Source organism: Chamaea fasciata, unplaced genomic scaffold, assembly GCF_029207755.1.
Source record: "Chamaea fasciata isolate MVZ Bird 193981 ecotype frontalis unplaced genomic scaffold, bChaFas1.0.hap1 SCAF_2, whole genome shotgun sequence".
NCBI classification, from domain to species: domain Eukaryota; kingdom Metazoa; phylum Chordata; class Aves; order Passeriformes; family Sylviidae; genus Chamaea; species Chamaea fasciata.
The window spans coordinates 10,559,506-10,703,684 of record NW_027094087.1 but is presented as its reverse complement, the minus strand read 5'-3'; the positions used below and the strand labels follow the sequence as shown (position 1 = coordinate 10,703,684).

At 40.7% G+C, this 144,179-nt stretch overlaps 1 protein-coding gene and 1 long non-coding RNA gene across 8 annotated transcripts; both read left to right on the top strand.

The window, feature by feature from the left end:
* The first annotated feature begins 19,757 nt into the window (after window positions 1-19,757).
* Window positions 19,758-33,871, top strand: LOC136285805 (uncharacterized). 3 transcript variants are annotated; one of them, XR_010719543.1, is made up of 4 exons: window positions 19,758-19,869; window positions 28,445-28,570; window positions 30,474-30,636; window positions 32,938-33,871. It is a non-coding gene; the product is annotated as an uncharacterized lncRNA (long non-coding RNA). The 3 variants fall into 3 exon arrangements; XR_010719542.1 differs by lacking the exon at window positions 30,474-30,636 and having other exon boundaries at window positions 19,758-19,861; window positions 32,938-33,869; XR_010719541.1 differs by lacking the exon at window positions 30,474-30,636 and having other exon boundaries at window positions 32,938-33,869.
* A 15,927-nt stretch (window positions 33,872-49,798) lies between these two features.
* NRIP1 (nuclear receptor interacting protein 1) lies at window positions 49,799-123,745 on the top strand. Of its 5 annotated transcripts, none has more exons than XM_066208514.1 (4): window positions 49,799-49,926; window positions 56,535-56,619; window positions 100,181-100,229; window positions 114,963-123,745. In XM_066208514.1, exon 4 carries the CDS (start codon window positions 115,321-115,323, stop codon window positions 118,810-118,812), a length of 3,492 nt encoding a protein of 1,163 aa, XP_066064611.1. In that variant the 5' UTR covers window positions 49,799-49,926; window positions 56,535-56,619; window positions 100,181-100,229; window positions 114,963-115,320; the 3' UTR covers window positions 118,813-123,745. The 5 variants fall into 5 exon arrangements, with proteins under 5 accessions (XP_066064611.1, XP_066064619.1, XP_066064618.1 ...); XM_066208521.1 differs by lacking the exon at window positions 49,799-49,926 and adding an exon at window positions 50,157-50,173; XM_066208519.1 differs by lacking the exon at window positions 49,799-49,926 and adding an exon at window positions 50,772-50,814.
* The last annotated feature ends 20,434 nt before the right edge of the window (window positions 123,746-144,179 follow it).

Sequence of the window (144,179 nt, the reverse complement as noted above, 5' to 3'; positions counted from 1 at the left end):
TTACTTCCTTTAAAAGGGCCACACAGGCATTTAGGTTGGGATGGATATCAAGAGGTCTGTTGTCCAAGCTCCAGCTCAAAGCAGGGTCACCTGTGACACCAGACCATGTTACTCAAGCCTTTCTCTTGGCAGCACTTGTAAGCCTCCAGCAACAGAGCCTGCACAGCCTGTCTGATGATTTCTTCCACTGTCTGCCTGCCCTCATGGACAACAAATTGCCCTTTAAATCCAGTGTGACTCTTGTTTCAGCTTTCAGCTGCAGTGTCTCATCCTTCCGGACACTGATGGGAGAGTATGGCTCCATCTCCTCCATCACTCCCCTGTCAATACAGGCAGCTGGACTTTGGATCTTTCCCCAGACTGTGCCTTTCAGCTTCCTCTCAGTTCCTCCGGATATCCATAGGCTAAAAAAGATCTCTTTTGCTTTTCCTGCCTCAGTGCCTGTTCAGTGAGGGTTGCTCACAGCTGTGTGGCCATGGATGCTGGGAGGAGAGGAAGTGGGAAGGGTAGCACTGACAGGGCCTCTGAAATGGGACACCCCCTGTTCTGGCCTCTGCATCTCAGTGGTGCAGAGAACTGGGTGTCCTGGCTTGGGAGCAGAAAGAAGCCTGGGCTGGCTCTCAAGCATTAAGCCAGAAGTCATTGTTTGAAGTGAACAAGAGCTGGGTGCACGCAGCAGAGGAACATGAATGCGGCATGTTCAGCACCCTCTGCAACCTTGTGCTCCACCAGCACAGGGAGGTGCTTCCAACATGTGTCTGGGAAAGGCAGAGCGAGTCTCAGCAGTGCTTGTTCAAGCCTTCAACTCTACCAGAGCACTCTTGAGGCAGGACAGTAAGTGCACATTACAGTCACTTTAGTTCTAGTATGAATACAAAATTTTCTCAATGAGTAATCATTGGCAGGTGCAGTTAATAGAAAATCTCGAAAATCAGAAGGCCTGGCTTCAGCACAGGAGTACCTGAGTTCTTCCATTTTTGCCAATATTACAGGTTCCCAGCATGTTTTGATTTAGTTTCACTTTGATTTCTGTCATCAGTTTTGTTCACTGAAGAAAAGGCTCTTTTCCCTCCCTCTCCACTCTCTTTGTTTCTCTCTTGAGTACTGGATATGCTGTTACCCTCTCACCTAAGCCATTGTAATGTCATTAACTGCTGGCCAACCATGGAACACAAAAGAGATCTGTGCTTTCCAATATGCTTTATTTATTTATCCTTTTTTTTCTTTCTTTCTTTTTAAATGGGTAGAGTTTCAGTGAGTTCATTGGGGGAAGAAGCTTCTACAGGAAGTTTCTTAAAAGGGTTGAGGAGAAATCTACTCATTATTCAGGTTCTGAAAACACTGGAAAAAACTCCACATGAAAATGAAATGAACTTTAGTGTCTTCTGGCCTTAAACTCTAGAGGAGTTTGTTTTACACTTTTATCTTTCAACTGTGGACAGATGAGACCAGACAGCCAATTAGCAATGGTGCATATCTGCTGACTAGACATCGTGGGACAAAGCTACAGCTGGTTTGAAATGGAATAATTCCACTGCCTGCCCTGAGTTTTCCTCTGCTCCTGACAGGGATCCTGCCTAGTTAGTGCGTGCAATGGAATCATAGGCATAATTACACATAGGTCTCCTGTAGAAAAACAAGGCAACCTCAGGAACAGAAACCTCACTGTCTGCAGGCAACAATTCTGTAGGAGTTGGGACTCTTTGTCAGAACTGTTGTGAAATAACATTGGGGATGATGGTATAACTGAAAGTTATTTCTTGCACATTGTGTGAGAGGCATTCCAACTGAGCCCTCTCTTCCCTATATACTCTGCAAGGCGGCTGTCTCAGAAGAGCAGCTTATAAATTTGGAAAGAAGGTAAATCTGTGAAGTAACTCCCACTGGATGTTTCACCTGTTCCTATTTATTTGTTTATTTATTAACTCTTTATGCACAGGTGAGGACCACAAAACTATTTATCTAATTTTTTGCCACAACGAGCTCCATCCCCATTTCAATGCAAGCATCAGATGAATTTTCGCTATAAATTTCCCCTGAAATCAGTATTTTTAAACAAAACTATGGAATTAAAGAAATTATATAATTGATTAGCAGATGTTTAAAGGCTTCTGCTTTCCAGCATTTCTCTGTTGATCAGTAAGTCAAAATAACAATGGGAATTGCTTGAGTGGAAGACTAACTACAATCATGCATTTAATTTACATCTTAATGCATTGTTGTTGTTTTTCCTGTTCAAGTTAACTACTTCTTAGAATGCACCTAAATAATGAATTTCCATGGGAATAGGCTTATATGAAATTTTCCTTGCTGTGTTTAGGGGGTGTCCCAGAGATCAGGTTAAGATTTAAACAAATGTCTTGAACACGAGGAATGAAATGAAATTTTAACCAAGGATTAGGAGTTTAGGGGTCAGGCCTCCCCTTTTGTCAGTATATCTGTCACCCTCCTGCTTCTACCTGTAACTGGCATCTGCAGCAGCAGCATACAGGCTATGCCATGGTCTTAGGACTGGGCCAAATATTTCCTGCAGCTCTTGATCCATCAGTAAAACACACGCCAACCACAGCATATCACACCTAAAATTTCCTACCTGACTGGTCTCTGCTAAGTTTGTGAAGTTCTAGGAGAAAACAGGTGAATTTATTTTGAGTATATGAGCGGTGATGACCTTTTTGACTAACACTGGCTTCGGGTCTAATTGACCTTGGCAGCATGAAAGGATCATTCCTTGACATGGCTGAACTGTTCTAGAACAATTTATCCAGTGTGTTGGGTACAAACAGTCCTTTCTTCAGTATCAGGCATGCATGTCTTATCTTTCTACCTATTCTTTTTTTTAAAGAATCTTAGCTATTGTGAAGCAGGCAAGGAAAAATGTGTTCTCTATTTATATTGTTTGTTCTCCTCAGCCTCTACTATTCTATCTTGGACAATAACATTTCATGAATACCTATTTTTGCACTTTTTCTTTTGCTGGAATGATTTTAAAGGCCTCTTTTTCTTCTCCAGCACTGCAGAACAGGGTCTCAGGGCCTGTTTTTGTGATGCTGACCTTGATGGACCCTTTCCAGTTGATTGAACTGGTTTTAATCAATATCTAATACTATCTAATATTTCAGCAGTTCTTGCAATACAGCGCAAACACATGATAATACCTAGTAAGATCATTCTCCTCGGCTTTGTTTTTCAAGGAAAAATTCACCTTAATACTGGGAAGAGAACAGATTTTTGGGTGTCCAGAATGAAGAATCTAGTTCAGCTCTGCTTTCTCTCCATATGGGGGTCTGCAATTACCATGGTGGGTTGTTTGATTTGGGGTTTGGGGAGGGTTGTGGTGGGGTTTCTTCCAATACAAGGGACAAAAGGTCATGGCAGGTTTTGGTTCAAAATGAAAATCAGTGTTTTCTTCTCTGTGGATTATCAGTAATAGCCTCTAGAACAGATTTACTGAATTAGCCGTGTCCTGGTGTAGACAGCGACAAATGCAAGTGTGTTTACATGCAAGGTTTTCTTTTTCCAAAGGAAATATTGTGAAGCCACTGCACATGAAGAGTATGTCTGGGGAAGGAAAACATGGTTATGAATTTGAAGGGAGAGAATTAAATTCACATTCTCTCCCAGACATTCTCCATTGCCCTTGCAATCCTGTTGTTGGTGTGTTTGGGGCTTTTTCCCCCTTCCATTTTACTGTTTCGCAGATGGTATGGGGTAATTCAGAAGCATATTTTTATTGTATGTATTTTATTTTGTTTAACAACAATCAAACATCACAGTAATAGAGCTTTTAGATCTGTATTGCTTCTTGTTTTCCTGAGAAATATTTTTGTCCTTGTCATTAATTTAAAATTTTGCATTATTCTCTGTGTTTCTCTTAGATAAATAGAAAGCGTAAGTGTTGTAGACAACATTTTAACCGTGACATTTTAGGCCCCAATCTAAGGACATGTAGTGCTAATTTTAATAACAATTTTGGTGGAAGACATCTAATTCCAGTGTAGATCATGAATTTTAGTAGAAATATACCTGTACAGTCCTATTAGGATGTCCTTGTTTGAAAATCTGGAAAGTAAAGCATAATGCAATTGAAATCGGTTATGTTATTAATAATGTAGGCTATCCATTATCCTCTGTAAAAAGTTGCACGTGCTTTTCAAACCTACCTGAATACATCCCTGTTATGTGACCCCCATAGCAACGAGAGCCAGGGAATACCAAGGAGACCACAGAGGATCATGTTTTCCTGGAGTGTTAAGTCGAAAGTGCACCTAAATTACACCAGTGTGGCTCTGTGTCCTCACAGTGGGGAGCTTCTCCATGGACTGTTACTCTTCAATCTGTCTCTCCCTCACTTCCCGGGGCTGGGGGTTTGAACCCTATACTCCCAAAGAGGAATCAACGTGTTTCTGAGGACAGGGTTTGGCTCACAGAGTGACCACAAGCCTGCATCCCTTTATTGTTTCTCAATAAAACAGCCTCTTTGGCTGAGGTCCTGCAAAAATTTATGCACAGGCTTGGTTCTCTGAGACTGATCTCACTGGTTTCAGTGGGACCACAGGCAGTGTGTACATGTAAATCATCGTGGCACCCACTTCTGAAAATCAGTGTGAATAGAAAATAGATTTAAATGTGTATCTGGTTATTCAGCCTGCTTATTTAAGGGGAGAAGGGACAAGAAACATTTTCTCTTGATGACAGAGCTTGAAAATCCTGCAGTCAGGCATTATTGCAAAACTGGTACTGGAGGCTGGTTTTAAACAAATTTTGCTGGAAAATAAATAAAAGTTTGTAGGTCTTATCTTCTCAGTGACTAGTGGTAGCCACTCAACAAGAAATTTATTTTGGTTTACTTTCTCACTGAACCTGTTCTAATTTTACTGTGCCCTTGTATCTTGTTGTGTAAGATCAGGTCTTCAGATTCTTGAGAGAAAGTAATCTTTCCAATAATCAAAGATCCAAGAGGGTAATGTGGGATTAGGGCAAATATGGCATGGCACTTCTTTCTGCAATATGTGCTTTCCTGACTAGGATACTTTCTCATTACATTCTCTGCGGTTTGGGATGTTGTCTGAACACTTCAGCCACTTAATAGGATACATTGATTTTATTTTAATTTTGGGTTAATATTTTCATTTTTTGGACAAGAAAAATTTTCCCTCCCTTAACTGAAGTTTTGTATCTTGCAAAGAGCCAGAGACTGAATTTTATCAAAGAGCAAACACATCAGGCTTCAGCAGGTCTGCCAGCCTTGGTGAGAGCCCCCTTGTAGGGGAAGGGAAAGATCTCAGGAGGGAAAACACAAACTGACCCAAGCTGCATGTGACTGGGAGGCTACACAGGGGTTTGAAGGATGATGGGGTTAGGCTTCAGTGGGGACATAAATGTTGTTGTTTTCCAATTGTTGAGGGAGAGGAGGAGAATAGGGATCTTGATGGTGCTAGCGGGGTGGGTAGTAAAACTGGGATAAGGAGAACTAAAAAACCAAATGTCCCATGTTCCTTTGGACTGCATCCCTGCTCTTCTCAGCATCACTTCACAGTTTGTCTTTAAATCCTCTTATTCAGGACTAGGAGAGAAGAAGATAGAGTAAGGGAGTTAACCAGTAGAGGAAAGAGGGGTGTTGACCTCAGTATTGGGTACTGAAGGGCTTCTGCTGTAGTGGTGTAATCCTGTGCCGGAATGAGCCAAACTCTGTTACTTAATTGGGCAAAGCTCCTGTTGACTTGTGCTTGATTAACAACCCTGGGATCTGGCTCTGTGCAGTTGCGATGAGAGATGCCTCAGCATTTCAGCTCAGCCCTCTAGTGCTGATCCCCCCAGCTGCTGCTTCCCAGAACTCCCCAACTACTGTTGGTGTGCACTGTTTGAGGGAAGCTTCTCTTTGAGCAGCTGCAAAGTGTTGTAGTATGCATGCTGAAAGGCAAAGCCATCAGCTGGCAAGAAAGAATGAGGGGATGAGGGTTAGGCAAATGGCAGAGCAGAAATCTCTCACCTTTTTTTCCTTTCCAGCCCATCTGCAGTGCCATTGCCAAGAAAGTTCTGGGGTTGTCTTTTTTTTTTTTTTTTTTTTTTTTTTTAGCTTTAGTGTGATTGGGTTGCTTTTGTGGTTGCCTTTGGGATTGGGATTTGTGCCCCACTGGTATTTGGCATTAGTTAAGACCTTCTATGGGTCTGTCTTGATGGTACCAGAAGATATGGACTGTTAGAGGGCTGTTTGTTTGTTTGAATGGAGCCAGCAGACCAAGGTGCTTTTGGCACCTTGGGAAGTTGGAGACCACCCATGGTGCCTCTAACAGGTTTGTGGTAAAGTACTGTGGTAAAGTGCTGTCTCCTCTAAGTAACAGCAGGATTAGAAAAGCACTAGGATGAGCACACACATAGGGGGCCGCCTAAAATTTCCTTCTTCAGACAGATTGTGAGGTTTCACCTGATGTTCGTTGTACATGGCTTTCTAATGGATGCACTCAGTTTGAAAATCTGCATGTCAGGCATGTGCAGCCATGCTGTACTGCTGCAGTGCTGCTACCATGTGCTCCTACCATGTGCAGGAGTCACTTTGTGTAGAAAATAATCTGGCCAGGACTGTCTTTTAAAACCAAATATTTGGCTGTACTTGTCTCATGAGCACTGGCGTGTTTTATTGCACATAAACTCAAAGAACACCACTCATCCCCTCAAAAAAAAAAAAAATAAACAGTCAAACTGTATAGACTGGAAAAATTAGATTGTGCACAGGGCTGTTATTAAAGCACCTCAGATGCCCCCTCAGTCTCTGACTTAAGAACAAACAAACAAATAGAAGGCCTGCAGGCTGCCTGGTGTTTAACAAAATAGCGGCAATTAATGATTTAGGTGTGAAGCTGCATTGTGATTTTTATGAAAGATTTGGGAGAGGGTGTTAAACTAATGGAATCCATAACATATGGCACAGGGTTTACTGGTTTTAATTTCATGTTCTTTGTACATTCTTAACTGTCTCATGGACATCTAATGAACAGAAGAAATTTTCTGTGTAGCATTTTCACAGTATCTTCACTTTGTTGTATAAATATGAAATGGTTAAGCATGGAAATGTTAACTATATATAATTTGGTTCCTATTACAGAATTATTAATGATATGGCAGATGTAATGTTTGCATATTCTACATTGCCATTAAAACCTTGCTGTGTATCTCCTTGATGGTAACTCCTTTTAAACTGAGCAGTAACGTGGCTTGAATGAAGACTTTAGGGTTTAGGAAATGAGGAATACACAGGCTTGGGATTCAGAGGAGCTGATGCTCTGTCAGCTCTTCTGTGTTGATGGTGACGTGCTCCTGTCATGTTCACTCTCTGTGCTTGAGAATTACCTTTTGAGAAGCAACAGCATCATGCTGGCTGAAATTGCTCTGGGGTCAATATCTTTATCCTTCTTCAGGGAAGGAACATGGATCCTGCCATCCTCTCTATGGACCACAACATATTTACATTCCTTTTGTTTTAATACTGTAATTCCCATTGTTTGTTCAGGTTATTTCCAGTCCAGAAAGTGGTAATGATAGGGCATGAAATGAGCCGTATAAAAGGCTGGACACTAACTCATGGGACAGAAGTGAATATAAACAATTGGATTTCTAAGTGCACTTATCTAGTTGGTTTCCTGGGTAGAGGGGGGAATATCTCCAGGGAAATAATGCTGATTTGTTGTGACAAAAATAACTGATATTGTGGCCTAGTTATCTGAATTTCTGGAGTTATATACCATCTGAAGAGTGATTTATGAGAAAAGAGAGGAATACTTCTCCTTTGTTTTAAATTGGTGTCCCCAGATATGCAGCTGTTGTACACACAGAGCCAAGAAAAACAGATGTGGCTAGAAGAAAACTGGAGAACATAGGAGCATACAATAAAATAGATTATCCCATACCCAGAAACCCACATTTCTCCCATATATGATGGATATATAGCTTGCCCCAATATATAAAGACAGTATAAAGAGAAAGGGAGGGACAAGTGAATTACAGCAGTGCAGTCCCTGGTACTCTGTAGCTTTTATGGGGCTGCTATGCCTGGCTGCAGAGGGAGTTTTTACAGCATCCACCTCACGTTCCACTTTCCTGCTGAATTTTCAGGAGTGTTACGTTGTTATTGATGTTGTTGGTGAGTTGTGGTTTTAATTGATGGAGACCGTACGTGGGGAAAAGAGCTTCTGGTGCATCTTGGTGTCATTGTCACGGCTCTTTCTTGGTGCCTTTCTGCAGTAAATCTACCCTCACACTTCTGACAGTTCTGCTGTAGCAACCCAGCTGATTGATTACATGTAGGTTCACACCAGTCTTTCAGAAAGCAAATCCATTTACATTTCTCAGGGAATGTGCTTTTTTATTATTTTTTTTCAACTTTTACCAGTACCTGAAATGACTCTAAGCTTTAATGATATTAATGCTATTTTACATATTGTGTCTAGTCTTTGATACACAGGACATCCCTAACAACTAATGGATTCAAGGTCTGTCCCTATGTAATTAATTCCTCTCTTTATGTTTTTAGGCTGCTGGAATAATGGAAAATCATTTAATTAAAGGTATACTTGTGAATCTTCCCTGAGGCTGATTCATGCATAAAACTTAGAAATGATGTGCTGCTCAGCTGGTAACTTTTCAGCAGGATCCCTTCCTTTCAGCAAAGAGACCTCTTGTTTTGAGGCAGTGATTGTCTCTTCCAGATATTTGGCGAAATCAATACTGGTGCAGATCAGCACTGCCTCGTTGTCTGTAGCAGATTTATGACCATTCCCAAAGCCTTAGGCTTTAATTGGCTGCATAAAGGCAACCTTGTCACAAATTAACGAGAAAGTTATACTTGATTTTGTGTGGCTGGCACTGGTTGGTTGTTTGGTTAGTTGTTTTCCAGAATTTAAACCACTTGACAAAATCTATAAATGTGTGTGGAACTGGTTTTTGTTGTGTGTGGGTTTTCTTTCACATGAAATTCTATTAAATCTTCTTGATGTCTGTGTTGAGAGACTTATTACAGTGGCATGCTGGAAGAGAGGTAGACACAAAACTCTATGCCATTTCCAAAACTTAAAATAAAATAATGGCTCTACCTGATTTACCCTGTTGGTACATATGGCTTTGCTTAAGAGAAAAAACCAAACCCAAACAAGAAAAATATACAAACAAACATCAAGCCCCCAAAGCAGAGTACAGGGGAAATATTACAACTCAGTGGGAGGCATAATACAGATTTGCTTCATGTAGTAATGCCTTTGATTTCTTTCTCTTTCATGTGTGGTGCTATCATTTAAAATGCTGGATTTTGTTTGCACGTCTCTAACTATGGTGTTTACTCCCAGGAATTGTTTTGTGATGGCTGATTGCCCCAAATAAAGGATGGTTAGATAACCTCGTCTTTAGCTAAAAGAACTTGGGTTTTTTTCAACAGAAAAAATACAATTATTGTTAGAATACAAAAATCAAATACAGTTCTTCACCCAGTAACCTGCAGAGGGGATAAAAAAGAAATACGGCTTTCTGTAATAATTTGTAGCCCAATATTCACAATTTTGTTGAGAAATGTGATTCTTTTATTCAACAACAAATGCATATACTTCTGCTTTTTTTTTTCCTACTTACAACATATTCAGAGACCCAGTAAAACAGTGTTACTTAGAGGCTAAAGGCCTAATAAAAGACATGGTTTCTATTTTACACACCAAAATCTTCACTGAGAATAAAAATTTGGACAGGTTTAAGGAAACATGTTGGTAAGTGAAAAGTGACATCTGCCAGAGATGTGACTACTGTCATAATTTTGATGTATATTCCACAATCATTCCCTCTGATATCCTATATGTACAGCAAAGATTGTTCTAAGCCAAATCTCTGATAAAAACATAGAGACAGTTGGAGGCAAAAACCAAGCAGAGATTTTGTTTTTGGACCTTTCTCTAATTTCATCAGGTACTTGAGTTTTTATGGCAGATTTGTTAAATTACTGTGTCACCCCAGTTACTTTTATATTCCAAAGTTGGTATTTTATATAAAAAAATCACTGCTGGTACAATGCAAAATGCATCTTTCTGTTTGCCTGAGATTCTGTAATCTTTCAATATCTCACAACTGTAGAAAAAAGAGTAGTGCCATAATGAGCAAAAGTTATGAAATTTGATTTCCTGTAGCTTTGTGCTAAGTGTGTGAGACTTCTTGTGTCCAACAGATTAACGTAGAAAATTTCCCTCTGCAGGAACATTATCTTTGCTCTGCCCTACCATCCATGCATGTACAGAACTTGACCAGACAGTATTTTTATAACTGCTGCCATTCTGTCAAAACCTCATCGAAATTGCCCTGGAAAACTGTAAGTTATTTTGCAAGGTAGAAAAATGGATAGAATCACCTGGGCAGGCAGTTGTATAAAGTGACTTCCTCGGGTAGGTGGACTGATAATAAAAACTGACTTGCTTAATTCCAGCTGCTCTGACTATGCTGGAGCAGATAACCTGTGCCTCCGTTTGTCACGGAGGGAGGAAGCGAGAGCAGCCCCTTTATCGCCAGGTTTGATTTGCTGCAGCTCAGAAGTGTTGTTCTGCTTCCAGGAGATCTCTGAATGGATTTCATTCTGCAGTGGTATCAGCTGGAGGGTGATTGATTTGGTTGTGCTCTTTTTCTTCTCTATTGTGGGGATTTCAAAAAATGTTTCTTTTACAGCATTAGCTGAAAGGCCAGCAGAAAAAAAAAAAAATCAACAGCATGTCCCCTCTCAATCCTTTTCATCCACCCACCAGTAAAATCCAGGGGAGCTGATTTGCTGTGCTTCAATTTTGACAATTTTTTTTTTTTTTCAAATTGTTAAGCTTTCATTGTTGTTGATATTGCTTTAGAAATGGGAAATGTAGTATTACATTTTGAAACCTCAAGATATACATACAGTGGGAAATTTGTGAATTTAAAAATATTCCACAGCTTCAAGGGTGGTCAAAATGCTGCCTTCCAGGGTGGATGTATTGTTCCTTTGGGTCCATATTTTCTGATGCCTGGTGAGGTTCTATAGCTCATGTGGTCAGAGCCTGGTGCTAATAATGCCAAGATCATGGGTCTGATCCCTGTATGGGCCATTCACTTAAGAGTTGGGTTTGATGATCCCTTTGGGTCCCTTCCAGTCGGAATATTCTGTAATCCTAATTATAACTAAATGCATATATATAAATGCTTGGCTGTTCCAGTGTTCAGGCTTGGCCAGCCCCTCTCTGGGGAGCATCTGTTGGAAAGTCTAGAGAGAAGTGTGTAACAAGATGGTTTTCCTTCTTCTCCTTTTCCCTCTTTGTTTTCTTTTCTCTTCCTGTAAGGGAAGATCTGAGGCTCACTGGACTAGGGATATTTGAATAAATGAGAGAGGCTGACATCACTGTCTTTTATATTTAACTACCTACATAAACCTAAACTTCTAGAGTACTTAATGATCAGCTAACCTAAACAGATTGCCCAAAGTAGCTGTAGGTTGTTTGAAATAGCTTTTTGTCCATCATTTATACGCTTGAGCAAATATTTTAGGTGGAGTTGGCACTGCAAAAGTCAATTTAAATTAAAAACAAACAACAAAACAACGCCAGCCTCACAGTAAAGAATTTCATCCCCCATATGTGCATATCTGTACAATGTGTATTTCTTCTCCCTACATATCACCCTGGGTACAAATAGTAGTGCCAGGAGGGTCAAGTTTCAAAACCTTGGCACTTGATGACATTGCCCAAGTGGGATCTTCTGAGATGAAAAGCATTGTGTGTGAGATCTGATCTATTTGCTCCGGCTGGTTATTCAGCAGTTAGACTTGGGGAAGGTGCGCACAGTCTAAAAGAAGCTGTTGACAAAAAAAAAGAAAAGAGATATTTATACTTGGTCTTTTCTCTGGGGTCAGAGCTCTGCATGTGTCCAACAGGACTCTTAAAGCTGAGATTTCTATGGCAATACACAAGTGCTGATGGGGCCCTTCAGAGCCACCCTGGGTACTCCCATTGCCACCACCCCTTTTGCCCCTCCACTGCTGGGGAGGAGGGAAATGCCCACCCAGCTGTGTTTCTTCATCTCTCTTTAATGTTATCCTGCTGGTTTGGTCAGCTGACTTGTCCCCCTGCTTGAATTAATTTCTGCTATAAAACTGAAAACTGGCCATGAAATCTTTTGGGGTTTAACTTTTGTTTTTCCTGTTTAGAGCAGCCTCTCAGGTAGCTCTTTCTCCTGGTGGTTCTGACTCATGGCACCTCTGGGTCTGCTCCTGTCTCTGCTCCACAGGGCTGGGCAACAGCCAACAACAACCCTTCAGAGACAGCCAGGGACTCTCTGAGTCTTCTCATGATGAATAATCTGTGTCTGATGCCTGTGATGGCCTCAGGCAACTCTGGTTGCTTCTGGGTCTTGGAGCTGCTTAAAGATCTTTGCTGGAGCCTCTGAGCCCTGCATTAGACAGAAGCTGATTCCCTACAAAGCTGCCATTTATCCAGACCTGTAGAGCTATGATGGACTTAAGCAGGCCTGTCTTGCTCTTGACTAGGGGCATTAGTGTTGTCTGACCAGCATGGATGCAGTTGAAACTTTTTACTGGAGCAGCTTTTTGGGAATGGTTCATTGACAGCGGCAACTGCTTCTGTCTTGTTGCTCCATTGAGTGAAAAATGCTGGTGTGGTAGAACAGCATTGCTGTGTCAGTGAGGGACTCTCCTGGAACTGTTTCAGACTCTGTAGATGGCTTGCTGGAAGGAGTTGGCTGAGGAGCAGTTGTCCCAAGCTGACTATGACAGCCAGAGCTGTTCTGATGGATGCTTTGTGCAGCCCTGCATCCGTGGGGCTGAGCCTGGTCACCTCCACTACCTTCCATGTGCAGGGCCAGGAGGACACCACCCCACCACCGTGATATTAGAGATTTAAGCAGCAGCAGTTAGCTCTGGAGGATGAGGTACCGTCAAGATTCTCATCTGGTTGGTTTTGTTTACTTCTAATGATCAAGTACTAGAGAATCGCCAGGACCTACCCTAAGCACCTCCTATAATAACTTTTTTAATAGATCTAAGCCTTGCAAATATTTTCCACTTCATTCCCGTCTTGTCTTCAGTCCTGTATGAGCTTCATGCTTTACTCAATTAAAACCTTTCCGGGTTTCATGTGTGGTAAGAGTCCTTAACCAAAAAACATGCTTTTGACTAATAGGCTATAGCATGTGTGTCACCTTCAGCAACACGTGTGCCTTTCCCTTTAGGTCATCCCAGGCAGCTGGGGAAGGTTCCCTAAAATGGGATCTTGATGATAAAAGTTTAAAAAACAAACAAACAAACAAAAACAAAACCAAGGAAAAAACCCAGAAAATTTGCATGGAGAGTACAGTATTCGAGCTGTCCTAGTTAATGACCTCTCTGAGAAGCTTATCAAGCAAACACTGAAGAGTCTTTGAACTTGCCCTTAACACAGGCATTGATATTGGGCTCATCAGTGTTGCAGAATTACAGCATACTTCAGGGAATTGTTTATCAGTGCAATCCTCAAAAACAGGATGACTGGAATGGTTAGAGGCAAACACCAGCCATTTTGTCCTGGCATGGGCTGGGCTTTCAGGCACTTGAGATGATGAAAGCTGTATTCTGTCTTGCTTTATGGATGTTATTCTGCCTGCTATCATCTTTAAGCATCTGGGAAATAGAATTGCATTTAGATGGATTAACTCAGGATTTCTAAATAAAATTAAAAGGATTTCCTGCATTTTATTCTCAATAAATTTTTAATTTTTTATTTCCTCTAAGAATTTGTGGTTGCACATGTGAAGTACATCCAAACTGATGTACCTTGTATCTTGGTTTCTACCACCTTAGGGCCTCTTTGGCTCTAGGCCTTTGTGATTCCTTTACTGAAGTGATCATTTCAATAGACAAAGCACTGAACTTTGAGTTGGGTTTATTAGAACTTAACAGCATCACTGTATTTTTCTCTGTAACTGAAGAATAGTAGGAATAATGCTTATAAACTGCTCTTATAAATTGTTTTTGTTTTCAGAACTTTCTGAAATTAGTTCATTGATCACTGATCCTTCCACATCCAGAGTGCAGTACTGCTGACAAACAATTTTTTGAAGGCAAAACACTGGCATGCTTGATGTTCACACTTAGGTGCATGAGATGTTGTTGCTGTAAACCTTGTAGCTGGGCTATTACAACATGGACCAGGAAAGACAAAGAGAAACTCATTACAAGAGGTGACATCAAGAGGAGCACTACCCTCCTCTGTGAAAATGGAGAATTTTATGATCTCCCTCCTCCTGTGTGATTAGTCATTGGGAGAGCAGCTGTTCACCACGTACTGGGCAGCTTTCCAGCAGTGTGATATTATTGACATGCCCCAATCATCACCCATTTCTGCCTACACTTCTGGCTTACATGCTTGAAATGTTCCTTTCGTCAGCTTTTGGGTGGACAGGAGGCTGGAGCCTGTGTGAAAGTGAGATGAGGGCACTTCTACAACAAACAAGGCTCCTCGTTTCACGCATCCTTACTGGAGTTCTCTTCTTTCACTGGGATTACACTTGAGTTAGGAAAGCCAACAAGGGGCTCCCGCAGCCTGGGGATCAAGTTGCCATGTAAAAGTTTTTCAGTTCAGCAATTCTGGGTTAAATAATCTACGGCAACTAAAATAAAGCTCATCTCTTTTTTTTTTTTCCAAGAAGGTGGGTTTCTAAGTGCTTGGATGCTGCTGAGTGACTGAAGGAGGGATTCCACAGATAATCTTAACGTTTGTGAATGGTGTCCTGAAATTATATCTGTCATCCCCTCCCCCTCCAAGGGGGACATAATTTCATCTTAGTGGAAGGGTTTTTGGAAGGGTTACAAAAATATCTCTTACATTCACTGAAATGTGACTGACTCGCTTGGAAATAAAACCTATGCTAGGGAGCCATAAGAAACAGATGAACTCTGGCTGTCCCAGATTTTGGATATGCTCTTTGGTCTCTCTTTGCACTTCAAAAGCATTATGTAATTTTCAGAATTAATCAATGAGTTACGCTTATATGGAGAAAACTAAAACAGAAAGGTTAGTTCCTTGAGAGAAAAAAACAGAAATAAAAAAGCAATAATCCTTTTCTTCTTAGTCCCACAGTAGTGATAGTGTTGTGGCTTGTTCTCTTCCATCTTATTCCAATGGAGGGGGATGTCTCTTCATCCCTGGTGCTGCACTCCCACAGACACAAGTGGGGCTGGCTCCCTTCGAGCAGGGCTGATGTTGTCAGGGCCTGAATGACCCCCAGGGGCCTTTAACCACTGGCGGGGAGGAGCAGCTTATGGCCTTGCGGGGAAAAATGGTGATAAACATTATATTCCAGCCACTGCTTGGTCTTCCATTGCTCCCTCAAAAAATAGGGATTAATAAAACAGCAGCAGAGTGGCATATTTAGGGTTTGGGTTACCTTGTTTTTCAGCATCTCGGCAGCTCCCGGGAGCTCCAGTATCGACTGGACAATCAGTGCTCAGGGAAAGGAGCTTTATGTTTCCTTCAGTGTTAAAGGACAAGAACTACCTGCCTCTCTGGCAAATGTGATTAATTGTCACTTGTCTAGAGGAGAGGAGTTATGGCCTGCTGGCTTCTCAGACTGCCTTGTCTGCCTTGCCTCTCCTACAAGGCCATGGGAAGGAGTGGAGGGGAGGATACTGTAGAATTTGTCAGTATGATGCTGATATACTGTGAAGTACACGAGTAAAAGTATACTTCTCCTTTTTGAACTGATCTGCATCCACAAATAAGTAGATTACAATAAAGCATGGGGTAAATCCTAATTTTTTTTCAGAGAAGAGCAGTTATGAAAAGCAGATCAGCTTCCAAAACTGCTCCTTTGCCAAATGCAACATTTCTATATATACACCAGTGTGGTCCAGCATTGACATCCTAATAGCAATGGAATAAAGTTGTCTTTTAATGCCTGTGCTCATTCCTTGTTCCCTCAATAGCTGCTCAGGACATGACTCTGCTGATAAGCATTCATAAGGTTTTGTCTAGAAGAATTGTTTTCTATGTTGTCCCTGCAAGAAAGTCTGGGGAAAGAGGTTCTTGAAACGGTTGGGCTTTCATTTTACTGAAAATCTCAACTTTTTCTTTTTACTTTTTTTTTTTTTTTTACATTTTGTTTAAAACTCCAGTAAAATTATTGTGTTTAACAAAAGAAAAGGTCATGAGTTTTTGTTACCTATTTGAAAAATGGAAAGAAGACCCGTGAAAAATTCTCATCCTCCTCAACATTTGAAATTCTTATTTTTGCTGCTTATTTAAGAGCAGAAAATTCACAATTTTTATAACAAGTAGGTATCTGGATTACTCCCCAAGAAGTCAAAACTATAGTCCCAGCTGTGTTAAAAGCCTATCTCCAGATAATGGTGATGATCATAGTCATGTTTTTATTTGGGGGCTTGTGGAAGAAAAGACTGTAGTGAGGCATTGTAGAACCAGAGCTGGGCTTCCTATCGGGTCTTCCCCACCTCGAACTTTTCTCCTGCTCTTCATTTTTACATTATGATTGTTTTCTTTTCCTGTGTGTCCTTCTTAGCCTGCTCTCCTGACAGCCCAGCTGGTACTGTTCATAATTGGCAGGCCATTCAGGGCTTAGACAAAAATAGCTGTAAATTAAAACACGATTGACTGACCACTCTCTCCCCTGCCTTGCACCTTCTGTAGATACTTCTATGTGTGGAAAATGAGTGGGAAATTATATCACTTTGTTCTAGTAAGATTTTATGCATGCTTTGCAGGGATGTAAAGCAGTACAGACTGGTATTGTATAGACACAGAGCCAATAATTTACATTAAGGCTTGTGTGCTAGTTTCTCCTTTGGTTCACACTTTCCACTTTTCATGCATTTCATTAATTTTAATTATTTATAATATTAATAATAAATCAGTCTTCCTTCTACTCTGTCCCAGGGGAACCCTATCATGAAAGTTAAAAATTAGGTATGTTATTACTGTATCTGCTAAGCATTAGGAGCCAGATAATTCTAGATAGTGATATCTGGAGAGTATGCTGATAATTTTAGATAGTCATTCACCTAGATAGTGAATTGAAATTGAAAGAGAGGTGGAGGGTGTCAAACTATTACAAGCTCTGTAACAGCACCTCTTGAAACCTCAATGGTGATTTAATAATGAAAAAAAGACTCTAAAAGTATTTTTAAAAATAAAAATCCAAAGCTTACAATGATCCGTACCTGTGACAAGACAGATTAATAAAATACTTTTGAAATGCTGATTATTAAGATGAAAGGCTAATAATTAGTCTGTGTAATTATTAACCAACTTTCAGAACTGACCTGGCAGCTGTTTCCTGTGTTTTGGAAAGGATGATGGGCAGAGGAAGAAGGCCTCTACAGTGACCCACCCATCCTTACTGACAGACACCCACTGGGAGGTGCAGAGCCCACAAGTGGTACTGCAGCTCAGCTGGAAAGGAAGGCAGGCAGGTGAGTGGGTTCATGGAGACTGAATGGGAGACATGCTTAGGTTTGGCTTATGTAAATCACCTCCTCCTCTGAAAAAACAAAAAGTTCTGGTAAGTTTTGTGGCATGGCTTTGGCATCTGTTTCGTTGGCTGTGTGGGGTTTAGAGTCTGTACCTTGCTAAAGGGGCAATTCTTCTTGTAGCAGGTTTACAAAGGAGTCTGTGCCCAATGTTCTGGTCTAGCATCTGTAAATGGGGTCACAGGTCTCCCAAGTCTGCAGGCTGGTAGAGCTTTTGCAGTAATGGTTTTCCTTAGAGCAGGCATCCAATTACTTTTAAATCCTTTTAGGTCCAGTTGACCCAGGAGAAGAAATTCTTCGCAGGAGTTTTCTGTTCCTCCCCCATCCAGTCATTGTACAAACAAGAACTCAGCCTCTATGAGTAAATTACTGTGTTTACATGTCTTCAGATTTCAGCAAGTTCAAGATGCGCAGCCAGACTTGTTTTAATTCTCCCTTCCCCTCTCCCACAAACTTTTGCTCAGAAAAGAATTTCTGGGATAAGTTTTAACTAGCTTCTGACTTTGCATATACTTTCTTTCCTACGTGCTTTCTGGCGTATTTGTTATGTTGACGGGGTAATTGCTGTTCTGTACCACATAGACACCTTGATCTGCCACTGAAGCAAATATAGTTCCTGTGTTGAAGGCAGAAGCTTCCTTTTGAAAGTTGTCACAGAGCTCCAACTCTTGCAGAAGATAATAGATTTCAAAGCCATCAGGAAAGCAGTCAGAGGGATCAGTTTGAGTATCGCCCTAAGGCACATGGATATCTGTTTAATTTTTTTCCTTCTTTAGTTAATTAATACAGACTAAAGCTTCTCAGGACTTGGAACATTAGGAGTATCTTCGAAGTGGATTTGTTGGCAGAGCTGGAATGCAGGATCAAAGATGTATAATAGATTCTTTACTACATGGCCCAGCCTCAAAGAGCTGGGTCTCATCTCACAAGTGCAGAAGTCGATGGTGATTTTTTGATTTTTTTATGTAATCTATTGTGAACACCTGCCAGAGCTTTGCTGTGACTGGTTTCATTGAGCAGTGCTTAATGCCTAGTTGACTGACTTATCCTAATATTGAAGGTGTATATGCTGTGTTTTAGTTATTTTGAGCCAAAAGCCCATTTTAGGATGTAGTTAGCTTCACACACTTTCCTTGTTGCAGTAAAGGATAGAATTTGAAAATGTGTGCATTTTAAATGGAAAAAGAGAGTTTTTATGTGTTGGACAGTAAGTGTTTTCACATTGAGGAGTGCATAAGAGTGCAGAATATGAGAGTGTTGTGGGACTGAAACAAAGGGTGGAAGGAATTAGTGTTTTGCAGGGTGCTGTTATAAAGCTGATGGCTGACTTGCTTTGCAGCTTTTCTTCCTTTCACAGTTTCTGATCCTGAGGGACCCGACTTAGGCTCTCCATAGGGTAAACTTGAACAGAACCTGAGGAGCCTTCCCAGAGGAATGGGGGGGTGGGATGTGTGAAAATGGATGGGAGGAGGAACTGGAGGGACCTTACTCCTATGGGTTCCTCATTACCACTCCTCTGACTTTTATATGTATTTTAATGGGTTGCACTTAGTCCTGGTGAGCCTATGTTGGCTCCTGTGTTTTGCCTTTCCCTGCATGGTAGGATGCTTGCTGAAACAAGGATGAGAAATGGGGAAAATATGTTCATGTTGTTTGGTAGTGGGTGAATACCTGAAGTGATTCCAGGTGAACCACCTTCTAGACTGCTGCCACACCTGAACTAATTATCTTCACAGAGAGATTTTTATTTACTGTGAGGAAGTCCCCAGAAGTTGTGCTGTGTACATTGAAGAGTTTAAATCATTCCTGTAACCCCTTTCTCACACACATTTTCTGTTAAAATTTTTGTTGTCTGTATTTTCCAGATAGCATTGAGAATAAACTGATAATTGTATCTTTGGTAAGCTGTTGGTACAATCACTTTTTTCTAGGTTAAACGATTTATGACGTTTTACCACAGCTTTATAAACAGGAAAAGCCAGCCTAAAGACAGAAGAGAGAGACTAATTAGAGAATGATAGAAATACAAATTTAAAGCAGCCACAGTAAGACAGAGAATTTAAACAAAAGAGCGTCCCTTTTATTACAACCTAAGCCTTAATTACATATCCTGAGTCCTCTATTATATCCTAAGTTTAATTGCAGAAAACAGAGGATGGGAAAACTAAGCCTTCACAGCCATATTTGGCAGGGGCTCCAGAATAAGATTTGCCATTAGGGGTGAAAGTAGGAAGTGAGCCCTCATGGGGAGCACCTGGGAGACATCCGGGTGCTCTAGCTTGGCCAACAGGAGATGAGGAGAACCTGGAGCTCCTGCCACCATGGAATGGGACAGAAGTAAGTTGGTGAGTGCAGGCTGGATGCCCCCTGAAGTGGTTAAGGGAGAAGGTGATGGCCAAGTGTGACCTGGTGATGTGCTTTACTGTTTTGTCATTTAAAAAAAAAAAAAAGTTTACATTGGTGGTGTGAATTTGTCATAGGATAGTTTAATAGGCTCCCAAATTGTTTATCAGCCACCATGAATGGTGTTTTCTTGAGCAAATATTCAAGGAACTGTTATTTTGGAAGACTGGTAACATCAGATGTTGTTCTTGTAGAAAGAACGTATTTAGTAAATCATGGAAGTGTACAGAATGCAGCTCCTTTACCTCTCCAAATTTAATGACAGCAAGGTTTCTCTGCTATGTGTGTGGACCCTCTCCTTGCTTTGTTTCATTTCTTCCCATCCTCCCCTAAGTGGTCACTGAGGAGGGATGTGTCCTGCTGCAGTTGATGTACAGGGCTTTGATCAACCCGGTAAGCTGGTCAGGGAATCCAGGACTTCATATGTTTTCCTAGTTTAGTTTTCTTTGTTTCCAAATACACTGAATTGTCTAGTGAGTCTAAATTGAGTGTGTTCATTAAGTCTGAATAATGAAATCATCCCTTTTTCCTCTCGACTTGCTACAGACAATACAAAGAGAGCCATAACCTAGATAATCATGGAGGCCTTAAGCCCCCCCAGTTCATTTTCTAAAAGTAGATTCCTCAAAGTTTCAAGAGATAGGATGGGGTTTTTTTCATTTGGGTTCTTCTGTGTGTGTGTGGTTTCTGGGGCAGAGTTGCCTTTTAATTAAAAATATGTTGAATTTTTTTCCTAACAAAGAAAAATGCTCTTATTTAGCCACCTTTGGTTTATATTTTGAATTCCTGCTTCAAATAATGGGAGTCCTATAGAATTTCTGAATGAAATCATGAAGTATTTTGCATAAGAGTATTTTCTAACTACATTCTGTAACCTGAAGTTAAATACCCAGAAAGATGATAGATTCTAATGGACAATCTATATCAAAGACTTAATATGTGTTCAGACTATCTTAATATTTCAGGGATTAATGTTATCAACCTATATTATTGCTATAGGCAGAAAATTGTCATCTGTTTTCCCCTTTCCACAGATGAAATGACACACAGAGACAATCAGATATATCTCTTCCCACTTGTTTTTAAAAGCATCATGGCCCAAGTTCATGCAAAAATAATATGACAGTGTCAGGAGCTAAACTTGATTTTTAGTCTTAGATCACATTCCTCTTCCCTCGGCTGAAGTGCCTCCAAATGGGATTTTGAAAGCTTGATACCATGAGCAAAGCTTCCTGTGGAAGTTTTCCCTCTGTTGCTTCCAATGTAATTTCATTAAGTGTTTTTTATGATCTCCTTTAGTAGCAGCTTATGTGAACCATGGAATTCCTCAGGGAGTGAGCAGTTAGTGAGAGACTCACAAAAACAGTGTGTATGAAAATGGAAGAAGGTCTCTACCTCCATTTTAAGTTCTGTGGGTTGTCGTGGGCTCCATTCCCAGCTGACAGAGCCACTAGATAAGTCTCCGTGCAACTCCATTCCTGACTTAGTCTGTGATCTTTCTTCCCAGCATCTGACCAGGAAAACAGTTTGTCTCTATTGCGGCTATCTATTTATGGACATTCAGAGGGTACAACTGGATTTCTTACCCACACAGAACTAGCTAAGACTTGGGGTTATTGTAGGCAAAGAAAATGTATTCTTCTGTACTTATACAATTTTTACATCTGCAATGTAAAATACATTGGCAGCTGTGACACTGCAAAACCTGGGCTGTTTTCTTCTTCTGCCCTTTTTTTTTTTTTTTTTTTTTTTTTTTTTTTTAATGCATAGTTTTGCCCTCAGTATGAGATTTCTTTGTCAAAAACACTGGGGTGAAGAGCCATGCAACCCTCACCTCGTAAAAGAGCTTTGGAGTAAGCTGCTGCCATGTTTTCCTGGACTGGGGGACACAAAGCTCTCTGGCTGACACCTTTGAGAAATGAGAGTGGGTCTCCACATCTCTATCTCCTTTGCATAATCTGTGATATCTGAATTAAGTTTCATGACATATTAACACTGAAGCTGAGTTAATATACTGTGTTGTATATAATACATTATGTATGACTTGGGCGTCAATTGTGCTGGAGCATCAGCAGCCACAGACTTGAAAATGTCTCTTTCTGTGACAGAAATCCTAAATAATGCTGAAGCCAAGTTCTGTTGGCATGATTTTATTTTGTATTCCTTGTCCCATTACAGGGTCTCTTACTTGCAAAATCACTCATGTTCAAGCCATCTAGCTTCCTCTTCTCTCATCCATGTACTTGTCACAAAGTCCCCGTTCCACATCTTTCATATTACAAATACTCCCATGGTGTTGCATGGTTAATTTTAATTTGTAACATCAGAAGTGCTAGGATTATGTTAGCTTTGCTGAGCCTGGGCACTATGATGTGTAGAAGAACAATGATGAGCATTAACATTTGTAATAACGATGTGCTGCAAAGAAGAGTAAGAAACAGAAAGATGACAAGCCCCACTGTGTTTTTCTCTTCTTGCATATTCACAGATTGTGCTCCCAAACTGAGCTAAGATAGAGCTTGTCTTGTAGAAGTTGTCTCGTGAACTATACATTGGTCTGACATTGGATACAGTATATATATATAGGCAAATATGCAGTCACAGCTTTATTGCTCTTAATATAACTCATCTTAAGCCTGATTACTTTTATTTCAAAATTAGACTCTTAGCGCATATTAATTATGGACATATCCCCAGACAACATGGCTGTCCTTGGGGAATTTCTGCCCTTAACTCTGATTAGTGTTAATAGGAGCTACCATGTAAACTCCTAGAGGACCAAAAGAGAAATAATGTTCTGCTAGCTGTGGTTTTTTGTTTAGGGTATAGAACAATGTTAAAATGTTCCAGGAGGGAATTGGTAGAGTGCCTGATAGTGCCAGTCTGAAACCTTTCCTCTCTTTACGTTAATACTGTAAATATTCTTATATACAAGAGCATGTAGGGGCAGAACCAGGGGGAATGGGTTCAAATTGAAAGAGAGCAAGTTTAGAATGGATTAGATATTAAGAAAAAAGTCTTTACTGTGAAGGTGTTGAGGCACTGGAAAAAATTTCCCAGAGAAGGTCGGGATTCCCCATCCCTAGAAGTGTTCAAGGCCAGGTTGGATGGAGCTCTGAGCAACTTGGTCCTGTGGGAGGTGTCCCTGCCTATGGCAGGTGGGCTGGAATGAGATGATCTTTAAGGACCCTTCCAACTCATCATTCTGTGATTCTCTGGTGAATTCTGGAACTGATAAAAGTACATCACAGTACTATACATGATATTGTATAATTTAAAGTTTATATATGACGTGATAGTCCTTTTTTTGTTTGGTTGGGATTTTGTTGTTATTGTTTTGGTTTTCTAACCTGAATTAGACATTAGGGAATACCTTTAATTTTTTCCCTGGAAGCACTGGACTGAGGAATGTTACTATTATATAACTAATGTCTACGTGACCTGATGTTGTATGCCCTAATTATCCACTTGTCATAATTCTCCCACCTGGAATTTCTTGGGGAAAAAATAATCTCATTGGAATTAGCAACAGGAACAATTTTCAGACAGAGGGGGTGGCTTGCGCTAGATGTTAGATAAACTTAAAGATTATTGGGCCTTTTTTGTCTGAGACTTCTGGGCTCTAGTGGAAACTAAGCATATAATAATTAAAATAGCTTCTTAATGATGGAGAATTTACTGCATCTTTTGACAATTCATCTCAGTATCTAATTATACTTAAAACGTCCTTTTTATCTTCAGATTGAACTTGCAAATATTGGTTTCTGTTGTGTGTCTGCCCACTAATTTAGAGTCTTATGAAATATCTTCTTCTCGTCTAGTCCCTTAAAGATTATAATCTTCTCTTTGAAGCAAAATACATTTAGTTCAGTGTCTCACTGGAAGAAGTTGTTTTTGTTTTGTTTTGTTTTGTTTTTTTTCCTTCCAGAACAAAATCATTCTTGTTGCTCTTCTCAGCTCTCTTTCCAGGCTTATTTTTATTTATTTATTTATTTAAATTAAAGGTATCATACTTTCCCAGAGGCTTTCCTGCTTTGTTCCCAGAGACATTATAGTTTCCTGTGCACGTCTGCAGCTGTCCCCAACTAAGCAAATGGCATAGACCTTTGTGCCTGCCTGTCCTCATGGAGACAGCTCTGACACCCCTGAGCTGATGGAAAGAGCAGGCAGGTGCCATCCAGAATCCAGCCTAAAGGGTTTTATTGTCTAACACCATTCAGGAGCTGCACCCAGGAATAAAGCAGGATCTCTTCCAAATGATCGTGCCTATTCTTAGCAGCAGCTAAATCTCCTGATCACGATGGCCAGCCCGTGTGACTGGAGGGCTGTGTTCCAGGGCGGAGGTGATGAGGAATGCATAATGCCTGCTTTATCATGGGGGGGCTCCTCAAGGAGGAGAAAGTCACAGCTTGCTGGATGTATAGAGGGAAATGATCAGGTGTAACACAGGTGTAGCTGTGCCAGCTTCTCTGCAGGTCATGGCAGGGCAAAAGTACTCCTACCCAAAATGCAGTAACAGAGGAAAAGTGATTGTGTTGTTTTGTGTCAGTCCACTCTATGCAAAGAATGCAAATCAAACTCTGGGATTAGATGAATGATGATCTGACAGAGCAGTGACAAAGCAGTGCCCTGAAGGTGTGTGTGTGGGTAAACAAATACATCCAGATGAGAAAAGTCATGGGCTTCTCTTGGGGAACAGCAGGAGCTGACCATCCTCATCTGATTGCTTGAGCCCAGCTAGCCCAGCCTCATGCAAGGGAGTGCTTAGATATCGCTTCACTTGGTTTATTCTTTACCTACCTGACTTGCTAGACTAGTTGGAAATTTCCTTTTTTGTCTCATACTGTTAATGAAAATGAAGGAAAACTGGGTCAGGTGTGTGTGAGGGTGTCTCCCCCATCACATGGAAGAGAAACAAAAAAGGGAGAGAAAAAAGCTCACCAGAGAGGCATGGAAGGAAATTCATGTTGAAAAGATGGTAGTGATGAAAAATAGGAAGAGTGTGACTGTGATCCCTCTGTCTGTGGATAATTTATTTCTAACAGGCTGTAACAAATATACTTCCAAGTATCTGTTTTATTCTAGTTGCAGATGAAGAATTGTTTGGTACACCTCTACTTTCTTAAGCCTCTTTTGCTGCTCCATATTTTTATGAGAACACAGATTTAATGGAGCATTATCAGAATCTTCCAGTACTTTTCTGTCACTTGGTTTTGTAACAGTAAATGCATACAGACATCTTGAGCGTTTACTGTTGATACAGAAATTATTAAAGCATCTTAGGTGACCTCTTTCTTGAGATTTTTATTAGATGTTTAGGTAGGTTTCTGTTCCTGATCAAAGATTTATTTTAGTGAAGGACAGGGCATAAATGTCTTCTCTTCCAATTTGCTGGGCTGTGCGTGTTTGCATATTTTATGATGAAATACGCAGAAGCCAAGCACTGACACTGCTCCAAAGTAAAACTGGTAGCAAAAAGCTGTGCAACTATAAAACTCATGACACTGTCATAAAGTAGGGCTTTTTAGTGTGGATGGGCTGACACTTTTCTACTATTTCATCTTTTTAGCTGATTTATTAGGTAAGGTTGAATGTCGCTGTGGGCTGAATTGCTCTAGGTATCATCTCAAAAAGTGATTTCTGCAAAGACAGGCCTGAGAACATTGCCTGATTTCTGTATTTAGCTCTGGTTATTAGAACTGATCACTCAGAAGAGAGCACACAGCAAATATCCACACAGCAAGTATTCAGAAGGTGCGTAAAGTCTTAAATTGATTTTTTTTTTTTTTCTTTTTGCGCTCTTTAATGTTTAATGTAATCCTATCAAGTTGAGTGGTGGGTTTTACTTTCTGGGCATAGGAAGGTGGGGGAAAAAACCCTCTCACTATGCTTTAAAGCCTCATTAACAAAGAACTTTACTCAAGGAGGAGATGTTAATAAGTAATGAAACAAAGGCTCTTTTATGGAGATTAAATGTCCATGTGTCGAAGTACAAAGTTCGTGTTGCAAAGTGCAGCTGTTGCCCTGCTCACAGCCCCAAAGCCTGGGTTCAGAGTCTGCCAGTTTTCCTGTCATGGAGCTGACCGGGGCAAGGTCCTGCCAAGGTTCAGAGGTCAGTGGCTGAAGCCTTGCTGGCCCCGTGGCCCTGCTGTCTGACACGCACGGGATAAGCAACTTAAGATTATAAGTACAACCAACAAAAACTTCCCGTTCTCTTTTCTGATGTGTCAGGTTACATTAAAGAGGGGAACGTTTTGGAAGGAGTCACTGAAGTGTTTAAAAATAATGTGCTGCATAATGGAGTGACCTCACCAAACCCCTCTGAGGGAGCAGACTAGGAAAATGATGCATGTGGGAAGTAGTGCCTGTGTGCGTTCTCCTTCCTCCTGAGATGTATTTAAATGAGAAAAAATGAACAGCTAATTCTATATATCCGAAGAGATGAAACAACTCTTTAAAAAAAAGAAACAAGAAGGGGAAAAAAAAGCTAGTCCCTCTGTTCCCTTTGTGTCACAGTAACGGTGTTCCACACCATGGGGGTGACGAGAACTTAATAAGTCTGGATATCCTGCTTTCAAATCCTCCTTTTTCACCTCCTTCAGAGGCTTTTTTCGAAGCTAACCCCAACTTTCTTATTCATAAGGGCTGAAAACCCCACCTGTGCAGCTTTTTTGATTAGCTGTGGTCATATCAAAGGCTGCTATACCCAAGCACAGACCCTGAGTGAGAATGGAGACTGACAGCTGAGAACAAAGGCTGGTACAAAAACCCTTGAAGGAATTTATATTTCAGGCAATGCTTTAGCTGTATTACAGACAGAGAAAAGTTTCCTATCTGTTGCCACATCCTTTATCATGGAAAGGATGATAAACCATGGGTGGTAAACCAAGTCATCAGTGCTCAGTGCCCACAGCATGCCACAGGTCTGAGCAGACTGCTGTCAACTCACCTCGCTGAAAGGAACATGAATGTTCAGAAAACTTTGTCAGACAGCAGAAGTCTGCCCCCGTTGTATCACGGCTGCTGTATGTCTGGGTTCAATACATTTACTTATTGAGAGCCACAATTACAACCAGGATTAACGGAAGGACTGTAGTAGCCAAAAACGTGAGTTCTGGACCAAAATGTTTATGTGTTTAGAAATGATGTTTTTTTTCTTTCCTGTAAACATTCGTGAGTCCACCAAACGCCAGAGGAGCCTTCCTCTGATGAGTTAGTCCTGTGCTTTAGTTATTACTTCAGGTCTGACCCTCCCTTTTTAAGCAATATATGTAAGAAACTAACAAAGACCCTACAGCAAACACTCCAGATCACAGCTTGTGAGAACTTGAAAAAGAGCATGAGCTACTTAGGGCTTAAAAAGAAGTGGGGGGAAAAAAAAGTCTGCCAAGGTCCACAGATCCAAAATAATGTGTTATAATGGCTGAGCCCTTCCTGAGGGAATGCTGAGAAACAGAAATAACAGGAACTGCACCTGTGATGTTCCATTCCTGTCCTGGACAGTGAAAACTCAGGAATATTAGGGAGGTTTTTCTCTGCCACTCTTTGCTGTCTGCGTGCAACTGCTGCAGTGAACAGACCAAGTCATTGAGACATCGTTGGAACTAGTGGCTGTGGCAGAGCACATCTGTAATCAGTTCACTTGGTCTGCACTGATGCAAATCCCTGACACAGCAGCAGTGATGAGTAACATTTTATGTTGCTCCCACTGCTGAAGTTCCACCCGAGTCTCTCGCCTCTCTTTGCTACGCTGATTATGCCTGGCCTTGGAATCTTTGTTTCCTAAGAAACTCTGACTATCACTACCCTCCCCAGCACTTCTGGCAATTGAAAATACACAAAAGGTGGGGAGAAGATGATAAAGTTAACAGCTATAAAATGTGTATATTGCTTGCTGCACCGATAAAAGTCCTTCAGGTGATAGAGCTGTTCTGGGTGGTGACTATGGTTCTGAGCCTTGGCTTGCCTCATCTGAAAAGATGAACCCTGTAAGGCCATTGCAACTGTATGGAGTGGAATTCCTTCATTCTTTTCTGTTGGCATTGTCCACATATTAGTAATAATATATTTACAGGGGAAGGTATAATGAAAGGAAGGAGGAGAGTGCCTATAGCCCCCTGGCTAGTGAGGTTTTATGGGCCAGGGTAGTAGGCTGAAGTTCAGGTACATAGTCCAAATCAAGCAAAAGAGGAACTGGGACTGGGTTTGCAAGGTAGCAACTATGCTGGTTGTTGGCTCCACTGAAGTAGATAGATGAATGTTTGCATCTCCCTCTTCCCTTCCCCTCACCCCATTTTCGTCATAGCATTGTGTGCTTGTGTCACCTGTCTTTAGTTAGAAATACAAGAATAAACAGGAAAATTACTTGCAGGTCAATTTTTTGTTTTAGTTTTCTGCTTCTTTACTTTTTTTTTCTCTCTCTTTTTTATTTTTTTTCCGTCTCTCCTTTTTGTTTTATTTTAAATTTTTGCCTAAGTGTACTTGCTTTTGTTTAAAGCTGCCTATTTTCTTTTGCAGCAGATAGTTTGAGTACCATCCCACCTGTTGCCTGCCTGAACCAAGAACCAGATCCTAGAGAAGGACTGTGCCATACTAGCTGGTTGCAGATCTACTGGGATCCCAATATTGAGAGAGATCTAACAGGTAAGTAAAAGTTGGAATTTATTCAAGGTGCTGAGTCTTAAAAGAGAAGACTCTTGTTGCCCCTTCTGAAAAAAAAAAAAAAGTGGCTAGAAAATGGTGTATGCCTGCAAATATGACTTGCAGGATACCTTTTAATCTGGGCACTAATATCTTTCAACTAAGAATCTGTGCCGGTGAAATGTTTTCCTCTCAGTTTACACACTCACCAGTCCCTGTTTCAAACCCCTCCAGGTAAGGCTATCAGAAAAGCCCTCCCATCTAGCTTCCTCCTTCTCATGCAAATACAGATGTCTTAAGAAAATGCAGGGGGATTTCCTGTGGCAGAGGTACTGAAAAAAAGCCAAACCAGAATAGTCCAAACAGAATTTTTATTTGTTTCTCATTATTGTTTTGGTTTTGCTCTCCCCTTCAGAACTTTCTTTTTTGTGTGTCTTCTTCATTCAGTCTTGACCACAGTGGCTGGGTAGAGTAAGCGGCCTGTCTGCAGCTGCAGTTTTACTGCTTTATTCTCCTGGGGTAGTTAAGGCAAACTTTCCACCACCCATTGCTTCTTTCTAATGTAGGTTGTGTTTTATCAGCAAGAAGGTGCTTATAGAGATACTAAGAGTGCTCTCCAAAGCAAATTGACCTTGATCATTTGGTGTCATATTCAGTAAAACTATTTGCACACTAAGACTTTGCCAATTTTTTTAAAAAATTCATATTTCAAATAAAATGCAAAGCACCCTGAGTAAATGTTAAAATTAGAAGAGGATTCTGAGTAGATCACTACTTTCTTTATATGTTGGTAATAATTAAACAATTACACTCATGTTAGATGAGTTGCACACATTGTTATAAAATAAGAAGGAAAGAGTGGACTAAAATGAAGTTATTTTTATAGGTCTACATGTATTTTCTATGTAAGAACTTTGACAAACCTCTTCAAAAGAGTTGTTCAAACAGTAATGTTTGTTTCCTCATATTCAGATTTAAGTCTTTCCCTAGCACGAAGCTCAGGTTTTTGCACTACAGTCGTAGAGCATGGCCTGCACTGTGTAAAATATTGATTGAAAATAAGCTTTTCTAAGAAAAGAAAAAAAGAGTAAAATAACCAAATTTGTTTACACGTGAATTATGATAGATGTCATATAAGGTATGTGATATGAGAAAGGTTTGAGTCTTTATTATGGAAAGACTTTTATTATCTTTGGTCTTCCTGTCTGCCATGAGATTTTGTATGAAAATCCAGATTTGTATTGCTCCTGTGGTAAGTGGAGGGTTCTGCATGATCTCCCTGTTGTGTGTTTGGCTGCTGGTTTGCCAGAGTTAAGGGTGGACGTCAGTGGTTTATTGTGAAGATGCTGGTTTTAAAATTTAGAGTTGAGATTGTGGTAGAAACTTTTGGTTTACTGAACTCTGAGTTCTCAAAAACAAATCTCAATAAACTGCCACCTATGGTGAGATTTAAATATTTAATGATGTTTTGACTGGAAAATGAATGAATGTAGAAGGATCTTCTAGAGTTAGCATTGAATTAATTTCTCACCAGTGTTACTTTTAGCTTGTTCTTCCTTTCGCTAAGTCACTCTCACACTCTGGGAGTGATCCTTTGTTCCTGCTCTTGTTCCCCAAAGTGCTCCCTGCCTGACTATCAGCACAGATACATAGTTTTCATCTGTGGAGAATTTTCTAACTTTTTAGTCATAACTGAAAATTTATGTGCTCAGTTCAGCTCGATGAATTGCATGACAAATCTGCAGTGAGGCAGACGCCATCAGGGAGACAGAGAGGCTGCCCGTCTGTCTTGCCAAGTATCTCAGCAATCCTGGGACAGCAGCAGCTCCCTAATGCGACAATGAGCTGTGTTGACTTTTTGATATATTCGGGTACAAAGTTCCCACTGAAGATTTTCTTCCCCCAGCGTTCGTCTGACGCAGCCGGGTATCTCCACCATGCTCCCATATCTGCTGGGGAGGGAGAGGGAGCAGGAAACATCAGGGCGTTTCAGTGCCTTATCAGCCTTCCGTGCTGGTGGGTGCTGTGGGGACCAAAGAAGAGCAAGTGTGCTCCTCACAGACTTCAAGGTGTGTGCCTGCATGCGCAGCCTGTTTTCCATAATGCAGCAGAAGTGTTCACTAATTAGCTTTTGCTTGTTTACATTAATTGAACTTATACGCATAGGCTGCTTTGAGATACTTATTTTTGTTTCAAAACTCTGTGCTATTTTTTATGCTGGATATGTAGCATCACCATGCATTTATTTTCTGTGCTGACAAGCAGACTTGTTTCCTTGTGAGCAGATGAATTGTTTACTTTTCAGACAAAATATGAACATACTCTTTGGAATTATATTATAGCATGAACTGGTCTGTCTGAGAGACTGGTAGGTGCACATTGTACAAACAACAGGTGTTCAAATTTATTACTACAGCTAAAATAGCATTTGCTGAAATATATATAAAAAATTCTGATAAAGCAAGAAGGACTTGAAAATGTGTCCGCTTTTTTTATTCACATCCAATTCTGATAGATCAGATACTAAGATTTTTAAGTAACAGTGAAATTGTTTGGACTTACTTGGTTTCAGAAGAAGTGGAGACAAGATAAAATAATTGGTTATCTTCAGTTAGGTGTTAAGATGTACTTTTTTTCTTTTTCCAGGAACAAGCCTTGAATTAAAAACAAGTAGGTTGATTTTCTATGGATTTCATCTGGGCTTTAGGTCAATGAGACTTTGATTTCTTTTTCAAAACACCAAATCAATTTATGTGAAGGACAGAATTTAAGTTTTCATTTCAGTCTCAAGTTTTCTTTTTTAAACATGTTTTCTGGAGGGACTCCTGTAGTCTGGAATATTGGTGGTGCAGGGCTTGCTTACCTTGACTAGGACCAGTGACTACAAGTCACTGTGCACATAGTGAAACGAAGCCAAGGAAGAGTGGAAAAAGGTTGGAACAACAGCTTATGAAATTGGCCACCCAGCCTCCTTTTAATATAATGGTGATGGCAAAGAGACTCTTGAATCTCACAATGCTTCACATCTCTGGAATTCAGCAGGTGCCTCTGGATACAGTCATTAGACCCAGCTTCTTGAAAGTGGTGTTGCTGTTTTCACAAACCTAAAGCAGATATCAGCCCCTGAAACACTAACTGTATGGAAAAGGATGGATTTAGTTGCATTCCTCCCCTTTGAACGTCCTAATGTAGACTTCACACAAGGAGGATAAAACGGTGTTGCAGTTTAAGCAGCTTGTCTCTAATTGTTGGGTTTTACTTTTCCGGGTTTATGTCCCCCTTTTTTCCTTTCTTTGCCATTGACTTTTATGGCAAGGAGCTAATGTAAAGATGGTTTTGATAAATACATCCTGTATATCTTAAGCATCAACTCAGTGAATCTTCCTTTGAGCAGCAAATCCATTCCAATACTCAGGATTTTAGCCAGGGTGACAGGGCAAGGCTCTTATGCTGCACAAAAAAAATATAAAAAAAGGCCAAGGGACTTTTAATGATCCAGCAGAGATGATAGGACCTTGGCATTTGAAAAACCCTGATGTAGTAATTCAAAGCAGGCTGTCTTGAGTGTAGTAATATTTCTATGCTAATAAATTAGTGTCATAAGTGATTTGTCAATAAGATGTAGAATATGCTATGAGGGAAGTCAGACAATATTTTTCTTTTCCATAGAAAAATAGGGTGAGGTCATAGCAATATCCTCAACATGATTTTTCCTGAGCATCATGTGGGTGCTCTGACCCACTGCACAATATTAGCATATTTAAATTCTTATGTGCCTAAGATATCCTTATATATATCTAAGCAAGGTAGATGAGGATGGGCTGAAAGAATTGTGGCCTCTGGAGAAGAGAGGACTCTAGGGAGACCTTTAGTACCTTTTAGCACTAAAAGGTGACTTATAAGGAAGATGGGGACAGACTTGTTGCAATAGGACAAGATGTAGTGGTTTTAAACTGAAAGAGGGTAAATTGAAACTAGAGATAAGAGAGAGATTCTGTATGACAGGGGTGGTGAAATACTGTTACAGATTGCCCAGGGAGGTGGTAGATGCCCCATCCCTGGAAGTTGATCAAGGATGGAACTTTGAGCAACCTGGTCGAGTTGAAGCTGTCCCTGCTTGCTGCAGCAGGTTGGACTAGATGACCTCCTACCCAAACCAGTCTACTCATCTTTTGATCTGATTTGTCTCACAACCTTCCTCCACTGCTGCTTCATGCATACACAATTACAGGCAGAAGTCGAGTCTGACCATTTGGCACCCCTCTCTCCAGTGATACTAAGAAAAACCCTTAGGAAGATCACAGGATTATCAAAACTCTAAGGAGCCATACTCTGATATCTTTGTTTTAATTCATTCCTGCTTTTAACAGATTTGGAAGTTGCATCTTAGTACAAAATTGAGAAGTGTTAAGTGGATATAATCCCTCTGGAACTTGCTGGGTTGGCTGCAGCAGAGCTGAAAGCCTTCTATGGATCTACCAAAACAAGTGTGAAAAGAGTTTCCATCTTCCTCAACATCCAGAGAGTTTTGGAGGGTAGAAGGCTGGTTTATTTGCCATGCTTTTCAGGTAATATTTGCTAATTTGTGATAAAACCTTCTTCTGTAGTAGTAAATCTGGTTTTCTGCAGTTTGGACCAGAGCACATCAGCCATGGCTCAGGAGAAGGTCTCAGAGGTGGAACCCTGGCACATCCTCTCACACATCACAGTATATTTTCAGAACCACCTCTGCACTGTGCCATGTGGTTGCAGTTTTGTCTTGTGGGTTTCTGATTTCAGGTCATGATTCCTGGGCAGATGCTTATTCCTATCTCTGGCTGCTGACCCTTGGTTTGACTTTCTGGTTCCTGGTTTTTGTCCATGAACGTTGGGCTAATTTCCCAGCTCTGGACACAGGCCCTAACCTTTGGGCTGGATAGCCCATGCTCCAGTTTATAATCCTAGACAGCCACCAAGTCTTCTGTAGTAGAGAGTATTCTAATTTACTCAATAACAAATGAAATCTAGCAGATAAATTTGGGTGTTTTGTTTGTTGTTTTTTTTAAATTTATGACAACTGCAGCTATTTATTTGTAAACTGGTTTTCTATTGTATTTTGCTAGATTGCGAAATGTGAGCTTCTTTGTTTCATCAGTTATCATATTGTGCCTAATGGCCATCCTTTCTTAGTGGAGTGGGTGAACAGAACTGTTAGCATGTATAAACATTTCAAATTGGTGGCCACAAGTTCAATAAATTAAACTGGAAAAGGCAATAGTGTCAGAACTTCTATTTCATTTCTATGCAACATGTTATAAACATTATTGATATACTGTATGTGTGGTCTGCTTTTTTTTCATGACAGTTCATAATGTCATTCTAGCACACATGACATAAGAGTGTAAACACACTCAAAATGCGGTCACTCAGATCCATAAGAGTTTCGTGACTGAAACTTGATGAAAATATGAGTTACAAAGTTCACAAAGTATGAAGATAAATTTCCAGAAAGAGGAAGAATTGAAACTTATAATGTGTGTTAATGTTTGGGAGGAAGAAGGGTCAGGTTGCTTTGGCAGGAGAATAAATGGATAAGGAGTACAAAGCTGAGTTGTAAAATGAACTGGAGTTGATACTTAACCAGTGGCAAGTCATATGGTACAGACAATAATGTGAATCTGAGTGAAAACTACTTTTCTATAGGCTATATATGTTACATTGTTTATACACAAAATGGTGTAGCACAGGAATTTATATATATTATATATGTGTGTGTGTGTTCAACAGAAAATAAAAGTCACAAGCTCTAGGTGAATTTTATTTAATTTTGCCCATCAAAAAATCAGGGATAAAAAGTTCCATGATGATGCTATGTTTTTGCTTTGTAATATTTTGATGAAATTAGGTATCTAAAATCAAAGTAATAAGTAATCCATCTGTCCTGTTTCTATGTAAAAATGTATGACAGTTTCCAGTCTAGGAAAAATGTGTTATTTTGCTCTAGCTTAAAGGTAAGTTATTTTGTATTCTGCTGTTCATGGCTGTTTCACAGAAATGTGAACCTGCCTTAATTTTACAGCTTAAATCAAGACCCATCAATATGGAAACACTTAGATTGACTTTTTTATTAAATTATACAAACTTCCTTGCTAAACCCATCTCCTTCTGCCCTTTGCTAGGGGTACTGTCCTTAACTAGAGCAGTTTTCCTGTAGATGGGTTTCTTTACCCTGAAGCAGGCCAACTCAAATAAGGGATAGAAAGATGTTTATGGGATTTAGCTAACAGTGAATTGAGACTCTTTTGCATAGTAGAAGTGAAGAGGATGGTGGAAGCAGGAAGTTTAGTGCATTGCTTTGGTGTGTTTCTTCCAAATTGGCCCCATGCATTAATATGATTTTACATACTTTTGTTAAGTTGTCAACTCAGAGAATGAAATAAAACAAGTACCTCCTTCAATCTGTTGTTCAGTTAAAATCTGTTAGTATAAAAAGCTACAGCAGAATAGCAGCACACTGTTTTTATCCAAGCTAACTAAACTTTTTACTTGGTCTAAAGCTCTTTAATGGAACTGCCTGTGAACTTGTATGATATTCACCACGTATAATGATTTCTTTTTCTTCCAAATGAATTAAAAATGGAAAGTACTTCCAGTACTTCTTGGTAAGTACAAAGAAGTCAGATCCCTTGGTGGCACAGAGGTCCTTTCTTCATTAGAGGCAGGTAGTTTCCATTATTCATATTCGTACCATTTCATTTAAAGTCCCACCATTACTTAAAAAGCAAGATATTAATGAGAGATGTTACTGGAGTGCTGTCTTTTAATTTGATATTGTTCGATCCAGCTGTTTTAAAATTTCTAAGAATAAAGCTTCCATTACCTTATATTAGAGAAGATTTTTATAGGCAAGAACATGTAATTCTTATCTGGTTTCCCTTGATAACCAATTGCCTTTCTTAAATCTTCACCATTTACTTCTAGGGTAATCCTTTTGCTTTGCTTTAAATAATTTCTCTGATTCCTTGATATCCATGCATTGCAATTAGTTATATATAGATATTTTTCATACCACCTCCATCCACTTAGCTGGTGAGTAGAGAAGTAATACATACTTAGCAGTTTTAATTTTACCTCATAAATCAATCATTGTAGCTCCAAAATCAGTTACATTTTTTCTTAAACCATCATTCAATACAAAGAGTCCATTATGTGTGTCTGTGAATAATAGGTTAATTGTGTGGTTTCAATTAATAAACAGTGTTACACAATTAACTTCATAAAATTGCTCACTTTCAAAATTGTGTAGCTACAATTTCTATAATAGTAGCTAAAAGACAACAGCACTAAGCCAGGCATTGTCACTTTAAAGCAGAGGCCTCTTAAATGTGCAATTATGACAGAGAGAAAGTGTATTCCTTGTTACGGATTCATTTCTTTAAGTTCTTTCTCAAAAGTTTCATCTTGTTTTGTATTGCTGTGCACTAATGGTGTAAGACATGATTACTTCAGGCAATGACTTCATTAATATAAAGAAATATTACTGAAGATTTTTTACCTGGATTTTTTTAAAGAAATACCTTTTTCATTGTATTTTATTCTCTATCAGGTTGTTTAAAAAAGGTTTTGCTCTTTTGCCGTTGGCAAACACTTTTTTCTTGGGATGGCATGGATAGCAGGATTTACAAGAAAAAGAGTAGACAATCCAAAACCCAAAGGAAGCGTATTAATATGTTGATAACTGTTTGTTCCAAGTTTGAAGACTAGAATGAGATCCAGATTTCATAGACAGCAGTGAAGGTATTCCTGCTGTATTACAGCATTTAGATAAAGTAGAGAAAGAGTTGAAATAGGTATTTCACATCTGGGAAACTGAGGCGAGGAAAGTGGTGAAGGAATCTGCCCAGTATTACAGAATTTGGCAGGAGCATCAGGAGTGTGAGCTTCTGCTTTCCTTTTGAACCGATCTACAAGAGCGTATTTATTCTATAATTTGTTTTTATGCTCTTGCCTATTTAATCTTCCCCTCACACCAATTTTTAGTAGTATGTCTCCACAGAGACCCCGGCATAAGGAATGTTTCTGCAGATGAACCCTGAGGTTTTATTGCAACACTGCATAATCATTACCCGGGAGGTACCCGGCGTTAAAACGGCGCAAATTACCATTGGAAGTGACTGATTCCAGCGCCGGGGAGGAGGGTTTGCTGTCTCCTATTGCCGCCCTGCCATGGCTCAGGGTCGGCAGCAGCCGCTCCTTACATAATGTCACATATGTCCCATATGTCCCGCCAGATTGCCCGATCCTGCCGGGGGCAGGGGAGGCTCCGCGCACGGCAGCCTCTCGCCTCCCTGCTGCTCTCACGGGGGGGAAAACCCTGCCGAGATCCGCTTGGGATTTTCCCATCGGGCTTTCGGGAATGGGAGCCTCGGACCCAGGGCCCTGTGCATCCCTGCCAAGTGCAGGGAGGGGGACATGCTGGCAGCCATCGCCCACCTCCCTCCCCACGCCTGGCTCCCGGAGCCGGGCACTGCTGGGCAGCTGCTGGCTCTGCTCCCCTTGTTCACAACCTCTCCTGCCCCTTTCTCCCCGTCATTCCTCTCTGGCTGACGGGTAAGTTAGCACTGCCCTTTTGCCGCCTGGATATTGGCACACGAGGGCTGCGTGGTCAAACTCAGTGTCTCAGCCATTCTTAACCTCTCCTGCATAAAAATAAACTGGGGGAAGAGTTATCCTATGGCCTATAGCTGTGGTAGGGAAATACACTCATATGAAAGCCCAGGCATAGAATGAAAAGATTTGGTACCCTACTAATTCAAAGCAAAACAAAGTCAGGAGCTCTTTAGCATGGGGTACCAGTTACTGCACATGTTATTTGTTTAAATTGAAGATTCCACCACTGCTGGGTTACACCGTCTGTGAAACTCCAAATCTGCCACAGTTCCAGATTTATAAAACAGCATTATAGGGAATATAGGCCTATTAATTTTACAGTCTAATTTCTGATTAGATTTTACAGCACCTCTGACGAACTGCATAGATTTTACCCATTAAAAATGATGACAATCCAGTTCTGTCATTTTAAGTAGAATTAAAGCCAGTATTGCCAAGTATGATAATATCTTATGAAAAAAATAACCAGTTCTCTCTCTCTCACACACACATCTATAAATATATATAAATTAAAATTACCCAGCACCATGTTATTTCTCTATAGGAAAAGGGCCCTTGCCAAGAGAGTGGGACTGTTACCTGTTAGTGCAGTCAAGAGCCTGTGGGTCTGACAGCTGACATCAACAGAAATTCTCTATCCAGGCTGAGCAGGTTCAGTAATGTTTCCTAGCACAGCTGTGTAATGTGTCTGTCGGTAATTAAAAGAATCTGCTAGAGCTGGTTAAGGAAAAACATGAAGTGAAGCATTTTCTATCAGAAAATAGTTTCGTAAAGAATTAAAATCTGTACAATAAGTATGCCTTATATTAGAGGAAACCTATTGTTTTTTTAAAGAGGAAAAAGAAATCCAACACTGAAACAGTCTGTTCTTGGCTTATTTTGATGCAAACTTAAATAAACGCCCCTAACACCAAAACTGGAAGTGTTGCAATGTGAAAATAAAAACTTCCCTTTTCTATAATGTAAATTTTAAATTCGGGGAAGGGACTTACCCTGATTTGACACATCGCCAGGTTCTGAAACCAGACATAAAATGACATTCTCACTTGGGACATGACTTTCCATTTGCATTTGTAGATGCAAGGTAGGTTTTTTAGCCCTGATTTGTTACACTAATCCTGTTGACTTCGCTTGAAAAGAATGGCACGTTTCCCACTAACTTTATTAGTGGCAGGATTGGGCCTTGATGCAATACCTCATGTCACAGCAGCAAAACTTGTTGCCAATAGTCTGTCTCAAGGGAGGAGATTTCCAGTAACTGCTCCCTGAGAACTATTCTAAAAATGCAGCTTTTTTTCTGTCCAGCCATCGGGATAATGATGTGCTCCATCCCTAAAGAGAGGGGCATTGACGGAGCTGCATTGATGGCACCAGAGGTCCCTGCTGGCTTGTTCACTAAACAGAACTGGCAACTGACTCTGAAGATAAAAGTTCTTGACGTTTTTCCAAGCTGGTGGAATGGAGCTGAGTGACACTTAGAAATAAATAGAGGAGGGAATAGCATGATCTTGAATGACAGAGGAGCTTTCATGAAAGGTTTTCATGGGGGAAACGTGGGATGTACTGTTCCAGGCTTGAGTCTAGGGGATATGTTGACAGTTGGATAATGTACATGTTTGCCACCACTTGTATGGCATGTAGAGGGAAACGAGGGGAAAAGTTCCAAATGAATTTTTTATTCCCGCTTAAACAGTTAAACCCAAATACAGTATCTATCTCTTCCTTGCCAATAACTGACTCTACAAATCGCCAATCTCTTTGGAAATCTCTTAGAAGAACATTCTCTCTCCCAACAAGGAAAAGTACTTCATGCAAAACATTTGTCACTTGTCTGTTATCATAATTCATGATCTTATCCTTCATTCTCTTGCTTGTTTAAGCACACAGAAATAGTACTTTTAACCTGAGACTTCAAAGGTAAAAAATATTGTGAAGAGGTCTCTATTCTTTTTTTTCTCATCTCTGATCTCAGCCTTTGAACATCAAAGTGGCTCAAAGTTTGGGGTAAGTTCATAAGGATCCAGTTACTAGAAAGAAATAAATTGATTTTCCATGTTCATATTCATGATAGACCAGAACAAATATTAATGTTCGAGAAGAGTTTAATTTAATAATTTGCAACAATTAAAACAAGTTGCTGCTTAATCTTTTGCTCAGTACAATGAAACTCACTTATTCCATTGTATGGATATGAAAAATCCTCGACTTCTGTCAGTCAGAAGTTGCCAGAAAAAAAATCATAACCTAGGAATTACAAAACAATTAAGAACATAAAATAAATTCCCTGAACAAAGATTGCTGCCATTTTAATTACTGCATCATGCTGTCATGTAAAAGGTTAACACTTAAAAAATGAGTCTTTTACCCTCAATCTACTACCCCTAAGCAATTCTCATTTTCACATCAATTTTTTAGGCTTCTATCTAAATTAAATACTTTCAGCTCTGTCAGTTTATCTCTATATGTATTCTCATTACAGCAGACACTAGAGCCAAAATATTTTAATCTTCAGTGTAATTCCTATAGGTCCATATTCTTAGCTACAACTTCAGGGGTTCTGCAACTGATCTTTTCCTTTTAAATGGTAGCACTCCTTTGTGAAGAAATTCTTGCTTTTGTAAGGACTTCCTACAAACAAGCAAGTTCTGCAGTCTGTTGTGAAATTACCTTTACTGTCAGTGCTAGAGAGTTATAAATCCTCTTACTCCCACCACTCACTCTTGAAGTTCTGTGTTCTCAGGAAAGTTTCTAATGACACTGTTCTGGTAGGTTTAATTTCTGGTCATTTAAAAGCCAAGTCCTGGGAACAAAACTGTTAACATTTTCTTTTTCACAGGAAAAATCAAAATGAAATTAAACAGCTTAGATATTAAACATTATTAGGCATTTAATGGCAGCTGACAGAAATAGCTGAAGCCAGAACCCCTCAGAAAACAATGCAAATCATGAGCATACCCAGACCATCACCAGGGAGAGCAGCCCAGACTGCCTCTGTCAGTCCTAGTGCTCTGATCAGCCTGGCGGGAGGGTGATGACACGAGAAGTCTTCCTTTAGAAGAAAATCAGACTTTGCAATGAAACAGTGCCTATACATAGTTTTATTTCAATACATAGGGTACAGCCATAGTGCACAAGCACTGGGATCCAGGAGCTGAAAAGTGCTACTGAATCTGCCAGCTGGGATACACCAATACTTTCTGAAATAAATATAGGATACAAGCAGAAATCCACTTCCCAGTGCCCATGCAACAGCTTTACGCTCACAAGTAGATAATATGTGGGTTTATATCTCTTTTTTTTTTCTTTTTTTTTTTTTGTCTGTGATAAAGAACCTTTATCACTGTGAAGTCAGTGATAAAGGTTCCGTTACCTTAACCTGGTAGAATCAGCCCCCTGATAAATATCTCTTATAATAAGTCAAAGTTCATGAAAAAACTTAGTAGTACAAGAACAGTAATAGCCTAAATACATTTTGTGGTGTATTAGTAGCCACCATGAGTGAACAGCAGGTATGAAACATGCATTAGTCTGTATGATACCTGCTCTGGAAACAGCTCTTGCTGCACAAGATGAAATTTGATGATCGGCCTCCTCGGCAGATCAACAAGCTGGGCATTAAAATAATCTAGCCTGGGGAACATAAAAGCATGAGTGAGCAAGAAGCAGAGTACATTTAGTTCAACTATTAATAAGAAGCCTTAATCTTTTGACTGCAACAGTGAAAGAAGAGCTTGCAATCATAAAACATATAGCGTTTTCAGCCAATGAACCTACGTTGAATTTTAAAGCTGGGTTAGAAGTTCAAGTGGGTGTGGGTTGATGGCAAGAGCCAGCCATGAACAGCTCAGGGCTTCTCTCTGATTTTAACTGAAGAAAATTGATGCTTGTAGAGGCTTTTATGCTTACCAGCATGTCAATATGGTAATAGCATTGTCTGAAATTGCTGGTTTGGTTGACAATATCTGTGTCTTGTCGGCACAGAAATGAAATCCAGGAGCATGCCAATGACCAGCGCTGCTCACAGGCAGCTTCAGATTGCTGAGTAAGAGCAGGGTCAGAGTGGAACCCTACAGAGCACAAAAAATAAATGCTCTGGGAGAAGGACACAAATTACCCTTGAAATATAATGCAGGTAAATGTTGGATAAATATGATTTAAGCCAATTTAGAACTGTGCCAAACAGGAAGATAAAGCTTCTCAGGCATTCAAAAAGAACATTAAGATATAGCAAAATGAGAGTAGCTGGTGCATGAGAGCCTGTCTTTAGGAGATGGTTAGATCTCTTTGCTGTCCTGCTGAAAATTTTAAGTAGTGGAAACCCCAACCAAAATACAGAATCTGTTTTCATACTCACTGAAGTCAAAAGCAAATCCTTGATGTCTTTTGGTGATGCTGGTTTCTGGGGATGTAAAATAACACAGAAATTCTTGGAGGAATTTTATGCTTTGTGTTGTGTATCAACTTATAACAAACAGAATTATGGCATGGTGTGGCACTTCTTGCTTTCTTCTTGATTCAAGCAGTTGAATAATGTTTATTGCTACTCTTTTTTTCATTTAAAATGAAAATAAAAAGACAAACCTAGTAATGGGATGACAGGTTCTGCAAATCATGATTTTTCTACAAATTTTTGAGAATTTAGGAAAAAATCTGTAGGTTACTTTTTATTTTCTGGTTTATAGGTGTTCTTGCTACCAGAAGCATTCTAGCAGGATCAGAAAATGTCAATGAAAAAGTTCAGTGATATTTCAACTCTCAGAGAAGAGACAGGGAAAAGAAAGAATGAAAACTCAGAAGAGAACAGCTGTGCAATCAGAGGAAAAGTATTCTTGTTTGGAGTGTCTGGGCCATACAATTTATTAAAAAAAAAAAAAAAGAGAAAAAAAAGGTGGGATTTTTGGATATTAAGGTGGGAACTGGAAAAAAGCTGATGAGTCATAGAAAACAAAATTACATGTCTTCATGTCATGATTTACACTGTGTTTTGCTCGTAAATCCAAGTACAGCTTATTACTGGAATTGCAGTACATCTCTGATACTGGGAAGGAGAATTTCAATAGAGACTAGTGAGAATCACAACGCAGCAAATTGTTTATATCTTTTCTCTTTTTTTATAGAAATGACATGAAAAAATCTATTTACTATTGAAGTAATAACTCTGGAAAGCACATGAAACTCTTTGTTTCAAAAATACAAGAATGTATCTGATTTGTTGTGTCATTTATTAGCTTTCTTTAAGCATCCATATGAGCAACATTAATCAGACAGCATGAGTGGAAAATTACAAATAACTGGTACATAAGTGCCTTGGGAGAAGTGTAAAAATGTTTATGGTTTTAATTATTTTTTGTTGTCTCAACCTTTTGTTGTCTCTCTCAAGCCAATTTAACTGCTTAATAATTATTTGTTAAATAATTGTGACTAGTGATCATCTTTTCAAGAGTTTAAATCTGATCTAGGCAAGCCATACAGACAATTTTTTTTAAAAACACATTTTTTTTTCAAGCAACTCTTTTTGTGTATTTCTGCTGGTTGACAATGGACCAGGCCATTGAAATATTTAAGAGTTGTTAGGGATGTAGAACATAACATATTTTAGGAGCTGCCTGTAAGGAGCAATATGAGTCCTTACCCTTACATTAAGAAAGTTAACAATAGTATGATGTACCAAGGGTTTCAATTTACATTAAAGAAGAGATTTTAGGTGAATGGAATAATTTTGATAGGAGTTTTTCAGAAAAACATGGAGCCATTTGCATTTTATATAAGATGACAGTATTCTGCTTAAATAAAATAACAAAACAATGCAAAAAGCAGGCACAGCAGGTGTAGTGGTTTCACATTCGCCAATTTCTGTTTCCCAAAATTTGTGCAGTGGTCTGAGTGCCCATTGGGATTGTTTACTCTTTTTCTGATGTGAGATAGGATTAGGAGAAAAGCAAAGCAGGCTCAAAACTTAAAAGGTATACAAACAGGTTTATTAACAAAACTACAAGAAAGAAAAAAAATTAATAAGAATCAGAATGAAACCTTCGAAACCCTTTCCCCCCCCCCCCACAACTGTTCACTTTCTCACTAACAACATAAAGAGAAAAAATTCAGCAGGTTAAACTTAAAATGTTTTTTCCAAACCTAATAAATATGAAACAAAACTTTCAAATTATGAACAAAATGCAATTATTTTCTCTACTCAGGCTTTTCCTTTAAAGTAGTTGTTTCGGCCACAGTAATGCAGCAAAATGGATGTTGTTCAAATTAAGAATGTAACCTAGATATTCTCTGTGCTAAGTCATCAAAACCCAGAATGAATTTTCTTCTCCACAGAAAATACTTCCCTTCCCCCTTTTTTTTTTAATCATATATCAAACAAGAAAAAAGAGATGCAATTATTCCAAAATTAGAATTACATATATAGAAACAGGGCATGGTGTCTGCTGTTTATATATGGCAGCATCCTCACGTTCTCACTCCTTTTAAAGCAAGGGCAGTCTTGGCTAGGCAGCTCTCTAAAATATATGCAAAAAGTGGCAAGGGAAATTTCCCAGCTCTGCGAGGGGATGTAACTTATGTGAACAGAGCTGTTGCTTTGTGGTTTATGGTGACTTGAGTCACTCCTATGCCTCTGACAGTTTTATGTCAGAAGTAAACTGCTGGTGTGATGATCAACAGCATCAAAGCTGGATTTGTTAGATACCTAACATTTAGTGGAGCTAATGTCTCCTAATAAAACCTCGATATTTGTATGCTAATAAAAATATGCAAAGATATATAATTGAACAGTTATAAAAGCACAGCTAATATGATTCTGATAAACTCTTCACGTAAAATACAATCAAGCAGAAACTTATCTAACTTTACAGGGCCAGTGATTTGAGTTCTTTAAGTTTTTCGATACATGATTTAAATGGATTTTTTCATTAGACATCTGTATGTAAACAGAAACACTAATTAATCACTTGTGACTAAATTTGTGATGCTAGGTAGGTAAGCAACAATTTTTTTTTTTTTGAGAACATTTCATCCTCAAAACAGGAACCATGTTTTCAAAACAGTCTCCTTTTAGACACCTTGACAAAGAAGCCAGATTTTCTTCAGAATTTCTTAGTTGTACATAAGCTAATATGTGGGGAGGAAAATAGATTTAATAAAAATACATGAGATGCACAGTTTAGCTTAACACAGCAGTTTCCTGTACTTGAGTCAGAGCACTTAGTATCATTTGTACTAAAGAATATTATTGCAATTTTAATACATAATTGAAGTGTTCATGTATTTTAAAAGATTTGTCCAGCACCTGTGTTATTTTGAAGGGCAAACACAGGACACTTAAGCTTTGCTTTTTTAGGTGCTTCCTAATGGTTCTCTCCAGAACTTTATTCATTTGCAGTATGGTGTTGGCTGCCAGGTCGTGTGTGTATCATTTGTACGTACTGTTCATTTCATTTTAGAACATACTGTTTCAACAACATGGCTTGTGTCATCATGAGAACCACGACAAAGGGTTACCCAGAGCTCATGTTAGCCAGCCAGAAAAACGGGGCTGTGAAACAAAATTGTTACGGAGAGTAACTTCTGAAAGCAGAGTGTGAGAGAGAGCATGATTCTTCAGTCCTCTTTCAATCTGTTACTGCTGACATGGGGAACTCCTTTGTCAGAGAAAAGAGGCAAATGCAAATTCTGGAAGGAAAATGAACGTTCTGATCAGTTTCAGCTACATGCCTATAACCTTCTCAAACGTTATCTTTGCATGGCCATTGACCCACAAGTAGGAGCAGTGCTTGTGTAGTGTAATACCTGCTCTACTGGTACTTTTTCGTGCCACTTTATGAACAGGGACTCCAGCATGGTTATTTTCTGGATGTTCTTTCACACTACCAGGAACGTGACTCATCAGAACAATGTTCTCAGAAATATATTTTTCATGTTTGTGCAAGTGGGATGAAATTGCAGAAAATTCACAAGTACAGGATGCTCTCTTCTGGGTAAAAACCCTGGTATTGTATTATGGTAAAATAAGTAATGTAAGTTAGTCATATCAATTTAGCACCGTCCCCTTTGACTCTTCTACTAAAGGGGTTACAGGGGCTGAAAGTAGTGTTTATTTCCTGCCACTAAACGTAAGGCTTGAAGTGTTGGTCCTCGTTTAGGGTCAAAAAACTGCACACCCCTACCCCAAAAACACACATGGGGAAGTAAGCCTCACCCTAGCTCGTGCCTCAGAACAGATACAGTGTGCTGGAGGCATGGCCAAAACTCACCAGATGCTGCAAGCATATGATTCCTCCATGAGAGTTTATATGGTACAGCTGTCTTTAAATGTTTCTGTAATTGAAAAGACTCTAGCATCTGGTCCTTTGCTTATTACTTACTCTTAGAACAAATAGTCACGATCTGAAGTCTACTTTTAAATAATGCAGGGGGAAAAAAATTAATTTGAGCTGCTAAGGGTACATTCCTCTCAGATGACCTGCTTGGAAGTACTTATAAAAAGGGAAGTAGACTCTGTAATTAAAAAAAAAAAACAAAACAAACCCACCAAAAAAACCCCCCAAACAAACAAAAAAACCCAACAAAAAAACAAAAACAAAAACAAAAACAAAAACAAAACAAAACAAAACAAAAAAAAAAAAACAACAAGGAAAAGGAAGTGGGAAAGAGCTGCAGTGGGGAACGATATATATGTGCATATAAATTCCTTTATAATTTTAAATGTAGGTAAAAGTTTTTATAACTTTCAGCTATAGAGTGAATTTCACTTCCTTTTACATGTTATTGCGTAATTCAACTCCACCAACAACAGTGGCAGACTTGCAGCTGTCATGAGGCAAACAGGATATTCCCTATGGTACCTCCTGCAGGAACCCTTCCCTGGACCAGTTCTTCCCGTGATAACACTTGTAGGGTTCCCACTGATTTCAGGTACTCCCAGATAGTACTTCTGAAGAATAGCAGACTTTTGCACCTTACTGCTTCAGATTTATGGATGAACACCGTTATATGATGATCATTAATTTAAGCAAATCTCCTTTGAAGTCCTTTATTGAATAAAGAGGATTCATAATAATTTCTTTTTTCTTTTTATTTTCTATTTTTTTGGTATGCATGTGTGTCTCCCTAAATTCTGGAACAACCAGGTGATTTAATCCTCTGTGAAGGCACCTTTGAAATGGTGGCTAATCTGACATATTACGTGAATTGAACTAGGCTGAGTCAAGGACAGAATTTCATTATTTGTCTATGTAAGGCTGACAAACTCTTTTAGAGGAAGATTTAGTCTGGAAATGCATTTCTGTAGAGCTAGCTACTAGCTTCTCGACCACATCCTGAGCCCCTCATATCATGATTGGATGCCATAAAGCCTTAATTATTCTGATTGAAAAAGGTAGTTTCAGAGTGGTAAGCTTTTTGAGAGGCTGAGATAACCTTAAAGAAAAATCAAAATAAAAGCAACTGTAGTTCTCCCAAGCTCTTCAAAGCACCTTATGTGATTTAAAAATAAGCTAGCATTAGCGTAAAAAAGTTTGGGAATAATAAAATAGCATTTGCATTTACTTTTTGATAATAATATGTGTCTTTTTACCATATGGCATAGACCCATGTGTTTTGCTTCAGCAAATTAAAGACAAAGTTTGTTACTGAAGATGCAGCTTTGCTTATCATTTTAAAATGCAGTGTTGTAATCATCAAAATTAGCAAAGAAAAGTTGTAGGTACATCAACTATCTATTTAACCACTTTTTAAATGGCCACACAGATTCATTTTTTTCTTCAAGAATGTCAGATTCATAGTTATATTTTGGTTTTGATGGATGTTTTCCTAGGTCAAAAATATGCTTCTCTGTCTTGTAAAGGAGGGGTGCATTATTATATACTTTTTTAACTATAAAAAATAAGTGGCTTGCTGATATTAGTGGTTCACTGATTCTATAAAGTATGACACCAATAGCTCTCCACTAAGTGCCTGCAATTCTGGGAGTGAGATCTAATATAAGCTCTATAAATACGTTTTTCCCTTTTAAGACTGATGTAAAGGTAGTTAACGCTTCCCTGTCACAATTGGCCTTCCATTTAACAGCACCTTATAGTGATGAATTCCCTTTGAAAAAAAATATAACAGGTGTCCTGTTTTGTGATGTCTATAACAAAGTGAAGGTATCGACACCACCCACAGAGGGGAGATAGGTGCAGCCATGGATGCTCACCTTTTATGTTTGGGGAGTGAGCGTGTCTTTAGGTTTAGTGGAAGAATGCTCAGGAAGGACCAACAAATACCCATCAGTACTTTTCATACTTCCTGAGAGATGGATTTCACTGTGTGATGGAATATTTCCTTTACTTGTATAGGGTATTTATTTGGTATATTGTTTGAATTCTCACAGTTTAGTAAACATGAACTAGTGGGACAATTCATTGTGATACAACTACTAAGTGGTGGAAATAACCGACTAAATCTATATGTTTTCTTATTTAATATACTCTCTGTTGATTGTATCTTTCTGAAACTTGTGTTCTCAAGCAACTATACGTTACCTGACAATAGTAATTTTAACAAATATTCCACATACACTGATTTTTCTGTTGCTTGTCCAAGATTCCTCATTTTGTAGGTCCCTCATCTACGCAATATGTTCCCTAAGGTTAAGAATGAAAGACGTCTCTACTACAGACACTCTTGATTGAAACAGCAGATAAATTGCCGCAGTAATGAGAAAATTTCCTTTTCCCTAGATAACTCAGCTGCTTAGCATTGAAAAAAATTTGAGATGAAGATTCTTCATGAAATAAAAAAAAATAAGGATAATTTCTTTACCATCAAAATTTGCTAATGAGCCTATAATGGAAATGACGAGCAAACCCATTCTTTTAATGGAAGTATGATCAGTCTATATTATGAGACTCATGCTCTCAAAAAAAGAGACTTGTATAAACACTGTGACATGCAATAGCTTTAGAAAATGCTGCTGCATGTCTGGAAGAAAGTGGTTAAAAACACATGATGAAGTTAACCTAAATCTTTCATTGGCTTAAAAAAATAGGTCAAGTAATACATTACTAGCTCCACTATAAGCCTGTACACAATCCGTACATTCCAAAGTGAAAGAGGTTTTGCTGAGCATTCCTACATCTACTTTCATTCATGGTATCTCTTGGTTAAAATAGTTAGCTTTTCATAAATGTGACTCTCTTTTGCTTTCTTTAAAGTGGAATTTCCTATGCTCTTTAACCATGTTAGTCCCTTACTAAAAAGACCCCTGAATAGATAATTTATTTTACCTGCGTTTTAAAACTAAAACGTTGGCATGTGTTAATGCAGTAATTACCATGCAGTTTATATGTGACTTGCAAACAAATTTGTTTCTCTTTCATCAGTCTTTGACTTGTAGAAGTAAAGTATCATGAAGTATTCTGTAAAGCGTTAGGCAGACAGCGTGCGACACGTCGAGACGTTGGTTAAACACTGGCACACAGGAGGTGTGATGAAGGTCGCATGCACTTTATAGCTTCGTTTATACAGCCAAGTTCAGCCTGCATCTCTGCGCACTCTCTTCTTTGGTGGCAGCAAAGTCTGAAGAACAACTTGACATTTAGTGCAATTTCTGACAGCAGAGGTTTGGGGGATGTCGCCTGCCAAAATGGAGGGCTGACTCTTCTCGGGAAGCACTGCCCACCTCCGGGTTGTTGTGTTGGGTTTTTTTTTATTATTTTTTCCTCCCAAACTGTATTTATTTGCCCCGTGTGCAGACAGCATGGCTTTGATGAGCGGGTCTGCCCCCGGTCCTGGAAGAGCGCTTCTTCCCCCCGCCTGCCCTCCTTCCCCCACGGCATAGGGAACGCCGGGCGCCCTGGCAGAGCCGGCAGGGATGCTCCCCGCTCCCGCTGGCCTGGGAAGCTGGGGCAGGGGATAAGGAGACGTGCCGGCAGCCGGCAGGGCCGGGGGCGGGCGGGGGCAGCGCCACCCGGGAGCAGCCGCAGGTGCCGGGGCCGCTGCCCGGAGCATCCCGGCTTCTCCTCCAAAATAACAGTAATATTAATATTATTATTATTAATAATAATAATGCTGTAGTAGTATTGAAGTTTCTAGCGCGTGTTTTTTTCGGAGGAAAGGCTGAGGACATAAGCTCTAAACCGACAAGTATTTTGGTAACACTAGAAGCGCCCTCCGCCGCCAATTATTCCAAAGCAGCCGAAAGGGGAAAGGGGAAAAAAAAATAAAGGAAAAAAAAAAAAAGGAAAAAAGAAAAAAAACCCCACAAAAACATCAACAAAAAAGTGTTATTTTTAAGCTACTGCCGTTTTCATTAGATACGGGTCCTCCGGTGCTGTCGCCCGCAAGTTTGTTTCCCGGGGGCTCTCCGACTTCAGTCAGATTAATTAGGGAAGGCAGGAGGCGATGGGATTCGCGTACGTGCGGCGCGGCCGCCCTGCCCTGCCCTCGCCGCGCCGGGCGGGGTGGGGCGGGGCGGGGGGCGCATCCCCGAATGCCCGCATCCCGCCCTGCCTCCCGCCGGGCGGCCACTAAAGGGTTAAGAAACTTGGCTGGAGAGATGAATGGCGCGGCGCGGGGAGGGGCCGGGCTGCGCCGCGGCGGGCGAGGTGGAAGGCGGAGAGGGAGGATCGCGGCTGCGGGTTAGGCTTTGAAAGTCAGCCTCGCAGGCATTGCAGCAGAGCCCCGAGCCGCGGAGAGCAGCGCAGCGGAGCTCGGCTCGCCCTGTATGTGCCGCGGGGATGCGCGGGGCGGGGGGGACGCGCGGACTCGGGGGTGGCGGGAGGCGGCGCGTCCTGCCCTGTCCAGCCCTGTCCTGTCCTCCAGCCGCGGGGACCCCTCCGCTCGCCTCGGCTCCGGCAGCCGCCGCTTCCCCGGAGCTCTCGGCACCAGGGCGGCGTGCGCGGCGGCCGCGGCCGGAGCGGCTCCGGGGGCTCGGGCAGCCCGCCCGGGAGGAACCGCGGCGGCTGCGGGGTGAGTGCGGCGCTGTTCCGCCGGGGAAATGGCCGAGCGGGGCGGGCCGGGGCCGCGCTGCCGGGCGGCGGCACCGGGGAACAATGCCGGGGTGAGCCCGGCGCGGCGGCGACGCTCGCCCCGCGGCACCCCCGGCGCGGACGGAAAGTTTGCCCGGCCGCGGTGGGTTTGGGGGAGCCGCCGGAACGGAAAAGTTACTAGTCCGCCCCCCCCGGGACCCGCGAGTGTTCCGCCGAGCGCCGGCCGCACGCCCGGGCCCCCCTTTGGCGGGGACCCCGCGCTGCCCCTCCCGGTGCGAGCCGTCCGCGGGGCCGCTCGCTCGGTGCGCAGCGGCTGCGGCGGCGCGGGTGCCCGGCCTTGCTGCCGGGGCTGCGGGCAAGGCCACGCCGCCCCCGCCGCCTCCCGGCCCTGGCGCTGCCCGCCCGCCGCCACCTGCGGGCCCGCGGCCAGCCCGGGGCTGCCGCCGCCGTCCCCGCTCGGCCGCGGCTCGGGCTCGGCTCCCTGCGCCCCCCAAAGATGCCTTCTCATCGCTTCGGGCTCCTTAGGGACGTCGCTGTTTCCCTTCTAGACTAAAGGTTACTTTTCCAGACGTGGTGTTTGGTTGAGGTTTTTTCTGTGTGTGTCCGCGAAGCCCTCTAAAGGTGAATTTTAAAATTTTTTTTCTCCTCCCCCCACTTCCACCCTCCGTTTCTCCCGACGGAACACGTTGTTTGAGGTCCTTCTTTCCAAGTGTCAGGGGGTGGTTAAGTTGGAAGGTAGCGAAACCTAAGGAAACGTAGCGTGGGCAAAACGGGGCAGCGTTGTAGCGAGCAGACAGCCTTGTATCTGTGCTGCACCCTTCTTCTGTCTTGTCTATCCCGGTGATCTGCTGGGCTTTTAATTTAAACAAGGATTCAGCTAAAATGCTTGACACGTGTTGAAGGTGTTGGAAAAAACCAGCGGGATTTCTGGCTTTGGGATTATGTTGCTGTTAAGAAGGCTGAAGTGGAAGTTGTCCTCTTTTGCCTCATCTCTCTGGAATCTGGAGACTATATCATTCCGTGTTTTATTTTGAGGGGACCTGCTGCAGTGTCAGACAGCTCACAGGCTGATTAGAATTTAACTGAGTCATGGCACTATAAATGTTCAGAGATACCGTAAAGCTTTATTTAACAAAGAGTGCGAATCCAGTCTGCAAAGAGCTATGGGGAGGAAGCAGTCACTTGTGGAAAGGGGGTGGTGTGTTCCTGAGCGGGTAGGAAACATTTTCTTTAATACACAAATGCAATTTACTGCTTCTGGGGCTGACTGAACACATGAGAGAGTGACATATTAAGATGCCAGATGACAAAAGCTCTCTGAGCTGAGGATATCTTGTGGTTGGGATCAGATTTAATGGCATCTGAGTAATTCTACTCTATGGGCATTAGTAGCTAACATCTTGGAAGGCAAAAGTTCTCATCGAGAATAGTGTTCAGGCAGCTTTGGGGTTTTTGCTGTCTGAGGCAGCTGCTTCCCAAACTTGTGGTCGAGAAGTTTGACTTGTTCTGTCGGTGGTCTCCTGAGATAGAGTTGACACGGACTCCAGAGGAAGGCAGCAAGTTAGTCATGGGTGAAATGCCTACGTGAGGGTGTTTGTGTTCTGTGAGTGCGATGGGAGAGGTAAGGAGCAGTGGCTGCACGTTTTGGGCAGGGGTGAAATCTGACCTGCTGCTAGACTGGCCTGTGGTCCTGGGTTATCTAATGAGTGAGAGCTATCAGTGGCTTTCAGGTTTTTGTAGGCCGTGCATGCTCAGAATACAACATGCAGTCGAATGCCAAGTAATGTTGGATTGAGGTTTTTGGGCCTTTTTCCCTTTCAGTCTTTAGGCAGAGGATTGCAGATGAAAACATGTGCTGCTTCTCTGCTCCCTATATTTGTTTCTTTTTCTCAAGCGAAAGATGTGCTAATCCAAATTTATTATAGTCATAAAAACTGTGTTGATAAAGAAGTAAAAGTAAATAATGTTTTTATATTGTAAACTTAAAAGGGATCTAATCACTGGCTGTATCACCTGCAGTGTTTGATAGTTGTGTTTGGGGTAAATTTGTTCTGTAAAAGGCATCAAGAAAATTTTTAAGTGATTCAGTAAAGGTTGTAGAACTCAAACGTGAATTAACTTTATGGTGCTCGTATTTTCCTGTAGTTTTGCTTAAAAGAATTGACAAAATCTTGCTTGCTTAAAGCTTATTTTGTCTCTTCAGAGCTAACTTTATTTTTCAGGCTTTGAACATTGGCAGAAAGTTTATATAATGCCAGCTTTATTATCGTTAGCAGTGAGAACACTGTTAATTTTACCAGTGACAGTGCAGGACATGACTATGATAAAAGAGAAACCCTGTTTTGCCTTGTGTCAAACACATGTGTGAACTTGCCCAAGGCAAAGCCAGGGAGTTGCATTTCCCCCAGTCAGCTGCCCTGCTCTAGGGCTGTGCTGGACACCTCCTTGCGAGAGCTATCGGAGAAGACACGAAGACCGTAAGGTTTTCGTGAATTACCATTTTAGAATAGCTCTTCAGGGCTTGCCTGTACCTCAAACTCCAGAAGTTGTGTGGTTGTGTTTCGTTTTCCTGTATGTGAATGTGCAGGGAGTGGAGGGGATCCAGGAGAGAGTGTGGGGTTCCCAGCTGGGTGCCTGGTTTGGGGGCAAAGGCCCCTTTTCCAGGAGGGCAGGGCTCATCTCCCATGTGCTGAGCAATGGGTTGGGTGATGAGCAGGAGGCAGGGTTAATAGGATAGCTGTCCTATGGATTGAAAAGGATAAATACCCTTTTGGGACAAGAAGTGCAAATTTTGAAGTATAAATCGTTGCTGCTCAGGAGGGCAGGCAGTGACAAACAAGCAGAAAGGTATGTAGGTAGGGAGTGAGGCCTGAACAAGGGGAGAAGGTGTGAAAGTATATGCATAAATGTACAAAAAATATAGGAAGCATAAATCTGACAGTCTGTCTAAACAGTCTTGAACTAAAGACAGAAAGAGCAAACCACAAATGCTGTTACCATTAACCTTTCTTCCTACCACCAGGCCAAAACGATAAGAACAGTAACTCTGAGCTGTGCCGGCCTGCCTGCAGCAAACAGTGGGAGAGCTGGGGGGAAAAGTGTTTAAGAGGGTTGTAGCATTGCTTTTGGACTTTTTGGTGTTGGGGATTCATTAGTTGCATTAGAAAACACTGAATTAGAAAACCGCATACAAGGGTTGGCAGCCAGTACTTCTGGGTGCACATCTGGGGTCACGTTAAAACTCAAGGGTTTCCCAGTGGGAAGGTATTCCTTGGGAAAAGTGGGCAGAGGGACTCTTTTGGTAAAGATGAATGCCTGCTCTTTAGGGTTTCTGGATTATTTATTTCAAATACTTGGAAATGCTAGCAGACCTATTTAGCACTTGAAAGAATTAATTTGGTAATTTATTTGGCTGTCTGTTGCAGGTCACTTGGCTTGATGGTTGAAGAAGGAGAATAGAAACTAAAACTCATGTAAATAAATATTCATGTGTAGAAAGAGGAAGAAGCAGTTGCTAGACATCTTAGCTTGGGTCAAACCCCTCCTGGCACAGTCTTCTTATACTTAAATTGTTATTAGAGCTCATTGCTCTTGTTTAATTGCCTGTCTTGAGTGAAATTTTGTTTTCATACCACTTATTTCTAAATACCATTGCCTTCAGCAGAGGAAAACCAATTTTGCTTGTAGGCAAAAGCAGATTAAAAGCAGAAGCTACAGATCTTCTGTTTTAGTCACTGGTTTCTAAGACCAGGAAAGAAACTTGGTGTTGGGAAAGACTTCTGAGGGGATGATCCTCCTTTCCCACAAAAAAGGAAGTTGTGAGGGTGTTGTGAAGAGATCAGGTGCTAGATGTAAAATGTGTTCCAGTCTTGGATGAAACTATTATTTGGAAACAAATAAAGGAGTATTTAATTTGCCCCCAAAAATAGTTCATGAAGTTCTGTGTTGAAACATACCCAAGCAGTAAGTCCTGCTCACAGATGAACAGTATTTTTGTTCTCAGTGGTCCTAGAGTTGGTATTGTTGTTCTGACTTTTTTTCATAGCAAACTTCAAGATTCATAGCTACCTGCTTTCTGCTGCTTCTCTGTGCCCTGTCCCACTGGGAAAAGAGAGAGGGAAAGTGAACTGAAAAGGCCTTTTCAGTGATGTCAAAACCAGGGCTTGCCTCAGATGTAGAGAGAAATGATGATTCCTTGCCCCAGGAGATCGCCTTGGTGGTGGTGTTCATGTTGTCACCTACCCTGCATTTTTTTAGTCCATAAAAGAATACAAATCAACATTCCAAAAAAGCATAAGGTGTGTAAAGCAAGTGGTTCAGATGCGAAGTGTTGGGGAATAAAATATTATTCTAGAAAAGTTACTATTTTTTCACCTTAATTTTTAAAACATATTGAAGGAATATGATGTTTTTCCCTGAAATTACAAATTGTTGTTGTCTGTTCACAGAACTCTCTTAAACCTTTTGTAGTCAGCATTTGTTGAATGCTGACCTAAAGGAAATCCCTTCCATGCCTTGAACCTTGATGGCAATGCTGTATGGAGTAGGTTTTTGTGTCTTGTTTTGTTTTTCCCTACTGTGTAGGAATCTCTCTTCTCTTGGAAGTAGAAATGATTAAATTCACCCACTTGTCAGTGGTGAAAAACATTTTGTCTATAGTATAGAGCAGTAATACTGGAATTAACTGTTTTTCTCAGATTCAGGTGGCTTGAAAAGATGAATATGTTTTTTTAATAGCTCTGCTGTCTTCTGCTCTTTGGGACCTCTTGTCCCCATTGTCCACAGAAGATTCCACATTCAGCTTATTTACTTTTTCAGTAAAATGGAGTTGAGAAGGCTTTGAACTATTTTTATTAGCACCTTTGTCACTGTACCTGTCATTTCTCTGTTAATTTTTGCTGTGATGGTAGATCTTTCTTTCCCCCCCTCGCCGAATACAAATTTTGAGGATTGCACCCCTTTTGTGGTGCAATTTACCTTTTCATTTTGTGATGTATATGGAAGAAGGATTTAAAATAGCATCTGCATGTAGTATTCCAGGGCATTTACTTATTTTTCAGCTTAATTGCCCCTATTGTTGGGCATCTTTTGCTGGGTCTTGGTGCTGGCAGTTGTCAAGTGTGCTGCTGTTATTTCATGTACCTGAAAGCCTTGAATAGGTGTTTTTTTGGATGATGACCCATTGACCAACACCTGTACCTTTTTTTTCCCAGTTAGCAAGCAATTGCAGTGCTCAGAGTTGATATTTTCTCTAGTCTGGCTTGGACCCAAGTGGTTTTGTGGAGGGAGAAATGCTCAGATGTGCCCCCAGCACACACACTTCCCACTCTTCCCCCTCCATCCTCTACCCACCTGTGGGGTCCTCAGTGCTAGAGGAATTCTGTGTTTGAAAAGCTTTTGTATGAATTTTTTTGTGGGAACAGAGGCCAAAGGTGGTGAAATAAGGAGGGGAACTCTCCCATTGCCAAGCAGAAAGAGGGAGGGGAAAGTTCAGCTGAGTGGTGGAGCAAGTATATATTCCTTTTCATTTTTTAAAGTGTATTTTATTGTATTTAACGTTGACCATGAAGCTCGGTGCTTGGGTGGTAGGTAACTCAAGGACCTTAAATAGTGAGGCTTGTCACAACAACAAGGCTGAAAGAGTAGAAATAAGAGTGATCTGGGCTGGCTGTAATTAGCAAAATTTCACTTAAGAGTAATAGATAAATGCTGAGAAGTTTTAAGGTTGTGATTGTAAAATGGATAATATTTTCTAACTAAAATAAAATAGTGTTATATACTATTTTTAAATCTCTCAAAAGGAAATATTACAGTTTCTACTGGTTTATTTTATCAAACTAATTTTGTTGCATTTAGCATTACACTCACCTGTTATACTCTGCTCTTGTCTTTTCCTTATGCATATGTAAATTAATAGAGGCTGTTTAACAACTGATTTTGATGTTCATGGGTGCAAGTTTGAATTGTTAAGCAGTAACCACTACATAGGAAGGAGGGCTTTCATGTCACAGCTGTTTTTTGAACGAAAGGAAGGAAAAGAAGACTCTGGCTTAGAGTTGAATGTGGATTTTGTTCTTGCAGAATAATGTCTCTTAGTACAAGTCTAGACAACATGAGTTGTTTCTGCTCGTTCTACTCATGGTTCTGTCTGGAAGATTTTGATTTCTGAAGTTTGGAGCTACATTTTTCTTCTGATATAAAAATGTTACTTGCAGTTCGCACTAACCAAAATAAAGCATTGCTTTCTGTTTCACCAACAGTAAGAAAGTAGATCAGGGCATATTAGGTAGCAAAGAATGATTTGCAGAATTTCATAGGGGGATTTCTGCTGTTCTTTTCAGATCAAGCATGAAATTTTTGAGGAAGAAAATTAATGCATCCTTGGACTCCTGAAGGAAGAGCTTTCCTAATGGAACCACATTCAAGGTAAATAATTTGTTTGGGTTGTTTACCTTGTTTCTTTGGTTTGGGGTTTCTTCTTTGTCTTGCCAAAGCTGTCAGACAACTGTGTGCCATGTATAAGCCTTTTAGGATTATAATATGTTTTGAAGTGATAAATGTTCAAGTTAATCCTCTTTTTTTACTGTAAGGTTTGGGGTTTTTTTAATATGTGTGCTGATTAAAGAAAAATAAGTATTTTTGTAACGTCTGAACTTTTTGTGTGTAATTTGCTGTTGAGTTCTGAAGATTTAGGCCACTTGTTTGGGAGGTAGCTAAATAGTGAGGAACTTGATTTACAGGTAATTTCAGAGTGAAAGAGAACATTAAATAACACTTACTGTGTTACCATCTCACTTATTTTTTAAATAAAAGAGATCCAAATTGAGCTTGTGTGGCAAGGGACCATCGCAGTAAAAACCATTATTAGATACTACGTTGCAATGGCTTGTAGACATTTAGCATTGCTGTCATTCTGTTTGGATCTGCTCCCTTGGTTCCCATTTCCTAAATCCTATTTTTCTCTGATACCAGGGAATAATTCCCCAAGTGTTGTCCAGTGATTGCTTGTGTATATGCACTTTGGTTTGTGAGTCATTTTATTCACTTGAGTAGCCCCACTGTCCTCGGTGGGCCTACATGCATGCCTAAGAACTTGAGAATGCTGATGAGCATAAAGAATACAATTTGGGCATGTAATGGTCGACAAGCAGTTGTTGTTTTGTTTCTGGTCTCTCTTAGGACTCATTTGCATTGCCTCCAGTGGCAACTTTTGTGAGCATTAGTAGGGAAGGTCTAGAAGCTGGAGGCAGTCATACCAAATCCCAGCCTGCAGAGCTTCTTATATCCATTGTAATGACACAGACTGCAGATGCAAGGATATGTTTTTCTCTTTTTCTTTTATTTTAAATAAATCTATGCGTTGCTTGACTTTAGTTGAATACAACATTGGCCTGTGTAGTGCTGTTCGAGCATCTCCAACACAATAGAATGTAGCCAAGTGAAATCATTAGAAAATATATGCACTTTTTAAAATGTAGGGATTTGGAAATAACCAGAAATTGATACTAGAGATCCGTTCTTTTCCCCCACAATGTTTTTTCTATTTGACTTTTCAAAAAAAGTTGAATGTTGCTGTAGTGCATCTTATAGTTGGCTGAGCAATTGTATTTACAGAAAAAGTTAATGGTATTACTTGTTGGTCTCAGAATCAGTAAGACAGGCACTTTGGAATTAAAACATAATTAATTAATTAGCAATTTAAAACTGGAGAATTGTTGTGATCAGCAGCAGATGGTCTCTTATACAGCTTTAATAGAACTTAGTAGACAGTGGCTTTTGTGGCAACAAGCCTTTTGAAATCTTTCACATCTTCAAAAACAGTTAAAGTAATTCAAAGCTCTGGTTCAAGATTGTTTCCTCTTTTTAAAAGGAGTTTTATTTAGCCAGAGTGGCAGAAGCATAAGCTGTAAAGAAGGATGTTGCACCAAGTGTTCAGCTTGTCGGGTGGTTAAGCTGAAGATTTGAGAGCATGTTTGTTGGTGTGTACATGGCTGGTAATCCCCACACAGTTTGCATTCTGTTTCTAACCTGTATTATAAAGCAGTTATGGGCAGCTGTTTTTTTAGAGTGGGGAATAGGTTTGTTTACTAGTTATGAGCACTAATTGTGGAATACCTCTGTTGGTATACCAAGCCTGCTTGCATACATAATGGCTTTATTGTGGAGAGCAGTAGTGTCTTGATCAGAGGTTTGTTATTGTCACTGGAATTAGAGTTCTTGTTTAAGTCAGAGTTCTGGACCCTTAGGGGAGACTTTTCTCCAACAGAGTACTTTAGAAACATATCTGCTGGTCTTGTTGGTGCTGTGCAACCTTCGTGAATTAAGGGATAGTGGAGCAGAAGGCAGCCATGCGTTAGTTGAGCTTGCATAAAAGGAAAAGTGCATAGCTTGAATGAATAAATTAGGTCTTTGTTTAAGAGTCTGAGAAACTTCAAAGGATGCAACTCACCTGGAGATGCACATGAAAATTACAGACTAATAGTAAGTTTAACCATCTTTTCAAAAGAACAAGATGGTGACTCAGTGTGAGGAGGGTTGGCAGAGGCAGCCTTTAATTGGGGAGAAATTGGTCACTGTAAACCAATTATGTCGTTTTTTTTAATGATGGGTTTCAGAGAACAGCAAATGAGTGCAGTATGATCTTGGCTGATAGCGTGTGCTTTTCTTGTTGGATAAAAACCCAAAAGCCTGAGGATATGAAGTTGCTAGCAGAAGTTTCATATCTTTTTTTTTTCCTCACCCTCCTCTCTCCTCCAGAAAGGAAAAAGTAGGCTATGCCAGTGGAAGAAACTCCACTTTTTTTTGTTGTTAAATTGATTAGTGTTTGGACATATTTTTTCTTGGGGTCTAACACACGGGTTGGTAACGGTGCAGGGTAGTGGAGCATCCCTCACTCTTTCTGTAGCTTGGTATTTAATATTAAAAGCAAACTTTTAGGTTTAACATATTTGAACTTGTACTAGATAGGGTTAATAGGCTAGAACAAAAGGTCAAAGCATAAGGCATTAGGCTTAATTAAGGGAGAGCAAGAGTGTAGGGAGTATGTGACAGTTAAATGGGTTTCCCACAGACTAATGTCTGTTTCAGTGCAACCATGCCTCAACTTAAGTGGGTTATTTTGTGCAAAGGGCAGACGTGATTAGCAGTTTGACATGCCAAACGTTTCTGGCCAATCCCATCTGTTTTGGAGGTTAAAAAGCATACCTTTATGAGCTGATAGATTGATTTGTGTGCCCGTCTGGTAAAGATTAGGAGTCCAAGGCCGATGCTGTAAATGCCAGTTATAGAATATTGTGCTTTCTTAGCCGCTCTTTGTTTAAACTGTGGTGCAATGGGGCCAGCAGCTCTAGAAGTGACCACACGGCAGGGGTGCCACGGGTGAGTGTTGGGAACCAGAAACACTCTGGGAGGAACATTTCCTCCTTCCTCAGGTTTGTTTTGAATGTGAGCCTGTAGGCTTTGGGCATTTTGCAGCACTTTACTTGGGAGGGGGATCGGGCTTGGCGCGTTCCCACGTAAGGCTCACGCCTCTCCCTCACTGCAGCCGCTGCTCGTGTGCTGTCCAGAGGTTACCTGTCTCAGCACGAGCACTTCTCCAGTTCCAAGCACAGTTGGCTGCAGGACAGTTCTGGTACTTGAAAGGTTTCAGCATTTGTCTGAACTCATTATGCTGTCTGTATCCTTCCTGCTCTGCTGTTGAACTGGGACTGTACATGCGTATTCTGTTGTTTTTCCTTTGTAGCTCCTTACTTTCAGGATAGTTTTTCTGATTGTGTCATGAGGTTGCCTTAGAAGCCTAAAATAAAATAGGTAGCACAATAAGTCTTGACTGTGTTTCTCGTCATCTTTATGACTTTGTAAAGTCAAAGTTACATTACTATTAATATAAGACTATTAATAAATCGTTGATGCAATAAAACTGTTTTTGATAATGTTCAAGGTTCATACACAGTTGAAGGTGATTATCCTATTTTAAAATCAAGTAGAGGTCAGACTGTATTGTAAGATAACTGACTGTGGCCCAAATGGTATGTGATAGCTTCAAGTCAAATGACAGTCTCCCTCACTTTAAAAATGTATATGATTTAGAAATAAATTGTTAACTTAAATTGCATTTTCTGTAACATGCTGATTAACTTCCGGTGCATTTTGTGGAAAGCAGGGAGATACATGCATTCACCTGAAAGTCATGCATAAAGCTCTCATTTTTAAGGCACTGTTTGAGTCTTCACTGTTCTATCTCTTTTCCATTCAAGCAGTGACACTTGTAGCTAAATATAACTGAGACGTATTAGAGACAAATTAGCATTTGGCACCTTGCGTTTAGCATTTCTGCATTAACTTTTAGAATTAGTCACCTGTCTAAAGTTTTGTAGTTTTCTCCTTGCAAACGCGATTATCTTTCCTTTCTCCGTTTAAAAGAAAATGAAATTGGATGATAGCAATAATTTGCTATTCATACTGTAAAGATTCCGTGTACCTCAGCTATATTTTTTCTGTGGCAGCTGTGACCTACTCCTAAAGAGATTTCCTAATTTGCCAGTTACTTGTCTTCACTTTAGGAAGCTCTGTAATAGTCACCCTAGTTTTCCTTTCTTCTTGTGAAAGTATTTTCCTTTTGTTTGAAATGCCTAGAAATATTTTCAGTGTCCTTTAGGATGAGCAAGGCAACATCATTATCTTGCAGTTTATTTAGTAACATGCAGCTGAAATGGGCATATGCAGCATCATGTTCTCTATGGAATAATATCTATTTAAATGATTTGGATCTAATACATATTTACATGAAAAAACATCTTGCCCTTCTCTGTGGGGAGAGAAGGTGAACAAGCATAAATTTTATAATACTCATTGCTTCTCTTGCACTAAATCATACTTAAATTGCAGAAGGTTGTTGGCTTGAGAGTTGTATAAAAAGTGCTTGGCTAGTAAAGTAGGGTGCAGGGAGATTTATCTAATTTAATACTAAGACAATGTTGTCAGCTGCAGTGTATTGATATGGGACTGCCTAAATCCAAAAGCTGTACTTCAGATTTTTGTGTATTTGTAATAATTTCATGCTTATAATACACAAAATGTAATCCTGAAATGATCCATCAGTGCAGCATGCATGTGTGCTCCATTTTGGCTAATTTGATTGCTATTGATCATATCTGAGCCATTATCTGATATCTCAGGAATGGATGGACTGTGTCTACTTTTCTGCTGTTTCAGGGCATGTCATACTTTATGAAGTCTCTTCCAACAGTCGTTGTTAACAGTTTCTTGTAATTGCTGCTTGAGCATTATTAGTGTAATAGGTGTAGCTCTAAGTGTAGCATGGATGAAACAGTGAAGGTTTTCATGTAGCATTCTAAAAGTTGTAAACTCATCAGTTTAGCATTCCCGAGTGTAAAGGCACTATACCGAATATTTGCTAGTTCTCAGTGGTATGGATGTGTTTTTTAAAAGTGTATTTCATGCTGTGGCTGTCATTTAGAATATTATAAAACATTTGCATAAGGTATTCATACAGCTTGGTTGGCCATTAGGCATTGAAAACAATTCTGAAGTGTCCACTGCTTTCAACTTTGAATAGTTTAAAAAAAACAACCCAAAAAACAAGGGATGGACCTGGTGTCTGGTGTTTTAGAGGATTTGCTTTTTTTAATCTAATTGATGAAAAGCAAGTACTTGGTTGGGACCCGTGACCCTTTGCAAACTGGCTTAGAAAGGATGCTGCACAATCCTTGTGAACTGGCCGACCATGGATTTCTCCTTATTTTAGATTTCCATACTCTTTGACCTTGTAGTTGTTGACTTTGGTCTGGAACAATTTCAAAGTCATGTAAATGAATGTAATTAAGGTATTGCTTATCATCTCGGAGAGTTCACAATGATGCTTATTGGCTAGAAAGGTTTGTTTACTTAATATGGAAGGTTAATAGAAGGTTAAATTTTACTGTGTAAAATGGCTTCATAACGTTTTTATTTAGCAGCTGAAGAAAATAGTGTTTGAAAAGGCAAATAATAGTTTTATTTGACCTCCATGTGTTTCCTGTAGCTTGCATTATTGGCAAAATTTATCTTCATTGCATAGTCTTATTACAGTTTTCCTTTCTCCTCGTTTTACAAAGGGAACCTCTCAGAACTATTTGGAGGCCTTTGTGTACGAAAGGAGCTACATTAAGGAAGGAAGTGCAAAAATGTTTGACAATAATTGCTATAAGTAGTCCATCCACTTCCACTCTGTCCTTTGTTCCCCCTCCCTGTTTTTGCCAGAATGAGATTCAGGCTTTGTTCTTTGGTGCTTCTTTTGTCTTTATTCCCACCGCTGCAGAAATACAGTAAGAAAGCAGTGTGAAACAGCAGGGGAGAACATTAAGATACTGGTTTCTGCCTTCATTTCTCAGGCAATAGAAAGAACTGGGCCTAGGCCTCTATTTTCTTGCCGGTAGCCTTCAACTTTGTTTGACTCTAGTTGTTTTGCTTATCGTTTATGGAAAAAATTGCTTGCCTGAGTGGGTTGTTTGTTTGTTTTTGGTTTTTTTTTTTCCCTCCACTCAGGAGTTTTTTTGTAGTTGGCAAAGAGATGAGTACGTGACAAGTGTCATGCTTAACAGAACAAAAAGACCCCCCCAAAAATTTTTTCCCCACACCTTTTTTGTCTCGTGGTGTTTTTCTAGGATTGCAGCTTCCAGATGGAGAAGCTGACATCCTTGTTGGGTTGGGGGATCTAAGCAAGGGTGTTCTGCCAGTCCTATACTGGACTGAGTTTGGTGAGGGAGGACAAAGCTCTGTGAAATGGGGACACAACTTTCTGCACAGATTTCTGCATCCATTTGGGCAACACGGGCTGCTGGCTGTGTTTACCTTATTTTGCAGAATACTTGGTTTTTGTAATTTCTCTCATCTAACAAGAGAACTTTGTGGGCTCCTCACTGCTGAGGTAGCTAACTTTCTTATGGTTGCTTGAATTTTATGTGCTAAAGTAATTATGAAACAATGAGAATATCCTTCAAATGCTCATTAATTCAATGCATGGTTTAATTTGACTGTTTCTAGATTGTGGAGTTACTCTGTAACTCAAACCCACCCCTTGTCCTCCCATTTTTGCAGGAGCTGAAGGTTTCAGGTTCTGTTCTCTTCTTAAGTGTGAAGATAGGACACCAGCTATTTTTTTCTTGAATTTATTGTAACAACCACAAAATGAAATGATTTAAAGGTGCTTTCAGAAAGTGGATAACAAAATCTCTATGGGTGAGGTGTGAGAAGGATAAGAAGCTGAAGTTCAAAACCAGAATATAATGATCTGAAAAGACTGGGGAAATTGGGGAAGTGGAACACCGCAGGTAAGTGTGAAATCCTTCAGTTTTGAAATCAGGAGTGGTGCTGTTGAGTTCTCTTAAGTCCAAAATTTCACCTAAATTCCAAGATCATATGGTAAAGTTCTAGAACTCCCAGAATAATGGATCTCTAGAGGTGTCTTGCTATGGGGAAGAAAGGCGAAACCAACAGAAAAATCTCCATTAACAGATTATTACTTTGGGTCCTATTTATGGAATATAAGGGAAGAATCTATGCACCTTTGCCATTCACTTTTGCTCAGCTAACATGCTAAAATTTTGCAAAACTGCTCCACTTTGGCAAACAGTGGCCAGATAAGAGTGCAGAATTTCTTGAAGAAAAATTTCCTTTTGCCTCTGAAGGTCCAAAGGATTTTTCCAGAATCCATCCTGGTCCTCTGATTTACCGCTGTTAAAGTCTCTGCTACCTTCAATTTTATCCTGCTACAAAATAAATGCAAAAAGACCATTTAATAAACTGTGCTGATAGTATTTTGTAACCTCTTTGCACTCCCTCGCATAGGTTTAACTGTTGAGATGAAAAGATAACAAGGTTGTGCAGAATCACATTTTCTGTTTACTGAACTCTGGCTCATCTTTAGATTACAATATCAAACATGAAAGTTTGAGCAGGTCTTGTGGATATAGCTCTTGAGCACAGCTGTCTGGAGTGCTTGCTCACAAACTTTTTTTTTTTTTTTTTTTTCAGCTTGTTTGTCATATGCCCACAGCTATCTGAGCATGCGTATGACCCAACTGGGTTTTGATCTGAAATGCATAAAAGGTCACTTTGCTGAACTTTATCTTCTGGACCTCAAGTTTTACCATTAGTGATATTCTACTGTGAATTTCCTAAGTGGAAAAAAGGATCTGTTCAGTGTGCCCTTCAGGCTTTCCAAGCAATTTCACTTTTGCCTTACCCTGCTCTGGTTTTGTTTTCAGAGTATTCTAACACTTGATAGAGGAAGTGAACAGTATTTGGGCACTATTTTTGGGGTAATGCTGAGTATTTTGGGTTGCAATGCTGTATGGTTCCTCTAGCTCTGGTATCTTGTCCAGGCAAATGTCAGCTGTATTCTGTCTCTGCAAAACTGAACTTGAGCATTAAAGCAGCTCTTAAATCTTCTTTGTGCTGATGATCACACTGCTTCTACCTTATGACTTTGTTGTTACTTTTTGAGAAAAATTGTGCCTGCCTTCACAAGAAACCAGGAGCACAGAAACAATCAAATTTCCTCTGTTCTGGCCTTCTGGGGATATCATAGGCCACTGCTGTTCTGCTTCTTAAGTAGATTTGGAGCCTCTGATACCAGTTACTCTTCTGGATAATGGATTGTACGAATTTAACATATAAGCATGCTCACCTCCTTTTCCTGTCCTCCCTAAAGGTCACTGTACAGGAGGGAAAGTTGAGTCATGGACTATAAACACTTGGAGGTCTGCTATCTGATCTAGTTTTTGTTAGCTTATTGCTTGGTGCTGTGGCAGGTGGACTTTGTCAGGTTTATCCGTGGCGGTGCTGCTGACCCTGGTGACCTGCTCCATTCCTGTGCAGAAGGTCCCTTCCCTGCAGGGAGCTGGCACAAGTCAGGGTGTGCTGTCTCCTCACTTGCTCCTGTACCTTGCTGAGCAAACAGAGTTGCTTGGAGATGCAGCTGTCCTATGTGTGGTTTTCCTTAATTTTTTTTTTTTTTTAAACCTAAAAACTTGCCTGTGTCCTGTGGACATCATCTTCAGGATTCAGAAAACTCTGGCAGGATGTCCTGCATTGTAGAAATAGCAGCAGCTGTTTAAATAATTCAGGAAAGTAACTTCAGATACTGCAATATTTTTGAGTATTGCAGATATCACATGGACAGGAGAAAGACCGTGTAAAAGGGCACGTAACAACAGGTACAGTAGAGCTGGTGATACTGGGAACAGCAAATACTTCTAAGAGTGAGAGGGAAGTAATGGAGGGGAACTATTTTTACAGTTCTTGAACGCCTTGCATCTGTCTGGGATGAAGCACCTCCTGTGATCAGCTTTTTAGGTGTTGTCAGTTTTGGGGTTGTGTTTTGTTGGTTGGTTTTCAATCACAATTTAGATTCTGTAGTTAGGATATCAATCAAATGACCTCATACATTCTTGTTTGGAAGAATTAGGGCAAAAAGTCACTTTATGATATAATGAAACTTGTAGTGATGAGATTTACTAGTAGAAATTTTAGGGGGAAAATGTATTGATAGAAGTTTGGGAAGGGAATTGTGTTTATTTTGCATGCTTTTGAATCTTTCTGGTAAGTGAGATCCTTGTTCTTTCTGGGTAAAATAGGTCTTGCTTGGATGGATCAGATGTGAAATTTTTAAGTACCATTTCTGCAAAAATTGTTGGGAGGCTTCTTACGATTTCAAGAGTTCAAATAATGTGATGCTCTTCAGTTGCAATACATAAAAATGAGATGGAGAAACAAACACATGCTTACTTTTCAGCCTGCATAAACAGCCTTGCTAATTAAGACAAGGGCAAATATCCTTACTATTTTCCTTTTTGATTTAATCATTAGACTATATTAAAAATATGTAAACACAATTTGTAAACTCACTTTCCTGAGTTCTGACTCCCTGTATGTGTGCTGGTGTGTTCCATCACTGTGTTCCTGTATTAGTTATTTACAAGTGAGTCTCTTAAGATATGTAGAAATAACTGGTAATTAATAAAATGAGATCACAGAAAAGAAGAAAAAGGTGTAATATCTGTGCTTTTATTAGCTCTCCTTGGTTATCTCGTGTGTGCTCTTTAGTCTTTGCAGATTGCTCATGTGTAATGTGGAGGACATGTCTTTGTCTGGAAATGCAAAAGTGGTTTATTTGAGGAGTTCAGTGGCCATGGTATGGCTGAGAGACTTGTCTCCCTCTGGATTTGATCAGCACTGGATATTTTGATACACTGTGGTCTGTGGGCACAGCTTCCTCTCAGTTTACAAGTGCTGTTTACCGCTCCTTGGGACTACACACATAAATAACACAAGTCTGAACTAATGTCAGATTAAATTTTAGTCCACAGAAATTGCTCATTGAGCATTTTATGTAAAGTAGCTGGTTAAACCCCTCTCCCCCTACCTACTCCTTTTAATCACCATTTCATTGTTTTTCCCAGCTGTTTGTAAGTGGAATGGGAAGAACTGGCTTAGCCTAAAGCAACTTACTACTCCTTAAATAGTTCACACTGACATCAGTGGTGGTCTGAAATCTGTTTCCTTTCAAAAGATTTGTGATGTATACAGACTTTCAGGTACAAAACCCTTCTAAATAAAAGCATATAAGCAGGCTTGGGTTAAAATTGTCACGTTTGTGACCTAACATAGCTAAAGCTGTAGAAGTATATCTGGTAAGGAGAACTGCCAGAAGGTTTAGTTATGTATTTATTCTGTAAAGCCTGTGGTGGGTTTATTTTCCTAAATAGATACTGTCAAGCCTAAGTCTGGACTGGTTACTTTATGGATGAAGGCAGGTTTGCTTATTTATACTTTTTTTCTTTGAAAGTTAGGGAACAGCTGGGCGTTTTTTTCCTTCTTTTTAAGCCTTGCAGCATTTAATGAAATGGCTTTAAGTCATCATCTACTGTGACAGAAAGTACATGTAATAGCATGCCTGCTGTAGGAAGTTATGGCTCTTGCCCTCTAAGTGCTGTGCCCTGTTCCTCTCTACGGGCTCTCTGTCCCTGTGGGTTTTTGTCTGCTTTTAGTGGGAGAGGGTGGGATGCAAACCTGTGGCAGGCTGACTTCCATGTCCTTGCGGTCTTCAGCAGTGGAACAGAATCAACAGGGATATCTGGGCAGAGAGGGTGAAAAGTGTCCAGACTCAAGTTTAAAAATTAATCTAGGAAGGACATTCTAAAAATAGATTAGAGCATGTGAACATATAGCTGTGAGAAAGGGAACGTAAAATACTTTGGTCCTAAAAGAGGCTTTTTAAAGGGATAGCTCTTTGCATCTCTTTCAACATGCCAAATTGCATGTTTCTGATGCTTAAAATATTTCCATTTTTAAGGGAAGCCTGTCCTGGTTTGCTTTCAGTGCTTCCTGCTCTCATAAGCCTTGACACTGAGTGTGAGAGAACATCAAGCTTAAATGGAACACACCTAAATTTAGGGGAAATAGCCCTACTGCCTGCACAAAGTGAGCTCATTTTTAGTGGTAAAGGTTGAGTTTGTGACCAGTTAACACTGTTTCTAATGTGTTAACATTTGTTTTAATTGTTCCTTTTAATAGCTACATTGCAGTAAATGTGCCTTTTCCAAGGAGGAGTCAGTCCCTTAACCTCATACCAGGTACTGATTTCGGGGGAAGCTTAGTGTGAAAATTTGCGAAGCTGTAGGGTCTTCTGTGAGTTGGTGGTTTGGGTCCTGTTGTTTCCTTTTGCTGGAAGGACCTAGGGAACAAGTGATTCCACCCCCCAAGTCTGACTGTGGTTTTCATTTCCTATGCTAATGATTGTTTTGTAACACAGGAGCACAGAAATGGTGGCTGGAAATAGCACTCCACTGTGTTTTGGAGCAGAAAACCACATGCACACACTAAAACCGGGTAAGAAGGGGACTGTTAAAATTTGACAGGCTAAAATGTGTGGGGTATTAAGTTGGCCAGAGCACCCAGAAGGGAAGTCTGTAGCAGGAGAGCCATCCCAGGGTCCCACAGGCCTGTGCCAGCATTACTTCAGTTTAGCATTGATAAACACCTGGTTGTAGTTGCATGGAGGCATTATTTAACAATAGAACACTGGAAAAAGATGCTTGCATAGAGCTAGCAGGAAGGTCAACATCTTCCTGGCAATGCACTGCATGAGATTATCCTGTGGAGGAGACAGGGACAAAACTATGGCCAGGTATCCCTCTCACAAGACAGTCAGTATTCAGAAACAAATAGATCAAATATCCCTTATTTTGATTTTTATGTTTATGTCTCTTCTTGCAAGGATTGGAGATTAGAAGGCACCTGTGCTTTAGCCTGAGAAATCAAAGTACCTCTCTTACTTGAGCTCATCATGTGGAGGCAGAAGCTCTGCTACCTGTGTGAGTGAATGATGCAGTCAGGATTCAGTGTTACCAGTGGCAGTTGTCTAGCCCCCACTGAGGAATTTTTGTTTAAAACTGCTGTCAAATGTTGAGAGATTTTGCTTGCAAAGGCTGGCATTGCATATGTGAGGGAAAGTTTGGACATATTCACTTAATTAGATATGGATATACAAGAGAACAGGAAAAGTGACTCCTTACACATGAAGACAAAGTACAGATTGATATTACAGCTCAGTTTCAGTCCTGCCTCTTCACTGGTACAGGCATGGCCTGTGGTATTGCCCTCTCGGGAGCAGTTTTAAAGAGATAGAGTTATTTGTCATATTAAAAGCGTAAATGTTTGTGCCATCTTCATTTCCTGAGCCTGCTGCAGGATGAGAAAATAGGGTGGTGTTACTGATCAGAGTTGGGAGAGCTGGAGGATATCTAAGGGAAACTTTGCAGGAGAGCATGAGTGGAAGTAAAGGAAAGTAAGAGACTGAAAGTGATGATTTTTATATATTTTATTGCTTCCTCTCTCCTCAGTCGGCTCACCCAGGCCTCCTTGCAGGTACCAAGAACAGCAGCAAGAGTTGGGTTAAATGAAAGTTAATAAATAAAATGAGTAACATATGTTAGGTGATTCACTGAACAAAAAGGTGACTTTACTTCTGAGAGACTGTGTCAGTGTTGAAAGCTTTCTGAGGGTTCCCCCCCACCTTTATTTTGTCTTACTTTTCCAGTTTTATTTATTTTTAGCACTTCTAAGTGGTAAAAGTAAAGAAAACACATAATCAGGTGTTTAAGTAGAGGATGTTTCTGATTTAGGTTTTTGAGATACTCTGCTTGTTTTGCTAGAGGAAATTTTATTGAAACAAAGGCCCTGACTCATCTGTTTTACATTCTTTTATTGTAAAATGCAACTCTGCCATGGTTAATAAGTGACTCTTCTAGCCTAGTATTGGATGAAAAGGCAAATATTGCTACAGTAATTTCTGAATGCATTTGGTAATCTAAACTAATTAAAACAAACAAAACCAACTCACAAAACCAACCAAAAAAGAATTTATGAAGACTGCTCATTTCAGTCTTTAATCTGTGCAGCTGATCAGCTGTCTGAATTAGGAATTTCTGTAGGTAACCCCTGTTCAATAAGTGGTGTTCAAGGGCTTTGCTTGGAAGACTGCAGAAGACCTATCACAAAATATTGACATCCTTCTGTGAATGAAGGAGTAGAAAAAGCATGACTGGATATTTCCAAATCAAAAAAAGTCTTCTGAAAAGTCTGAATAGGTTATCAACATTTTGATTACTAAAAATACATGTGTAAAGTTATAGAATATCTTGATTTGGAAGGGGTCCATAAAGCTTGTTGAGTCCGAGTCCCTGCTCCTCACAGGACTACCTAACACTAATCCATGTGACTGAGAGTATCATCCAGAGGCTCCTTGAACTCTGCCAGGCTTGGTGCCATGGCCATTTCCCTGGGGAGCCTGTTCCACTGACTGGCTGTCCTCTCAGTGAACAACCTTTTCCTGATGTCCAGATGGGCATGGGAGGGATCTGCTGTGGTCCATAATTGCTGGGAGAGTCACCAGACTTTCTCCAAGCAGACTGTGGTGCTTCCTGTTGGCATACATGGAGAAATGTTATGTATTTCTTCCTACAAGTACTTTTAGGGTTAATTTTGATTGTCATAATATTTGAACATTTTATGCCCTACCTGGATCTGATCTGAAAAATAGAAAAACCACCCAACTTCTTAATTAAATACGTTTTAGATTGTATGTTTTATGTTGGGGTTGTGGTGATGTTGTTGTTTATTTGATTTCGATCATTTGTTTTTAAACGGCACTGGCTAGGTTTGTAGAAAATTATCCTTGACGCAGCTTTGTACTTGGCCCCAGTCTCTTATTTGTAAAATTTGGACAAAGAGCTAGTTATCTTTACTGGCTAAAGAGCTTGTATGTGGGGGAAAGAAAGCCTTTTTATGTTGTCATTCGACCAAACGAGCTGTCAATGGTGCATAGTACTGCACATGCTATAATTGTTGAATAGTTCAATTCACTGATAAGTTGTTACTTGTTCCAAATATTGTTCCTGCTTTGAGGAGTTAGTTTGACACCTGTATTTTTAAACTTCTGAATAAAATACAAATATTGTTGAACTTGCTGTAGACTTTAGTGTTTGGGTCTGTATGAGGTTATCAGGTTGTATGCTCAGGATTAGCTCAGTCTGCTGCTTGAGGATCATATTACAGTACTGTAAAGAAGTTTTATAACAATACAAATGGGCACTTAACCCATATTGGCTTTGCAGAGAACTTCAAAAACTACAGTTAGACTCTAATCACATATAGTTATCTATAATAAAATTATGATTCCTGGCACTTGGACATCTAAAAAGCATTAAGATTCAGCAGTTCTTAAATGCAAAAGAAAATATTGATTACAATTTGGAAACTTGCGATGAGTTATGGAGTACAGCTATATATTTTCATCTTTTGCTCTTTAAAAATTAATTTGTTCCTTTTATGCCTGTTGTATAAAAGGCTGCGTTGTTCAAGGTGTGTGGATAAGTAAGATGAGCCCATAGTTGCTTTCTGTTTCAGCTGTAGCTATATTAATTGAAAGGGCTCATGGAGTTGTTTCTTCTAGTCATGAGGTCATTATGTACCTGAAAATTGTCTTCATCTACTGTAAGACATTTTTGGAAATAATTGAAAGAATATGTGGAAGGACATACCCTTCACTTGGTAGCAGTTGTTCCAGAATCTGACCTCCTTGTCATTGGATTTTCTGGGTAACTGTGAGTCACCTGGTCTTGTGCTCTGGTCGATCAGAAGATGACTTGTTTTTCCTGGTAATCTTTCCTTTCCAGTTGGACATGGCACATGCTTTACCTTCAGAGTACGTAGAGATAAAAGAAGCAGCAAACAGAGATAAAGCAGAAAAGGCAGGTGCTACTATAGTTTACCAGCCTCTGGGGCATTTCACCTGTCCTTTTATCTGAGTGTTTTGTAATGTGCTGGTTTTCTGAGGTAGGTGCAGCCAGCAGCCCCCAGCCTTCTGCATGAGGACGCAGAGAAATGCTCTCAGGAGGTGGTGGCGTGTCCCAGGGACTGCCTGTGACTCTGTGACCTCGTGTGAGGCTGCGGAATGGCCGGCCCTTGGTCACTGCTCCCAGCCTCGGTCGGCAGCCGCGCGCAGGGAGGGCAGGAGCGGTAGGAACATGCTCGGGCAGTTCTTCAGCAGCTGCTTGGCTTCCTTTTGGCTTCTGGGTACAATTCAAGGCTCTGGCCTCAGTTACTTTTAAGCCTAATGTGACTTGAGCTCTGGCTGAGAGGCTGCCTGCCTTTTTTTTTTTTTTTTTTTTTTGATCCAACATAGCAATTAATGTCAACTGGGATACTTGACCTAGATCATCCTAGTTTTTAATGTCAAGTAGCCATTGGCAGGAAGTTCTTCGAGAAGTACTTCTGCCTGTGGAATGTGCTCCCAACCTGGTCTGGTGGAGTCGGCTCTCTGGGCGGGCTCTGCGCCAGGCCTATCTTATTTCTCTGCCTATGGAGATGAGGAATGGCTCAGTGCTCCTCCAGTTCTCCTTTGCCCCTGAAGAAAGGCAGGTTAATGTGAGTTTATAATCACTGCACCAAGATTTTTCCACTTGAGCCATGTGGGAAGATAAGTGAAATATATGTAAAAGAAAAAATAGCATATATGCCTTAGTATTGAAGGGCTTTTTTCCTGAGAGAACTTAATTGAATGTTTTGCATGAAATGAAAGCAATAGACATTTCCACACACAGACCAGTTTAAAAGTATGGCAAGTTAAATTTAGATAAGTGCTGTTTTCTTTCAGCTTTGTGAAGGACTCTAGAGCCAGGCATGGAAAGTTTCCTTCCTGCTGGGAGAGGTTTGTCAGACCATTTAAAGCCATCACCAAGTGCTTTAAGCTTAAAGCACCATCTCCAGGTTTCACAGCTGAACAGGCTGTAATAGGGTCCACTTTACCCCAGGGGAAGGTGTTTGGTGCTTTTTTCTTAGCTGTGCCGTTCGCTGATCAGTTGTTGAAGCAAAATGTTCGGGATCAAAAGTAGTTTTGAGGAGGAGGGATTTTGTCTGGAGTGCTACATGGCAGCTGCATGCCAAAGCTGGAGCAGCGAGCTGTTGGAATATAAATACAGTCGTACCTTCGGCCTGGAAGAGCTCTGTTCTACAACTGCTGCAAGATGTCTGAAGGTTTGTTGGCAAATGCCCAACAGCCAACCAAGATGACTCTGGTTATAGAAGGATACGAGGAAGGAAGAGGGGAGATAAATTTCACCTTAAGCGACGAAGACTTGTTAGTTCAGTGTGGAACCAATTTCTAACAGTACATCATTATCATGTCTCTTTTTGCTCAGGTCAGACACTGCCTGGCCCTGCAGGATGAGGGAGTTCAGCTTGCCATGTCATCTTTGGACAGGATAGAAAAAAAATTACTTAACTCCCTTTCCTGAACACTTTTTAACCCTTTTCCTGTCAGTCTGGCTTCTGGAGAGCTTTGGGAATATGGTTTAGGAGAAGAAAGAAGTGGAGTTAGAGGTTAGAAGTGAGAAAAAAAAAAAGTTACTTGTTTCTGGGAAAGATAAGGAAACAAATCAGAAGTAGAATTAGGAAACTTGAGAATATTCATTGCTTTAGTTCTTGTCTGTCTAATAAAAATGAGGACTCTGCAAGCAAAAATAAGATACAGTGGCGGTGATAAACCTGAGCGGGTGGCTTGTTTCAAAGTCGAAGATTCACAGGTTTCAGCAGATACTGGATAATATTTTTAAGTGTAGTACAAAAGAAAAAAGATTTAGGAAATTGAGAACTTAAGGGAATAAGACAGAAGAAAATATATAGGTCACACCTACAGAGAGAGATCTTTTGGTAAGTCCTTTTTAAAGACTGGCAGCGAAAAGAGGAAGTTTCTGTGCTAATGAGAAGAGTTAGTACCCAGAGTCAGGCAGTTCTTGTGACATCTGAGAGGAAGAGTACTGAAGGAGTAAGTGCAAGGTGACAAATAATGTCGAGATAAACACACTAATTGGAGTCATGTAACTAAAAGCAGTTATGTGAAGGGCTGGTGTTACCCAGGAGCAAGCACCCACTGTATTGAGTGGGAAATGCTGGGAACTTGAACAATCTGTGCTTTGTTACTCATTTTTAAACTGGGAGGATCAAACTGATGTTAGGACAGGGTGGGTTTTGTCTCACGTGTGTTATTAAGGTCTAACTCTTGAGTGGAAGGGAAGGGAAAACTGTTTGTGTATCCAGCAAAGAGAAACAGGAATCCTGGAGAAATCCTGTCAGGCGGGGAGCAGAAGCAGGCACTTGTAGGATGTGACTCATTTGACCTCCTTTTGACACGTTCTGTAGGAGGAGTTCGGTCAAAGAGCCTAGTTCTTCCCGTGGGCTGCAAAGGTAGACCAACATGACCTGTTCAGATACAGACACCTGCACTGTAAACACCTTCATTTGGTCAAGTGAATCCTGGCTTGGCATCCACATCTAAGAATGGGAAGAGAAGGTTACTCTGTTATTATGGCTTGTGGTTAAGTGTCAGATGCCCTCCATCCTACTTGAGTAAAGACTCAACACCTTTCCAAAATGGAAGTTGGCATTCCAGGGCCGCCAGAGGTCTGCCCAGGTAGGGCCAACGATTCATGCTGAGGCATTGCCAGGGCATCTGCCTGGTGCCAGCTCTGCCTGGGCAGTAGGGCCAACCCGTGGTGACTCCTTGCTCCTGTAGTGTGGGTGCCCATGGACACCAGGGGTAGATCCGAGCCACGAGGCACGATCCTGGTGAGATGTGAGTGCACCCGGGCAGTTCCTCCAGCTCTGGAGCTGGGGACCTTCCAAGAGCTGGAAGCAGTGGCTTACTGACTGTCCCCCCATAGCAGTGACTGATTTACAGGTGAGCGTGTGTGGATGTGGCATGGTGAGCTCCACGGGGACACTGTTACTGAGAGCAGGGGGTCTGTGTGTGTGACAGCCCTGCTGCTTACCTGTAAATCACCTGGTGCGTGCTTGGTGGCCCATGAGCAGCAAATGATTTATTGAACCTGGTTCCTGGGTGAAATTGGAGTGTTGCCCTGAGTTGTTAAATAGGGTCACGTAAAGCACAAGAACTCAGGTTTTGTTGTTACTAAGTCAGTAGTTTTGGACTGTAAGTAATATGCAGATGTTACCGTTGTGTTGTTCTGTTGCATCCATACAAACGTGTTTTTATTGCTTCATGGCTTTGAAATTTTTGTTTATGCTGCAAAACTCCCAAATAAATCCCCACACACATGTATCTGTATTTCATTTGAAAACTCAATTTTTTTTTCTTGAATTTTTTGATGGTTTATTTGAAATACCGGCATATTAAATGGTGTCTGCCGTATTCTTTCCCTGGGTGTGCAGTGTACTTCATGTCTCTGGAACAGATAGTTTTTATTATTATTTATAGAAAAAAAAACAACAACAAGAAAAAAACAAACAAAAAAACCCAGAACAGCTTTAATATTCCATCATTGTGAAATGTATTCAAGTTATTTTTTTGTGGAAGCTTTTGATAGAGAAGATAATAAAAGTCCTATTTTAATTTGATTTTAAGTTGTATTACAATTTAAGGCACTGGACTAATACATTTTAAGAAAAGGAGGAGTATCACATTTAGTGTTATGACCATTATGAAATATTTTATTCAAGTATATTTTATATTCTTGTTGAGAATGTCTTCATTTTTATTGCAGAAAAATGTAAACATATCATTCTCATTATTGCACCTATTTTCTTAAAGTGCTCATTGTCTCTGTGCAGGCTCATTTTATAATGTATGCATCTGGTAATGAAAATAATAATTAAATTCTTTCACAATGAAACAGTGATTGGGGGGAGGGCGGGGGCGGAGAAAGCCCAGGCAATAGTAGCAGCTGAATTCACACCCAGCAAAGCTACAGCTAATTGACTAGTAAGGCTGATTCTTCACCTTGAATGTATTTTAAAGCCTAAAGTTACATTTTTAAGGAGATGGTTCTCACTTTTCCCCCCCCCCCCTAATTGGCACTTCATATTTGGAAATACCACTTTCTTTTTTTCCCTTCTTTAATTTTTCCAGTATTTTTCTTCTGTTTCCTGCTCCTCAGCCCTCCACAAGTCTTCTCCCCGTCCTCATGAGTGTTTTCTGTCCTTCAGCCATTGAGGAATTGCTCTTATACTGGGGCTGTGAGTGACCCAGGCACTGACTTTGAAGGGTTTGAAGAAGATGCTGCTGGGGAGGTTGGAGAGGTCTGAGAGAAGGTGCCTCTGTTAATCTTAAAAGTGCACAGTGCTGATGAGCCAGGCTGTATAACCAAACCCTAACAAAGTCTCTCAGTTCTGGGAAGGACAAGGATGTCATTTGGAGCTGAGTAGCAAAACCAAGCTGATGTGGGGTAAGATACAGCTATTTGGGTGAGTGCGTGCATGCTGATTGAAATGTAGGAAATAAGGTTACATGGCTGACCAAAAGTATCTGGCTTAAATCTGATACACTTTTTTAGTTCTTAATCTCTTTGCTTTTCGTTTTATTATTAGTTATTTTATTTGTTTGGGATGATGTGCTCTCTTAATGTTTTTTGTCTGGGTTGGTTTTTTTGGGTTTTTTGTGGGTTTTTTTTCTGTATCCTAGCCTTTTCTCCTTTTAAATCTGGGTTGGGTGCTTTCTGTTGGGTTTTTTATTTCTTTTTAATTTTTTTTTCTTTATTTATGCCTTATCCCTAAGCAGTGTTTACTTTGCTGTATATCTTCTGCATCTCTTTCATGGCATATTCAAAGAGATTTACTATTCAGTCAGGTCTTGAAAATGACAGAAGCGACATCAAATGTTTTGAGAGTTTAGGGCAAACTTCTGACAGTGCCCAAGCTCAGCATAGCCCTGGATGTCTGTGTTCATGTAGTCTTGCAGACACAGATTAATGCTGAAATAATCTCACAGCCTTGAACTGTGTAATGATTCCTCATGTGAGACAGAGGGAGGGAAAATGAGGTGGGGAAGATGTCAGACTTGGCTGGTATGTGGGATTCAGCTTGGGGGAGCTGTAGTACCAGAGCTTATCCTTTCCAGAACGCCTTTCATTCATGTCTGAGGTCTGGGGTGGCCTGAATCCATATAAAATACGATTTTTGGGAAGGCTGGTCTGATCCATGGATGAGTGCTGCACGTTTGGTATGGTGTCAGTGTTTCCTACTTGAGATTAATCACTGTTTCATCTTAATGAAATGGATGTACAGCCTACTTTATTAAAAAAGGCAAATGGTGTACAGTATTAAAGACCTAGAAGGTGCACTAAAATGATGGCATGTAATAATAAGATTTACCTAGTGTGAGCAAAAAGCAAAGTGACTGTATTTGAGGCTGCTGCTCCATCATTAACGTGGAAACTAATTTTGGTTTTTCTTGAACTTGTATAAACGTTCTGTTTCGGTCATCACCTGCAGTAATTCATTTTGCCACCCTTAGCATTTGGTACTTCTGCAGGACTGATCTATTTAATGTGTTTTCAATCAGTGATTTGAAAATCTGTTATTTTAGAATGTCTTCTTTCTTGATGAGAAATCAATCTGGATCCTTTAACCTCTTCATTACAAACGTCTGAGGTCGCTATCACCTTTTTTGTGTTTTTTATAATATTTCATCCTCCTTTAGACTGTAAAGGAGAACCAATAATTTTTCCTGTTTGCCCTCAACAGCTGTAGCCATCTGCTTTTTTTTTTTTTTTTAATTTAGTGTGGATTATTTAAAATCTATTCCCCCTAGTACCTTTTCCTAGAGTGAGTTTTTTCCGTAAACTTGTGGGGGGAAAAAAAAAGAAGAAACATTTGGTGATGAAAAGCCAAGCTTGGCATGGCAAAAGTCTTCAGTTTCTTTGGAGGTTTTGCAACTGCATATGCCTGTTGCAAAAGTTTTGTTGTGTGAGACAGAACTCGATGGAGAGCTGTAACTGCAGTTTGGTTTCTGCTGTTCCCTTTGTCTGAGAGAAAGGAGTAGCCCAGGTTCTCAGCTGTGCCAGTGGCTGCTCTGGAGGAGGGACTAGCAGATCCCAGGGCTCACCTATTACCTGCCAGCTTCCATGGGAAGCAGCTTCATCATCTGGCGTAGTTTCCCTCTCAAGGGAACAAGTGCCAACAACACTTTCTTTCTTAAATGAGTCCTGTTTTCAGAGTAGAAGACTGTCTACTCAGTGTTTTTGTTTACATCCACAGAACTAGAGTTAAGATGTCTTACATCTGACTGAACGGGTAAAATCCTTTACAGGGACGTTATGGAGTTCAGCAACTTGTAATCAGTGCTTGTTAAACCTCTAAATTTTTTTTAAAAGAGGTTGTGGGGATGTTTTGTGCTATACGTTTTTTGGCAACAAAATGGGTGTGGGGAGAGAAGAAACAGAAAAGGTTCTTTATCATTATGAAAAGCTAGCAAATCCTGTTTTCATGTGGGTTGGTAAATTTTTATGAATAATTGGTCAAGTTAATTGAAGTATGCATTTCAACTCTGGTGGTTTTGTTTGTTTTCTTCTTTTTCCACACCACTAATTCTCAGGTTTCTAGGACAGGGCATGTTTTTGCAGGACATTTCATGCAATTCATCTTCAAAATAAAACCATACTGGCAAAGGTTTTCACCACTTTAAAATAATATATTCTAGTCCAGTACCTTTGTTCCAAAAAGCACATATCAATAAGCCTGCATTGCTGTTGAAATGATGCTGTTCCTCAGTTGCACTCCTTGATCTCACTGTGTACCTAAGGAATGGAAAGAGCTTCATGTTTCTGAGGGTGGTTTGTTGGTGTCTCTGAGATCTACTTATTCTTCTGTCAGTCATGGTCATTGATCTGCCTTTGAATTTGTGGACTCAATTTTGCAAGTTTTGTGTTTGTCTCATCAGCCATCTGTCATCCCCGCTGCCCATGACTGACCAGTGTTGAGGCTGGTAGGTTGATTCATGTGATTAACCTGCTCTTTCTGTATTTTTAGTGTTTGAACTTCCTGCTGATAAATGGAAAAACTGGCTAGAGGCTTACCTGATCATTATTTAAGAATTCCAGCCCTTACAATCCAGAAAAGTTTGTTAATAAGGCAGAAATAACTTGGTGCTCTTACTTTTATGTGGTGACAAAGAAACATCTGCTTGAAGAGCTTGCAGTGACCCAGTTTACATGGTCTGAACAGTACTAAAACCAGTTCTACAGTATCAGGACTTTTTTTTTTTCTTTCTCATTTTGAAAGAATCAAAGATAAATGTCTTGCACATTAAGGGGATGAGCTGTAATAAAGCATATATGGATGATATGGCAGCAGTCCAAGAGCATTAGTATGCATGCCCTGATGGAGTTGTGGTGGCAGCTAGCAGTCAGTCTCAACTTTGAGCTAAATGTTACTCAGGGAGCACGGAGAGCCTTTCTCCATGAGCTGGGCCTGTTTTGAAGAAATTCACCCCAGTTCAAGACATTTCTTGGCTGGATTGATGTAAAACCTGTTGGCTTGGGGAGCTAGTGTCCAGCTTTTCCAGGGAGCTGCAGTGGTGGCAGAGGGCCTGGACTGCAGATGACAGTGTGTGTAGAGCTGTGGATAACTGGGGTAGGGTGTGTACAACATGTGTTGTAATAGAAACGTGTGGGCAACACACGATTGTGCTGACACAGGACCAGTAGTGCGAGCAGACATGGAGCAAAATTCATATGTATTTAACAGGCATATGGAGTTACAGGAGCGTCATCACTACACGTGATAATTTCCGCCCTGTTTTTTGGTAGAGCAGAGGCTGCAGGCCCTTATGAAACACAGCAGTGGGAAATCAGATGTGAGGGTAATTCCCTGAGCCCTTGCCTGCTTCCTTCCTATATCTAATTAGCCATTGGGGAGGACAGCAAGGAGTGGGCAGCTGGCCAGATGAATTGTTGCAGTGGATTGGGTCTGGCCAGCAGGCTGCAGCTTGGGCATTCCGGTTTGGATCAAAAAAAAAAAAAAAGGGTTTATATGGCTTTACATGCCTCAACCTTGCCTCGGAAGGTGTATGTTAGATGTTGATGGTTGTTACGTTGAAAGACCAGGTTCTTCCTGTATTCTGAAGTCGCAGGCTTTTGGAAGATCTTAGTAGTTTCTTTTCCATGATTATCTATTTATTCCCTTTGCTTTGGGCAGGAGGTATCTTTACTGCTTCTCTGCATTATTACATGCTTCTTGCAAGTGCTCAGGCTTTTACTTTATTGTCCTTTGGAGACTCTTTCACAGAGAAGTGAACCTTGATGTCAGGTGGTAGTGAGCATGAATATTCCACAGTCAAATTGTTCCTGCTGTGGGCTTCATACATAAGAGAATTAAGGGAAGGAAATTTTCCGTGAGGTTCTTCCCATGCCCATTTCTTTTCTGTTCTTTAGATGCCTGTTGTCAGTGTGACAGATGAGGGGAGAAGGCTGCCTCATGAGCACGGGCGATCCTTTGGGTGATGTGGGGATACACAACACAGAGCCACCTGTGTAGGTGAACTCTATGTACAGTTGTTTTTGTTGGTCATCTTATGCTTTTGGAGAGTATTATAATGTTTATTTTGCTCCTGTGAGCAAATAAGCTGGGTCCTTTTATTTTTTCTGTGGACAGTGCTTTGTTGTCGGCCTTTGTTTGATGTTTGTTAGTACCAACACATAAACATAGCAAGGAGGAAAGGTTTAGAGTTTTGTCAAACGCTCCCTATTATGGCTGATCCATTAACCACAGAAAGTTAAGACAACCTGTAGGAGGACATCGGATATTTATCTATACAACAATTTTAAAAATTATGTAAGTTATGTTTACAGTAGTAATGTTCCATCTTCATCTTTTTCAAATTAGTACTCAGTTTGCCTTCTCCCAGTGCTGCATTTCTTCTTATCCATGGTTTTTCAACAGTGGGTCATTTGTACAGCAGGAAAGATGAAACAGTGGAATAATGCTGGTTTTAATGATTATGTGCACTATGTACTTTTCTAATAAATCATTTTTGTGATGATCATGGAAGTTTGGGAAGGTGAGAAATTAAGTTGCTTTTTGGTTTTGTTTGAGGTAAATAGTTGTTCTCCCAGTATTTTAATTTGGAAAATCTTTGTTTTTATGTCGATTCATGCCTCTTGAGGAATGTGTTTTATGTCTGTGTTTAGCACAGACATACTGTTAGTCATCCGTAAATGAAAATAATTGAAAAGTGACAAGGATTTTGTAAATGTTTTGAAATTTTCGGGTGCAGTGAAAAAAGTTGTGAAAGCTTCATATTTCTGATTCTTTAAATCGGCCAGCCTGGGGGTGGTGGTGGTAACGATTGTACTATTGGAAAAATACTAAGAATTAGACAAACTCGAATGAACCATTGCACACCTTGAGAAACTGGACTAACATTTTGTGGTATGCACTAAATAGAAGCCTAATGTGTCTTATGAAAAAGCAGAACAATTTTGGTGTGCTCTCTATTTTCCTAAGCCAGTAGTTTGGCAAGACCTGCTGCAGTTAGAGAAATTGCTGAGAGTATGGAGCTGGTTGTTTCATATGGAGCTCGTTCCATAGAGGCATTGTGTTCGGGCTGAGGGGGTTATGTTTGCTACAAGACAGATCAGAGGCATTGTTGCTAAAAGGATCCATCTAGTGTTTCTGAGAAACAGAAAAAAAGGGAGGGGAGCAGTTCAGGATAATTGCCCATCTTTCTTTCCATGACTTTGTTATTTCTGTTGTTACTTACTTTAAAACTGTTGGTTCTTATGTAAATGAAGAATTGGTCCTTACTTAAGCTTATGGCTTGACCAGGGACAGAATAAATCTCACTTTCTTGTACTTAAGTTTCTTTAAACTTTAATGTGAGATTTGGTACCACTTTTGAGTTCTATGCTAAGAAATAGTCAAGAGGCCTGAAACCTACAAACGTATTAAAGATTCATAACCTTTTGGATTTCTAAGGTTAAAAAAAAAAAAAAAGAGAGCCTAATATGTTGCAAATTTAGACGTGTGCAATAAAGTGGCAGTCTCTGGCTTGAGTATAATACAAAACGCCTGTAATTCTAAATTGAGACTGTTGTAAAGTGAAATAACAAAGTAACAAGAGAACACTTGTTGTGGGTGGGTTTCTGACATCCTTGCTAGTGGGAGAGCCAGAGTCTGAGCCGCTGCACACCTAGGAATTAATGAAGCCTATTTTGGAGAAGGAAGTGCTGTTGGCAACTGTGCAGGCAAATACACTTAACCAGGAATTGCTGCTGACTGCTCTTGGCTTCAGCTATTTTGTTGGACACACGGAAACAGCATCAAAGTTTGATCCTTGCTGGAACCCTGCAAGTGTAATTCACTCTCCTGTTGGGCTTACCTGGTTGTCAGCTTCTTGATCTCTTCTCGGCGGCCTGGGGTACCAGGATGAAGTGTGCATGTCTAAGGTAGATGCACACATGTGGAAGTTCAGTGTATACAAAACATGCCTGCCTGCCAGACACTTCCATCTTTTCAATTTTCATGGCTAGCTGTATTTTCTGTAATCAGTATGCTGCTTCTTGCTTTGTACTGAGGTTTGCACAGACAAAACAAAGAGTATTTAAACTAGAGTATTTGAAGGTGAACATTGGCAATGTAGCATTTCAGTGGTGATGCAGAGACTGATATGTTTGTTTATATTAAAAAAACCAAACTCCCCAAAACATACTGTTGTTTTCCTTTCCAAGGCTTGTGATGTTTCTTTGTCAGTCAGGTGCTGATAAAAATACTAATAATATTTAATACAACACAATCAGAAGTGTAAATAAAATAAGTGCTTCCTTTTATTACCCCCTTCAATCCCACATCCTTAATTATAAGAAGGAGGAAGTGATACAGAAGTTTAAGGAGGTTAGTTGGGGTGATGAAAGAAGATGACTGAGGAATAGGGAATTGTGTTTAACTTTATAAAACATAATATAAACAAATCTCTGGATTTTTTTTTTAATATTGCAAATTATTGTTGTATGTAGGTAGCTCTCCACCCTACTCCTGCCCTTTTAAGTGCAAATTTAGAAAATGTTGTGTCTGGTGGAACAGGGGAAGGAGCTCAAGGACCTGATTGTGTACTGGATGCCTTCAGAGGCTAAGAGTGGGATGTGCAGCTTAGACGTCGAGATTGCAGGAGTTGAAACAGATTTTATATCATGTTTATACCTTCCAGATACGGGTGGATGGGGAGATGGTGATGAAATTAAAGCCTATGGTATTAAAGGTAGCCAAGTAGAATTATTAAGGCAACTTTAAAGGGTGTTTTTCACTATTTAAAGATGTTTCCAGACATCACTTTGCTCTGAAATCCACTTTTTAAAAAAAATCAGTGCTCTGCAGACAGCCAAAAGGCTGTGCTTGTGAATGTTAAAAATGACCTTGAGCAGAAGAACTCAAAGGTTGTTGGTGGCTTTGTACTGAATAAAATAAACTGGCACAGCAATGAGAAAAACCTGCATTAAGGTTCAGGGTCCTGATTCAGCAAAATACAGTCTTAAACACTGATACAGTCCTTACTCTTTGCAAATGCTCATGTAATTCACAATCAGGACACAAGTTAAATATTAGAATAAAACGAATTTGTGAGTGTATGTTGCATGAAGTGTTGATAATTAGTATCTGAGGTGACTGGAGCAAGAAATGAACCCCTCAAAAATGAGTGGTGCTATCTGGGTGGGTCATCAGCCTTGGTTTTTTTGGGATCCGCTTTTTGAAAAGGTGTGGCAGGTTTTGGAGTAACTGTTTTTTGACTAAACATCTGCAGAAGATTGCTGTGGTGAGAATTTGAGAGTCAGTGGGAGACGTAAATTAAACATTGAGCTTTACTAGCAAGTTGTGGAAGATGACTGGGTGTTTGTTGAGATCTCAGCAGAATAAGGTTGTTTCATTTGTACCACAGGATCATAGAATGGCCTGGGCTGGAAGGGACCCCAAATATCATCTTGTTCTAACCCCTTGCCATGAGCCAGGGACACCTTCCACTAGACCAGGTTGCTCAGAGCCCCATCCAACCCGGCTTTGAACAATTTAGGGATGTGGTATCCAGAGCTTCTCAGGGAAATCTGTTCCAGTGCCTCACCATCCTCAACAGTAAAGAATTTCTTCCTAATACTCTGTCTAAATGTGTTTTCTGTCAGTTTGAAGCCATTCCCCCTTGTCTTGTCACTCCAGGTGCTTGAAATAGTCTCTCCATCTTTCTTGTAAGGCTCCCTTCAGGCACTGAAAGGCCACAATTAGGTCACCCCCAAGCCTTCTCTGTTCCAGTCAGAACAATCCCAATTCTCTTAGCCTTTCGTCACAGCAGAGCTACTCCAGCCCTCTGATCACCTTGGTGACTTCTTCTGGACTGGCTCCAGCAGCTCCATGTCCTTGCTGTGCTGGGACTCCGGAGCTGGATGCAGCTCTCTATGTGCCTGAGAGTGTTTTCCAAAAGCTTCTTGAGCTCTCTCAGGTTTGGTGCTGTGACCACTTCCCTGGGGAAGCCTGTTCCAGTGCTCAGCCACTCTCTGGGTGAAAAACCTTTTCCTGATATCCAGCCTAAACCTCCCATGACACAATCATAATTTTATGCCATTCCCTCAGGTCCTGTCCCTGGTCAGCAGAGAGAAGAGATCAGTATCTGCCTCTCCACTTCCCCTTGTGAGGATGTTGAAGACAAAAATGAGGTCTCCCCTCAGCCTCTTCTCCAAGCTGCACAGTCCAAGTGCACTCAGCCAGTCCCCATATGACTTCCACTGCAGACCCTTCACCATCCTTCTCCATGTGGAGAATATGGGAAGGATCACAGTATTTGATCACTTTAATATACATTATTCAGTACTTGCCCCTACCTGTTACTGTCAGGTAGTAATTACAGTATTAATTTATTTTATACTAGTATAAGTCAGTTATTGCATACTAGTATAAGAAAGCCAGCTATATCGAGCATGCTTAAAGCAAATACACTACTGATAAAGCTTCTTACAAGGTAGATATACCTAATGTTTTGTAGTAGTATTAATTTTCATTTTTCTGGTAGACCAAGGGCTTCTTTGTGTGCTGCTAGAAAGTTAAGCCAGAAATGTTGGGAGACATGGTCAGTCACAACATGATTTTTCAACTGTTTCTGCAAATGCCGATGGGATATTATGGTTCCAAGAGAATGGCTTTGTCAGTAGCATCCTCAGCAGATATTTTTTATTTAATAATGGCGTCCAAATGGAAAGAGAATATATTAACTTCTGCCATCTTTGTCCCTTCTTTTTTTTCTGCTGCACTGAGATGCACTGTGTACAAAATAAGTCTTAGGTTTAAAGAAATGAATGTAGTGTATTCAGAACCAACAGTTATAAAATGGCAGAGTTAAGACTGAGCGGACACCCTGTATTTGGGTGGTCTGTAAAATGCTCGTCCTGTCCTTCATAGACAGAGCTTGTGTGTACTGCTGTGAGTAGGAGCAGGCAGGGAACAGCCTTACTCTCTGCAGCTTGCCGTCCATGAGAAATTGTACCCACAGAGACTGCTTTCATCAGATGGGTAGAATGTACCACTACAGCTGGTAGTGACTGTCTAGCTCCATAGATGTGACATTGTTATGATGACTGTGGTGTGGGTGTGCTGGGAGCTGCTCGGAGTGGTGCTGTATAACTGCACTCACTGCTTCTGTCTGAACCTCCTAGGGACGGCCTGATTTGGAAAGTTTTTACTGAACTGTTGTGGCCCTGGAAGAAAGCTGCTAATTTGTATTTTTGGCTTTTGGCTTCTAGTTTTGGCAGGGCCACACAACGTGTCCCATACTTGGCAGCAACGACTGTGTGGCTTGAAAGCTTTTGTTGCATCTTTGAGTCACCCTGCTCAGCTGGAACATTGCAACTGGAGTTTTTTGTTTTTGTTTTGGTGGTTTTCACAACGCTTGGTGTTTGGAAAAACCATAATATATTTTCGTCTTGTTATACGCTGGAGACACTTAAGAAATCACGGATGTCGGCATGGCCATACCATGAAGATTCATTTTGGTGCTTTCTGCTAAGCTAACCTGCAACATGGGAGCTACTTCTGCTGGTCTCTTCTGATCCCTCTTCCTGGTAATTGGGGTAAACTGGGAAGTTTTCTAGGAAGCACAGCATAGCATGCAGTACTGCAATAATTGTGTAATAAACTAAGTGGCTGAAGTTCTTTTTTGGGGTTTTTTTTTGTTGTTGTTTTGTTTTGGGGTTTGTTTTTTTTGTTTGTTTTTTTGGTTTTTGGGATTTTTTTTGGTTTTGTTTTGTTTAAACTCCTCCCAGTTGGCTGCCTGTTTGGCATCTTGTCACTGAAAGACTGCAAAGAAGAACACCTTTGTGCAGGAAGATCAGTGAATCCCCATGTGTGGGTCTGGTCAGTCTCCGTTTGCCAGGGTCTATGATGTGTTGGAGAAGGGAGATGAGGTGTGTGCCACCCCCAGCCTCCTGCTTCCCTGGGGCTGCGAGCAGAGATGTGGGGCTTCTGGGGCAGAACAGTCCCTGAGACTGCTCTCAGTAATCACAGGGGTTCTTCTGACAACCAGGTGCTGTGGGAACACTGTGGCCTTCTGTCCAGGTGTAACAAATGCCTTGGAAACTTTAGGCCTGTGGAAAAGCATCTGTATGGTGCAAGTTCTTCCTCTGCGGATGCCGAAGGCACTGTCACTGATGTTACTGAAAACGGATGCTTCAAATTGTTAAAGCCTTCTAACAAGGAGGGTGTTTTGTGAGAAGAGCTGTGGTTCTTGGGAGTGAGGAAGTGAATCTATTTTCGTGGTAGGTGAAGGGTAGTGTTATAGCAGTTGTGACATAACTGCCGAAGCTGTGCCCTCCTTCAGTAAACTTGAATGTGTTTTGTTACCGTGTAACAGACTACAGTGCCTAGAAAATGACTGTACAAAACCAGACTAAACGAAGCCTTCCGTGCTCAAGTAGAGAAGAATCACAACACCCTCTGCTGGTACGAGGGATTCCTTCCTTTTCTCTTCAAGGACTTGCCTGGTGGATATCCTAGAAACAGTAGAAGACAGTTCTGAAGTGTGATGCTGGCTCCTTTTGGTTCAGCTGAGGTTGTTTTAACCCATTTGTATTTTTTTTGCCCCAGTTTAGTCTGACCAACATACCACCACTCAAACAGATGGGGAGAATGAGGTGATGCCTTTTTCTCCACATTCAGATATGGGGATCCATGTTGCTTTCTAACTGAGCATTCTCCTACTTGGCAAAATTTTACTGGAGGTGGAATTGGCGATTCTGTGTGCAAATACACTCCTGAAGGAAGCACCCATCCCTTCGATATGCCCAGAGTTGTATTTGAATAAAGCTGCTAAATCCATTGGGTAAACTTGTAGTTTCATGGAGTAACCGTGTGTTCTTAGGGCCTTTCCTAGAGGTTATCTCTGCCTCTGTCACTCGTGGGATGATGAGCAGTCACAGGCAGGCCGGGCAGGTGGTTTATTTGTTTTTGTTTCCCTCGTGTGTACAGTCATGCTCTCCAACCCTTGGTAGGCCCATCGCATATCAATACCCTCTGCTCTGCTTCCTGCTTGGCTCGGGATGGCTGATAAAGAAATCACAGGTTTGGATGAGAAGTGGTCACTTTTTAATTTCTTCTCGTAAAACATGTCTGATGCCTGCCACAGCAGCCCCCTCTGCGTGTTCCTGGCCCTCCTCCTCCTTACCTGCCTGGTCCTAACACGCACAGCGTGCCGTGATGGGTGCTACGGCTTCCACCTGGAAAAAGCATCTTCGCCCGGGATGTTTGTGGGGGGAGAAGAGGCATCGAGCCCCTCTCTGCCCCCCGGCGAGCTGGCTCTGTCTGTCCCCGCAGAGTGCTGGGAAGATGGCACTTCCAGCAGCGGGGGAGGTGAGGGGTGGGCTGGCGGTGCGGGAGAGCCCCCTGGGTGCTCGGCGGGAGCAGGAGCCCCGCTCCGGGTGGATGGTGCCTTACATAATTTGGTTATGAAAGAATTGCTGCGGGTTGAGCCTCCCTCGGCGCGTTCCGGAGCGTCCCTCCAGCACGGCCGCGATGCCGCCGCCTGCACGGCAAGGGTTAAGAGGAGACAGCATCCTGTCAAAGACCTTGTTTTTAATTTTGCCTCTCACACTGGCACAGATCCGGCTAAGAGCAGCCCAGATTAGTTCGGGAAAACCTTTGAAGAGATTTAAGATGTCCTTCAGCCAGTTTGAAGGTTTTTGTCTTGCAAATCCAGTACAAGGGCGCCTGCAGGCATCTCGACCCTTGCTGTGCTGCTGATGCAGCTCAAGGTCACGCTAACCCGCCCTGTGACATTCAACAACACACACACACACACAAAAATTATGCGGTGAAACTGTTTCAGCATTCAGCCAACCAACAACTTCCTCAGTTCCTCACTAAAGGAAGAAGTATATTTTTTTTCTCTTTTTGACTTTTTTTTTTTTGGCTTCGTAGATTTTTGCTGCAGGAAATAATCCAGGATTTCTGGTGTGTGTGATGACAAGGTCATTTCTTAATTAGAACACATGTAAAGAACAAAGCTAAATGGCTTCAAAACAGCTTTGTAGTTGATGGAGAGGATTTAAATTATTTAAAGAGATAGTCACCCAAGTATGATGGAAACTGAATTCTAAACACATTAACTCTTTCAGTGCTCTACGGTTTCCATATGGTTCTCAAAAGGAAATGTCAGACTTGATGAGCATTATTGCAACTGCTGTTAAATGAGCATTTTTTGCATCTATTTATAGTTAGTGTTTTATTATCCTGTCTCTTATCAGAGTTTCGACAGCAAGATTTTTTTTTGTTAAACAGTGCAATACTCACTGGCTAGAGATCAAGAGGTAGCTATAGGAAACTGCTTGTTGGGGATCAATGACTTAATTTCTGCTCCATCTCATATTTTGATGAATGTATTAGCATTAATATATGTATGCATGTGTGAGTACATGTATGAAATAGAGTGCAAGTATTCAGGTATTCTTCAGAGCTGCCTTTGGGAGGAATCTGGACTCCTGTCTTCAGTGCTCAGTGTGATTGCAAGGCATAAGAACATACTAAAGGTGGATTTGGGATGAGGGAATGAGAAATGAAAGGAGAGAGTTGACCAGAAGTGGCAATTTCACCTAGTTTGAAATGACTGTGAGCTGGCTGGGAAGAGGAGATGGCATCTTGGAATTTGAATTTTGTTCTTCAGATTTGCTTGTCACTTTGAGTCAAAGCACCTAAATACAAAGGTGTTGGTACCACTGTCTCAGCCATGGTTTGATGTGGCTGTGTGTTAATTATTCATACTTTTATTCCTATTCCCCTATTTTTCTTTTCCTTATTCTGTTTTCCAAGCTTCTTATCCTGTAAATGCCAGGGGCTGGTAAGGTGACCCCCCTTCTGTGGTTTCCTTGGGCATGCAGAGTCCCAGGTATGCATGGGTATCACTCTCCTGTTAAAAGGATTGACCTGATGCACTAGAGGAGAAGTTGGATTTACTGTGGTCTGTAGGACCTGCCTTTTGATGCCAGCACATAGTAACTTTCCAGCTTGTCTGCTTAATAAAATAGTGAGGGCAGAAAAACACTTGTGAGTTGTTCACCAAGTGGAAAAAGGCAAAAAATCATGGAGTAGAAGCTTTGCCTGCAAAGTTTGGGCTCTGTAAGTGCTCATAGATGCCACTGCATGATTTGTCTGAGAACTGAAATGTGAAGAAATTTGTCTTCCACTGTCATCAAAAGTCCAAAAGTCTAGCACTTAACTCAGATTTAAGTGCTTCAAGAGTAACTGACATAACATTTACCGGAGGATCTATTTTTTTCTGGTTGTTTTTATTCTTGGGGGGGGGGGGGGGGATGGTATTTGTTTTGTTTTTGGTTTTTTGCTTTTGTTTTCTGGGGTAAATCTTGTTCAGCTGGAACTTGCAGTGCAGTAAATGTCAGATGGAGTGTGCTTACTAGAAAGAGATTGTGCTAGCTCTAAGGACCTCCTGAGAAAGGAGGAAACTGCATTTGCCAGGATAAAGAGGGAAGATCGGGTTCTACAACTTCTTTCTTCTTTGGGTTGGGTTGTTTTTTTTTCCTTTCCCTGCACCATCTGGCTCAGGCGAGGCTTGTGAGAAGAAAACGACAGAGGGAAACAGGCTCCACACAAGGAAGGCAAGGATAAGACAAAACTGATGTGCTCTGTGAAATCTGTATATTCCTGCCCTTGCCTGGGGTGTGCTGTGCCCTTAATATTATGGGAGACCTAAGCTCACCTGCTAGTAATTTCTAATTTACTGTCCTAATTCATCGATTTGTTATCACTAATTGTACTTCATTTACTTCTGTGTAGTTTCCAGTACCTAAAGGGTTGAAAGGTTGCTGTAATTGGCACCCGCAGCTGCTCTTTCTTTTGACAGGGGATAATTTTGCAGCCTATGCTTTGTGTGACAGCTGCCTAATTGGGCATTCTCCCCTTGTAGCAAGCCTGCCTCCTCCAGCCTCCCTGCTGACAAATGGTGGTGGATTATAGATGAGGACACGCTGACCCGTTCGACCTTGCTGAGGCAGCGGGGAGGGGCCTCCTGCTACTTGAGGGAAGCTTTGGGTCATTTAAAGGACAAGGTCATGAGCCAGGTGGGGAAATGACATGATATCACATGACAATAGCCCGATGACACGGTCAGTATGTCAAGGACAAACTCATCAGTATTGATTAACGCTGCTTTTTTTGCTGGTGTCTCTGCAAAGCCACTGATATTTCAAAAATATTTTGCTAATTTGTCCTAGGTAAAGTGCCAGGCATTATTTTGGAGGTTGTTTTGGGGAGCATTTCTGCAGTGTTTTCTTCTCAGTTCAGATAATGTACAAAAGCAGTGTTGTTAAAACCCCACCGATGACAATTTGTTGGGTTCATCTTGATGCTTTTGGTAAAATGTCCATCTGGTTGAACTGGAAGGAAAATGCCAGGAAGGATGCATGACAGGGCAGAACTTAAGGAGGGGAAAAAAAAATCCCTGCCAAATTTTAACTCCTTGAAAGACACATATATGAACCTCTATGAAAACACATGTATTTTGCATATGTATGGCTGACTGGAATGTGGGAAAAGCCTTTATTTAAAGAGAACCAAAGAGAAAAGTTTAATATAAATTGGATGCTTAAAGTAAAAGTCTTATTTATATCAGCTCAAGGGCGATACAGTTAAGATAATGCCTTGCCTATTTTGAGAACTAAAACAGTATCCAACTATGCCAGGCAATAAAAACCTGCTAAGTGTGTTTTCGAAAATGTTGTGAATACAAGTGACAGTGTTTTGAGAGCATCTTCATGTTGCATTTCTATGCTAATAAACTTCAAGGTAAATGAACAGCTTGTTTGACATTTGCTATGTTAGACAATAATAAAATGCTTTCTTCTGGAGTAATTAGACTTGATAGATTGATTATGTTAAGAGGTAAAGATAAATATAATCAGAAAGAGAACTCTCTCAAAGGGAGTTAGTGCCTGTTTTTGAACTTTGCCACTGTGGTTCCGGTTTAGCCAGTGCCTGGCGGCGTGTGTCACACACGTGTGTGCAATCACCTGCACACACACACAGACACATGCACAAACACACAGCGTGGTGCGCATGGAGTTTCTGAGAAGCTGGGAGAGGAGCGTTCACCTCTGAGCCTGGTTCCCTTCTCCCAGAGATCTGATTTGTTGTGGGAAACTGTTGTGTCTGAACCTCGTCAGTTCTCCAGGATGTAATTTTACTCCCCTGAGGTAAAAAGCCGTCAGTGGTAAAGTGTGATAAATTAGTTCACTCAAGTAGATGCGCGTGCGTGTGAGCGTGTGTTTAATTCTGACCTTGCTGTGCATGTGTTGAGCTGCTCTCCGTGCCCGAGTCAAGCCCGGTGGAGGTTTAATCCTGTGCCCTTGTACACGTATACTTGATTAGTAGTTGTGGTTATCTCAGCAGAAGACATTCTGCCCTCCTCCTTGTATTGGTCGGGACCCAGGCATTGGGGAGTCAAGTCGAAGGAGAAAGAAAAGAGATTTTGCATTAGTATTCTATGAAAGCCTTACTGTCTGCAGAACAAATTGATTGCTACAGTGTACCTGTGCTTGGCACCACTGCTGTGAAAGAAAGGTATGGTTGTAATCTGTTTTATTGTATTACATATTGTGACACTCCAGGAATGTTTAACATTCGGCTCTTCTGTGGCACATGCTAGAAGTCTAGGGAAAGGAAAATACGTGAATGAATGAAAAGTGTGCGAGGCTGTCGTATATCGGCAGCTTTGTTTACTACAGCGAACTAAGTAGCCCCTGCTAATGAGACAAATTTATGTGCCAATGGCAACGTAAGGAGATGATTAACTGAATTCTCTGTGTTCTATTCAGTTTCTCACATCAGTGTCAGAAGTTGCTGCGTACCTACACAGCTAAAATTCTAATTAATGTTTTAAGGGGGTTTGGGTTTAGCTTTTTGCGAGATGATTAATGTGAAATATACTTGAACATGGATGTGCTTGCCTCTTTAAATGAAAATGAGTTGGTTTTTTTCTAGTTATTAATCTGCTGTGATGGTCCTGTGTGTGTGTGTGTGTGAGGAGGGGTATGTGAGGGGGTTGGGGGAGGTACAAAAACCCGCAAATCTTAGATGTGCTGCGATGATAAACAGCACAAGAACAAAGCTGAGGAAACGTCTTACAGGATTTGGGTCTTCATCTCTCACACACGCACACCCACCACTCTCCCTTTAGTAATGTGTAAATATGCACCCCTATTTTAATGGGAAGCCTAGGGCTCTTCATTTCCTTAACCCAGTTGTAGACTTTATATAGTTGATTCTCTGGTTTTACAGATGCTCAGCTGATGTCAGTTGTGTGGGAAGTACGAAGCACTCCATTAATAAAATCCAGGCTGTTTCACAGAGGGCTGTGCTTCGTTCTTGGCGTCACTGAAATTGTGTCGCTGATTATTTGGATGTTTGCTTGTGGTCACTCCGAAATATCTGAAGTATCTGCTCTTGTCATGCAGACATTCCTGACTAATTAAGTTTAGGACAGGTGGCAGACTCCTCCTGGGCGTTTAAATCTGCATGTAAACCTAATCTAATAACTTGATGAGAAAATGAAAATCCATCCTTCCCTGTGTGTTATCACCACGCACAAGCCACAGAGGTATTTGTGGAATCCTCTCTACTCTTTGTCCTGGCAGGTGACAAGTAAATGAGTTGCTTTAAGGAAATGGGGGACTTGGAAAACGGTGTGTTACTGAGCAGCAGTCATGCACTGTAATAGTTACTTCTGTCATACGGCCTTGCTGACTTAAGATTAACACTTTATGGATGTGGGGTATATTTATATGAGTGTACCCTTGAGCTTCCATTTTACACCTCGCAAAGAGTGTGAATACAGCCTTACACATGCAAGTTGTTGATCTTCAAGATCCCTTGGCAGCTAAGAAAATTTTTGAAGACCCCCGATTTGGGAGGCTCTGTGATGTGACTGTTTGGACACAAATATGATGACTTTAGTTGCAACTGATTACTCAAAACTTATATATTCAAACCAAATATTTTGTGAATAAGCTATTCTTCCCTCAAATTACATTTTTTAACACAAACACATGTTGTCACAAAAACAGAAGGTGGTATAAACAGTTGCACAATTTACACAGCAGATGGGAGGCTCCAGCGACTTCACCATATTTCACCAGGTTTTGGTAGAGGGTTTCAGTAATGCTATAGAAATGGTTAATTATCTCAAATTCTGTATTCATTTTTTGTAGATTTTAACCAGTTAGTGACAGGACGTTGAGTTCTGAAGAAGGTGTTAGATAAATACAGGACAATACTGCATTTCAATGAAATTAACTTTTGTTCATAAATAATTCAACCTATGACTTTAAATAAATGATCAGAGGAAAAGAAAATGACATGTGATTAAATCCAAGTCCTTGAAAACATTTTACCAGTCAAGATTGCTGTGACTGCTCTGGGACTTCTTATAATTCCTCTGTTGAGAAGAGCCAGTTCTGAGAGTTGTGGGGGTTTTGTTTAGTGTTTTTCGTCAATTTTTGGTGTATATTAGAGATAGGAGGTAGACTCTTCAGATCATAATTTAAAGAGGACTGATGATGTGCTATTTTTCATTTTGTCTTGATTTTCTTAGTGCCATGGAATAGATCAGCTTGGGTAGCCTGTGAGTTTCTGAGGTGGTTTTTTTGGTTTGGGTTTTTGTCCTGTTTGGATTTTTTTAAATGGAAAATAGAAGGATGTTTGCCGAATGAAAACTTCTATTGCCAACTTTACTGATTGAGCATAACTGATGACATTAGAATCCTGATGAGAATTTTGGAATACAGTTTGGCGTGGCGTAGACTGTTGTATTGTGGGGAAGGGTGATGGAGAAGACACCAAATGAGGAAGAAAACCCAAAACCAAACACAACCCAAAGCAAATAAATCAGATTTTAAAAACAATTCTTGCTTTTACTGGAAGTATGCAGTTGACTCCAGTGTTCACTACCTCTATTACACAACTTTTCCTCTGGAAATACTAATGTAAGTTTTAAGTAAGAATTGGTGCTTAGTGTTACTACCAATTTTGGCAGATTTCAGAGATGAATTCCAGCTTAGATCTGTTTTTGAAAGGTAGCTGTGCCCTGCTTGAGATTGTGAAATGCTTATTCCCCATCTCCACCCCTTTTCTTTCTGTTACCATGCTCTACCATAATTAAGAAGAAAGGAAGTGGAGGTGTTGCATAACTTCAAGTAAATAGATTTTCGGTGCAGATACTGAAGGCAGCCTTAACTCAACCGGTGCTAATGCTAAAGGCAGTTGTGTAATTAATGGCCTTGTGTACTGAACTGAGACTTCTGCAAAACCTCTGGAGGGAATTATTGTGTCTATTGTGTTGGTTAACTTTCCCTGAAAATGTAGTCTGTTGCTGATAGTTTGTTGGGGTGACGGGTGAGGATTTTGTAAGGCCTGATGAAATACTCCTGGCATCTGTTTCCTGACCACTGGACAAAGCATCTGCAGCAACAGAGCCAGGTTGAATGGTTGAAATGGAGCTGTTAATAAAAATGAGATGAATTTTACTTGAGGGAGACCAGTGTGGTAAGATAAGAAAATCGAGAGCTGCACTTCAAACTTGCAGTGGGTTTTAAGGATATTTTTGTTGTAAAATCATATAATGAATTTGAACTTGGTTTTGATTCTAGCACCTTACCTAGTAGTGCAGCAGTGGTAAATGATCTGGAATAGATGAAAATTATTAGTCATTTTTTGTCTAACCTGTTCTCCGGAAGCCGTTTATAAAACCTTGTTAAAAGTTCCAAGCACCTTTTCTTTTCCTTTGTTTGGATCTTTGTTTCTGCAACATCAACTATAGGTGGCACTGAGTATTAGCAATTAGAAGGTTTGGGATGCCTTCCTTCCTCCCAGACTTAGATATTTGAGCCACTGACAGCTGCTTGATCCATTTTCTCTCACTCTGGTAAAAAGAAGAGAGTGTGGCAGGTATCTGTGAGTTCTACAAATGTATGGATGAATGGGAGCCAAGTTGTTGACTGAGTTTGGTCAGTTTGGAAACTTCCAGCTTTTGAAGATAAAATTTGAGTTTGTACAAACTCATCGAGAAAAATGCTAATATTGATTACTGAGGGGGAGCAAACTCATTTCTGCAGGCTCAGTTGTAGTTACTCAGGGGACTTGCAGAGGAGGCTCAGTGGAGCTTGGAGTAATTCAGGATTCCAGGGGCTGGGCACCACTGAGCAGTTCAGCACATGCAAAAAAAGCTGTCTGTGGATTCACTTGCTGCTGCAGCATCAGTTCCTGCACTGCCCTGCCGCTGGCAGGGGCTGCTGCAGTTCTGCCGTTCTGCTGGTGGAACTAGGGATGAATGCACACCCTGTGTTCTGGTCTTTCTGAGCTGTGAGTGTATTGCAGCTGAATTGGGCTGGTAAAAGCCAGGTTTTAACAGCTTTCTAAAGCAAGGGGTTAAAAGTGGGCCTGTTTGGGCAGGAAGTGCTTAGGTATGTTTACAGACATACTGGGTTATGAGAGACCCTTGCTTCAGGATAGGAAGGACTTTATTGTACTTGGTTAGGAAAGAGACTGAAAGTGGTCAGTGGATCAGAAGAGCTTCTGCTGTGCCGTGGGCTTTTCAGCTCCAGTCCATGTAGTAGTTCTTGCCCAGCTCATTAGGACTGCATCATCATGTTAGATCCCTGAGAAATAGGGAAAGCTGGTGGGATTATATTTTTGATCATAATGCCATTGTTGGTGTTTAGTTCAGTACTGGCATGGTGTTTAGTTCAAGAGAACATTGTTTCAGCAGGTATAGTGGAATACACATATTTACTGCATTTGACTGACATACATCCACACCTGAGGTGATGGGCGTGCCAGTAATTTGTCTTATTTTGGAAGAGAGAGGTATTTACTGTAGTGTGCAATTCCTACTCCTTTAGTAGTAAGCACTGTTGTTTCCTCAAGTTTAAGGTACCCAGCTGTTTGGTTTCACTATTAAGGGAAAAACCTAAACACCCGAAACATCCATGAACTGTAAAGAGAGTATCTTGTAATTCAGCTGAAATTCAGAAAATCTTTATTTGCTATGAATATGGAGTTAATGTGTTACTGAGCAAGCTGCTTAATCTTTTCCTGTCCGTGCTGTTCCTCATGCGTAGAGTAGCAATATTCCAAAGCACTGCCGTGATATGTTCATGGATGTTCCTAAAATGTTCTGTTTTGTTCCAAGATGGAATCTCTTTTTTCTTGCAATTTTGACAGTACCCAGTAGCCTCCAACATGGTTTAGACCCACACAGTGCGTGTAATGAGAGGTCCTGGTGGACAATGGAGGAGTGAAATTACTATGATCAGTCTGTAAATAGCAGCAGCAATCTAACATCAGGTATTTAGATGTCAGATTGAAACAGGTCTTTGGTAACTGAAATGCCTCTTACTTGTTTGCTTGTGAGTGGGGTTTTTGATGACCTCAGTTTATGCATAAGCAATATGTAATTTAATTCTGTAGTTCACGCAAATCCAAAATAGTTTGGGATTTTATTTCCAGATTCATGAGGTGAATGGATAAGTCTGTGAAAGTCCTTTCTGTACTTAGGATGTTGCTTATGGTCTGTAGCTTGGTGGTGGAGTACATTAAGATTTATTTTTTATTGGCGTTATTATTAAGTTTTAAAATTATGGTTATATGTTTCATCAGAAAAGCCCCTGATACTTGGTCAACTTCAAACATTTTCTTCTTCTCAGCTTTTCTACCTGTGGCTGTCATTTTACCAGAGAAAATAATTTCACGGAAGGGTAGTTCAGATGCATGTTTTGTGTAATTTGCAAGTGTGGACACTCGCACATAGTTCCAGTTGACATAGTACAGTCAGTGATAGAAGAAGTATCTTACCAATAGTTCCCTGCTCCTGCGAGAGTTTCTTCTGTTCTCCAAGATTTATGACGTCACGATGTCAAAAGTTTTTGTAGCATTCAGCTAGTCATGATGGAGTGCAAGACCGTTTGAAATTAAAAATGGCTGGATGAGCTTTACTATGCAAAAATTAAGCTCATAATCAAATTTGCCAATTATACAAAAAGAAACGTTAAACAAGGGAGGATTTAGTACCTGAAGTGGCAAAGATTGTGCATACATGTCCCTATCAAGTCGTCTGGGTTTTCTGGATGTGCATTAGAAAGACTTCATAAATACTATTAGCTTTCTTGTCATATTATTTGTGAGGAACATGGATTATACTTGCTCTTGAAAAATACGCACTTGCTTTAAGAAACTGAAGTGAAGTACAAGAATTTGTGGCAAACACAAGAAAGACGTTTTCCAGATATATTAGCAGAAAGGAGCTTGTTGTTACTCTGTGTTCTTGAATCGTTCATGTCTTACCAAGCAGCTGGCAAAAATAAGTTGCATTCAGTGCATGCTTTATATCTTACATGTGGAAGGGAATTGCAAGAATTGTTTAAAGCCTGTTGTTAATTTTTAATTTTGGAATTTTACCCCCTATGCTCCCATATAAGTGAAGCTTTTGGTCTTGAGTGGTAATGGATACACAGTAATTTACTGGGTTTTCTCTCCCTCCCACATGGTTTTCAGCAACAGAGTCAAGATGCTTTAGAACTTCCAATCCTTCCTCTTGTTTCTTTGGTCAAATCACAGTAAAAATAGTGTAAACCGCTGAAAATTTTAGACTTTCCATCCATCTGTATTGTGACAAAAGGTATTGCAGTTCAGTGGAAATGCTTCCTACAACATGGTAGAGAAATACAGCTGGTGTTTTAGGGACCACACTACTTAGAGTTTTGCCTCTGGCTTTATATTTAAGTGAAGCAAAATGATTATAATGTTTTATAGTGTGCAGTATCCAACATTATCCTGTTTCTGCACGTCATTTTTTACAGTTCAGGACGGCATGCTGGTCAGGCAGCTTGAACAGGCTCACAATCTTTCCTGGCATTGATGCTTACTTCCTCTTTATACCTACTTTTTCCTCACATCTTTCCTTTCTGCTTTGTTATCTCTGCATCTCTTCTCTTGTAAGCACTTTGGGGTCATAGTTGGAATTTACAGGAATATAAAACGTTTTACAGTAGTAATTATGCCAAATGTCAAGCACAGACAGACTTGCTCTCATAAACCTGGCAGCATATAAAGAAGGCAAGTGGAATTTGCATCCTGGTAGGTTATTCTTGGTCAGCCAAACTGTTCACGTCCCAAAGTGCTTTCCAAAACCAGTGCAAGCTCTGGTTTACATGATTTAGTAGAGAGATACCGAGGCGACTTTGGAAGCAAGGGTTACATTTTATTTGCAGTAAAACAGAATTCAGACGTAGACCCAGTAAATCAAACCACTCTGGTTTCAGGTGGAGAAATTATGTTCAAAAAAAGGAAACTTGCACTATTAAGTCTGCTGTTTGGGCTCAGAAGGTTGTTTCATTAAGGCATTTGGGACACAGAAAGCTTCCTTTGTTTCTCTGGAGGAGGTCTGGGTTTATGCTTAGCCAGACCCTGGGACAGGTGCTCCCTCAGCCTTCACCTTGCTCCTCAAAAGTTTCCTCATCCATGTCATTGTTTGTCATGATTAAAAGTAAGTAAATAGTTATGGTCTCTCTGAAAAGAAGTGTCTCCTTTCTTTCCCAGGAGCAGTATTTTTTCACTCTCTGGTCTCTCTTGCCTCTGTGCCCTGTGAAGTGAAAGCAGATTGCATCAGGGTAGGGATATTGTCATTGTGCCAGCTGGAGAAGTGAAAGAGCTTTCACTAGACTTTTAAAAGTAGCAGCTCAGGAGAAGGGGAGCCCTTTGATGCTGTATTTTAGGCCTTCTACATTATATTTTAGGCCTTTTGTACCCTTGTCTTCCTATCATTAGTCTTTATGTTCTGTTGATCTTTTAGGGTATATCATTCTTTCTTTCCCTTCCAATCATACGTAGTAAAAGACAGTTGTTGGGTGAAAACTGTTATTACAGCAGCACGTATTGTTGTACTGCAAAACCAATAAATGCATTTTTTCCACTGTAAGAGGAAGAGAAAACATACTTATTTTGGAGGCCAGTGTTGCTCTAGGGCTTCATTTAATTGCTGTCCAGCTGAACCTGTCAGCATCTCACAGGTGCAGATGTATTTATTTTAAACTTCATATAGACTATGAGGGAAAGGGAACAAACAAGTCTGTGAGGAAAGGCAAGCAACATATATCATTAGTGTTTTGGCTTGTGGTCTTGCAGGCGGTATTTTGGTGGATTTGGATTAATTTTTGCTCTGGTAATTTACTGCTGGAGGAGAGGAATAAAGAGCCTCCAGAGTATAGATGATCTTCGCCTGGGGAGCAGTGCAGAAGCGTAATGGAATTTCCTGTGTGAGAGGTGGCGGAGTATTACAGCAAAAACGGGTGTTTGTGGAAACAAAAGGGTAAGGAAAAAGGACACAATAAGTGGTTAGGTTATGTGGATAGAAGTGAAAATTATTTATGTCCATAGAACTCAGATGAGAAATTCTAAACTTAATCTAGAGCAAGAGAAAAACAATTGAAAAGTTGAAGCAAAGGGTTATATGAACAGAGTGTCTTCAGGGGAATGATTACAATAACATCTGTGTTTTGTGTAGTGTGGAATGGTCTTTGTGTTTTGTTAGTGCTACATGAGTGTGGGTTGTGGAAGCGAGGAGCTGAGGGAAGATTGAATGGGAGTAATGATGATAATAGCAGGAGAAAATGAGTAAGATTTTAGGGAAGCAGAACGCAGTGCCATGGGTGTGTTGTGTGTTTTTGTCTTTTTTTAGTCATGGTGGGTAAATGGATAGTGTGAGTGTTAGAATAAAGATAATCTCCTGATGACAACTTTTTTTCACAAAGTATAGTATTAACCAGGCAAGGAGAGCTATCCCCTCTCTCCTGGCAGGTTACTTTTACCAGCTTGCTCAGCTCAGTTTCATCTGTCAAGTTCTGATTCTCTCACAAATCAACCACAAGTATAACCAGCATTGGGGGAAAACTTTATATTAATCTGTTGATACCTTGTTAAGGGGTAAGACAAGTCTCCCTTTTGTGAACTGATACTGAATTAACAGAATAACTTACCTGTTACTGTAGAAATATATTTTTCACAGTAAGTTTCTGCATCCTGATGATAATGTATTTATTTTTGGCAGGGAGGAGTGACAACCAGATTCACAAAGACCCTGCATTGACATTTGAAAGGTATGAGTTTCTGCCCTGAACTTGAAAAGTTTATGAACCTGTATTTTTTCTCACCCAGACATGAAGTGGTAACTTTCTCATTCACACTAGCTTTGGCCCTTATCCCTCTTAGGAATTCCCAGTCAGAAGATGGTTCATTTCACATACCTTTGTAGTCCTGATCTCATTCTCCTGAGATTGCTAACTAGGGTGCTGGGGTAACAATCTGCTCAATTTCCTAAGAAGCTGAACACATGCTCACCTGCCCACCAGAATTTCTGGCTTTTTCTCAGATGGATTTTAAATTGTATGCTTTTAAGAGCATGAAGTCCCTTTGAGAAGATGTTTTGGGTTGTGGGTTTTTTGTGGGCTTTTTTTCCTTCTGGTATTCCTTTGTTGCCCTCTTGGGCTTGTACCTCCCTTTCCAATATTAATTACTTCAGCATTTATTTGGGAGTCGTTTCTGATTCTGTAAGATTCTGCAGGTACTCATGAGTCTTAACTGCTATTGAATGAAATCACATTAATGTGTTCATTTGAGTTCTTTAGGTCTCACTCACTGATGAAACTGAGCAACAGAATTTGAACAAAACCATCCTTTAGCAAGATTATGTACAGACCAAAAAGAGAAGAAACCAAAAAAAGTGGTTTGGTAATAGTGCAGGCAGTGAAACTTACCTTCAGGTTATTGACAAAGCCTTACTATATATTGATTTAGAAAACACTGGAGTTACTTATTGATGTTACATTGAGCTGGGAAATGACTCTTCCAATTGCATCAAGGAAAGATGGCTCTATGTAACACAAAGAACATGGGTTGTGACCTGTCAGCCGTGTCCAAATCTCTGTTATGGCTGGGTACACTGGAAATAAAACATAACCTGATCAGCTGAATCAATAGAGTTGAGGTTATAGGAAATAACTATCAGATAATGACTTTATACTACATCATACATGGCTTAAGCTACTTTGGTGCAGTTTTACCTGTTTATTTGCTAGATTCTTGACTTTTAGGTCTTTTGTTATGACAATTTCCCCCACTCTCACCACATTCTTTCAGTAATCATTGAGTGAATAGATTAAAACTCTAATTCTGAGATACTTCCCCCAAAGCTGAGACAAGATTTGCAGATAGAAATTCACTACCTACCTCTCACTGCCTTTCAGTGTTACCAATTCTATTTGATGATGACTCGATACCAGACTTCCAGCCTGTAGGAAACCAAATCACCTGCAATGCTTACTGTGTGTTGAACAACTTGAGGAATGGAAGCACTGGAGTAACTGATGTTGCACATCTTGGTAATCCTATGCTGCCTGATCGGAATCCCATCCTGTCCTGAATGATAAAAGAATACTGAAACTTTAAATATAAACTAGTTTGCTTTTAGTAGTCGTGATGCTTAAGCTGGTGATGTGTTACTGGGTTTTAGCATGGTAGATACCCCTCTGTCCTATGCGTATGTCTGTAACTTTAATATGTGTTGCATCATTTAGATTCCTCTCTCATGCACAGATCTGCATGTGTGCATAACCTTGCCATTATTTTATTGTCCCATTAAAATTCGTAGGTGTACTTACGTCAGGGAAAATAAGAGGAAAGGAAGTACAAAGTTCAAGAACTTACTACTACACTCATCAATACGGTATTTTAAGAAACATATTTTGACATTTCACACATGTAAATATAAAAATGGACAATATTTTTTCTAAAAAATAAGTAAAAATTGTACCTTTACAGAATTGGGCATTGATAGCCATCCAGTCCTTCAGCATATAACCCATTGTTGTGGACTGTTGTTGACTACTAAATTGACCAGAAGTACTTTGTGCTAGCTGTCATACTTACTGTCATTGCTGTATTGGCTGGTTGTTTACACCTGTTTGTCATCACCCCCTTTTGAAAGACAGCACCCTTGAAGTGCTTTACATTTGGATCACTGTGTGGAAAGATGCCTGTTCCTGCTCTCCAAGGAGGAATGGACAAGAACTGGATTTCAGATATTTTCTACATGGTGTCCCAGCCCAAACCCCTCTGGCTGCCAATAGCAGCCTGCACATCCCTGCTGCTTGAAAAGTGGGGAATTTCATCCTAGGTTCAAAACAAGCAGAAGCCTCTTGCTTCTGCAGGTTATGTGTGTAAAGAGTGTGAGCTTGTATTTAACGGGAAAAACCCCAAACCCACAACTGCTGCCGACTTGTTTTATCAAAGGTTTGGTTGTGAAGATTAAAGAGGGTTTTTATAGTATAAGCGTGAGAGAAGACTTGCCATGACAATGAATGAATGAACAGTTACTTACTGTAATACAGCTCAGTTAAAGCAAAAGCTTTTTCACACATTTGAGTTTTCATGCTTTTGTAAACTTAAAAAAGCTCTATGACTCCAAATATGCTTGCTTTAGGGTTTCACATGTCGGGCAGCTGTACTGCTAATAAGTTGGTGTTTCTCACAGAATCTTTTTAGTTGTGAAATGTCCTATATACACATTTTCACATGTGCTTGGTTCTCAGAGTAAGCTGCTGATTTGTGGATGTGGAAGGAACTTCTGGTTTGTTTTAATCATTGCCTGATTTACTTCTTTAAATTATTTTTCCCATTCTAACTCTTCAATGCAGTGTGAAGCTTTGTCAGCTTTTCACAAAGCAGGAAGGATAGAAATTCTACTTGAAAAAAAAAAAAATTACCAACCTCCCCTTTTCTCCCATTTTGCTGAAAGGGCTTACAAAAGGGGGACTGAGGAAGAGCAGAATTGTGTTGCCCTGAGGTCTACAACTTAAATCAATTTGATCTTAAACCAGTGACTGTTTTAAGATGTGATGAATCACTATCAGAGTTAAAAGCACCTATTCCACAGTGCTGAGAAGTCGGCATCCCAGGCTTCAGGAGTGATTTGTATCTGGCCCTTGCAGCTCAGGCAACACTATAGCTTAAAAGGGTGACAACCTAATTCTTGGGAAGGATATTTTCAAAAAGGAGACAAGTTTTTAAACCTTTTTTCCCCATCTTTTTTTTCATTTGAGGCTTTTTCTTTGGTAGGTGAGACAACCCAGTCATACAGGTAGACAGCTGCAAATACACTGCCTCTACAAAATGGAGGAAAATTAGTAAACAAATGTAAAATAGCTGAAACAAGGTGCAGGAGCATATGTGATGGCATGAAGGTTTAACTGGCAATGTCCAAGATGCCCACATTCTAGTGAGCTGTGCAGGTCACCCCAAATGTGTTCCAATAAAAGCTTCAATACTAACACAAGCAGTCCTATTTATAGACATATCTCTCTGTTTAAATATAAATTACTCCCAGTCGTGTCTAGACTAACATCAGAGCAGTGCTGGTGTTGAAAGTGGGGGTTAAGAATTAAGAGTACAAGCCACACTACTCTTTGGACTACTACCTGTAACTGTGAGCATCTGAACTTTGTAGCAGCAGTGCAGCTTTGCATGCCCTTGTGTCACCCAAGACACCTCTTCCTCATGTTTAGGCACCAGAAGGGTACATGTGGTAGACCTGACCTGTAGGCCAAATACTCTCCTGCATGTGTTTAAAGCTTTGAGAATGTATCTCTGCGTGGATGGATGGATAGATCAGTAAATGACTTTCATTGCTGACTGTTTTCAGCAGCTGGGTTTTAATGAGTCTTTCAACTGTTGCTACTCTGTTTAATCTGCTCACTTACTCTGCGTTCAGCATTAGAGAAGCTTTCTAGGAGGTAAATGTTGTCCTGATTACAGAAGAGGTTAGTTTGATTGTGTTCTGCACAGACCTTGAGGGGTTTTTTTTGTTTTGTTTTGGGTTTTGTTGGAGGGTTTTGTGTTTTTTTTTTTTTTTTTTTTTTTTTTTTTTTTGTTAATTGAGAAATATATGCTGTGCACACAGATAATTAGGATAAATAAGCAAGTGTTGTGCTTGGAAGTGCACATCCAAATATACAATTGTTATATTGAGATAAGTGTCTTGGACTGATCCAAGTTAAAACCTGTGGTCCTGACTCTTTAGCACTGGTCTTGCTATGTGTTTTGAGTGGGTTTTCCTTTTAGATTTGTAATTTAATGTATATTAGCAATGGCTGAATAGAGTGAAAAGGATGGCAAAAAATGTCTTCCACTTCCTTTTCATTTAACATAAGAGTTTTTCCTTAGTTTATTTGCTGTCCTGCCTAATAGCTCTTATCAAAATAAATAAGGACAGAGTAGCTACTCTTAAATATAGGAAATACTTAAAACATGTAATGTACCAATGTGAAGAAAATGAAGTGTAGTGGTATTTCTGGTAAGTGTACTAAAAAAAAGATACATCCAGGAGCTTTGATCAAATGCCAGCTCTTACATCAGTCCTCTTTGTAATCTTTCTTGCTGATCTGTGACCTTGACCTTGTGTTTGTGTTTGTATGTCAAATCTATTTTAGGGATGGACAAAATAAGTTCAGTTTAATAGGATTTATACTCCAGCTTCACAGGATACCTTAGTAAAATAGAAAAATTAAAATATTTGGGTCAGTTAAATTTTCAGTCATATTTTAAGATTTCAGTGGGTTTGAGAAGTCATTGACTTTGTTGTTGTTCTTTTAGTTCTGTTTGGGAGATGGTTCTTACAAAGACATCTTTAGCTCACCAGTAAACTCTTCTAAAGTCAGCATGGGCCTTCTGCCTGGAGGTGGGGTTTTCTCTTCAAGCATCTCACCAGTGGCTGTGGGGGTTTTTTGGCATTGAGTGAGGTTCAGCAGTGAAAGTAGTCCCTGCTGTCTGTCCTTCCTCATGCCACTTGTAGTCCCGTGTTCCCACAGGGAGAACTACACAACAGATGCTTGGCAGGATCTTTGGGGTTTCTTTGGTTTGTGACGAGGTCCTTAGTCTGGCTTGCCTTGTAGGAGCTTTTGTGCCACATGTACTCAGCAGGTTCTTGGGCACAACCCTTGTTTAAAACAAGTGCAAACAGGGCAGCACGGTTGGTTGGTGTAACACTGGCACTTTGGGCATGTAGGTTTGTAGGGCGTTGGTGAGGTTGTTGGTTTCACAGGCGTTGTGAAATAGGGTTCCAAATTGGCTAATACTTATACGCAAGTATGGAATAATGGATTTGTTTTTAACAGGTCTTTTATTTCTGGGGTAATGTTGTTTTATGTAGAAAGTCACATGCTTTCTTCAAAAATCAATCACACATCTATGTTGCTGTGTTTCATTTTAAATTTGGAATAAGCACCTGTTTTTACTCTCTTGACAGTAATGGAACAAGCAATAATAATAACTAGCTTCTTTTTTTTTTTTTTTTTTGCTATTGCAGTTGTTTTCTCCATGAAAAACTCATTTAAAACAGATATAAAATGTTTCCTTTCCACAAATTTGTGATGGCATATTATCTTCTTAAAATGCATGGCACCATTATCAGCATAAAATTTGAGAAATCATTTCAAAGTATATTTAGTTTGAATTACAGTGAGGGATACTTAAGCACTTCTCTTTACCAGCTATCCATTGTTTTTGCTGTGCCTTTGTGGCAGTAAATACTATTCTCACTGCTTTTGAGTTAAGTTGGTATTTTAATTGCTCTGATTTGACTCATGGCTAGGGATGAGGTGCAGTCCTGTTCTTTGTGTGTGTGGGTCAGATGATCATCTCTGTATACATCTATGTGACTTCAAGTCCTTTCAGTATTTTACTTAGGGATTTATGTTGTGAATGTTTTTAGTTTAACTCTGGCATCATGATAAGGACTTCTTGTCCTTTTGTCTTTACAGGATGTTATTACCCTCTTCTCCCAAGGTTTCACTAAAGCTGGTTCTTATGTTTTATCTTGAATTTCGCTTGTCTTTATTGCTGTTTTGGAGAGTAAAAAAAAAATCCTAATTTTTTATTTTAATTGAGCTACTAGAGACCATCTTGCTGTTGCAGAATTCTCTTTTGCCACTTAAATGTAGGTATATGAGCCTTTTCTATGTCCACAACAACCTTTGTAAACATCACACAATGAAATTTCATATTACAGCAGAAGCTGTAGTGTCCCCTCCACTCACTTAAAAAAAAACCAAAACAAACCCAAACCACAAATCATCTGGGTCTCTAACATAGATTTATGGAAGTTTTACATACAGTTGAATGCTATGTGACTGTGATCCTGTATTTCACCTTGCCTGGAATTGCTGTGTATTTGTGTTCAGTTAGCTGAAACCTATTCTATTGAGAAGTCTAAAAAGTGGCTTTTATTCATAACCATGAGATGCTTGGTCCCAAGTGAGACACAGCTATTACTGTAAATAAAATACTGAGCATTACTTTTTAGTCCTTTGTTGCACTTTGACATCTGAAACCAATTCTTGGTTAAAATAACATAAAGTGACTTAACATATGCCAAACCATCTAACACAGTTATTCCAAGAAATACACCATTTTAGTGCACTGCTATCAATAAATGCCTGTATCTTGAGATCCTCCAACAAGCAGAAGGTCAGAGTTGTGTGGAAATGCATTATCTGCATGCATTGATCATAACTCAAAAGCATGATTGCCCAGGAGAGGACATCGATTTCTTCACTGTATATTAATCACTTTTCATTCTTGGGGAGTTGATGTGGAGTTAAATGCATAATCAGTGATTTGGTTTTGTAGGTGTCAGAGGGAATGGAAATCTGGTTGAGTTTCCTTTTAATTGCCTATTTATAGGCAAGTGGTTTACCAAACATTGGAAAGGTGCATCCTCTGTCCATTCTGTTGTATATTGTCCTCCTCTGTTCTGAAAACAAGTCTTTGTATAGATTTTTGTATGTTTTTTTGCTCTTGGTCTCTAGAATAAGAAGACTCAATTTACCATAAGCCTTTCTGCTCACTGAATTTCTGAGCTTAGATCACCCTTTCCCACGTTGAGATTTAGTGATACATGCTATTTCTGGATCCTTGTCCTTTATGAATGTGCGGTGGGGGTGTAATTTCTCTGCATTATTTTTTCATTTCTGCTCTTTTTGTCTTCAGCAGCAGAAGACCATTGAGCAGTGACTGATGGGACAGGCTTAGGTGTCAAATACTTGCTTCCTTCACAGGTGGTGTTTGTAAGTTGAAGGTCTGTTCTTCCTCATTCCTTATGATTAGCAAAGACTTGGCAGAGAGTGTTTCTAAGTTCATGCCTAGAGTGTTAGCAGACCATAATCACCAAGTGAACTCGAAGATGTCCTTTCAGTACCATTAGAGAACAAAATATTAATATTCCACCAGTAGTATGTGTAAGAACAAATGTATGTGCATGAGTCTGGGTGAGGAATTGACTGAAATGTCTGTGAAACACCAGGTGAATTGTAAGTTATGCGAACAGCATGGGGTATTCTGCATCTAGGAATGATTATTTCTGTGATGCTCTGTTCTTGTACTTGTTAGAATAAGAAATACTTAAGGTAGGCTGAGCTATTGTTTGAAGAGTGTCACAGCACGAAAAATGGCCACATGTGTTTCATCTCTGAACTTTGCAGAACTTTCCAGCAGGAGGTCTTGATGTGGAGGCCAGGTTTGGATTAAGCTGTGCATGGTGCTTACGTGTTCTTGTAAACCTTGGAGAGCTGCTGCTAAGGCTTTCACAAACTCAGCTTTCATGGCAATTGTCTGCTCCCCATTTGCTCCTTCCCATATACTTCATCTCCTTTGGAGGTTTAATTGGGTTTGGGGTGATGTTGGGTGAAGGATATTTTTTTATTTCTCAGGTAGGGTTTTGGTTGGTTGGTTTGGCTTTTTGTTAGAGTTTTTCTTTTTTTTTTTTTTTTTTTTTTTTTTTTTTTTTTTGTTGTTTTTTTGTTTGTTTTGTTTTTGGTTTTTTGGGTTTTTTGGGAGGGTTGTTTGTTTGGCTTTGGGTTTTTTTTCCCTTTTTCTTTCTTATTTTCAATTTCTTTCCCACTCCTTAGTGGTAGCTTTATGAAGTAAGATGCAAAAATACAAGTCACATGTAACTTAAGGAGAAATGTCTACCTGTGGCCTTTTGCAAGCTGTGCACCACGATCTGGAAGATGTGGCTGGGATGGGTTGAGTGCCGGCATTGGATGAGTCTCAGTGTAGCCAACACTGATTAGTGCTATCAACACTTCTGTAGTGCACAGAATTTGGGTTTTCCACTTTATGGATGAAGCAATGCTTTCCCACAGAGTCTGAGGTGTTCGGACTCACGTGTCTCTCCTGGCAGGATGTGCAGCCTCACCTCGCCGCCTCCCCAAGCAGCCTTCTTGCCTGGGTATGGAAATCTCCCCGACATTTCTGCACCTCATTTCAGCGCATGCTGGACATGTTGTGTTCCCCCGTGATATAAATTACGTACCATCCCCAAGCTCCTTGTTGTTGCCATGGGGTGGGATTCCATGGTCTGAGTGAGTCACAGATTCCCGGACTGGAGAATCCCATGTGAAATCTGAGGAGTGGAGGGACACTTGAGATGAGGTGGCTGAATCCCCCTTTCCACACCCCAAATGGAATGTGTAGGAATAGCCTTCCCTTCCTTATGTCCCTCTGGCACCACTATTATCAACAGCAGTAATCAGCGTTTACATTTTAGTGCCCTCTTAAAAGCTGAAGTAAATCTAAATAGTCTCTACCACAAGAACAGTTGGCGTTTTTTTCTTCCGCACTCAATTGCTGGTTCACTAACATTTCAGTCCAGTGGTCTGTCAGGTCTTATTCTCAGAGGAAAAACTGTGTCTTGTGCCTGCTGTGCTCTTGGTTCTGTTTCTATCGATTTTGTGTGACTTAAAGACTTCTCAGTTACTCAGGGTTTGTGTGCTTTTGTAAAACGGTAGATTTTGCATCATTCTGAGCTGTTTCATATCTGTTATGGAATAGGTTTGCTCTAGTATTTTTCAAAATCCTATTACTGAAACTGCTAAAATAATCAAGTTTTGATCAGGCTGGTTGGGGTCTGATCAATTCTACACACCCCCTCCCACTGCTGCCCCATCCCCACAGTGAAGGAAACACCTCTTTCTGTTGTCTAAATCTTAAAGTCATGTCGGGGCTGGGTTTGGCAGCACACAGCTTAACAAAACACAGGGGGAAAGGCTTTTCCATTCCAGTGTTCGTGCAGAATTTGGCCGCGAAGCCGTGGCTGTTGCTAATCCTGCGTTATCCAAGGGGATGTTTCACGGAGGGAGCGATGCTGCCGTGTGCTCCGTGCCAGCCGGGAGGGAACAGCCCCAACTCAGGACCGGGAATGCCAGCCCTGGTGGGGTCGGAGACTCGGGAGCCTCTTCAGAATTCCTGGCAGCAGCAGGAGCTCCTGCTGCTGCTGCTGCAACACGATTCCTCATGTGCCCTCTCCTGACTGAGCTGTCTGAGAGGGATAGGCTATCCTTCCCGTGTTTAAAATGTCTTTTGGAGTCAGTCAGCAGGCCTTGGAGGAGTGAACAGTGTGCCAAGCTCCTGTGAAGAAGCTTATTTTTGCTTTCTCAGACTGACACACTACAGTTGTAGGAGCGGAGCCTGATTTATTTTATTTAAATTAATTAGTTGTAAAGAAAGACTTCTGGATTCCCAAGTTCTTTTGAGTGCAGCTGTGGGAGAATTCACCCACTTATTGCTGACTTTTGCTCCCCCATCTGATCATTTCTGCCTTTTTTTTTCTTTTTTTTTTTTTTCTAAATTACATTTGCAAAGGGAACCTTCAAAATGTCTTGGATGCGTGAATCAAAACTGTGAAGAGGTCTCAGCTGCTCCATTCATCTGAACAGATTTCTGACACAAATACAGCGTGGATTTCGGAAAGCAAAGCACTTAAATACTTGATTCTCTTAAAGCACGTGCTTAAGCACCATTGAAGTACCTGCTCGTTTGTGCAGCTCTGTGCATTTGGTGCTGGGTTGTTGTTCAGGGCTGTTTCCCTGCTCAGAACCTTTGCAAAAAGAGCCAACTAAAAGACTGAAGTGCTTTTACCAGCACTCTGAAAACATCCTCCCTGCTGAAATCAAAGGTGGGCAAGTTGAGCTTAATAACAAAATAAATCTGGAACAGCACGTCTCATTTCCCCCACTCATTCTTAGTTTGCTGCAAGATTCTGCTGCAATTCCCAGTGCATCTAGGTGGGTGTTTTTTTTGTTGTGGGTTTTTTTTTTTTTTTTGTTTGTTTGTTTTTTTTGGTGTTTTTTTTTTTGTTTCTTGGTGGTTTTTTTTTTTTTTTTTTTTGAGATCCTAATTTCATTGTGCGCTTCAACATTTTCACAGCAGGCAGCCATAAGGACGGGGAATCACATAAAATCCTGTGGTTTAGGTACTTAGTGCTGGTACTGGAGCTGCTGAGTAACACAGAGCCTTTAATATATTTATCCACAATTATCTTTCTGAAGTTTCCATCTATTATTACTCCATCTGGGAAAACAGGGTACAGAGAAGTAAAACCAGAAGTCAGACAGCCTGTCTGCAGCGCAGTGAGTAATTGGACCCCTGGTTCCCAAGCTGCCACTGTAATCACTGTACTGCATTCCTCAAATCTGTAATAATTAAAATGACAGTCTGAGCCATTGGCTGATGTGGTGGGCTGGAGCCTTTACACTTGGGAATATGAGAATGGGAAGTCAGTGAAGCCAGTAAGAGACTTTTTCTGGCTCTTCCAATAGTAGCTAAGCATTAGAACACCAAATTTATTAAATAACTGAAGATTTTTATTTCACAGACCGGTTTTATTTTTGCTTTACAAATGCATGTTTTGATTCATCTCAACTTAAAAATGGAACATAAAATTGCTACAGGAGTTTAATTGTCATGAGAGAACTCTGAAATGTAGTTAATAAAAATGTTTTATCTGTGTGAACATATACTAGTCTCAACCTCTATTAATCATTCTAACAATGTGCATGAGTTTGGGTAATGTGTCTTCTAATAAATGTTCATGTGGGCAATCTGCTAGCCATTGCCAGTTTCCTAAATGAATACCTTAATGATTTCTCTAAGATTTTTTTTCCTGTGATCTTGAATTGAGACTGCAGAAGACACCTTGATAATACCAAGTTTTTTTTGTATTATCCAATAGACTATGTAACCCCCGTACTCAGATAATGCTAGTCTAGTGTTGTTAATTTACTGTGGCTCTCTGTTCCATTTAGCAAAAGGATTCAACTGGAAATGCTAGTCTGGGCTGTGTGAAAAAAGTCTTACGAATGTGACTTTGCTAGTTCAATAGTGAACTCACTATAATTTCTTAAATAGCAGTAACTGCATGTTGAAGTGATACAGGGTGAACTAAAAGTCTGCTATTTGTTTAGAGTCTCCACTTAGGTTTTGCAGTTGAGGTTTTCATTCATTCAAAGACTTCTTTAAAAATCAAAGACAAATGTTCAGGAGCCAAAACCAATTGGTTCTGTTGCGCTTTGATGTTATTAGAACCTGTGTTCTCGGATTTTGTTATCTTTTGCAGCAGTTATATTTTATGATAAAGAAAGGATCTTTAATTTTGTTGTTATTATTCCTTTAAAATCCTTGTGGTGGATAAATATGTTTGTAGTTTGCAAACAAAGAAAAACTTTAACAGCCATAAGAGGGGAATTCATATTTTGGACATATGCAGTTCAGTGAACATTTTAATATTCCCGTATTTTCCCTATACTGCTTAAAGTTTCTCCTTAGGCACGATTTAAAAGGCTGTGGAATTGATTTCTTGTGGTATGCTTCACTTGGGGAGTGTCTCACCAGGTTACAGCATTTGTGCTGTGGATTCTGCTGCTGCCTTAGTTTTGTCTAGGTAAACATGGCTTAATGAGCTGTAATCAGTGGGTGCTCCTGGAGGTTCTGCAATTGCATTGTTTATTTCTAATGGTACGGAAGTCTGGGAGAAGATAGTAGAAGTGGCAGAAAAAAAGGTGTGCATTTAGAGTAGTTGTGGTCAGGAAAGCACATTAACTTAGCAATTTTTTTTGTCATAGTAATTAAATACGCTATTTCGATCTTACTAGTTGAATCAGCCCTTACTGTGAAATAAGAAATCTGTTGCTCTATGACTTCTCCTTTCTCTTTCTTCTGCCTTTTCTTTTAACTTAATTTTTTTTTCCACTGCTCTGGTAATTTCCTAAATATTTCATTTCAAGAAACAAAAAATTAACATTTCAGTGGGTCCCGGGAAGTTCTTTTGTATAGTCTATGTGTATTTGGAAGGTGGCTGAATGGTTGCCTTAGTGTCCTGCTGAACATTAATTTCCAAAGCTGGTTTGGATTTGGCATGGCTACATCTCAGATGGACATTGTCATGTCAGATTTTAACACTGTAATATCTGTTACAGCACTAGATCAAAAGAGGCTTTTTAAAAGGATTGCTGATGTCCTGTTCTAATGTGTTAAGTGCTTTCCAGATTTCATTCTCTTTAAAGAAGCTTCATTGCAGCAATCTGATTTCATTAAATTATTCATTTTAGTATTTCCGTAGCAGTGGGTAATTAAAATAAAATTTTAAAAAAAATGAGAAAGGTGGCAAAACACTTCTTAGAATAGTTGTCGTATATAAACTGAACTGGCTACAAGTGTCACCTCCTGCAAGAGGCTTTTGGAGTACCTGAGGGATTTGCATAAATGCATTGTCTTTTTTGAATTACCCAAAGGTGTAGTGAGTAAAGTTGTACTGAATATTGGCTTAATGGTGCATTCGTTTGAGACTCTACCTTAAAGGTGACCTCAAAGCCTTATTTTTACCAGATAGTCACAAATCCTGAGAGAATTTCAATTTTATTGCCTTAAATACAATACAGAGCGTATCAGTGCTACGTGTTCCATTTTAATAACAGTACACTGTCAGCTTCATTACTGTTTGAAACATGAAACATGGTTGCAGATAAACAATTTACTTTTGGAAGCTGGAGAAATATATTCTCTAGGTAAAGTGTGTTCCCAAATGTTTGGGGAAATAGTCTAATTGTATTGCTGTTACTGTTGCTGGATATTTGATGTTTTCTTTGGAAGTCTCTTGGTTTCGTTTTTTTTTTTTTTTTTTTTCCGTTATTTGTGATTTTTATTCTGGTTTTGGGTTGAAACTGCAAAAGCCCACCCAGAGGTACAGAGCTTTTTGAAGGAGCAGTAAGATGTTAGCTGAATCCACATTTGTTTCATGTTGGAAGGAACACTGTGTCTTCTACGGGTAATTATGTGAATGCTGGTTAATGTAGACGTGTGTTTCTGAGAGAAGTACTGAGGCCTCAATAATAGCTAACAGCTTTGCATTTGATATTTGAATGCATGTCTTTAAACTGCAGTGCATTGGTGGTTAGATGTTTTTGTTTGGGTTTGTTTTGGGCTTCTTTTTTTTTTAAGATAGCTCCATTTTTAGAGATTTTCTAGATGACTTAAAACCAAATAAGGGAATATTTGCCCTGGGGGATTAAGGACAGTTAACATTACAGCTACTTTAGTAGTTCTTATTCTTTACATTTTTAATATCTGATTATTTTCTGACTTCTAGTTGCCTGTAGGTTTTGAATTAAAAACTTGCCTCTGGGATATCAATCATAAAATATTCATTCACTTTAAGGAGGCAAGGATTTCATCTGTGTACATTCCTTTTAAACTTGTAAATACAAGTTTTCAGTGGATTTCTAGCCCATGAAAGCAAATTGCAGAGTTCAGTATGCAGAAGGACACTTACCTTTGTTCATACTGAATATTTATGCCAGTTCAGTACTGAATGAGTGAAGGAGGATGCATGTGTGGTGTAAGGATCTCATTACTGAGCTGTAGTGGCTGAAATGTTGACAAGCCCTACAAGTGAAACTGAAGAGATGCATCCAGCACAAGCACCATTGCTGTGCCTTTTATAAAAGCTTTTTATTCCACACTGCCCCATCCAAGGAAGTATTTAGTAGGGATATTACACACTCTTGAAGAGTAACAAGACTTCAGGGAAGAACTGGTTTGGTTTTGCCATAATTTGTTTCATGTACAGAAGGAATGTAAAGGTGAAAATCCTCCAGGGAAGGGAGGATTTTGACACCAGGATTTACGTTACATCAGGAGCATAAGCAACCTTTTCCCCACTCTTATCACATGATTGTTCTAATAACTTGTGGCGTTTGGGTGTTGTAAGAACAACATTAAGAATCTTACAGCAGTAAGATTTCACTCCTGTTGTGTTACCATACTGGATTTTGCTTTGGTGCATAGTCCTGGGCAGTGCTAACAACTTTGTTTCTACTTTCAGCAATATCATCCACCTGCCAAGCAAAAATGCACTCATATATATGATGCTATCTATTCTGTTGTTTGAAAACATGTGCAACGTGGAACTAAACATTGACTTTAGGCCTGCCTTTTCCTATTAGTTCCATTTAAGAGTGATAGGCTGCGTGTCCTGTGTATTTACGTTTACAGAAGAAAAGTTGGTGCAATAGTTAAGTAAAATGCAGTGGAATTTTTTTTTTTTAACTGTGTTTAGAGTGATTCAAGATTTTCCTTTCAGGTTTGCTATTCCTTATTTTTAGCTGCAGAATAGTGAAATTCAGTGAAGGCCTGTAGTAGTTGTGCTTATGAATTAATTTTTGTATAAATTTATAAAATTAATTTTTGAGCCTAATTTTTGTATAAAACTGTCTCAGAATTGTTTTCATTAAGGTCTTTAAATTGGATAACCATGTATTTTGTACTTTATTTGATTTTTAGTTTCTTTTGGAATGTGCGTGTTATTTCTGTATCCTGAAACTCTGCCTAAGACAATGCGTGGGGGGTTGGATTTGGAATTTTTTAAAGAAAAAATATCTCTTATGCAATTATATCTTAATCCTAAATATTTTCTTTCTGTTTTTTGTTTTGTGTTTCTGATTTAGGAATTTTACGTGCTTGGTGGAAATGGAAAAGGAAGAAAAGCAAGCTGGCCTCCTGAAGAAAGAAGGCAGCAAATACTTCATGGAACTTTCTTCCTGTGAAACCATGTTTTGAGTAATCCTCCTAGACGTTGTCCATAAATATCCTTGATATCAGCTGATTGCTATGATTGGAAACTTGGCTCATCAAACAGTGTACACTGGGAGAAGCCTGCGTAGGATTATACATTTTCTATTGTTTCTGCAAGTCTCTAAGAAAACACTGTAGACATCTACCTGTTATTAACTCTGCATCTTGATTGAGCAAAACTAGTCTTTGAAGTGAACAGAAACAGAGCCTTTTTGGAAACTTTTATTGAACATGACTCATGGAGAAGAGCTTGGCTCTGAGATGCACCAGGATTCTGTTGTTCTAACTTACCTAGAGGGATTACTAATGCATCAAGCAGCAGGAGGCTCAGGTACTGCAGTTGACAAAAAGTCCACTGGGCATAGTGGGGAGGATCAAAACTTTAAGATTTCAGGAAATATATTTCCCAGCTGTCAGAGTAATGGTCCAGCTCTTAACACAAGTACATATCGGGGATCTGGCATGCTGCACCTCAAAAAAGCAAGACTGTTGCAGTCTTCAGAAGACTGGAATGCAGCAAAGAGAAGGCGGTTGTCTGATTCCATTGTGGATTTAGATGGAAAAAAGGAAGCTTTGTTGGCTGGCATGGTTGAAAATGTGCCTAAAGGCAAACAGGATAGCACATTACTTGCCTCTTTGCTTCAGTCATTCAGCTCTAGGCTGCAGAGTGTTGCTCTGTCACAGCAGATTAGACAGAGTCTTAAGGAGCAGGGGTATTCTCTTAGCCATGATTCTTTGCAAGTGGAGAAAGATTTAAGGTGCTATGGTGTTGCATCCAGCCACCTGAAGACTCTGCTGAAGAAGAGCAAAGCAAAAGATCAGAAGCTGGACAACAGCCTGCCCGACATCACTAAGAACCTGCCCAAGGAGAGGTTTATCGAATCTCCTCATGCGGTGCAGAGCAGCCCTAAGGTGATGAACGAGCCCCTGTCGTGTGCTGCAAGGTTACAAGCTGTTGCAAGCATGGTAGAGAAACGATCCAGCCCTGCTGCTTCACCCAAGCCCAGCGTAGCGTGCAGCCAGCTGGCTTTGCTCCTTTCCAGTGAAGCCCACTTGCAGCAGTACTCCAGGGAACATGCTTTAAAAGCACAAAATGCCAATCAGATTGCAAGCGAGAGACTTGCAGCCATGGCCAGATTACAAGAAAGTGCCCAGAAGGACGTAGGCCAGTTCGGATTGGCCAAAGGAATGACAAGCCATCTCAATGGTCAAGCAGGATCATCCCCCAAAACAGTCGCTAGCAAAGGCAATATGGCACCATTTCAGAGTTCAGTGGGAATCATGCACTCACCACCCAAAACTGTGGGATACAAAAGTACTGTGGAAAGGAGTAACCTGAAAACCTCTCCCAGCAACAGTTTGCTGTTACATCTGCTGAAGAGCCAGAATACCACCAAGCATGTGAAAGGGCGTGAGCAGAGTGAGAGAGCCAGCATTTTTGAAGACAGCAGCACACCAACAACTGTTGATGAGTATTCTGACAACAATCCCAGTTTTACAGAAGACAGCAGTGATGATGAAAGCTCCCATTCTAACTGTCTTCCTATAGACCTGTCCTTTAAACAGAGAACAGATAAACCAGATGCAGGTCCGCCTGGACCTGCATCACTGGATAACCTGACTCAGTCCTTGCTTCGTAACTGGGATCCAAAAGTTTCCTGTCCAGACATCAAGGAAGAGAAAGACACTCCGAAAGCTTCTAAACTGAATCCCCACCAGAAAGTAACATTACTTCAGCTGTTACTTGGCCATAAGAGTGAAGAGCAGGTAGACAAGAGTAATGATCCTCAGGGACCACACAGTACGGCTGATGTGGCAAAATTCACTGTACAGACTGGGAAAAGGACTCCTGTTACTGACAGTCCCAGTGCCAACCGAATGACTCCGTTAAGCACTCCACCCTTGCTGGCTTCTGCAAAAGCAGACTCTCCCATAAATCTCTCGCACCAGTCGCTGGCTGTCAAGCGAAGCTCGCCACCCTACCCCTGCAGCATCCAGCCGGACAGACTGATGAATTCTGCATCTAAACACTTGATAGACCTGTCCAAAAGCAAAGAAATTCAAGGAGCTAAGCTGAGCAGGACCGAAAGTCCCCAGAACTCCTCGGCATTCAGTGCCAGCAAGCTGCTGCAGAACCTGGCTCAGTGCGGCATGCAGAGTTCCATGTCAAGTGAGGAACAAAGAGCTAGCAAACAGCTGCTGGCAGGGAACATGGATAAACCTGTGGGCTTGATTGATAGATTGAACAGCCCTCTGCTTACGAATAAATTGAGTATGCATGAAGAAAATAACAAAATATTCAGTTGTCAGCCCACACCTGCTGAACAAGGACTTCCAGGCTCGGAAATAGAAAATCTCCTTGAAAGGCGCACTGTCCTTCAGCTGCTTCTGGGAACTCCCAATAAAGGTAAAAGTGAAAAGAAAGAGAGGATGCTTTTAAGAGATGAAAGTTCTCAAGAACAGACAGACAAGGCTTTGAATGAGCAAATATTGACGGTGAAAATAAAAACTGAACCATCTGACGAGTCAAATGTTCCTTATAATTCAAATGCACAAGTAAGAGAATGCAAGGGTAACAAATTCCAAGGGTTTGTTCATTCGCTGCAGAGAAACACAGCTGCTTCTCCAGCATCCGAGGAGGTGAAATCTGAGCCTCTTTCACCTCAAGATTTCTCTTTTTCCAAAAATGGGCTGCTAAGTAGGTTGCTGAGACAGAATCAAGACAATTACCCTGCAGATGAACTGGACAGAAGTCACCGAAACAACGAGCTGACACACCTTGAGTCTAAGAGTCTTTGCACAGTACCGAAGAAAAGGAAGCTTCATGCTGAGCCTTTGGACAGCCCATTAAAAAAGATGAAAAGTAATGTGTCTGATGCTGGAAACAATCATGCTTCTCCTACCGAGGCACTGTACGGGCCTTTGCTTAACCAGCAAGAACTGAAATTCAGCAGAAGTGATGCTGAATTTAAATATGCTGTAAGTCATGGTTCAAATAGTGAAACTGAAAATAGGAGTTGGTCTAGAGATAGTAAAGGCTTTAATGTGTTGAAACAGCTGCTTCTCTCAGAAAACTGTGAGAGAGATCTGTCACAACATAGGAATAACATACTAACAGAGGGCAAGAAAAAAGGAAACAAAACCAGTGCAACAGTCAATAAACCTGAATTCACCATTTCTTCAGTAAGATCATTGGTGGGAAGCCCTGTGCAACAGAACAATTGTGTAGATCACAGAACATTTCAGTATCCTGTAACAGTAAAAAGTCCAGCCAGCTCCCCCTTCCCTGAACATTTGGGGAGTACAGTGTCCAGACTGGAGTCCGACCAGTTTAGCATGTGTTCCATGCCCAGTGAGAAGGGGCCCATCAGATGGGTGATCACGGGCATGGACAAGAACGATTATGAGAAAGACTCTCCGAGACTGACCAAAACCAATCCAATATTGTACTACATGTTACAGAAAGGCGGCAGCTCTGCCAGCAGCCAAGAAGCACACGACAAAGAAATTTGGAATGAACCTTCATTTTCCGAGAGTTCAACCCGTGTTACAATCAAAGAGGAGTTGACATCTGACACAGAGCTTAAAACTCCTTTTAGTAACTTAAGAAGCCCTTACAACAGCCATATGGGGAGTAACACCTCTCATCAGCATGGTGGTGTGAATGGAGAAGTGCACGGACTTCTGGAAAAAGTGCGAACAATCAAAAAAGAGCCAGAATAAACTCAGCCTCCTCAGTGAGTTTACAATCAGCGGTTTTGAATCTTTGTTTTAAAATAAAAAAAAAAAAAAAAAGAAAAGAAAAATGAGTATGAACTTGACTACTGTATAAATTGAGCATGATTTAAAAAAAAAGCATGGTCTAATTGAAACATGTTTTCATTTGACAAACTTTTTATTTTTCTGGTGATGTTATTTAAAATACATGTAGATAAAATTTGCTTTACAGTAGATTGTCACAAGGAAACTAGAAAGGGTTGTAATTTGTACAAGACGTTTCTGTATGTATCAGATTAAGTTCTGAGTACTCTTTGATCAGTCTTATTTGGATCTGCAAGCTTTTGGTATAACATAAAGTGTAAGCGTACAGCCTAGGTGGTGGTAATGCTGCGTTTCCTCCCTCCCTGTAAAATAATCCTTTTTTTTTTTGAAGCCTGAGCATAGAGACAGTGTACTTTTTTTTTGGGTTTTTTTTGAATGTTTTAATATGTTTTGTGAAATTTTAAGAATAACTTTTAAGAAATGGAGCAGTCCGTCCAAGGTATTAGCTTGTCATATTGGAAAACCTGCGTCAGTGTTAATAATTGAAGTGCACTGAAATGTATTTTTTAGTGCTTCCAAAATTTGTATTGTTATTTTTAAATCTTGTTTGTGGTCCTGCCAGAATAGTGGTGTAAAATCTATTTTTCTTCCTTGCCCTGCTCTCAACAAATGCCTTCCTCAGAATTCTTAGTCATAGCTATGAGTTACTAGTTAGAATTAAGGGGTTTTTCTAGGTTTTTATAAAAAAGGCAGATTTTCATAGGCCGTGCAAGTACTGCATGAATCCTTTTGTCAGCACATTCCTGTCACTTTCCTGCCTAAAAGGGGAAAGCCAAAATGCCTCTTGGAGCAGTGTGATTGAGAAGGCTTAGTACATATATTCAGTGAGGAAAATGCTGGAAAGCTTGTGAAGGGGATGAGTGGAATTGTCTGTTCAGCACCCTCCTGCTTCCCTGTGGAAGAACACCAACTGCACTAAAGCACCACATCAGACTTTCACTCAAAGATGGAATAAGATTTTAATGAAAAATGTGTTGGCCTCTTCCTACAACCAGGGAAAAGAATCTATGATCTGCCAATATTTATTACTCTCTGAACAGCTGATCCATGGTTTAATGCACTACCCTTTCACTGCAGAAAATCTGGCTTTAGAATAATTTTCCAGGTAGCACTGAGGATAAAACTGTGGTTTTGTCATGTTCTGTAATGGATAGTGGGATATATCTGAGAAATCCTTCCCTGCCCTTTTCCTCAATCCCCACCTGTGCTGTGATTTGTAACATCTGGCACTATCAGCCTGAGATGGGAGGAACTGAAAATTGCAGTCAGAGCTGAGACACCTTAAAAGAATTGCTGGCTGGGGAAGAGTCGTGTGGCTCTGCTTTCCCGTTAGCACTGTCAGTGTTAACTCCTTTTGCAGCCTTATTTCTCTGGGGGGAGGAAGAGGACAAAATCCAGTTCATCTAAATTATATGAATTATTGGCAAGCAGAAGTTTTGCTGAACTTTTTACTCCCCTAAAAAAAAAAAATCCTCTGTGGCTTCTTGATTTCACTGGTAATCCTCTTTGCCATCAGCAAGCAGCTAAGCAGTTGGCTTGTACAGTTAATGAAAGCTACACTTCGGTTTAATTTTGTCTGTTTTCACCATTGCGAGCTGATGACATGACAAAACTGCTGGTTTTGTCCATCTCACGTCTCCATGGCAGACATGAGTGACGGAGCATTTTGCCCTTTTCTGTCTGGTTTGGTTTCAAAGATCCTTTTCCTAGACTCCTGGCTTGCTGAGACAGAGCAAGCTGTTGTCCCCCTCTTGCCCCTGTCCCCAGCCCAAGATCAGTTCTTTCCAGTGGAGTTCCGCGTGAGAAGGACTTCTCCTGTCTGACAGCTGGAAAATGCACCACTATTCTGTTTTTCCCCCCTCCGGGGGATACCTTCTTTTAGGGAACACAAATATTTGACAGTATCTGGTATAAAACATTCCCCCGTTTTTATGAGAATTAACAGAGCAATTTAAAGATATATTTTTATGTTATTTCGGTGAAGCATAATATATTAATGGGCTGTACAAAGAAGATTTATATTTTAAAACCTTCACACAAATCTAATATCATTTTAAATGTCATTGTCTGGAGTATAATATAAAAATAAAATTTTGTTTGTCTTTAATATTGCATTTATAAGTGGCCCAATGACAATTCAGATGTCTCATAGAATGATCATTAATGAGATAAAGTATATTTTGGATTGACAGTGGAACTGAATTCTTTTTATATGAGTCAACCCAGCAGAAATATTAAAAAGATGGTATTTGTTCCATCCATTAAATGTCTTTTAAAGTCTTAATTGATTATTTTTCTTGAAACAATGTGTATATAGGTAGGAAATATATACAATATAGAATAATAGATGGTCCCCAGTCTAAATACAGGGCTATAATTTGCTTGAAGAGCTCCACAGAAAAATGCAGCATGAGAGGATGTGGAATATCCTGGTTGAAAAACTTCACCAAAATTGAGATGAAAAGTGGGGAAGAGATTCTGACCCTAACAAAAAATAATACTGGAATCAAGCAATGTGCTGATCTTTGTATTTATTCTAGGGTAGTCTTTTGTTATAATATATACTTTTGAACATTTAGTTTTGAAAGTTTTATAAAACAGTTAAGTTAAAATGTTAACAGTTTGACCAGTTAAGGATCTAGCTTTCTTTTTAGTTGATGTCAATGAAAGGGTATTGCCATTCTCACAGTAAACTCTACTATACAAGAATTTAAGTTTGGGACATGATGTTCATGGAAGAATCTTATCTCCTGCAGACATTGCAATCTCAAGCAGCAGGTAAGAAGGCTGAGGCCCTTGAGAGAGGGCAGGACATTCCAAGGGAATGCTCAGTCAGCTTCTAAGAGGGCAGCTGTCTCCTCCTATATGGAATTCTCCTCTATCACTGGTGTTACCCCCTCCCTAGGGAAGAGAGGTCTTTGAATCTACCCCATCCACATTTACAGCATCGACACCTTAGGACCAAAGGCTCTTTAATTATTTTTTATCTTGTAGCATGGGTGAGTAAAGAGGAGTTGCTGTTTTTTCCATGGGGACTTACCCATCAGAAAAGAGGGGTGTGGGAGCTGGGTTTGTTGCCCCAGGAGAGACTGGTAGGGCTGGCCGCGTTTTCCCAAGCAGCTCTAAGATCCCTGACCTCCACCAGTCCCTGTAGATGGATTGCAAACCAAGGTCACCTCTTGAGTAGCACTTGGTGCCCTCAGCAGCTCCTGTCTCCTGTAGGTCTTCAGACCACAGACTGGAAGCAGAATGGGATCTTGGCAGATCTTGGCAGCAGCAGCTGTACAGGCAGAGTGGTGCAGGATCAGTGGATGCTGGTGTGTGATCTCACCCTCAAAGGAGCAGGGAGGGAGGGGAGAGCACACCCCAGTTACAGCCAGCTGAGACTGCTGCGGGGAAAGCTGCCTCCAGCTCTCAGAGCAGTGAGGAGGTGAGTTAGGGAATTGTCTCTATGCCATGCAGCCCCTTGGAACTTTAACCTGAACTAACTTTGGCCCCACTTAGCTGGGAAGGGCTAGGGCTGCAGCAGTTAGGTTGTGGAGTGCCTGGTGGAGTGCCCAGACCCGCTGGATTTGGGGATTGACTTGGAATTGCCATGCAGATATGCCTTTTCTTTCCAGAGGGAAATGTCTGGGCCTCAGATATCCAGGTTTCTAGTGTCTCCCCTGCCAGAGCTTGAGAAAATGATGGTGGGTAATGCATGACTGCAGAATCAAAGGTGGAGAGCTGGAGGGCTTCTCTACTGATACCACACAGCTGGGCAGCTCAGTTTGAGAAAAAGGGAATTCAGCCATAACTTTCACTTTTCGTAAACATTTACTCTTAGTAATGTTTTTAAATTTTTAATTTACAAATGTTTTTAAAAGAAAGAAATGAGTGGTTTAAATTTTCCCTGTTAAATGTTGGTGAAAGTATTACAGCTCTCATTGACGTCAGTGACATGATATTACCAGTTTGTTCTCTGCCACATCTTACAGAGTAAACTGGTAAGTATATATTATATATATATATTTATATATAATGTAAATATGTTGACTTGTTACACCTATAATATGTTGAAATTGGTTTTTAAAAGGTGATGTAAATAGTGGTTTCCTTAATGAAAAATACATATTTTGTATTGTTCTAATGCAAAGGAAAAAACCTTTTAATCTCTTTTGTTATGTATATTCCATGTATAAGTGTAAATATGATCACATAGGTTTAAAAACTTTTGCATGTATGTATACAGTTGCAAGTCTGGAAGAATGTATAGAAAAATTCTTTTATTTAAAGTTGTGATTACCTGCTGCATGAAAAATGCATGGGGGACCCTGTGCATCTGTGCGTTGGCAAAAAAAAAAAAAATAAAAATGTCTTAACAAGTCAGGTCAGTTCAAAACACAACAGTATTCCACTTCTGGACATGACTTCTGCTGTGGTATTTTAGCTTTGTGAAAGAATGTGCTTCAATTCAAAAGGGTCTGGAAAAAAAAATGCAAACCTACTTTTAAAACATGAAGTTCTCATGCAATTATAATAATTCATGTAAGTTCAGGACTCCATTTCGCATAATTGAAATATTGTACCAGGACTATTCCATCTCTGTAAGGCAAAGGAGTACTGATTCTCATTGCCATACATAAGAATTCGGGATTTTACCACAACCAGTTTTATTGTGATGTGTCTTCAGTAATTTAACTGGTCTCATTTTTTTATTAGAAATTAATTTCCTCATGTGATGTCACAAAACTGTACATACTGCAGTGTGAAGTTTTTTTAAATCTTTCAGTGTTTACTTCCTGCAGAAGATTTGAATAAATGAGAAAAATGCATTGTCTTGATGGTTTTTAAATCTGCTTTATTTCATGTGTACTTTACATTATTGGAGTGTTAGTGGGCTCTTTGCATCAGTGCTGTTGATACAAATTTCTGACAACAAAAGTACCTCAAGGAACTTAGGCACACACAGCCTTCATCAAGGCTACTGACTGGAAATTGGGAGCTGTAGTGCTGGAAATAAAACAATCTAAATCAGATTAGCAGCTTTACTTCACCAAGCTCTGTATTGTGTTTTATTTAAATACTCTTCTGCTTATTAACTTGAAATCAGTGACTGTAAACTGGAAACCTCTAAATGGGAATTCTCATGTGAAAATAATTTTGAATGTTGAAACCTTGTTCAGGTCCCTTGTGCGGGGCAGAAAGATCTGTTTTCCCACTAAAATCTACTTTGGTTCATATCACAAAGAAAACTCTGTTTATTCTATTTATGTTCTTAAGCAAATTTGTAGAAAAAGTGAACACATTTTGCCCATGAAGCACACACAAAGGTTTAACAGTGCACTTCCATCATATTTTGGAGTTTTTAAGCCAGCTTATGGCATTAGTGCAAATGATGGATTGCAGTATTAGTGCAAGTGCTGTTTCTCCAGAAAATTTTTGTTCCAGGGTGTCCAGACAGTGTGTGGAGCTGTACAGTTGCAAGCAAGCACATAGGATAGGTCATGATTGTCTTGGGTTACACTAACAGCTATTTTCATGAATCATCCTACGCTTCCTGGTCTCAGCAATTAATTGTGTGCCTGAGGTTCTTTGGAAGCATTCTAGAAAGCAGAAAATATAATATGTAAATAAAATTTTACGTAGTTTTAAAACAGTAATTCTGAGTCCATAGATCTCAGCTAGGGCATCCTGAACTGTATAACAGCATTTTAGTTGTTGCGTGTCCAAAATGGAACAGGATGGGATACATCACCTTGCACTATGGATGTAATGCCACTGGTGATGCTCAACTGTGCTTCAGAGGGAAAGGACCCTGACGCAGCTCCTGCACAGACTCTTCTCTCTGAAAGTAGGCTTTATGTGAGAGATCAATGGCTGAGCCAAAATGCAGCCACCTGAAAAAGAAATATCCCTAAGGAGCCAATCTAATCTTCTAATGGCAGTGCAGCTTGGAAATAATTTCTTGAAACACGTGGTCTCATCCGTGCTGTGTTTCTTCCGGTTTTGAGTCTGCCCACCAGGCAAAGCCACCACTCTGTTTCTTCAGTGATGGTGCCTTAGGACAGTTCCATGGAGCACCTGAACTTTTCTGTTATTGCTTGGTGGGGGTTTCAGGCTCTTGTAAATTCACTATATTTGTTCCGTTGTGCTGTTACACCAAGTAAAATTTGCACCATGTCTACCAGAGCAAGGAGGGCTGTGGAACTGAGTGTGTGGTACGCTGGACAGCCTGTGGGGTGATGAGGATGTGGAGCAGGTGTGATATCCCAGGAAACATTCCCCTCTGAATGAATGTGAACAGCATTTGCTTGGTGATTCTGAATGAACTCACTCAAAAGTGCTTCACGCTGCCAGTGAACTCTTCACAGACAGACCTCTGGTCACATGGAATCTTCTTGGTCCCCAGCTTGTTCCTCACAGTGAAAATTGCATGTGGTGTTGATGGGGTTTGTTTTTGTGTGTGTTTTTGTTTTGTTTTGTTTTCTGTTTGTTTTTTTTTTTTTTTTTTTCACGAAACAGCTGCTGGATGAAGGAATTTTCATTTCTGCTTCAGAGATTTCCAAACTGGGGGGTGACAGCAATTGTGTTCATGGGACTTGGCACCCCAGTCCTCTCTGTCCTGAGTGAAATGAGTATTGTGGGTGTCAAGGACAGGTGTGGACTCTGATAGATCATTTGCAGGGATGTGCATTGTGGAAGCCTTTATAAGAATAGAGAAACTTACTGCAGTAGTACAAACGTCTTTAAGTAAGGAAAGTAAAGCAAATTATTCTTCACTGACTGTGAACTCTACAGGAAAAATGTGGGTTTGGAATTAAAGAATACAATGACAGTGTTTTGCTGTATGGCGCAGCTTGGCACATTAGGACCGTGGAATGCACCCATGGGAATATCTGTAGGGACTTGATATGAGCCTACAGCAGAGGCTAGGATATGCAGGAAATAATTGTTGATAATATTTTTTATTTCCTTTTGATTGTCAGGGTGACTCAAAGGGAGCATGGCACAAACTTGGGGCATAAAAATCCTCTCTGCTGTTAGCTATCAATGCTGCTAATGAAGGAGCATATGCTGATCCAAGCTCACAGCAGCCCACTTTGATTTGGCTTTCTAAGGAATGCTTGCTCTTAATGAATAAAGAGATTTGTCACTATTTCCAGATTTCTTTTCTAGTTAAATTACTCAGAACTTAGCTGAATGCAAAACAAACATAATTGACTTGTGAATTTGCCAGTTAGATAAACCTGATGCCTGCTTCCACAGTTAGTCAGCGTGTGCCTTCAGTGCCTTGTGGTGTGTTGGGGAGAGATGGAGAAATAGTTGTCCTCATCCACAGTCCAGATGATCTGGATTCTCTCGTAGTTTGGGAAGGTAGTGAAAATTTCTCACTGAACAGGAGGCAGAGTGGGCTACGCTCTAAGTTGGTGGGGGCTCTCTCTTTACTGAAGCTGCTGCTGACTTTTAGAGTCATACCCTTTTGTGTGCTCCAATTCCTTTGAAAATTTCAGGGCTCCCAGGTTACTTCTGCAGATGAATTCTGGGTGGCCACTGAGACACGTACATTGAGTCTGTTGTTACCTCTCTGCATTTGCCTATCTGCACCTCTAACTCAGGCAAAATGTTACAGTTTTTCAAGTTCTGCTTTACTTAGATTCCATGCCCAAATCTCATCACAGGTAGTGAGAGAGAATTAAGTGATGAAATTCAAGGATGAAATTTGGAGTTGGATGCCCTGGTGGTTCAGTCTCTTGTATGCTGTGACTTGGGAAATGCTTTGCTAGAATTTCTGTGGAAGATAGAAGTTCCTCCAGTAGCTGATATAATTGCACCTGCTTTTTTTTTTCCCTGAAATCTTATTTTACTCTGAAAGAATCCTTTGGTTTAGTGTTGGCTTTCTTTCAAGAAGCCTTCTTGACTCTCACATGCCTCACAAATGGCTCAGTGGTTCACCTTTGGGCAGACAGGGAGCCTGTGTCCCTTCAGGTGATGCATGCTGTCCCCACATGAGTGTAGCTGTGTGCCTGTCCTCTGTGTACGCAGTAGTGGACCAGTGACTTGGGGGGTCTTAGTTTTTGGGCCATCTTACAATAGCAAGCTACAAGATGTTATTCTCAAGTACCTTTTACCTTCTAATCCTGCTTCATTTTCTGCTATTTAACATGGTCATAGTGAAAAAATCCTCACTAACATTTGCAGCAAGAATTGGATAAATAAAAATCTTGTGTAGCTATTCATGTCATAGGTAGTAGACTCACAGGATGGCTTGGCTTGGGAAGGAGCTTAAAGATAACTTCATTCCAACCCCCCTGCCATGGTCACAGACACCTTCCACTCGACCAGGTTGTTAGGAGCACCATTCAACCTGGCCTTGGACACTCCCAGGGATGGGGCAGCCACAGCTGCTCTGGGCAACCTGTTCCAGTGCCTCAGTACCCTCACAGCAAAGAATTTCTCCCAGATTTCAAATCTAAATCTACCTTCGTTCTGCTTAAAGCCATTCTCTCTGTCCTAACTGTATGACCTTGCAAAAAAAAAAAAAAAAAAAAAAAAAAAAAAAAAAAAAAAAAAGTTCCTCTCCAGCTCTCTTGTAGCCCCTTTAGGCACTGGAAGGTCCTCTAGGGTCTTCCCATAGCCTTGTCTGGACTGAACAACCCCAGCTTCCTCACAGCAGAGCTGCTCCAGCCCTCTGATCCCCCTGGTGCCTCCTCTGGCCTGGCTCCAGCAGGTCCCTGTCCTTGCTGTGCTGGGAGCTCAGAGCTGGATGCAGCCCTGCAGGTGGGGTCTCAGCAGAGTGGGGCAGAGGGGCAGAATCCCCTCCCTGCCCTGCTGCCCACGGGGCTTTGGATGCAGCCCAGGACACGTTTGGCTCAGTGTACCGAGATCAGTACCACCTCTTTAATCATGGTACATTGCTGATGCAGGTTTCCCTACTTCCTCGTCCAAAATCTAAAGAAGCTTTATGTTTCCTTATGAACAAGTACCAGGTGCTGGTTGGTCCACATGTAAATATGTTTAAAAATCTGAAAAGAACAGTTTAGGTAATCCTTGCATGGAGTGTCTCTTGTGTAAGGAACTGTTAACTCTCATGCCATTTCCCCCCTTTCTCTTACCTATTATTTTGAGTCCTTTCATCTCATCTTTAAACTACACGGGAGCCCAGTCATCACCCATGAAGGGCAGAGGAGACAAAAGAAGTGTATATTTTTAGACAGCTCCTTTGAAATAAGTGTTTGCCTAAGGTCCTGCGTTCTGCATTGGCTGTATTGAATGCTGTGTCTTGGTCTCTCCTCTGAAAGTATTCACCCAAGGCATTGCATAGTGTCTGCACACTGAGGAGAGAGGTGATGACATCTAACAGCAACTACCCCCAGCACCCCCTTTATTTTAGAATGCTGCTTACTGTGGCAGAAAGAAGCAAAGTGTATGACACAAAGCCTTTTTCCCCCAAAAAAAATTTTGCTTTTGAAAATGGCACAGAATGGAAACAGCAGGTTCAAGGTCGGGAAAGGAAAATGAGAGGGGAATTTTAATTTTTTTTTAAGTGTCCCCAGCATAGTCTAGCTGGCAGCCTGTTGCCTGCTCCAATTCTGTCCCACCACCTGTTTCCCAGAGGGAAGGCACTGTGGTGGTGCAGGCAGCGGTTGTTTCCCAGGGGGCCAAATTTTGCCTTTTGCATGAGATCTGACTCAGAGAGCTGGTGGCAGCTGCTCCCAGCACAGACAAAACCGTGGCAGCTCCTGATAGAGGAAGAAAAGGCACTGAAATCCCCTGCTGAAAATGTTCACAGCCCAAAGAATCGTCCTGTATTTCTGCATGGCATAGATTTGCAGTTGCTAATTTAGAAGTGGAAGGAATAATTGTCTAGAAACTGACAGCAGCTATTGTATTGAATACATCTCACTCTTTAAGACTTAAAAGGTCTGGGGATAAAACTGGTTACATAAAAAAGCCCAACTTTTTATATATTCAGTGTTTTCAACAGATTTTTTCATGGTCTTCCAACATCTGCCTAGGACTTGAAAACTTAGTTCTCTTTAGACAGAAAGGTACCATTTCAGTTTTCCTGCCATCTTTATCTTTTTTTTTTTTTTTTAATACATAAACATTCTTGTTGTGCTTTCACTAGAACAGTGTGGCTTGCTATCACTTGTTTGATTTCAAATTATGCCTGTGACACTGTACAATGCTGCTGCAAAATGTCTACTAATAGTCCCAGGAACCTCCTGCATGGAACAAAAGTCTCCTCTGACCCAGGCTGACTGCTGTGCCTTGCTCCTGGGACATCTGTAAATGGTAATCTTGGTCCTTTCTGGGCACTGTATAAATTTCTGCCTAGTTCAGTTTTTCTATCTCCCAGTTCGGATCAAGGGGATAAGGGAGATTTTTGGCAGTAGATTATGGGCTGCAGAAGTAGCAGCTGGTTTCCAGTCATCTTCTGTGTTGCTGTTAGCCTGCATTAATGGTGCAGCTGTGCCAGTGTCACCCTTTGAGCCTGTGCCCAGTTGGCCTAAAGCAAACACGATTCCACAGGAGCCGGGACGGTGCTGTCCCTTTTGATGTGGAGCGTGGCTGCCTGTGGCATGGAATGCTATGCCTTGCAGGGAAGTAGAGGGTTCAGCATAAGAGATCAAGTTCTTGACAACTGTGGAAACATCTGTAGAGCAGGGCACAGCTTCTTGCTTTTTGCAGTTTCACTCTGGATGCTGAGAGTTCACTCTCCTCCTCTGCTCAATCCAAGTATTATTCTGGAGTGGGAACCAGGAGGGGAAGGGTCAGATGGATGAGAACAGCATTTGTGGGGCAAAACTGAGACCCTGGAGTGAGGACCAAAGCAGAGGGTGATGAAGCACAGAAACGTCTGTTCAGAAATGCATTCAGGCCAGGACACAGCTGCAGCAGTATATTGGTCAAAGGAATGCTTAGATAGGTATTCTTTTTTATCTGATACTCAAATTCCTGAGACCTGGCAGGGATTAGAAGAAGTACTATAAAAGGGGCAATGTAAGGGAGTCCTGCTGGCCACAGGGGCTGCTCAGTGGGGCTGGGGGATACACAGTGGCCAGCTGTGCTGATGGTCCATCCTGAGTCTGGAGGGAAGGATGGCTGGCTTGGGCTTGCTGAGAGTCCAGCATGAGAGGGAGATGCTGAAAAGGACCTCAGGAGTGTTGTGGTACCAGGATGCCTTGCTTCAGCATCTGAGCAGACAAAGTCAGGGTATAAAGCCAAATGGTAAGACTCCTGTGAATGTAGGAATTCTGTTTGCCATATTTTCTTCTTCCACAGCAGAACTTATATCTGCTGTCTCATCTCTGCCTACTTGGTCTCTGCAGCAATTGCTGCAGTTTTCCTGCCATGAGTGAGGGTGGCTCTTCCCCCAGCATCTATGTAAGACAGATCTGTATTGCATTCAGGGGTTGTCTGTAACCTGTTGTGACTGGTTGTATTTCCTACCACGATCCTCACAGAAAGGAGAATAGGGATGGTCCACAAATTATTACTGAGGAACCCCAGATTTGCATTGCGGTTGACTCTGGAGTTTGATGAAATTTCAAGTGGGGCTTATGGTCATTCTATATGTCAGGATTTCTCTTCTAAATAGGTGAAAAAAGAGTTCTTGTTTTAGACAGACTTCAGTGCTAGTGGAGTATCAGTTGCACATATACGTGACATAGACAGAAGAGTATAATTTGCAGTATCTCAAGTTTGTGTGTGTTAAAATCCATAGAACGTGGGTTGGCCTTTGAATTTACAGCACCTGAATGTGAGAATTCCTATCAGATGGCAACATCCCTGGCAATGATGGGACTGCTGTGATGTGGTCAGAAGCATCTTGTCAAGTGACAGATCACAGTCAGTGAACTCCACAACTCTGATGGCAGCTTCCTGTCTGCAGGAGTTATTTAAATCACACTCCCTAACCCTGCCCCTGTTGGGTTATCCCACCTGAGACCTTTGAGTAAAACTAGGTTAAAATGTACTTGCAAGAGAAACATTTTGAAAATGTAACTCACTCGCAGTGCATTAAATGAGCAAATTTAAAAGGCAGCGTGAGTGAAGAAAATGAAAGAAAGGTTTCTGAAGCCAGTGAGTAACCAAAGCAGAAACAGGACACTGGCTGTAATTTGTACCTGAAACCTGTGAAAGCTGACCCCAGGCTTGCAATTGTAGAGCAGGTCTAACCTCTAATAGGCTTGGACAAGTAAATAAGACCTTGCAGCAGTGAAAGTGCCTTATTGTGACTGTGCTTGTGGGAGCCAGTGTTTTTCGCAGCCAGGCTCCACCTCACTGTGTTCTCCTCGACATAAAGCTCTTTCACTTAGGCTTAGTTCCAGTATTCAAGATTTCTGTGTATTTTTAGCATGTTGTTTGTTTATCATCTACCATATATTTCTTATGGCAACAGCAGGTCAAGTTAAACATGGGGTCTCGTGTCTAAAACAGCTTTTCTTGAAGAACCCAAAGAGTGCTTTCATACTCTCTGGTTAGGTTTTTTTGGGGGAGGGAAGAGGAACTTTTGTAAAAAATAAGTGTAGAATAAAAAGAATAAAAAAGTGGAAAATCTTTGAAGCTGACACTCTACAGCTAAATCAAACTGTCCAGATTTATGTGCAAAGTAAGGAATTTTGGTGCAGAGGGTTACTTCAGCATTTCTTTCTGTGGAGAGAAATGTCAATGAGCATGAATGTGTTCGTAAACACATACAGAAGATGGGTACAATGACTCATGCAGACAAAAGAAAAATTAAGAAAGCTGACAGTGCTGGTATTTAAAGCAGGAGGGGTGTGTAGTGAGCATTCTTGTAGAGTAGCCATTATTTATTAAGTAGAGGCACAGTGAGTCGAGCTATACAAAAATATAATGAGACATGCTTCAAGGAATTTGCAGCCTATTACAAACTCAGAAAAAACCACTGCAGGCACATAAAGTACATTAAGTGCTGGTACAAGTTAGCAGTAGTGAAGGAATCTGGCTGAGGTCATTGTTGAAAAGCATTGTGAAAGGAATGAGTCTGGAGGAGGAGGAGAGGGGAAAGTCATTTGAGGTGAAGTTCTTTGGAAGACTTAAGTGGACCTGACACCAGCTCCTGTGCGTGGGGTGAATTTTGTCCTTGACGCTGGAGAAAGATGACTTCCCACCTGGAGAGGCAGTTGGGGGAAGGAGTAGAAAAGTGAGGCAGGTTGGACTGGAAGAAAAGGTTCTACAGTGGGAATTGAAGGAGCTTGTGAAGATCAAGGTGAGGGGAAGATAAGGAAGGGGGAAATAATTTGGATGGATAGAACTACAAAATGACAACTGAGCTTCATTTGGAGCTGGTCAAGGAACACTGGTTACAGATGGCACTGAGAAGGTTTTTGAGAGCTGAGTCAATCCAGAGCATTCAATACCATAGGAAATGCAGAAAAATTGTAAATTAAACAAGAGTAGATGAGGGGAAAGCTTTATTTAATTAATTCCTTACCTGAGCATTGCTTATTCTTATTTCAGGAGTATGTTGTTTCTTAATTTAGAACAAGAATGATTATCTATGGGCCGTGTCATGGAGGTGATCAGAAAACAGAAGGGGACCTATTGCTGTGGGGTTGTCCAGTGATACCTTAGAAAATAAATCCATGAACCCTATGAGTATGAAGGAAGAAAAGGGAAGATCAAAGGTGGGGTGAAAAGGAAGCTGCTTATTAAATTGCCTAGAGAATTGAAAAAAAAAAAAAAAGAAAAAAAAAAAAAGAAAAAGTGTCATCTGGACCTGAAAAATGAGCAGTAGTGAGGTAAAAGCAGGAAAAGCTTTGTGAAGGGAGCTGACTCCGAGTGCCCAGGTGCCTCCTTTTCTTTATACTTAGTTGGTTTTAACTAACAGAGAAGTATATCCTGGTGTGGGGGTGGTCCCCACACAACCCAAGGCTAGGCTTTGCTTAGTTAAAGGTTAGTGCTGACAATACCATCTTATCACAGCAAGCTGAAAAAAGAATGCAATGGGACTTCCTAGCAGTGAATTTTAGAGAATCTTCCTGGTTTCTAGTTGCAAGAGTCAAGAAAATAACAAATGGTGGCTAGTATAGCATGGCTCTTGGGCAGGTTTCAAACCAGCCATGGTTTTAAGCAGAGTCTGATGAAGTGGAAGACCTTAGCCACTCTCTAACTTGCAAAAGAGCCTCCTTGCACCTTCCCTTTTTCCATATTATTACTGTGCACTCACTGGGGCTGCACACTCACAGAGAAGCCAAGTTACAGGTAGCAGAGGATCCTGGCTGCACTCTAAGCAAACTAGGGAGAGAAGGTCTCTCCCTAGTCTTTCTTCTAAGATCATAAATTTCAGGGAGGAATTCTTCATCCTTTTCAAAAATTAGGCAAGAACATCTTCTGACCCTGGACCTGTTAAGCTGTGAATGCCCAGCCTTAACTTTTGCACTGTGGAAACAGAGCAGCCCTGTTGCTTTTGGGCGTGATCTTTGGCTCTCCTGTGGTGTAACTTAATGAGTGTGGTAACACCTCACCTCTGCAGCCTGACCTTGCTTACCTTTTGTGAGGGGAACATTGAGGCTTGGACTGAAGAACTGTGCATTTAGTTACAAATACAGTTATAAAAATATAAACTACGTGCTTCTTCCCAGATATGTGACTGTGCATTTGGGAGCAGGGAGGGAGAGTTTGCCATTATCTTCAGTTTCTGCATTCCCCAACTCCTCAATACAGAGCAAGGGTTCTGGAATTTATAGCCTCCGACACTTATTTCATAGCAGTGCAGATGCTTCTAAGTCAGTGAATTCAGCCATCCTGACAACATATTTGCTTTTTCCATCTGTCTCTTCGAGGGATGCTCTGAGACCCTGTGGGCCTACTCAAAAAGTATCTGTTGTTGAGAAAGTGTCTAAAGATTATTTGTGTACCATGAGCAAATACTTGATGAAAGAAATATTTTGAAATATTTACTTGTATAGCAGATGACTTTTCACCTGTTTAGCATGTTAGTTAGTGTGAATGTAACCTTCTGTGTGTCTCCTCAGCAAAACCTGGTTTAGAACATTCCACACAGATCTGGAAAGAGAAACCTGCAGTTTGGGGAAAAAGATGTATCTGTGGACTGCTGCCCCTGCCAGTTTTCAGGAGTTTATTACTCTTAGGGGAAAGCTTAATAGTCTGTTAATTGAGAAGACAGAAGATCTTTTACACTTGGCTGCACGCTATTATTAGGAGCATAGCAATAAAGGGAACAAACCTTAGCCCACATATTCAAGTAAAAATTTGCAAAATAAGTTTAACAAGATAGTGATGAATTATCCACGCTACCATGTGTAGCAGAGCACAGAAGGGCTAATAGCAATAAAAGCATTGATTACTGACAGGGGTTCTGCTCATTTTAATTATTGCCATAGACAAGGCACTTGTTTCTGGTGCTTCTGACTTAATCCACAGGTTATAGCATTGCAACTCCCTAATGTCATGGCGAGGTGGAGTCCAGCCTAGCTTGAAGAAAATTACTAATTTTTCCAAAATCTCACCACTTTTTAAACTTTGGATCCAGACAACCAGATCAGAGTGAACCCTGAGTTCTTGGGAGGTACAGAACAGTTTGTTCTGAGGTTCTGCGTGCTTTGTATGCAGGCTAAAACTGCTGCTTTTCAGGGGGTGGTCTGATGGTGCTGTGATTCACACATCGTAGCAGTGGTACCATGACAACTTCAAACTCAGCCCTGCCTGTGAATTTCATCTCCAGTGCCAGCCCCATCTTTTGTAATTCCCATGCTGGCTTTCTTGGTGGTTTGTTTGGGATTTTTTAATGGTACAGTGTCACTCTGAACTGTTCCTGAGGTCTTAATGCAAGTTATTGTCCCAGCTTAAACAAAGAAAAGAACACAACATTAAATTTGTGAGCACTTCTGGGACCTGTGTTTTTATATAAAAGTAAATTATGGGCTCTGTAAACAAGAAGTGATTTGATAAACTCTGTTGTGATTGATCCTTATCTACTTAAAAAAAGTCGGGGATGCGTCCATGAAATTTTGATCTCAGGCATTCTGGTGATTAGCTCCTGGTTCCTGCATGTGGCTTTGCCAGGGCAGGGCCTGAGCCTGTCTCTCTGTTCCAGGGAAACCAGAGGTCTCTCAAAAATACCTAAATCCAGTGTGTTCCCAATGAATCTGCATCATTTACCACTTCATAGAAGATCTGTTTTAAAGCCAAGTTAGGAGCACCTGCACTGGGGAATGTAGAAGGCATGCAAGCTTTGCAAAGGAGGGGTAATACATCTTTTTATGTTTTGTTTTAATCAGACCATCATTTGTTTTTGTAGACAAGCAATTGGTTCCAGGACAGAAGAAAATGATCCACTGAAGGCACAGCACCAGGGTCTGTCTCAAGAGCCTGTATCTGTCCAGTCCCATGCCCCATGTAGCCCTTTTGGGAAACCAGGTGTCTGCAGGAGCAGTGAGCAAGCATCCATAGCATGGATATTTTTCAAACTTTATGGTTTGCTGAAGAAGCTTCTGTTTATGCTCCTATTGAAAAAAATCAAAAAAAAAAAAAAAAAAAAAAAAAAAAAAAAAAAACACCAAAAAAACGCCCAAAAAACCCCAAAAAGCTTCTGTGCAGCACGGGTTTGCATCTGGCATGGTGCAGCAGCTACATTGTGGGGGGCACGGATTTACCAGGACAGGGATTTTAAGTAAACTCATTAACTCCTACTGCCAGCACACAGGTCTAGCTTGAAGCAGAGGAGCAGGTTCTCTTGCTATTCCATATTTGTGTTAACCACCAGGTTATGGGCCAGGATGGGTCCTTCCTGGTGCTAAATTTCCAGTATTTTTTTCTGCTAAGTTGTTTGTTTAAAAATACGTGTAACGAGGGCTGTTGGTGTGTGTGGCAGGGCCCTGGCACCACGACAGGCTGTCACTGTCCCTTGCCTCCCTCATGGCAGAGCTGGTGCTGCTCCCAAGCCACCTCTGCTCCCTGTGGAGATGGTGGGACAGGACTGGTCATGAGACCCCACCGTGCCCTACTGGAATGGCCCCGTGCCGTGATGGGAGGAGGACAAATAAAGTCTGTTGTGCACTCAAATGAGGAAATTCTCCTTGTTCAGAAGAAGCACAGGGTAGGGGCCCAGGCAGGGCATTTGATGGTGGCATCTGATAGCCATACGTCTTCCAAACATCTGCAAAATATATGGAATTTGCATGCAAAATATGCATATTCCAGTGACATACCTTTGTAAATCCAAAAATGGAGGGGGGGGGGGAACAACCCCAAGTTGAAGAAGAGGAACTTTTCAGACGTTTCAAATGCATTTTTAAAAAGGAGATCTACTGTGTCTCCTGACGAGTTCTGACTAGCCTGAAGTCTCCTCATACAAATTGTGCCAGCTCTGCCAAGAGCTGAGATTATTTTGGGCCTGCCTGGATTGTGTCAAAGCCGTTTGTACCCTCTTATCCTGGCACCAAGTGTCCCAATGTGCTGCTCTGGCTGGGTCACGCCACTGCCCTGACCCGGTCAGGTATGATGCACACACTAAAACCAAACAGGTGCTGGGTGTGGGCACTTTCTCCTGTCCTGGGAGAACAGAAGAACTGTGCCGTGTCACAGGAGAGGGCTCTGAGAGCCAGGACTCTCAGGGGCACTTGGGCATTGCTCAGAAAGGAGGAGATGGGGCGTGAGGAGAGCGATTCTGCTGATGGCAGATCTCCTCCGCCAGTGACTCAATAAAATCTGGCAGCCAGCTGGATCACCACCAACACACTGTCTTGAGGTGTTGCTAGGACAAAGTAAAAATACTGTGACTGGTGTGGTATCTACATTGTGCCACACCTACCAGCTACTCAGAGTCAAGGTAGTCTAAGGAAATGTGAACCTGCTGGAACTGCCACGGAATTTGGAGTGAGACACTAGCACAATAAGGGTGCATAAGCAGATGCTGGCTTCCAACTAAGGGTTCCACACCCCTTTCAGCAAGGTATGCCATGTGTGGAGGAATGGCAGCACAGCCAGCCATCACTGCCACCCTCTGGGGGGGAATCTCAGCCACTCCACAAACCAAGCACATGACAGGGACTGAAATGCACCCAGCGAAGGGAGCAGAAGTTTCTGAATGTCTGAAACTGCTGTTCTTTTTTTTTCACGTTGGTGAAACTTCAAGTCTGCAGAGAAGCATGAACACTCCTCCCAAGGAAAACTTGTGATAACAGTTGGTGTGTGCCGCTGAGCAGAGATGCCGACAGACAGCTCCTGGGAAGGGAATGGGAGCACCACACGGGAATAGCAACATCTGCCCACCAGGAACCCAGATCTGGGGCCGTGTTTTCCAACAAATCACACGAACTGACACAGTTTGGGCAGCTTCCTCTGTGAATGGGGAGCCTTCAAAGATGTTCATCTCTCTCCTGCAATTTGACAGCCCAATCATGTGTGACTCCTGGTGGCTGATCTTTCCTCTAACACTTGGTTTCCATCCCTGCAAACGGACTTGGTGCTCTGATAGCCTGCCAGCTGTTCAGTTTTAAGGCAACAAACACATTGCAAGAATTATTTTTTTTTACATGTGCTTGTTTCAATATGTTCAGATGTGAAAGAACTTAACTGCATAATTCCCCAGATGTCTGAAGGCCTCTCGGGGATGAGAGCATGCACTGGTGATATTGTAGCCTGGAACAGTGGGGTTTTTTTGTGTGCATTAGGAATGACTACGATTAGTAATGAAAATTTAGGGCAGGAAACCACCTACCCAGAGAAGAGATCAACTACAGACAGAGCAACGCACAATAATTCTGAAAACTGAGCAATAATTGACATCCAGATAAAATGAAGATAAGTCTGAAACTCAGCAGCTCAAAAAACAAGTTTAAGTAGGTCAGTGAGTTTAGACCCAGCACCGCAGTTTGAACAACTCACAGAAAGTATCTGCATATTTTTCAAAACATAGGCACTGCCTAAAGCCATTGCTTTGCAGCAGATCCAGAAGTCGACTGAACATCCACAAGCCTAATCCAAGACCTTCCAATGCTGCAATAACATTGAAAATGAGACTAAATCATCATCCTTTTTTTAAGAAGTGTTCAGTCAGGGGAAAAAATTTAAAAGGGTTAAGCTTCAGCTGACACATGCCCTACTTCTCATGCGAGCTTACTAGGAACAGCAGCAGGAATACATCTCTGTGAGAGCAAGCCAAGCATGAAGCTTGGTTCTGGCCTTGGAGTCATACTCTTATGTCCCATCTTGGGGCTTCTGTGGGGCCACAATACTTTTCCCAGCTCAGTCCTGCCCACCAGCACCAGCTGCTTCCTTCAAGGGCAGAACCTGCTCATAACCAGGGCTACTACAAACCTGCCCTTTGACAAGGCTGATACACTGTTAGAGTGTGTAGAAGAAAGGGCAGGAAGTGTTCAGCTTCCTCTGGGCAGTGTAGCTTAGCTCCAGCTTAGCCCTCTGTCAGCAGGGCACCCAGAAATGCAGCAGGCTGGGGCAATCCCATCAGAAACAACTGCACTTGGTCACCTTTAGGAAAATGTGCAGAAGGATTCCTGTGTCCTCACCTGAGTCCAATGCTAGTGATAAAAAAAATATTTAATGTTAATTTGTTACTGGGGAAGAGCAGCAGCACTGGCCAGTTACGGTAGCTGGCACGTGGCTTCTTACTTTTTGTGTTGGTGTTTCCTCTCTTCTGAAAACACAGAAGCTTCTGGTTCTGCCATGCCATTTCTCTGCAGGTTTTCAACACATAATATGAGAGATCATTTAAAAAATTAAAATACCCCAAAACAAACAACAACCAAAAAAAAAAAAAAAAAATCGCCCAAGCCAGAATAAAGTGACACCAAGTAACTGGCTAGAATCCTTAATCTCTCTTGATAGCACAGGAAAGCTTGTACAGACTTTCACAGTGAATGACTCAGGTTGGTATTTAAATTTATTTGAGAAGAAATCACCCTAAAAATATAAGTGAAGACTGATGCAGATTTCTAGGTTAGGTCTGCCTTATTTAGTGAGCCTCGTTACATGTTCAAAGACATAAAACCAGGTGGCAGTTGACACACTAAACCAGTCTAAACAGGTCACAGTCTGCTCCAATGTCAATCATTTGCCTGGGGTCAGGAAGTAAAAGTAGGCCATGACTTCATTTCTAAAAGCATCAGATTCGGTTTTGTTCCTTGTTAGTTTTGCTCAGCTCCTGTGTTGAAGTGCAGTGGTCAAATCCATCCTGGGGAAGGAGCTGCACCTGGGGCTGTGTCTTTGTAGGAATCCGCTGCACAGGTTTGCTGCTGCTCCTCACTGGGCAGTGTCCACCCCTGCCTTTTCTGGCTGCTGAAAGGGTGGTTCTTTGTTTTCCCTCTTGCCTTGAGCAAAAATCATTGTGAATTTCACAGAGCAGCTCTCTCAAACAGCTCGTTTATGTGTGCCAAAGGTACACAGAGTCATGAAACACAGTCACTGGGATAAAAGTCTTGGCTAACAGGCTGGCATTAGGATCTTTCCTTTGGTTCACATCAGCTGATTGATACCTCTTGTGTCTCTCTTTGCAGTTAGCAGGGTAATTACAATAACCTACCTTTTTTGCTAAAATAGAGTTTCTGAACCTACATTGTGTGCAGCAGTAAGGAAAAGCTGATGCTGGGGAAAACAAAACAGCTTTTGTAAAACTGCATTTTCAGTGGAAAAAAGGCAGGAATAGACATTGAAATAGACTTGTTTCAATGGACAATAGTTAATAGTACAATCCTACCAGGTCATTCCTTGCTTTCCTATCTGCAAGTAGTAGCTCCGTAGGAAAAGAAAAAAATTTTTTTGAATTACAAAAACTCCAAATACGATATTTTACTTTTATTTTCACCTCCAATTCAGCTGTAAGGATGGGAATTAGAGGGCAGGGTCTTAAGTGCCACGTTAAAGTGCAGAAAAAGCAGTGGTGGTAGGTCAGCAGAGAATTGGCCCCAGAGTTCTGCACTGGGGACATGCCCCAGTCTGAGTTTCCTTTAGTATGCAGCACCACTTACACTCTGTGATATTTCATCATGCCAGTGCTGCTTTCACCAGGTGTTTTGGAGGCTTTAGTAATAAAAACACAGGCAACTGCTGAATCAAGTGAAAATTCATCACAATCCTTTTAGATAAGATGCTGTAGGACCCTTGACACAAGTCTTTCAGTGATAAATTTCTATTGTGTATTAAATAAAATTACTTAGAATCATATTCCAATTTTTAATTTCAGGCAGCTGTGTGGATCATCAACATTCCTAAAGGATCTGAGGTAAATTCAATTACTTAGAAATGTTTCACCTGATATAGAAAAGTTGAGTGGTGTGCATTACATTATTAGATGTTTGTTTATTGATTTCTAAGGGGTTATCCTATTATAGTTTTTTAATCCTTCTAAAGACAGCCTCAGGTTTTTGAGAAGCAGTTTGGATCTGAACAGCCAAGCTAAAGGAGCGATTTATTTGGTCTTAGTATGAGAGGGAAAAAAATCAGCATTTTAAAATTTGTCACCAGTTGGAAGCTGAGATTTAAATTTGAGGGGGGTCAAATCTGGATTAAGTATTTTAGATGTACTATTCAATAGAAAAGTGAACAAGCAGAAAAATTCTGAGACAGGTCATGGATGGAAAAGAAAAAATACTGCTGTGCAAATATTAAGAGACAAATGTGCTGGAAACTAAGATGGAAACTTTCTAAACTCTGATACTTACTGAAGCATAAACTGAACTTCAGTGGTATCTTCCATTAATTGTTGCCTGTATGATAGTTCTGTGTGGACTAGTAATTTTGGCATAATATAATACCACTTGGCTTATCCACTCATATGGTCTCTTGTGGCTGGTTCAAAGTACAAATTTACATACTAGAGACCAGACAAAAATGAATTCTCCAGTTCCATATGTCTGAATACAAACTTGAGACTGAATCATAAGCAGTTAAAAGTAAAATCCAGGTCCTGAAATCTCAGAATGAAAATTGTGCTTCACAGATTCATAAATACATTACATTGCCAAGTAATATAGTACTAGTGCTTGTCATTAGGTGATAAAATAAATATGTGATCTGTTTTGTTTGGTTTTGGTTTGGTTATGGTTTATTTATTTGTTTGGGGTTTTTAAGAGTACTTTTTAGACTTGTTTGTGAAGCTCCAAAGCAGGCTAAAGTTGGTTGGTGGAGACTGCAGATTAAGTGAGAGAGTTTTCCCAGTGGAAATGTTGATTACTCATTTTTCTTGTTTTCCTTACTAGAAACTCTCTCCAAGGTTATGTATTTTAGGATCAGAAGTGTAATTGTATCCTCAGAGCATATCAGTTCAGTTTATGGAGGGAGCATCATGGCATGTGTCATATGAATTCACTGGTCAAATGCTATCTAATGCTGGTCTGTTTTAGTTCAGATTATCAGTAGTTTGCAAGTATAAGACCATGATCTTTGTTGTCATTCAATACATATCTAAACCAGAGATCACCAAACCTTTTTCTCAGTTATCCTGCTGTGAACTGCATAGGCTCCTGAGTGGTAGAAACAAAACGTACTCCAATTTGTTGAGCTTGTTGTTTTGCAGAAATCAGTAGTGCTGTGTTTTAAGTTACAGAACATCTGGAAAATAACCACTCATAATCTATTTACAGAAGCACATTTGCTAGGATAAAACTGAGAACTTAGCCTTGTAACCACAGCTTAGCCACTAACATTGAGAAATCAGGATAAGTTTTAATAAGGTCTTTAATAAAATTGAAGGCGTATATTAGCATAATGTCACAGCTCCTGGAAGTACCACAGCTGTACATATTTGCAAAGTGAAGTATTATTGGCTTAGAATAATACAATTGAAGTATAAGGAGGAAAAATGTTCTACTGAAAAATCTATTTTTAACTTCAAAGAAACTTAAAAGTAGAAACTTAAAACAGAAGAGGTAGAAAACATTAGGTCGCTGATGGTGTTCTCCGGAGCCCTTAGAATTCAATGGGAATTTTTGGATTGAATGCAATCAACTACAGCAAATGTGAAAGCTTGGTATAAAAATGCCCCCATAAGCAAAGAGATATGATGTCTGATAGTTGTTCATGCCAGAAAATTAATTTCTGTGGGGATTCTGAAAAACATTACTTTTTCCAAAAATAGATGTAAAAAACATTGCATGCTATGGTTTATACCTATTTTTCAGGGTCCAGGCTTTTAATTGCAGCCAAGTGACTCAATTAAGAGTGAGGAATTCTAACATGTGGTCACACATTTCTCTAAAACCTGTTAATTCTTCTCGTAACTGAAAAAATACCCAAGTTTAAATTACTTTTATATATTCAGGCAGTCTCCTGAAATGCATTGTCATTGTGGGCAAGTTGTATAACTTGTAACTGTTATTGAACCAGGTTGCTCTTTATTGTGTTGGTATTTAATCTCTAGAACTGGTTCAAACCTACATATTTTGATGTATCTAATAGTGAAATCTCCAGTTAAGCAAAGCGGCTGAAATAACCAATATTTACATTGACAGAGGAATGCAGGAAAGTTTCCTTCTTGTAATACTTGGCTGCAGTGACTTTTGTTAACCTTTTATTTCCCTGTTCCAGCCAGGTGACACTGGGTATTCACTGCACAATCTAAATCAAACAGCAGCTGGTTGGCTCCCACATTATTCTGTACAAGGGTTTCAAAACTCATCCTTGTGTATCACTTTCCATATGCTTCACGCTGAATTTTAAGCAGACGAATGTCTCTCAGCCTAGATGCTTCCAGTCACACCTTCCTGGTATAAAAAGTCCTGGTTAATTATTTAATCATGAATATACTTTTTCTAGATCTCCACAAGCATTGGAATTTGCTGTCGTTCTTCCCAAATCTTCAGACAAAAAAAAAAAAAAAAAAAAAAAAAAAAAAAAAAAAAAGAGAGAGAGAGAAAAAGAGGGGTTTGTGGGGCAAAAAAAATGTTTGCCCTTATTTAAAAAAAAATCTGTCAGAAGCAAGACCATAGCAGCAACATAAAATAGCCAGGTGTATACTAGGGGAACAAGAATTCTCTCTTTTTTTTTTTTTTCCCTTAAAAAATGACATTTTTAATGTTTGCAGGTTACTCTTGTCCTGATTAGCTATATAACTTAGTAAACTCATTGAACATACCCAGTAAGGTCTCGTTTATCAAGATTACAGGTGAAAACTTAGAAAATGGAGGATTTTAATAAAGTCAGCAGCAAAAGGCCAGGAGTGTCTCCGTGCTCCCCAGGCAGTGGGATAGTGGGCTGTGCTGTACAGGTGAGAGGGGAAAATACCTCTTCTCTGCTTGCTGTGCAGTGTGAACACACTCAAACCTGCTTCTAAACAGCTCCAGGCTTTTCTATTTAGGCAGAATATGTAGTTTAGCTGTGGCTGATATTTTCTCACGCAGTCTTATTGTTTTTGTGGTCTTTCAAGGCTATTCATCATGAGAGAAAGTAAATTAAGAAGCTTTTCTAGAAGGGTGTTCCTTTTTCCCAGAGTTACCTGTGTCAAATAACAGATTAATTTGAAGAGGCAGTGGAGTCATAGCAGCTAATTTGCACAATCATGAGTGAGCATTTTGATTGTTTCTTGTTCTGTTGAAAAGGACTTTAAAGATGACCTGGTTCTAAGACCCTGCCATGGGCAGGGACACCTTCCACTGGACCAGGTTGCTCAGAGCCCCATCCAACCTGGCCTTGAACACTTTCAGGGATGGGGCAGCCACAGCTTCTCTGGGAAACCTGTGCCAGTGCCTCACCACCATCACAGGGAAGAATTTCTTCATAATATCAAATCTAAGTCCATCCTCCTTCAGTTTGAAGCTATTTCCCCCTGTGCTGTCACCACAAGTTTTGTAAAAAGCCCATCTCCATCTCTCCTGTGGGCTCCCTTCAGGCACTGGGAAGTGCTTTAAGGTCTCCCCAAAGCCTTGTCTTTTCTTTGTCAGGCTGAACAACCTGGACTCCCTCAGCCTTTCCGCACAGGAGAGAGGGTCCAGATGCTGAGAGGGCTGTGACTGTGCAGCCCAGCTGAAGAGAAGGTTCAGGGGGATCTTGTCAGTGTATTTAAGTATCTGGAACAAGGTATAAAGACAACAGCATCAGGTTCTTTTCAGTGATGCCTGGTGGCAGGCCAAGAGGCAGTGAGCACAAACTGAAGCATAGGAGGTTCCCCTTCAACAGAGTCGAAACTTTTTTGTTGTGAGGCTGACACAGCAATGGCACAGGTTGAAATTGTGGAATCCCTGTTTTTGGAGATAGTAGAAATTCTTCTGGGCACAGCGCTGGGGAGTCTGCTCTAGACAGACTTACTGTTTACAGCCCTTTAATTGTTAAATTTTGGAAGT

Coding starts and splice junctions, on each gene's coding strand:
- NRIP1 (XM_066208522.1), top strand. CDS start 115,321: ATGACTCATGGAGAAGAGCTTGGCTCTGAGATGCACCAGGATTCTGTT.